A 144,179-nucleotide genomic window follows, 5' to 3' on the forward strand; every position below is an offset into this window, starting at 1 on the left:
ATAACACATTTTAGAGATTTTTTTTTAAGGGCGCTAAAAGGTATAAAAACAAAACAAAGAGTTTCAATGAGCAAAAATGCACCCCTTTACACTTTCTTTTACGTATACTTCATTTGAAAAAAAAATTATGTGCCCCTTTAATCACTCACAACCCCCTACAATACCAAAAAATGCTCCTATTTTAAACGATCATAAGTTAGGAATCCTAAACAAACACATCCTCAATAGATAATGTTGATCCAATGGTGAAAGAACCTTGGAGTTGGTTTCAATGACGATCCAGATATTGTTGTTTGGTGGATTGGTAGTAGCATTTTCATTGCTCTCTTTATATAATAGGAGTATTTTATTTATTTATTTATTTATTACGATTTAATTTGTGGTGAGAGGAGAATCAAATTCCGATTATACTGTATCCCAAATAACGGTTAATCTTTGTGGCTAAACAAATAAATCTATGTGGCTAAATTTAGACGCATAGATTTATTCGTTTAGCCGCAAAGATTAACCCTCATTTGGAATACTCTATATTTGGAATTGGATTCTTCTTTTACTACAAATCGTAAAAAAATAAAATAAATAAATAAATAAATATAATTCTCCAATTATCTAAAGGGAGCAACGAAAACCTACCACCAATACACCCGCACAACAATGGATCGTCACTGAAACCAGCTCCAAGGTCTTTTCTCCATTTAATTTTGTTTCGCTTATTTTCTTTTGGCAACATTTTTCTTAAATTTTTTTCTTCATTTCAAGTCGTCCAAAGCTTTTGAGCAAACAGTGACGAAGGCATTTATATCAACTTATGGATCCGGAGAGACATATATGATATAACACATTTCATATATATATTTCCAATGGTTATTCTTGCCGAAGATCTCTGAACTCGGTTTTGTTCAGTTTCATTTCCTTTGGATAACTTGGATGGCTTATCCAACCAAGACTCGAGAGACTTCGTTGACATCAACTCACTAAAACTAGAAGAGTCTAAGTGATCCCCACCATTCTGATTTTCATTAACATAGCTAGTGTCTGAAATTTGAATAAATGGATCATCATTGTTGTCACCTTCATATCCAGTTCATTTACATTTCCTTAATGCACAGTAAGAGCTACGGACAAAAACCATTCAAATTGTAAATTCATTTCTTTCAATGCAAAGTTTGTAAAACCTGCATATATAAATATCAAGAGCCAAGAATTAAGGTTCCAAGTTCTAAGTTCTGACAAGGGTCATTAACTCATTATATGGTCCTACATCCTTTGTTTCTTTACTTTCTTAACAAACAAACAAAATTCAAAAGAAAAATACTAGAATATGTTTAAGCATTTCTCTAAACAACCAAAGTATTTGATTAGGGACCCTGACAACAACTCTAAAACAGGATTTGGCTATATTGTTACAAGTCGTGAAAAAGTTCCACAAAAGAACAAGAAAAGGAAAAGACTAGTTGAATACATTTTGTCCGGTTACTATATTAATCAATCAATAAGCAGTTACGTACTCCTATATATGAACCAATTTTTTTGGATAAAAAAAAAAGTAACTTGATTCTTCAAAAAATGTTTCTAATCTTCTGCAGTTAAACAAGAAACATGAAATATTTCTTCAAAAGATAGAATTAATAATCAGACCCCACACCTTGCCTAATCAGAGTCAACGGTCAATATCCATACATGTAGTTGCCATTTTTGGAAGTCTATGGGCCTTCTTCTCTTTGAATAAAATGTGTCATTGTGTCCAACTCAATTTTGTTGAATCACAAATTCCCTAGAGACATTCCTTAAAAAAATCAGTCTAAAATCATGTATCCTTTTATGTATAACTAATGTTCAGATGGACACGTTTGTATGTTATTTTACAATGCTAATACTTATTAGTTACGAACAATAATTGTTATAAAAAATTTATTTTGATTAAAGCTATATGTATAGATATTTTGCATTTTCATATTGTAATATTTATCGTTTTCAATGACACAAAAAATATAACAAAAATAATATAAATTCTTATATTTTAAATGACATCAACAATATAACATTCTTATAGACAAATTTGTTTAAGAGTATAATTAAAAGTGAAAAAGTAATCCAAAAACCTTGTCAAAAAAAAAAGTCATCCTAAAAGCCATATTTTCCCTTTATATATAACTAGCGGAAAGACCAACATGACACTCTCTGAATGTCTTTTTGCTTTTTTTATTACGCTAACACTTATAGATAAAGAACGAATTTTTTATGAAATTTTGATTTTCATTAAAAGTATATATAGAGATTAGATGTTTGTCAATTTTAAACTATTACAAATCCTACGATCCATGTTTATCTGTTTCAATAACACCAACAATGTAGCAAATATAATATAAATTATTGTCTTTCTTAAGAACACAAACAAGGCCTAGGCTGCCTTTCAAAACTCATGGGCAATTTACCCAAACCAATAGGAAATAGCCATGTGTCCTCCACTATAACAATCATATTTATTATTTTATTTTATTTTGCAAAAATTTAAGATGTATTTTATTATTTGCATATTCACCCATTTTTAAATTAATGACATTTTACAAATTAAACCATCAAATTAATTAAACTTCCCCTCCAATCCAATCATCACTCTCCAATTTTATTTTATTTTTAAACTGATTTCATCTCATTCATTCATCCTCAACAATTTCCCCTCCAATCCAAAGTTAAGAATGGCTTTGCAAAAATCATTAAAAATTAAAATTATAACCCCTAGGATTCCCCTATTAATGGATGCTCACACTAACCAGAATCTTTTTTTTTTAAGGACACTGACCAGAATCTTAAATCCAAACCACTTGAGCATTACATCTTTTATTAAATTATTTGGATTGCAAATATATGTTATTAATGAGCAATTATATATATATATATATATATTATTTGCCGTGTCTTATAAACCCAGCTTTAGTAAAAAATAAACATTTTATGTGTATGTATATATGAAATAGTAAATCTTTCCATCCTTAAAAAAAAATTAAATTAAATTTTTCTTAATAAAAAAGTATGAATTCATTCATTTGATTTTTTATATTTTAAATATTTTTTTAATATAAATTCATACTTTTATTTAGATTCGATAAGCTACAACAATGTTTCATTTGTGATCAATCGAATTGTGATTTATTTTAGATCCGACATTTCGTTTGGATTAGATAAACTATTTAAAGGTATTCAATGAAAATTGTGAGAATAAATGTAATGTTTTGATTATTATTTTTTTTGCATTTTATATGTAAAAAAATATGTTAAATATTTGTTTTGTGCTCCTTGAGGATTTTATTTCCTTATATCTATGTTGGTAAAGGTTTTTATGTATCAAGACGAGAAAGTTAATATGACAATTTTGAAAACTAATAACTATTTTTAAAATATTAACATTAATGTAGTGTTTCAATTAAATATATGTATATTTTATTTTATTTTCAAAACATCGTTAAATAATTGCACCACACTCATCGCAAAATTTAAATGTTTATATTTGCGGAAGCAAATTTTTATGTACCGAAATAAGAAAGTCAATATGATAAAATTTGTAAAACTCGTGATTATTTTCTCGTTGAGTTACGAGCGTATTTGAAAACAAATAAACTTGAATTCAACGAAATCATATCTTCTACCAAGACATTCACTGCGGAAGCGAAAGCCCTTTTAAAGGAAGTTATTCAGGAACAAATGGAACTTTTTTTAATTCCGGAACAAGTGCAAAAAAATTATTTTTATACCAAAAATGTAACATTAATGACATCAATAAAATAACAAAAAGAAATGGGGCTCTGAATGTCGACTTTACGTCAACCCTTAAAAAGAGCTCTTAACGTCGCCATTCCGTCAAACCTGCAAGGGGGCTCTGAACGTCAACATTACGTCAACCCTTAAAAAGGGCTTTTAAGTCGCCATTCTGTCAACCCTGTTAGGGGGCTCTGAACATCGACATTACGTCAAACCTTAAAAAGAGCTCTGAACGCCATTCTGCCAACTCTATATGGGGGCTCTGAACGTCGACATTACACCAACCCCAAGAAAGAAAAGCTATAATTAAAAACAGCTAAAGCAAAACATACTATTGTCGTCTTCTCCAGCTAACTTAGTTTAAATTAAACATTAACCCTTGAGGGGCTCTGAATAAAGGCATGACCTAAACATTATAAACCCTAGTTTATAGAATCGTATTCACTGCAAGTACAAATATATTTTCGCAGATATAAGCACATAAATTCCGCAACGAGTGTACTGCAATTATTTAACGATGTTTTGCAAATAAATTTTTTTTTTTTGCTAAGCAAGGAGAGAGACAGACATCAGGAGGCAACACCGACATCCCAACTAAATGGCACCCCGGGAAGCCTCCGTCCTATGCCTGTCAAACTCTAAGATTCAATAAAAAAGGGGGAAAAAGTCTATACAAAAGAGAGGGGGGACTAGACCAAAACCCTCAAAAATAAGAAAAGCAAACAAAGCCAAAAAAGAGAAGAAAAAAAAAACAGAAAAAGACAAAGGAGATCTATAAAAGGTATAGAAATCCATATAAGTGTTTTTAACCAAATAGAACTTTGAATCCCATAACTCATATTCGCCAATTTGTCCGCACAGCTGATACCATCACGAAAATCTACGGACAATCCAATAGAACAGAATCATTTGGAAGATGGAGGACCACCCTTTGCACGGGTTTGATAGGGCGTGCCAATGACTTGCTTTTTACGATTTTGCTTCTGCGCCTTTGTAAGAACTTGAGTGAAGCCTTCCTCAGCCATTCGTTGATCATATTCACATATTCTGGCCCATAAATCAAGGCCATCCTGTATGTTTCTGCTGATATGAACTTGTTGTAGTACAGGTGGGCTTACCTCTGCTTCATTTGTGATATTGTTTGCTGCATGTTGGAGTTGTAAGGCATCATGGTCTACATCTGCAGCAGTGGAGTCTTTGTCATTTCCTCGATCAACTATGTTTTCCTCAGCATCTATCTCCTCTAACACATGTATAGAAGTACTAGGTAGCCGGCCGGCGCGAGATGTAGTAACTTCTGTCTGATCCTCAAATGCAAAAGTAACTTCAAGCTCTTTATTGACAATATTCAAATTTTCCGGAGGAGAAAATGTATCCCCTTGTTGCACTAAATTTTCATCTGCAATGATATGTTCTGTGACATCATCCGCTTGTAAAGATGCTTCCAAAGCTATAAAAGTCGCGGTTGATGTGTTGTTTTGCACGGGCACTTCCTTCTCGAGGGATCCTAGATCCGGTGAAGCAACCGGTTCTGGATGTGTTTCCAATTGTTGCAAAGGAACTGTCTCTGAAGGAGCTACATCCTATGTGGCTATCTGAATAGAAGGGACAACCATAGCTGAATTGTGAGGTGCTGGAGGTGGAAGTAATGCTGCTGTCGGTTCTGGAGGTGGAGGCACCTCTGTAGTCATCGCTGGAGTCACATCTTGTTGAGGGCTAGCGAATGCAAGAGATGACCCTATGCCGGAAGGGTTTTCAGTAGTAGGAATCCATGTCTGTTTCTTCATTGGTACTGGTTTTTTCCCTTGTGCAACTAATTGTTTGTGAGCCATATTGTCTTGGCGGGGGAAAAGCCATCTACAAACTGTGACGTCATGGCCAATGTTTTGACAGTGTGAACAAAAATCAGGGAGCCACTCATAAGCCACCTCGACATTAAAGGAGTATCCTTCCCTTACAACCGTAATTTCATGAAACATCTTGCCAGAAAAATCTATGTCGACTAGGATGCGAGCATAGTGTCCAAAAAGTCTCTTGATCGTTGCATTATCAATAATGAGCGGTGTGCCCACGGCACTAGCAATTTCACGTAACGTCCTATCCATCCAGTACTCTTGTGGCAATTCCAACAAACGAATCCACACTTGAGCATGAGTATTCTTATGCTTATTCATGTTAAAATCTTTGGTCCATTCGAATAATCGTAGAACCCCAGGCTTGAGATGTAAGGTTCCTGAGGCCCAAACCATGCGCAAATCAGCGTCATTAGCAAATGTGAATTCAAAAAATCCCCTCCCTAGGGGCCTCATGCTCCATTCACCAGACGTCTTCCACTGCTTTTGTAACTTTAGTTGAATATCCTTGGTTGTGTAGGGTTTGTCTCCCTTGCTTAGTACCAATCGACCCCGTAGGTTATGCTTGCAAATCTCCAGGCCTTTTTCATAAATTTGCTGCGAAATTGTGATGCTCACCGACTCCCCTCGAATCAAAGGTTTAGGCAAGTTATCATTAGAGGATGTCGTTGGTGCGGCTGTCAGTGCTTGCGCGAATGAGATACGTTGCACAGGTTTGGAAGGTGGAGGAGCCGCCATTGCTGATTCGTTGCACAGGTTTGGAAGGTGGAGGAGCCGCCATTGCTGAAGAGATTGGTGGAGCTAAAGGGGCGGACAGCTCAGCCTGCCAGTCAAATGGCATGGCTGCAGCCGTGAAAAGGTTATTGAAACTAGGGTTCAAATTTATGGAATCTAGGAATCTTAGGATTTAGGAATGGTGATGAACAGTGTAAAGATTGCTTTAGTACCAATTGAAAGTAAGTAACAATGGAAAAGTTGAAAGCTTACAAACAAAAGAATTCCACCGATTGAATCATCAATTGGACGGTGGCGCTCTCATGTTGTATTTTCTCCAGATCGCCGCAATTGAAAGTTTGTTATGTGGATATCAAAAATAAAATAAAATTTATTTGAAAGTTTTGCAAATAAAATAAAAAAAAGATATTTAGAAGAAATATTACGTTAATGTAGATATTTTAAAATTAGTTATTAGTTTTCAAAATTGTCATATTAACTTTCTCATCTTGATACATAAAATTTGTATCAACATATATAAGCAAATAAAATCCTCAAAGAGCGCAATGCAAATATTTAACATATTTCTTACATAAGGCAAAAATTTTTAATAGAAACATTTCATTTATCCTGATAATTTTCGTTTAATACCTTTAAACAGTTTATCTGATCCAAACGAAAGGTCAGACCTAAAATAAATCACAATTTGGTTGATCACGAATGAAACATTGCTGAAGTTCATCGAATCTAGATAAAAGTATGAATTTATATAAAATAATAATATTTAAAATATAAAAAATCAAATGAATGAATTCATATTTTTTTAAAGAAAGATTTACTATTTCATATATATACACATATGTTTTTTTTTGCCTAAAGCTGGGTTATAAGTTAATGCAAAAAAAAAAAAAATTGCTCATTAATATCATATATCTTGCATTCCAAATAATTTCATAAAAGATGTATTGATCAAGTGGTTTGGGAGTAAGAATCTTGTTAGTGTGTGCACCTTGGTTCGATTTCGAGGAATATGATATTTTAAATTTTTAATGATTTTCAAAGCCATTCTTAAATTCTGATGAACCCAGTTTTAAAGAAAAACAGTTTGAACAGTGATTGGGAGTAAGAATCTTGTTAGTGTGTGCACCTTGGTTCGATTCCGAGGAATATGATATTTTAAATTTTTAATGATTTTCAAAAAGAGTTTGGACAGTGATTGGGAGTAAGAATCTTGTTAGTGTGTGCACCTTGGTTCGATTCCGAGGAATATGATATTTTAAATTTTTAATGATTTTCAAAGCCATTCTTAAATTCTGATGAACCCAGTTTTAAAGAAAAAGAGTTTGGACAGTGATTGGATTGGATTGGTGGGGAAATTGTTGAAGAAGATGAATGAAACCGATTCCGAGGAATATGATATTTTAAATTTTTAATGATTTTCAAAGCCATTCTTAAATTCTGATGAACCCAGTTTTAAAGAAAAAGAGTTTGGACAGTGATTGGATTGGATTGGTGGGAAAATTGTTGAAGAAGATGAATGAAACCAGTTTTTTTTTAAAAAAAAAGTTTGGAGAGTGACGATTGGATTGGAAGGGAAGTTTAATTAATTTGATGGTTTAACTCGTAAAATGTCATTAATTTAAAATGGGGTGAATATGCAAATAATAAAATACATGCTAAATTTTTGCAAAATAAAATAATAAATATGATTGTTATAGTGGAGGACACATGGCTATTTTTGATTGGTTTGGGTAAATTACCCATGAGTTTTCAAAGGCAATTTAGAAAAAACCATATAACAATATTATAAAACAATTTGTTTAAAAGTATAATTTGAATAATAAAAAAAGCTGCTCAAAATCTCTTTTTTTTTCTTTTGTGGTAAATAGACGAGATGGCAAAACCGTCATAAACTCACACACACAAAGTGGAGGTACCGGGGTTCGAACCCCGGTCATGACGTTCGGCCTAACAATTTCGGCGTTTTTGCCAGTTGAGCTAGGACTTATGGGACTCATTTTTTTTTTTTAAATATATACAGTATAGAAATAGAATAGTAAAGATATAGATAAAAATGTTATACCCCTAAAAAAGATATAAAAATTATAATACTATTAAAATTAATCTTTTCATAAGATATATAATATAGATATAAATATTTTTATACTATCATAATGAATCTTTTCGGAAGATATTTACCAAATCTTGTTTACAGTCAAAACCAAAACCAAAACCAAATATTTTTTTATTTTTGGATTGACAAACCAAATCTTTTCATATATTAATGTCTTTTTATTGGACAACAGTGTTAAAAATACATCTCTTTAGTTCCATTCAATCAAATAAAACATAATACTGATGACTTGGCCCACAAGGAATTAAGAAGCAAAAGCCTACATATAGTTATTATAAATACAACTCCTTAGTTCCATCATATCTCATAATTAAATCCTAGTTTTGGCGTCTTAGCCAACGAAGAATCAAGAAGTGCAAATGATTTGTGTTGAAAAAAAGTGAATTCATCGATATGGTTGTGATTAGTGAGTTCCCTAATCCCTATTGTTGATGCAAGACTCACATCCTTTCTTGAGAAGGACAATTCTTTTCTTACTCCATGGAGTTGGGATCATAACACTTCCATGAATGAGACAGGTTTCACTCAAGAAAAGCAACATATTTTTTTTCATCCTGAATCATATTTTTCTCATGAGGTAATTTTTCTTTGTTCGTATTTCTTGAATGACCATTATGTATCTTTTCAAATTTTTGTACACCAATGCCCAGCCTTCTTGATTGAAATTCACACCCTCACATCATGTATTGATTTGATCCCGAAACATGTTTAAAATAGGGTTTCAATAACATCTTAAACTTAGGACAAGAATGTTTACATTTTACTTAGGTCATATTGAGCCTTCTGTTTTGTCCAAGTACTTTTTACATGAATAATTTTTAAATCTTAAAAAAAAAAAGCGGTTTGATTAATACGATGCCTATTATCAAGTTAATGAAAACAAGACTCAAGTTCTTTAATTGTTCCTTTCAGATGATTGATGGGAAGAATAAGTGCAATGATCATGTAAACTTTAATCGGTGCATGTCGGCTGCAAGGTAACGTGAAAAAGTTTAAATTTTTCTTGATACCATTCTTTCCTAATTTTCATCATTATCTGAATTTTAGTTTTTTATCATTAGTTTATTTATTTATTTTTTTTTTTTTTTGCATTTTTGGTATGTTATTTCATACATAGACCTCTATCAATATGAGCATTAATTGTAGCACTAATTCCTTTTTATTTCAGATCATGCTCACAAGCTTGGTATCCAGTTCCAGTCCTATTCTTCAATCAAGTTCCCACTTATTTCATGTTTCCTATTATCATAGCAAGAATAAGCACAAGAGGCGGTCAGATATGCAGAGTGATGATGCCATTGCCACAAATACAGTATCCAGTTGTATGGGTGTAATCAAGAAAGAAGATTAACAGTAGTGTGTTTGAATTTAATTTTTGGAGAGGGAGAGACAAAAGCGAGTCTAGAATCATATAATTTCTTTTAAATATTTGTGTATTACGTAGTAGAATTATTTTTTGCTTTAGAATTGATTCTAACTGTCTTTTAAACATCTTGATTTCCTTTGCTTAAAAAAACTTTAAAATTGTAATTTAAAGCTTTTGCCTCAAAAATTTATTTTTAGTCTCAAATATATTATTCGATTTATTTACAACAACACTATCACTTCATAAAGTCAAAACCAAAATTTTTAGTCTTCAATTATTTGCGCGTTCTTTTCGGATTCTAAACAAAACAAGAATAAAATTTGAAATTTCTATATGGTGGGAAGACGTGCAAGGGGTGCAATAAGAAATTCCTTCATTAGAGATGCCCCAATGATCCATATTATTGTTTTAATTATACTTCATTTAGAAATTACTATATGTGCCCCTTTAATTACTCACATGTCCCCCAAAATACCAAAAATGCTCATTTTTTAAACGACAAGTTAGGAATCCAAAACAAATGCATCCTTAATCATGAAACATGAGTTAGATGCATTGTGATGATCTAAGAGATCAGAGCTTAAAGGAGGACTAGAGGGAGGAGGACCAATGGTTCAACCATGAGTTAGATGGTACAAATGTCATAGTTTAAATACCTTCTGGTTGCAATTGTTTCGTGAATGTATTATCGCAGAATAATATCTATTCACACCTGCACAATCGTGTAATTGGTTATTTCAGAATATCTGCATAAATAATGTAGTAGAATGTAATAAGTAGACTTTCCCTTATCAACATATACATATCTTGATTAACTGTGTGCTATATTGTGATTCCCTCCACTGCATGTTTTTAATTTACCGGATCTAGGTAAGAATAAATACTCTTCCTTTCAAGAATTTTGTGGGCAATGTTAGAGGCTGCATATTAAAGGGTAAAAATGCTAAATGTTAAGACAGGAACACCCTGAAGAATGAAGATGACACATTCAATTATAGTTTCATGTATAGACTGTATTGTAGCCACCTTTATTCGTGCGTTAGAATGTTTATACCTAAACTTTTGGCCTCACTGCTACTTCATGTGTAGTGTAGCCACCTTTTGTTCTATTTAATTATGTAGGATCTGGGGGTTTGGCTAAGAAGCATAACAAATTGCTGATGTGATCATAGTTGCACTCGTAATCATTGTTTTAAATTGCGATTGCAGTGGCCTTTTTGGTCACGATGTGAACCTTTATATTGTGGGAAAATGTGGCTGATGTGACTAAAATTGTTTTGTGACGCCCATGTAGAGACCTCAAAATCCTCTAAAATGCGGCTGCAAACTGTAGTTTGAAGCCATGTTTGTGATGATTATTGATATTTTGTGGAAAATTACAATGAAATGTGATTAATGCAACTACAATTGCTTATACATAACTTTCAGATTAATTGTTTTTTCATGCTGGATGAATTCATTTTTGTTTTTTGTAGGATAATTGGGAAATGATTATAAAGAAGCTGTTAGTGTAGAGTTGGTTGATAAGTGTTTCAGCCTTACTTTCAAGTGTCCATGTGGCAAGGGATATGAGGTTCTAATATGTGAAAACAACTGTTACTACAAGTTGGTGTAGAAGAACCACTATGTTTATTGATTCCTTGGAGATGGACCACTTTTGTTTTTATATTCTGTTTTAGTTTGGAAAAGTCATCACTGTTTTTATTTGTAGTAGCATTTGGTTGTCACTAGAACCAGTTTATATTTGTACATCCCTTCCATTTGTTTTGTAAATAAGTTGTTATGTACTATGTCAACATTCTTTGAACAAAATGAATTATGAAAGTAGTTTTACACCATCTATCAGTTTAATAATCTGTTTAAAATAGTGTCACTGATGAATGAAATATGTATTACTGGTGGCTGTAGACAGTTGACACATTTTTTCTGAAGTCTTCTACAATGAACCATGCACAGTTGGAATAATTTAACAACTATATATAGGTGGTGGCTATGGTTTTCAGGTGTTTTTGTGTCAGAGCGTTGTGTGTCATGTGCAAGTGCAGCCTAAGGTATTGATGAACTGGTCAATTCCTAGTTCTATGTGGTTTCTTTCTGATGTCCTATATAGTTGGCTAGAAGGATGGCGGATGGTTGGTTGATAATATTGGTCGTGTGGTGGGTGATGGGTCTTCCACTCTGCTTTTTAAGGATTCATGGTTCAATGGGGTATCATTTTTCGATAGGATTAATAGATTATATGAGCTAAAATTAGTTACCGTAGTTGATATGAATATTATGAGTTGCAGTGCGAGGTATGTGATATGAGTCTTTTTAATTAAGTTTTTAATTAATTTTTATTAGTTTAGTATCTAATTTAGAGTTATTTTAAATAAAGTGTTACTTTTGATTTATTAAGTCAAGTAGAGAAGGCATTGAAAACAGCGGTTTATAATTACATTAGTACCACATGACCAAACAAAAGTCAACTATTGTGGTTAAAAACAGTACCTTTAAAGATAACTCTTTGTTTAATTGACGTTTGCTTCTTAACCGATTTTCTACTAGGGATAATTTGGTGTGGCGGCGTGTATTACCTCCCCATTCTGAAAACTGTACAAGAGGATGTGGTACGAATGAGGACAATGACCCTTTGTTTATTACCCGCCACTTTTATGGTAGGATTAATTGCTTGGTGGTTTCTAACTACTTAGGATTCCCAACGGTGATTCAGGGGACTTTAGTGAATCATCTTTCACAGTTTGATGGTTTAGGCAGTTTTTCAAAACATGCTCGTTTGACTACAATTTTTGGAGGTTTAGGTGGGTGTAGCTTGCTAACTTGCACCTTAATGTTTTTAGGTGAGTGTAAGTAATTAGCAGCCCCTATATAAACCATAAGAATAATTCAATCGGTTATATTATGGCTTTAAAAGAAATATAATAGTACTTGATTGTCATTATATGTCTACAAAATGTATCCTACATTAAAGTTGCTCTAAAGTCTCTTTTTCCCTCTAATCTATTAAGGGTGGAGATGTAGTAGAATGAAGAAATGAAGATGAGTGAATGAAGTGCTTACAGGCGTGGAAGAAAATGAGAAAAAAAAAGTTTTAAAAAATTGAAGTTTATTTTAAAGTGAATGACTTATCAAATATCTAGTACATGTCTATAAGCTATTTTCAACTTTCTCCAAAATAGCATGTGAAAAGAGCTTATAATTTATATGAAAACCATTTAACTTTATTTTATCTTTTGTTATCGAAATTGTTTATACATAGGCAATTAATTTAGTTGTTTATCCAAAAAGAACCTAGAAATTGAGTCTTGTAACAAGTGAAAAACTATAACACAGAAACCACCTAGTACGACCTGATCTCACAGTAGCCTTAACAAAAGTGAAATTATATAAGTGCTTGAACCAGACGTTTCATCTTGCTCGGAATGTTCTCTTATAAATATTTTTTTTGTGTGTTTGCTCCTCTATGAATCTCTTATTTTTCCTTTGCCTCCAATACGTCTTTATTATTGAGTTGTACATACTAACATAATAAAGACAATTAAGTTGGGAATGAGATAGACCATGCATATAATAGTAATGCCTATAAATTATAATAAGGGTCATTAGATTCTTGATCTTTCAAAATATGACGTCGAACATTATTTCTGGGACGAATCTCAGCAATGAAAAACAATTCATTGTGTCTGGTTGTTGTGATTATATAGTTCTTCCAGCCAAAAGATAGATGTGACTCATCTCATTCAAAAAATGAACTATTAATTCTTCATCTATGATAAATTTAAGAAGTCATTAGATTTTAATCAATACAGAAATGACATCTTGTAGATTTATTTATTTTAAGCTTTCATAGCTTAGAAGAATATCTAGTTTTTTCATCCATATTTTCTCTCTCAAAAAAGTACTAGTTAGAAGAAAATTAAATATTTTACAGAGTTCAAATCACTTTGTAGACAAAAACAAATAAAAAACCTACTATTTTCCTTATAAGCATTTACATTCTAAATCTAAAGAAATTGGAGAGACGTGAAGGTCCAAAAAATGAATAATTTTAAATGTACTCCATCATAATACATACTTAACACTTTACACTTTAGCTTACCTCTAAATGAATAACCGAAGCATCACACTTCCCTTGGGACTGCAAAAAATGGGTTTATATCTTAAAAAGTTTACGTAAATTTAATTTTTCAATTAGAAAAGTGATGACAATCAAAAAGGTAGATTAGTTAAACATAAAATTATATCACAAGAAGGAAACTTTCAACTCTCAAAATTAACTATTAGTTATTTGTTTAAAGTGTTAGTTACTCTAATCCAGTATTAGATCTAGCCATACATATCCTCGTGAGCTTAACTCAGTTGGCAGGGATATTGTATATTATATGCAGGAGCCACTAGGCCACTCCACTTCTCCACAATTAAATTGTGTGAGCTCTGGCCACTAGGCTACTTGACCAAAAAAAAAAAGATCTAGCCATACATAACAAAACGAGTAAATAGACAATTTCCCCCCCGAAATTGCAAGGTTTGTCAAATACCCCCTGTAGTTAACGAAACATCAATTACCCCCCTGAAATTGCATAACGTTAATCAATTTACCCCCTCCGTCAATTTTTCTGTTAACTGTTTACGGTTATGATCAATTACCCCCCTGAAATTTTACACTTATGTGCAAAATGCCCCCTGAACTTGAAAAATTAAAAAAAATTGAAAAAATTCTGGAAAAAAATTAAAAAAAAAATTAAAAAATTCTAGAAAAATGAAAAATCAATAAAAAAATTGAAAAAAAAGATTAAAAAATTCTGGAAAATTGAAAAATTAATAAAAATGAAAAAAACGGAAAAAACTAAAAAAAATCTGGAAAAATTAAAAAAAAAATCTGAAAAAATTAATAAAAATAAAAAATGATTAAAAAAATAAAATAATCTAATAAAATGAAAAATAATGAAAAATTTCTGGAAAATAAAAAATATTCTGATTAGTATATATGTCGAAATTTCAAAATTTTGGAAAAAATATATTTTTCGAAATTCCGAAATTTTGATTAGTATATATGTCGAGCTTAGGTTTTTTCAGTATATTTTTTCCCTTATTCTCGGTTTATAAATACACAAAAAGTTCCCGGTTTATAAATACACAAAAATTTCCGGAAAAAATACTAATAAAAATTTCGAAATTTCGAAAAATACATAAAAAACCTAAGCTCGGTTTATAAATACACATATTTTTTCCCTTATTCTCGGTTTATAAATACACAAAAATTCCCGAAATTTTTTTGAGAAATACTAATGAAAATTTCAAAAATTTGGAAAATTTTTCATTAAAATTTCTTTTTTCCAGAATTTCATTTTTATTTTCAAAAATTTAAAATTTCATTAAAATTTATTTTCCAGAATTTCATTAAAATTTAAAATTTCGAAAATTTCATTTTTCCAGAATTTTAATTTTTTTAGAAATTTTGAAATTTTATTTTTTTCCAGAATTTTTTAATCTTTTTTATTTTTTTCAGAATTTTTTCATTATTTTTCATTTTATTAGATTATTTTATTTTTATTAATTTTTCCAGATTTTTTAAATTTTTTCAGATTTTTTTTATTTTTATTAATTTTTCCAGATTTTTTTCATTTTTATTAATTTTTCAATTTTCCAGATTTTTTTAATATTTTTTTTCAATTTTTTTTATTGATTTTTCATTTTTCCAGATTTTTTTAATTTTTTTTTAATATTTTTCCAGAATTTTTTTAATTTTTCAAGTTCAGGGGGCATTTTGCACATAAGTGTAAAATTTCAGGGGGGTAATTGATCATAACCGTAAACAGTTAACAGAAAAATTGATGGAGGGGGTAAATTGATTAACGTTATGCAATTTCAGGGGGGTAATTGATGTTTCGTTAACTACAGGGGGGTATTTGACAAACCTTGCAATTTCGGGGGGGAAATTGCCTATTTACTCATAACAAAACAAACAAATCTACACTTGTATTCAAACATAATGTTTGATACCAATTATAGTTTTAAAATAGTCTTAAGTTTCTTCATTATTATCAATCATCAGTTCATTTAGTTTAAAATAGTCACAAGTGTTGTGAAAGACATACCATGCTGCCCCTCCGGCAATAGTTTAGGTTATATGCCATCATTAGGATTTAATTGGACAAAACCAGTTATGTCATAATTTTTTCTATGAAATTTAAGTCAGTAATGCTCCCTCCCGAATAGAGATAAAGTTATTAGGACATTATACCACACTTCCACCATTGTTGTCAAAATCCCGACTTAAATCCTAAAATCTAGAATTTTACGACTTTCTTCACTTTCAATGACTCAAATCCCAAAATAGGCAAAATCCATCGATTTTGATTGCAATTTTAAGATTTCTTATAAACTAAGTCATTTATGACTATATGCCATTTATAATAACCCAAAAAACTTCATCCTATTTGGGAAGGCATATGAGCGACAGCAAAACTCGTAACTGGTTTAGACAAATAAATTCTTATTATGACAAATGCATTGTATAATGCAAATGGTTGGGCATATTTTGTAGGCAATTTCTATGGTGCTCCAAACAAAATTGAGTGTTTCGGTACTCCCAAATGTTTGACCAATAAAAGAGTGACATTTCAATTAAATGATTCATGTCAGCATTATTAGAGATTGACTTAAGGGAAAGTGTATTGGTATGTTTGTCTATTCCAGAGCTGTCAAGACGGGCGGCCCGGCCCGTTTAAGCCCGGCCCGGTCGGGCAACGGGCTTTTTAGGGCCAGGCTAAAAAGCCCGGTTCGAATATGGTTGAATTGCATGTTTCCCAAATCAATTTAATAAACAACTTCAATTATTCAAACTTATACTGAAATGAAGTTGATAAATGACCATGAGAAACAGAATTTAAAACGCAGCAGTAGAAGAAAACAAAAAGTTCAATGTAAGAGTTCATGGGTGTGTCTAAAAGCTAAGGAGTTAATGGAGATATATTTTTTGAAGGAAGGAGTTAACGGAGATATTAAAAGGTGTTAAAGTTCAAGGGTGGTATTTGTCAATTTAATAACAAAATAAGGGAGGTTTGTGTTGAGTTTAAAACTAGAGGGGATGTTTGTGTTATTTAACAAAACCTTAGGGAGGTTAATGTAATTTGCTCTAAAAATAAAGGTGATACACTTTAATGTCTAACCGGTAATCACTATTTCCCGGTAACATCTATGGTTGTACAAGAGATTATTTAGGCAAACGGTTTCATTCATTTATTTTTGGCATGTCTGTATTGTTTCGCAAGATATTTTGTGTTTTCTGCTTTTGAATTTATCACTTTTTTTGTTTATTACAAGTTGTGATTTTATATATTTCTATTATAGGTTAGAAAACAGAAGTGAAGGTCTATGTACGGAAAACATAATAAGATTAGACATATTAAACCTTAACTTAATAAACTAGTGCTTGTTAAATTCATTTAGATGAAGGTGTGGTTTAAATTCCTAAAATCTGAATAGTTGAAATAAAAATCCACATCTTAGAACAAATGATTGAAAATTGCGGCCAAAGTTAAACTACTTTATTAACACAAGGTCATTTTATAAGCCTAACACTTTTTTTTGGGTACTCTTTTTTCTTTCATTTTGATTATGTACTAGTAATAGTACACTCTCACATGCTCTATCATAAGTTGTATTCAAGGAAAAGACAAACAAATGCAATAAATTGATGAAGGAGATCAACAAAGGATGTCACCAAAAATAGTGAAGAGAATGGAAAGTTGACGAAGACATCTCAATTCTCCTTTACTGGCCCATGACTTGAAAGATCTCACCAAAAAGTTAGTTATTCAAGTCAAAATAATGCTTACCATGTAAATTAATGCAACTTTACTGCTGCTCTATCTGTGTCTGTGATGTTTGTCTCTTAGTTATGTATGGGTGTTCACAAGTTGGTCTTTGTGGATTGAGCTTGTAAACTATTTTATGCTAAACTTTGTTATAGGTATTTTCCTTTCAAAAAAATTAATTTAGGTAATTAAGACCCGGGAAGTTCAATTATCGGAATGTTTGTAGTAAAGAATACTATCAAGAGTTTTGCAATTGGCTGATCGAAGGTCAATTTTGTCCTTGACTCGAGAAAAAAGAAAAGTTGATTTTGTCCTTGATTCAAAAATAAGTTGTTGACTCTTTCAATAAGGGAATGAATGACATTACGGGGTTTGGTTATGTGGTTCTTTATTTTGAAGTCTCGTATATTGAGCTTAATCGGAAACAAGCATCACTCATGTTTTTTGATAGAGGTAGTCACATCTTAGTTGGCTCTAAACTTTATATTGATATATCTCTGATGGTGTTGAACGACCCTTCCTAAACAATACCAAGTAGATTAGTTTTGCTGATATTGATTGGAGAAGAAAGAGTTTTATTTCTAAATTTTGGTTAGATATGGAGTATATATTGCACGACATTAATGTGACACATTGACAAAAAACCAAGGACAAAGCTATGAAAACTCAAAATCATAAATGGGTAAATGTGAGTGGTTGGGTTAGAAATGAGTCGACTCGACTCGGTAAGATCTGGTTCAACTCAAAGCTCGACTCAAGTTTGACATGAACTTTTTTTAGTTCAAGTTCGACCCGTTTAAAGTTCTTGAGTGACTTGATTATGCGCGTTAGGTTCATCTCTTTAAACATAGCTCAACTGAACTCAACTCATTAAAATTTTGTTGAGCTCGAACTCGAGTCAAGCTCAGGAACTCACTAGCTCAAATCAAATGAGCTAAGAGAGAGAAAAAAAACAACTATGGTTTAAATGAACAACGAAACAGCTCATGAACCTCTCAATTGGTCTAATAAACCACTTGAAAAAGTAACAACACTATGAATCAAATAATTATGGCTTAAATGCACTTTTCACCCCCTATGTTTTAAAATGTTGCGATTTTGACCCCCTATAAAAAAATGGATATTTTGACCCCCTAACTTTTGACCATCTTTTGATTAGCTGATTTTGATGGAGATTATGACAATTTCTCAGTCTCTAATAGTATAAACTGACATGGGGATAGAAAGGATGTTGATAAGTGGAGTCCAAACTGGCATGGTGTAACTTTTGGACCCCCTAAAGAAGGATCCACTTATCAGTTTGGACTCCACTTATCATGTCAGTTTGGACACCATGCAAGTTTGGACTTCACTTATCAGCATCCTTTTATCCCGATGTCAGTTTACACCATCAGAGACTGAGAAATTAGCATAAAATCAGTTAATCCAAAGAGAGCCAAAAGTTAGGGGATCAAAATATCCATTTTTTCTTATAGGGGGCCAAAATCGCAACTTTTTGAAACATAGGGGGTGAAAAGTGCATTTAAGCCAATAATTATTTACTGTAAAATTAAGGTCAAATGCATCCAAAGGTCCTTTAAGTTTTTCGTTTTTCCCAAGTTGGTCCTTTAAGTTTCAAAAGTCCCAAATAAGTCATTTTAGTTTCTGAAACGTTTCAAAGTCATAATGTCTTTCAGCCTCCGTTTAAAACAAGATAACGTCGTCGTTAATTTGACATTTTTATGGCACAGTTTTACTTTCATCTTTATATTAATCTGCAGCAAAAGGGACTTGTACACGGTTTGAGTCATTATTATGTGATGAAAGTTTCATTATGTGATGAAACACAACAAATTTCATAAGGGAAAACCTTAAAAGCACTGTTATAGTTATTGTGTGTTCTACTCTCTGTACCTAATATTATACTTGCTTGCAACTAATGTTTAATTTGACATCTTTATAGCAATTCAAACGCTGATTATATGATTTTGAAACGTTTCAGAAACTAAAAGGAACAACTTGAGAAAAATGAAAAACTTAAAGGACCTTTGGATGCATTTGACCTAAAATTAATTAATAACCCTGCTGATTCCCTCAGTACATGAATGAATGAGTTAAGCTGCTCTTTTTATAAGATAATTTGCTCAGCGTTCTTTAGTAAACTTTCGACGTGGGACCTTGAATTGCAAGCTTAGAACTTGCTAGTTCCTGAATACCTTACTCACTTCCAACGTTTTAAAGGGCATTGTCATTTTATTTTTCTTTACTCAAGTGGGCATTACATTGCCTATCAGTTTTAATTCTTTTTTAATTTATAATTGGTAATAAAGTAGTAACAAAAAACACTAGAAAATCCTTCAATAAAAACACTAGGAAAAAAAAAGTAGAAATAATATCTCAGTGAAATTAGTTTAGCAATGTGTAATAAACTAATAATATCTCGAGCTGGTTCACAAACCAAACGAGTCGAACTATACACAGTTCAAGTTCAACTCATTTATTTGACGAGCTTAATTTTAAATTCAAGTTCAACTCATTTGTTTCATGAACCAAGTTTAATGAGTTAATTAGCGAATCGAATCTCAAACTATTTTCGAGTTGGTTCGGTTCATTGTCAGCCCTAGTGAGCGGTCATAATAGCTCAAAAAAATTAGGCGCCAAAATTGCCAAATCGAAAAACTTGAACGGTCAAAAGTGTAATTAAGCGATATTATTTTTTATTTTTTAAAAAAGGTTAAATAAATTTTATTGAAAAACAGGAAGCAGGAGGATTACAGTAATATGTACCGCAACAAGCTTACAAGAGTATATTATTAAGAAGTTTCAGGACAACTTTAAGAAGTTTCATTTAGTGATTTAAAGATAAAGTTCTAGTTTCATGTGAGCACAAGCTACTGCTTAATGGGATTGAATACAAACTTTACTTATGTGTCATAAAGCAGAATAGCAGATACTACTCTTCAATCAATGTTCTTTCCCCTTTAAATTATATATCATTGTTGATTCAGTAGCAAGAAACAATATCAAAGCAATTCAATAGCTTTGCCATCATCAAATTGTACACAAAAATAGTCACAACATATTCGACAAGTTAACAAAGCAAAAAATATAGAAAACCAAGTCTAATTATAGATTAAGCACATACTAACAATGAAACATGACCAAATTAAATAGATTTCACTATCTTTCAACCATTACTAAAATAAAATAAACATACAAATGGATGGAGTAAAGGTAAACTCCTTGAAGATATGGTAAATAACACGAACAACACATATACCACTCTTCAATCAAGCGCTACTGGTGCTAGCGGCAGCAGTGCGATTGCTATATTGTCTCCGGAAAAAGAAGAGCAATACTAGTACAATGACTACAAAGACAACAGCCAATGCAGTCGGAAGCACCCACCCGGGAGATTCTCAAATATAATTCCGGGAAACTCAACTGAAGGTGGATGTGCCGCCATTGTTGTGTTGGTGAAAGAGAAGAAGAGAAAAATAGCTTAAGTCGTTGGTTGCTTTGGTAGTGATGGTGAGTGGAATGTTGTTTTCTTTCTTCCACTATATATAATATAGTTCTAGTCATGAACACTGAACATGATCATTTAAAAATGTTTAGGTAGCTAGCTAGTGAGACTATGAAGGAAATTAGCTCACATGACATTTTAGTTGTGGTTATATTTAGAAATGTTAATAATGAAGGGCATGTAATTTCTTGGGATCAACTGAGTTTGGCCACTGGGATTTACGGTTACCCTATGTTCCACAACAAGCACATCACTTGTTGACTTATTGCATTGCTTTAACCGGCCCGCTTAACATTATCCACGTTGTTTGAGTTAAGAATTATGAATAATCAATTTTGATATTTATTCAATCAATCGATAAATAAATATCTTGGTTGATTTATTCCTCATTTGGAAGAAAATTACCATAAACAATGTTATAAATTAGATGAGGTGGTAGAATGTTGAGGTTACAATTGTTTGATTGTGGTTGATATTCTTGTTTGTGACACTTGGATGATTTTTCGGTGAAAGTCCTAGTATACACTTTTATCTAATGCTTCTCTCATATGCAAGGGGTTGATGGTGCCCCATGTTCGACTATCATCTTCCCACTTCACGGTATGATAATAAGGTCCATAGTGTGCAGCCTTCCCATGAACATGTTTTCTTACTCACAGCTCTTTGCAGTAAGTGACGCTATAAACTTGGAGCATGTGTTTTATGTCTCATTTTGCAATTCTACTGAGGTTTGACTCATTCTAAGATCTCCATGCCCTGGTGTTAGTCGGTAGATCCTAGAGAAAGAAAAAAAAAAAAAGATATCATCTAACTCAACTATTATAGCCTTCACCCATCCTTCCATCGAATGCGAGAAAACTCGCCTAACATTTAATTCTCTATCTACCAATTTCATCTAACATGGTGATTATTTTTAGGTGTAAACACATACTAACACTAAACCTACTATCAATTACTCATGTAGGATTATTGTAAAAAAAATTATGCATGTAGAATAAAATTATGTCACATCTAGTAATATCATAAAATAATTGTCTCATGATTAATTTACGTATAAATATGTGTGTTAGAACTATCAAACTATCACAATTTATTTCTCAAGAACTCAAATATTATGAAAATTTCCCTAAAAAAAAGATTATGAAAATTATCACGTCCTATTAATTCTTTAAAATATATTTATTTAAACAACTTGTCCACATTGTGAACTCATGGTTTATAACGAGGTTCAACAAAGCAAGAAGTTGGAGAACAAACGATCCAAGTCTAATGACAATCCTATCACTTATATATCTCACACGGAGTTCAAAGGAATGACATATGTTGTTAATCAAAGGGAAAATTACAATCACCTCCCCTAAATTTTAGTATAATGTCACACACCTCTCCCTCTAGTTTCAAATAATCAACAACATCCCCTTAAATGGAGCAGATCTGGACTCTTCAAGTTTAATGTGCTTTCAATGAATAAAACAACTACTAAACATTAATATATCAATGTTGCCGGCTCTTTGCGTTTCATACTATCATATTAAGCAAGAAAACTCAATTGTTATTATGTTAGAATGCCATTATAACTTTGTCCCTAACTGTTGGTTTAGAATTGATGATTAAATTATATCTATTCAATTGCTTGTCAAAAAATATCTATTAAATTAGTTGTATAACTGATTTAAAACTCATCGGAAGAGGCTCTTTCCAACCAAAAAAAAAAAACAAAAACGGACCATGCATTGTTCTTTATCATGTGTAAATGAATTAGATTGAATGTCACTAGAGCATCTGTATATAAATAGGCAATATTATTATATACCACGATCGATCACCAAGTCATTTTGTTTACTAAGATTGTAAAAATGATTCATACATTGTTCTTTATCATGTGTTTGGTGACTAGCAGTATTGGTCATAGAGATGATGGTATGCGTAGTACATTAAACGAAGATTTGGAGTTTGAGAGGCATCTCAAGCTCATTAACAAGTCTCCTATCAAGAGTATTCATGTATTTAATACATAAATACATATATAGTATTTGTTGGTATAGTTTAAGTTGATATTGGTATATGATGTGATTATTTTGTTTGTTTCCATGTATTTGATTTGGTGGTTTTGTAGACAAAGTTTGGATACATAGTTGATTGCATTGATGTTTACAAGCAACCGGCTTTTGACCATCCATCGTTGAGGAATCATAAATTACAGGTGAAATAACTTTCAATGTAGTTTTTTTTAGAGCATTTCAATGTAGTTGATATTTAACCTTTTTTTTTTATATATTTATGGATGGGTATTGTCTTTCATTTGTTGTAGATGAAACCAAGCTTTCAAAGAACAATTGAAAACTCAAGCATGGAGAATTCCTCAAACAAACTCATACTTGGAATTGAGAAATACAACTGTCCAAAAGAAACTGTTCCTATTCGGAGGATAACAAAAGAGGACCTCATTCGATACAAATCTTTTCCCAGTAATCATACCATAGCTCGAGATGGTCCTGGCCATCACGTAAGCTTTTTATTATATACATAACAAAACCAAATTTTAGATGTTCTTAGTAATTTATTTATATAAATCACAATTGTTTTATTTCAAAATTTAAGCTAGTTTTTTTGAACCCGTTGAATTTGTAGGTTGCTTCTGCATATACCATAAAAGAGGCTAGTCCTTACTTTGGAGTTAGTGGAACTACTAGCATTTTTAATCCAAAAGTTTCTAAAGATCAAACAAGCTCGTCTCATTTATGGGTTCAAAATGGAAAGGGATTTGGTACTAATAAAATTATGGTTGGATGGCGTGTAAGTTTTGATTTATATTGTACTCACTCCGTTCATATATCTATGCATCATTTTAACTAAAAAGTTGTCTATAAACATAATATAAACCCATTTTTAAATTAGTAGATGCATTTATTATTTTTATCTTAAAAATTTGAATACGCATGAATTATTAAATGTCATCAATTTTATGGTATAGAAAATACTACTAAATATCTTTTTAAAAAAATACTACTGAATAATCATATACATCGGTTCCAGGTATCTCCTCATTTATATGGCGATTATGCAACTCATTTGTTCTCGTATTGGACGGTAAGAAGTTGTTTGTATTAATTTTTTTTATTTTGTAAGACACTATTGGTTTATAGAAACTAGTACCCATTATATTAATATAATGTTTTTTTTACAAATATTAATATAATGATCATTTTGTTGTCATTTTTAACTTGAATAAAGTTAACAACATACTTTCTTTTATCGAATAAAATGCATATGAATTCCACCAATTTTAAACGAGATACACATATTTTGGAGGGAGCCAAATGAACTTTAATCAATAAAATAATATGTTGATAAATTTGTGTGAGAGATGAGTTTGACTAGAAAAACAAACAATTTTATTTCTTTCTGACATGAGCTACTCTTACATATACACATAAATGTTAAAATTTAAAAGTGAAATGATATTAAGTGGCATGACTTAAATTTTTATCTTTTAAATTTTATTATTTATTTGTCTGCGTCCAAATATATATATGATTTAGGGTTGTGTCTTTTGAAAGATTTAAGGTTGCGTCTAACAAAGTATTTCTCTTTCACACTTGAGTCTTATTTTATAGCTTTTGAGTTTGACTAGAAAAACAAACAATTTTATTTCTTTCAAAAAAATAATGTCATATTGAAACATATTAGAGAGATAATTCCAAGAGCACTGGATGCTTCGATACCGTCTGTCCGGGTTTTGTTCGGATCCCTAGTGCACATTATCAAATTGGATCCCGTGTGTGGCCCACATCAATCTATAATGGAAAGGTGTATGAGATGAAGATTTCCATTTCCAAGGTAATTCCCTAACTATAAAATTTTCAAAATCTATGCTTATGACAATTTTTTTTACAAATTTAAGTGATTATTTTATCAAAATCGTTGTTAGTAGAACAGAACAAGAAAATAGTTGCATGAAATGAACGAGGAGAAATAACTACTTTAATTCATGAAAATGGCCTGCTACAAAAACTGAACTTACATAACCTGTTTTTTATGAAGTATTCCAAAATTATATTCACAATGTTTATGGATGTGTGTCCAGGACCCATTAACCAAAAATTGGTTAGTGACAATAGAAGACGAATTTGTTGGATACTTTCCTGCAAAATTATTCTCTAACTTGAATAATGCTGATCAAGTGGGATGGGGTGGGAGTACAACAACCCCTGCGAATACTCGTAGTCCTCCAATGGGATCTGGAAGCTTTCCTGATGGCAACTTCATTCATGCATGTTATTTTAGGAAAGTTTCATATCGTAATGATGTTAGAAAAGAAATTGAACCAGAAGAGTTACTTGTAGAAAAGTTCACTGATGCCCCTAAATGCTTTGGAATTGATTACTTTAAAAGTACGAGAAAATCATTAGGATCTTCTGTTCACTTTGGAGGGCCTGGTGGTGCTTGTGGTTGATCAAGTTGGAATCAAGTTTCATAAGGTTTTAGTTGTTACAATAATGTTTTTTTTAACCTGTTGTTAGAATAATGTTTTAGTCGTAACTACATTGTAATTTTTTTTTTCCTAGTGATCAATAGAATAATTTATGATTTTGATAATTTTCAATTTTTATTTAAGCACGAAGTAAAAATGATTTAATATAGGAAAAATGTTTTTACGTTTTTTTAGGGATTTAGGGTTTTATTTATTTGTGGTCATCCGATCAAAATCAAACGGATAAGAAGTCAGTGTTAATTTTTTTACTTTATAATTTAAATTACTGAACTTCAATTTAGACTGTCAATCTTGATTGGATAGTCATTGATATCCCAAATGCAAACAATTTTGATTGTAGGGGATTTGAATCCATCATGTATATCATGATTCAAGTGATCATTAAATACAAACAAAAAAACACTTGCAATTTTAATACACTGAGAATATAATTACAATGCTTCTCATCTTAAAAAAAAAAAAAAAAAAGACTTTAGTTGTAAATGAATATGACACTTGAATTTTAACGAAAAATTTACTATAATTTTAACCAAATATTTACCATCTAAATAGCTGGGCCTTACTAAGCTAGGGAATCATAAGAAAATGTTGGCCATATTTGGATTTTGGAGTAATGAAATAGGGGTAAATCAAGTGCAAGAGAGCCCTGAAAATAAATGATGTCTAATCCTTAAAAAAAAAATAGAATCATAGAATTTTTGGAAAGGAATTAACCAAAATAAGAAAGAATAAATTATTTCTAAAAATAAAAGGTGGGTCACTTGATCAAGCATGTGAGCATTTAATGAGTTGATGGAAGCCGTTAGATTAAAACCGTATTAATGGCTAGGATTTGGTGTCATTTGATTATATCCAATATATATATATATATATATATATATATATATATGGGATATGATCAAATGACACCAAGGTGTCAAATAAAATTTGACACCAAATCTTAACCATTAATCCAACTTTAATCTAACGTCTCTCATCAATTCATTAAATTCTCACATGCTTGATCAAATGAGAAGAGTAAAAAGGGAAGATATGATTTTGAAGAAACTCTTGGTATGTGTCGATTCCCTCAGAGTACAGTCTCTCTCATCATGCATGGTATGACATCTTAATCTATTTCTTTGCTTCGCAATGGCAGCAAGTTGGATAGATTTTACACGTAATTACATAGATTTGGCATGAAATGTGCAACTCTTTTCATGCTGCTAGTATTGTAGTATATAGAAGGGCGTGTTTGTTCTTTTGTTTTATGAGTCTAAGATGACAATACTCATAAATTACAAAATTTAAATATCACGTGATTAATTAAAAGAAAATATTTAATTTATTTTTTGAAAAGTAGTTTAGAAACGGTATCGTTGTGTGGCCCCACCTGCTTTAAGATTCCGGCGACGAACGGTGGCGTACTCCGCCCCGACACTTCACTGACCACCAGAAGAGGGTGCTTGTCAGTTTCCGGCAGCACCTCCTTCTTCCACACATCTCCCTCATCAAAGCGCTCTTTGACATTCACATGCTTGAGCATTTCTTCTGATTCCCGTAAGTACCCACCATTTCCTCTTCAACTCATTTTCCACCAAAATCAATAAAGTTACATTTTTTAAATAAATAATTTGTTTTTTACAATAGTGATAGTTGTTATTAATTTATTTTTCTAATGACAAAGTTAATTTTGACCATGGATTGAGGAATGTGTAAATCTATGATTTAGTGTTTGTTGTGTTTGATTGATTTTAGGAATAGGAATAGGAATAGGAATAAATGGCTGGGAAGGATACTCACCAGTGTAGACGTCATCTCAACCACACACAGATGAAGGAGGTTATTAAAAATAAAATTAGAAGAAGAAAGATTGATTGATTAGTAAAAGAAAAATGAGAAGGTTTTCTTATAGGAAAATTTATAACTTGTCTGTTGAATAGTAAAGCGTTGTGATTAGTTGTAGCAAAGAAATATACTTTGTTGGTTTTCTTATATGTTAGTGCGTAGTGTACTTTCTTCACCATTAATTAATGAATCCTCGAAATTTAACCCTATTAAACAGTTGCACGATAAGATTATTGTAGAGGATTGATCATGTTCAACCTCTTTCAACAAGATACGCAAAAACCCATAAATTGAAGATGAAAAAAATGAAGAAGTAAAAACTCGTTAGCATTGATCTTATTATTGTTTTTGGCCATCTACTATGAAAAATTGATATTATAATTAATAAGCAATTTTCTTTTGGGCTTATAAATGTCTCAATTTTTTATTATTTTGAATGTATATTTTCCCATCTCCATTTTCTAAAAAAATGTCTTTCAGGCGTCTTGCTCCTTTCTTCCCTCCCGATATTGGGATGAACTAGACAGGAAATCAAAACCGAGTTTGAATTTGTAGCAAAAATAGAAGAAAAAAATCTCATTGAAAACCACAACAGAACATCGACATGGGAAAACGGCATAGACGACTGCAACAAGAACAAAATAAAACAAATTTTCCGTTAACTCCCAGAAACAGTTCCAAACAATGACCACCCACCTTCATGGCTCAGCTGCCACCTGTTCCTGCTGCAAATTCTAGTTCTGCATCTCAATCACATGCATGGCAGCCACCTGTGGTTGATCGTTTCACCAAGCAAAAGCTAGCTGTAATCAACAAAAGAATGCAAATTAAGGTGATAAAAAAGACCCACTTTGAAAATGGCGAAGAGCGTGGTCCGGTTGACCCCATAAGAAGCTTGGAAGGACACTTAATGTATGTAACTTTAAGTACAATGGAATTTTCTGAATATATATGTGTGAGTGTGTGAGCGCGCGCACGTGCCCGCGTGCACGCAGATTTGTCGGTTTGAAACCCCTTATCATCCTATTAGTGTAATTTTTCATACCAAATCCAAACTCTTAAGATATTATCAATAAACTTTACTACTCAAAATAGGTTTTACTACAAAATATTTGAAAGTTACAGCCTGCTCACTATGTTTTAAATTTTTATTTATTCAAAGTTTTTTTGATGGGATTTTATTTATTCAAAGTTGTTGTTTTTCATACCAACGCCATCTTTGTGGGAAGCTCCTGGCAAATACATGATTAATTTGTAGGGAAGGAAGGAGATAAGGTAATCGTTACTAACAAGTTAATAAATTAATTTGTAGGAAGCTCCTGAGTTGGTGTGGCTATTGCCACACCCTGCCCTGCTCAGGTTCGCCCCTAGTTAAGTAGGTTTATATTACGTACTTTGATATTCTTATATGCGTATGTATTATGATCATATTACATATATGCCTGAGATGCCAAGACCATATCCAAAAATTACACCTCCAGAAGTTGTGGTAAGACATGTGATGAAGACTCTAAAAGTAAACTTTCCGAGATAGTTTTTGGCAGAGCTGCTTCTGAGGATACCACCTGCCATTGTGCTGGCAAAAACTTGGCAGTGTTAAGTAGGTTTATATTACGTTCTTGGGTAATCTTAACCACAGGCATAGGAGCCACCTGTGGTTGACCCTCCCTCTTGCACAGCTTCACAATGCAGAAGATAAGTGAGATTAAGAGAAGAATGACAAGTATGATTAGAAAAAACACCCACGTTGGAAATGGGAGAGGGGCAAGGTTTGGTTCGCCCCACGTATGGGTGGGAAGGACACTGACTGGTGGTGGTGTAGATGTCATCTCTCAACTAGTGGGTAGGAAATTGAAATTCAAAGACAGTTTCAGTGAAAGAGAAAGAGATGGAGAGTGATGAGGAAATTGGTGGTGAAAGCTAGTGATGGAGATATGGAGTGTATTGTTGATTTACACTTAGATAATATAGGAATGTGTGGGCCTAGCTGTTACAATTCCTTGCTAGAAAAGAGAAACTTGCTATTAAGGCCTAATTTATTTTTCTAGTTATCTTTTGGTGGTAAGTACCTTCCTAGTATATTTTCTAGATCCGTGTGTTTTGGTTGTCATTTTTCTTGTGACTGCTGGTGCCTGCCTTCGTTCTTAGCTTGCCAATGTAACCATGAACTGGTACGTAGATGTAAAATCCAGAAGAAAATATATAGTTCTTAAAGTTTGTATCTTTTTATTATGTATTAATTTTGTACTTTACGTGATAGTGGGCAGTGTTTTTCACATGTTGTATTATGTGGTTGTTGTTTAGCTACCTGAAGGAATGAAATATCTTTTACAAAAAAAGTCTTGGCTTTATTTGCCTTATCCCCTACTCTTATTATTATTATTATTATTGTTGTTGTTGTTGTCGTCGTCGTCGTCGTCGTCATCATGTGTGAGCGTACGCGCATGTTTGCACGCACGTGTGTAAGTTTGAATCCTCTTATCCAGGATCCTAGCAACACCAGTGGCAGGAGTTACATCTATGGATCCATTTCTATGAAAATTCTTTCTAAATGTTTATGAGAAGGAGGCCACTATAAACCCATCTGACAACCGATATTGCAGTGGCGGAGCCAGGAATTTTGTCGAGTCTGGGCTAAAGATTGACCGTAAATTCACATGTGGCATAATATATAAATAGTCATAGATCAAAATAAAAGGGACTCGTCATTTTGTCAATAAAAGTACAATTTAAAATAAGAGAGATGAAAAAGAAGAATTTATAAATATATAATCTAGGGTACATTTAGTTTGCACCACCAATTGCATGGGTCCAAGTTGGACCATTTTTTCTACCATATAGATTATATCATCCACAAAACCTTATCATAGTCTATACCCACCAAATCCAACCATCAATTATATCCCTCTCGTCCCACTCCTCTCTGCATTCTCTTTTTTAACTTTTTTGTAAGCTTTAATTGTGCTTATTTTAATTTTTTATTGTATAAACTACCAAATCCAACCTTGAGCTTGACTGAGACATTCTCTCTTATTGTGTTTATTTTAATTATAGTAATCATTATTATTATTTTAACTTGTCATTTTCTTACTTTAATATTAAAAATTCATCTTCTTTTTCTTCAACTTTCCACCATCGTCTCTTCAAGCTAAAGGTTTCAACAAGCCAACTGGGAAAAAAATTGTCATTGGAAACAAACATTTTTTGGTAATTGGATACAAAGTTATATTGAACATAAAATTGAAATCAAAACATGATGGAAATGGATTAAATAACACAAGTATGCAACAATGGAAGCCATTGTCGATATGCTGCTAATATCCGACATACCCGAATCTAAAGCTTGGTTTGAAAATTAGAACCCAATTCAAAATTGATCGATTTAAAATATAATCTGGACAAAATTGTTCAATCTCGTGGCAGAAAAAAAAAAGGTTGTATAACCCTCCTTTTGTTTAAGAACTAACACCGTTTCTAGAGGAAAAAGCCAGAGACTATGGGATGAAATCAAAGATCTACTTGGTGATGGTCAAATTCACAAAACTTAACAAATAACTCCATCGATAATTTTTCTGAAAATGTTGTCCCAAATAAAGGAACGTGATTAAGGTAAAACAAAAGGTTGCCAAAAAAGAAAAACATAAAAGAATGAAGGAAAGGAGGAGATTGGGTTTGAGACTGAGTTGGTGAAAGAGATAGAAATGAAGAAAGAGTGGAAAGGAACCGAGGGAGAGGGAGAGAGAGAGAGAGAGAGAGAGAGAGAGAGAGAGAGAGAGAGAGAGAGAGAGAGAGAGAGAGAGAGAAGCACGTGCATAAGAGGATGGAAGAGTGAGAGAATAATTCCGTGCAGTTGGACTACTATAAAATCTGTGTGTCTTATTTAATCAATGCTTGTAAAAATTGGTCCAAGTTGGACCCAAACATTCACCGGTCCAAATTAAAATTACCCTATAATCTAATATGTTAAGGAGAATTTGGTTGTATTGGAGAGAGGACTAGGGATATATGAGTCTCAATTCCATAATAAACTATGTCCAAATAATCCAAAACGTGAGAAGATTAGGGGAAAAAATTAGGGATATAGTTCTGAGTGAGTTATGAAAGAATTAAAAAGAAAATTTGGATCAAATCCACAAAAAGTTATGGACATAGATTATTAAGTTAGGGATATTTGATCCATATATCCCTAAAATTATGGACATAGTTTAGTATGTTGTTATGAAAGAATTAAAAAGGAAAAGAAAATCTATTAAAGAAAAAAACGTGAGTTCTGGGTTAAAAAAAGAATTAAACAGGAAAAAAAAAAGCAATTGTCTAAAAAAATTAGATTAGTTCTGGGTATTGGGTATCGAACCCGCAACCTAATTAGTTCTGGGTATCGAACCCGCAACCTAAACAATGCAAAGCACGCGCACCTACCACTAGGATGTATCAGCTTGTGTTATTTCTTTGTCACACCATTTATATTTATTAACTATTTCATGTAAATTTATTGTGGCAACACTAAGAAAGTATGGGTCGAGCCCAGGCGCGTGCCCAGGCTAGCTGGGTGGTAAATCCGCCCCTGTGATATTGTAAAGTTGGCAGCCAAACGTTAACATTGTCTACATCCTCTTTGTATCTAGCCGCTCTTGTAGTGTCTCTTGGCACATCCACGATGACTCGATTGTTTGAACGGAGTTTGACTATGATTACAGGAGGTGCACTTTTTATTGTTGGCAGCCAAATATTAATTTCGAAAAAATCTGATTTTTTTTTTCTTTTGATTTTTTTACAATTTTTTTCAATTTTCCATGCCAAGTGAATTCCACGTCAGTATTAGTTTGAAAATATTTTATGGTCTTCATAGCAGAGGAGATAGACTATTGAGGTTGTTTGTAAACAAAGAATCATCCTGGATATAGCTAATCATAAAAATATGAAAATATAATGGGAAAGATAGTATGTATAATAAGCGATAAATAATCTAGGAACATGCACAAATTTATCTTGACAATTTTCTTTATTTAAAAATGTTATTTGTGTGCTTACTATAGAGACTGAAATTGAAAAAACAAAATAAAAAAATTATCATTAAAATGATAATAGATAATTGTCAAGATAAATTATTTATTTAGATATCTCTCATTAATAGATAATTTATTTATTTTGTTTTGCCAATTTCAGTCTCTAGCACACAAATAACATTTTTAAATAAAGAAAGCACACAAATAATTTATCTGATATTGACTAAAATGTTATTTGTCTTTTATATTTCTACAAATAATTTTCATAAATAATTTATTTAGATAATTTATTTAGATAGCTAAATCTATATTATAAAAATAACTAAACACAAAAATACATTAACTTATAATTTTTTTTTAAAAAAAGTTAAAAATATGGGGTAGCAAAGGCCACGCCACGTTAATACTACCCTCCGCCCGTGTAGGCCATTTACTTGTATTTAAATTATCACATGATAGGCTTAAATAAATAGTGTATTTTGTGAAAGTTGTGTCCTCTGAGATTTAAACCTAGGTTTACGTGGCCTATCCATATTGTATGTTGGGTACTTGGATGTCTTTTAGTTTTAGTAATAATTACATTTCTTTGAAGTAATTTTAGAAAAAGAAATGTATATAAAAGTTGTATATCCACCTTACTAAAGGATTGCAACATGCCATTAATGGCACTTTGGTGCCATTAATGGCACCGTGCCATTAAATCTGGACCATTAATGACACCAAGATAGATGTGTTGTGTAGCCCAGATACAATGACAATGTGTTTGTGTGACCCAGATTAAATGGCACGGTGCCATTAATGGCACCAAAGTGTTACCAGGATTGCAACATCAACAAAAATTGAGGCCAAATTCAATGGTGGACTAAATGTCTAAGACTAGTGTGTATAGTTGTCAGTATGTTTATAGTTTATTTATTTATTTGCATGGTGAATTTTATTGTAAATTATATAATAAAAGTTAAAATATTTTTGGATATGTTTATAATTCATATCATTTTTTTATATTTAATATAATATTATTAACTTAAATTATCTTGTAGTAGAGAAATTTTGAATGAGTGATCTCTCAAAACAAAAATAAAAATTTGAATGAATGACCTTATAGGATTACGAAGACACGCAATGAGAGAGCAGTATAAAAATTTGAATGAATGACCTTATAGGATTACGAAGACACGCAATGAGAGAGCAGTATGAGAGACGAACTATCCTTATTTGATTCTCAACGTATGCTTAACAAAAGAGAAATGATATTTTGACAACCACTTTTTGAGATTTTTTGGACAATTTTCTCTCTCATATTCGCATGATGTTGTTATCCTCTCTCCTCCTTTTTCTCTCTCCATTGTTTTTGATCAATAAGAAGTGAGAAAAACAAGGTTGCCAACAAAGTTGTCATCAGATGGATGTCAAAATATCATTACTCTAACAAAATTATCTAAAACAAAAATATTAATTATGGTCAAAGCACTTAGTAACTAAGGTTTGTTTTTCGACACCCATAGAAATATTACTCCCTTCGTCCCGTTTTATCTGAGCTAGTTTGGTTTTTCACACAGATTAAGAAAAATGTATAAATAAAAGGGAAAGTGGAATATATTGTATTGGGAATGATGAAAGTAGTATTAATTAGATTTATATTGTATTGGGAATGATGAAAGTTGTATTGAAAATTAAAATAACTCAGTTATTTTGGGACACTTTTTTTTAGAAAATGGGTCAGATATTCCGAAACGGAGGGAGTAGTAGATTGACCTTACGCATTATAAAATTTATTTTGTACTAAAAATGGTAAAAAAAAACCACCTTTGGACATTTTTTAGAGGTCCATTCTTGATCGACCCCTTAAGTAATGGGTGAGGTTTAGTATGGGAAAGGGAAGTTCTTTCCCATCATGGGAAAGTTGAAGGACAGCCATAGATTTAATACTTATTTATTTGGATGGCCCAGATTTATGACTTGGTAAGGGAAGTAACTTTTTGATGGGTATTGTGAACCAATAATTTCGACCCCACCAAAATCATTAAATAACAATTCATTAAATAACTACAGTTTCTCTCTCTCAGCCATTGTTTTTTGTCATTGCTTAGCACCGCCACCACTAACGGTGGGTCTTTTCTTCAATTGCTCTTGCTCAAGCATCTCTTGAATAACAATGTTTCTCAGCTAGTGTGCCAATATCCAATTTTATGCAGCATTTCTGATTTCAATTGCAATTTGCATACTCATCCTCTTCTAGGCAAACACTCATGGGTTTCTCCTAGATCCAATTCTTCAACAATTGTTTATTACCCAACACAATTTCCTGTTTTCCAGTTTTAGTTGTAACAGCTTGAATGAGTCTTCTAAGATTTTTTTTCTTTATCATGATATAGGCTAAGAAAGAAATTCCTATTGACTCACTTGCAAATATTATCAAAGTGAAATTCATCAAGACAATACTTGATTGGTGCTTTAATCTTTTTATTAAGCATGTAAATTGTTCAATTTACAAATAAAATTTCATTCTTTAAATTTTGTGAAGAAAATATGACATGGATAGATACAAAAGAAGCTGAAGGAACGAACGAAGCACACCACCCATCACCAATGACTTGGAATCAAAAGGAAAATATTGCATCAATTTAGCGTAACCTTTTAAAAAATAAAATAAAAATCTCCAAGATTTTTTTTTAGCAAGAGCAAGTGAAAGAAAGTTAGACTATGAGTAGCGGTGGTGATGGAAGGAAGATCACTGGAAGTATTGGCTGATACTAGTTAAGAGAGAGAAATAGTACTCCATTGGTTTTTTAATTGTTTTTAGATTACTTTAAAATAAACACTGTTGTATTCACAACCTGCAGCAACTGCCACCTGCCTGGAAAAAGGGGACTTTCCCATGGTGGGAAAGAACTCCCCATTCCCAGGCTAAATGCCACCTAAGTAATGTCTTAAACCACTTTAAATCTTGTTTACTTTATTGAGGTGACCCCTACTTTTTATCATGAGGTATTGAGGTGAGGAAGAAGTAAAAAGCTTGATTTGAGTGATTAACATATGCACGTAGGCTTCTTGCAGAACTTTATTATATATTACTCCCTCCGTCCCGTTTTATCTGAGTCAGTTTGGTTTTTCACACAGATTAAGAAAAATATATAAATAAAGGGGAAAGTGGAATATATTGTATTGGAAATGATGAAAGTTGTATTGAAAATTGAAATGACTCAATTATTTTGGGACACTTTTTTTAGATTAGTTAGGAGTAAATAGCCAAACCCCCCCCCCCCCCCCCCCCCTCGAAATTGCAAGGTTCATCAAATACCCCCCCTGTAGTTAACGAAACATCAATTACCCTCCTGAAATTGTCTGGTGTCTGTCAATTACCCCCCTCCGTTAATTTCCTCCATCCAACATGTTGATGTGGCCGTTAACTGCCACGTGGCACTGCCACATGGTCAGAAAAGTCATGCCACGTCATAGGGGGGTAATTGACTATATTTTTTTTTTTTTTTTGAAAAAAATCTGATTTTTTTTTTGTTTTCAAAATTAACATTTGTGTCATCCACTGACCTTGCAAATAGCCCCCTGAAATTTAACATTTATGTGCAAATACCCCCTTGAAATTTAACATTTATGTGCAAATATCCCCCTGAAATTTAACATTTATGTGCAAATACCCCCCTCAAATTTAAAATCCAAGATTCTCAACAACAACCCCATTTCTTCGCTTTACCCTTTTATGGGAATCGATGATTCCAACAATGCTTCTGCTGTTTCAATGGAGAATTTGGTTAATGGTTGTAACCCTGACCTAAATCTCAACCCTCCTAATTTGGGGGTGGATTCTATTGATTCTGAGCCGTGTGAGGGAAATGATTGAGCAATTGTTGTTGTTCCGGAGAAACAAGAGACGGCGGTTGCGGTGGTTAGGAAGAAAGCAATTTGCTACATAAATTTTAAAGAAAGCAATTTTCTTTCATTTTCTCACTTCCCTTCATTTCTCCTCATTTCCTTTCTCTAGCTGAAGCCAGAACCTTCCCTCTCTTCTTTCTATGTCTCACGCTCATCTCCCTCCTTCCCTCAATCATCAATTTCTAAACCAAAAACTAACACCAATTATATATGCAAATCCATAATGATAAACTATGATTCAAGATGAGCCTAGAACTAGCTTGATCTTTTCCCCTTCTCCAATTTCGGTCAACTTTCATCCACAATAACCAAAGCTTCAAGTTTCAATTCTTCTACAAATCAACCTTATTTGTGAGTACCCTTGCCAATTCATTTCAATCGAAGGAAGGTAAGCTCAATTTTTCCTTCTTTATTTCCTTTTTCAGCTGAACTAAAACTATTCTTCTTTCCCAAATTCCATTTCTATATTTTTGGTTAGGTTGTGTTTTTGTATGTGGTGTTCGGTGCTTAAGTGGATGACTTGGGTTAATAGGAACCAATATTTAAGGATTAGTGAATGGCAAGCAGCTTTAAAAGAGACAGAGTTTTTAACTTTGGCATGAGATGGAAGCTAAGCTACTCTTGAGGTGAGTTTTCCATTAAGCTTGAATTTGACAATATGGAGTTGAATTTAATGTTGGTAATAATTGGAAGAAATAGTGATCTAAACACCTTAAACTAGAATGTTGTTATGGTATTTTCAACTGGTGCTGTTGTTGAATTGATTGCTATTGTTAGTTTGGTTACAGTTAAGCTTTATGAGTAATTGGCTAAAATTCGTATGGACATGTCGCTGGAAAAACTGTCATAACTTCTGTTACATGATTCGTTTTGGAGTGGGACTTGAACCATTACAAAGAAGACAAAATTCCCTACAGTTTAGACACAAGAATTGTTAAATTCTATTAAGTATAGTAGGAGAAAAGCTACCTACAAGTTTGAGGAAAGTTTCAGTCTTGTTTCTTTACCAATACCTACTCTTTTGTTAAACTGGACCAATTGGATGATTTAATCTCAAAACAAAAATTATATCTGTATTGTTGACACCCTAAGCTTTCCAACGAGTGTTTGTTTGCTCAAAATGAATATTGTTTGATATTTTAATTAAATTGTGAAAGTTAAGGTACCGTTGCTATGTTGTGCAGAAAATCTGGTTTTGCAATTTGCTACATAAATTTTAAATTTGAGGGGGGTAATTGCACATAAATGTTAAATTTCAGGGGGGGTATTTGCAAGGTCAGTGGATGACACAAATGTTAATTTTGAAAACAAAAAAAAATCAGATTTTTTTCAAAAAAAAAAATATATAGTCAATTACCCCCCCCCCCCCCCCCCCCCCCATGACATAGCATGACTTTTCTGACCATGTGGCAGTTAACGGCCACATCAACATGTTGGATGGACGAAATTAACGGAGGGGGGTAATTGACAGACACCAGACAATTTCAGGAGGGTAATTGATGTTTCGTTAACTACAGGGGGGGTATTTGATGAACCTTGCAATTTCGAGAGGGGGTGGGGGGGGGGGGGGGGGGGGGGGGGTTTGGCTATTTACTCCTAACTAATCTAACAATTATATAGCTAGCTAACTATAACTAACTGATCAACGGCGAAGCTCGCAGAAAATTTACGCAGGGACCAACTATAAAGGAGAAATTTTTTTAAAACAAACATATTAAATTTAAGGATAAAATATATTTTTAGTCCTATAAATTATAATTTTTTATGGTTAGTCCTTAAAAAAATTATTCAATTTTTGTCTCAGTTTTTTAAAATCTTACAAAAACAAAAGTGTTTTTTAGTCTTGAATATAATCTCTAACAAAAAATTAAGGACTAAAATTAACGTTGGGCAAAATGTGTTTCAAGAACCCATAATCATCCATAATTATCAGTTTAATAATGTCTTTTCAAATGTAAATAAATAAGTAATTTGCAATAAACTCATTCTTCATTTAATTTGTCTATGACTATTGTCTAATAATTTTTATTGTTGAAAAAGGTTTCTCTATTGTTGTTATTGAGACCAGAAGTATCAAACTAATACAAATAAATCTATCAATCATGCATGTAGTAATTTTTTACTTTATTATTTATGCTAATTTTTGCAACTGAACTTGTTTGAGGTAGCTCAATATTTATTATTTGAGGTGGCCGGATATAAATACATACCGACCAATTCAATAATAATAAATTTTTTGGGTAGCCTTGGCTACCCCTCCCATATGAAGCGCTACGCCCCTGTAACTGATATAACTACCTCTATGTCTAATATTACCTGGACAGTGATGACTGATGACTAGTTCGAGATTGGAATCCTTGATTTGTTTGGAGAGTTCCGCAATGGAGGTGGCAGCTAGGAAACGAGGATGAGCACCACGTTGTTTATGCCGATTGGCGCGGGAGGGGAGGCTGTATGTAGGTTTTGCATCTTGTATTTTGAGTTGAGAGCGAGAAAGAGAGGGTTTGGGAAGAGTCGGTGTCGATGAGGGCGGTTTTAATTTGTTTGGGGGAAGAGGAGACACATGTGAAGAGGAATGAGACTAAGGGCGCGTTTATTACGGATTAAAATAAAAGTGATTTTCTTATAAAATAATTTAGAGATTATTTTTTAGAGATTTTATGAAAAATCAAAATCTATTTTGCGTTTGTTTACCGTAATAAAAATCACTTTTTTTAAAACAAATAATTTAGTTTGTTTGGATGCAACTATACAAAAGAGATTTTTTGATACAAATTTAGTTCAATCTTTTAACACTAATTTTCTCTCTCCTCTAAAAAAAATCTATTTTTTGAGAAGCTGCTCTTAACAGCTTCTCATTTGAAGCTATTTTTAGATTTTATTTTAGATTCTGATTTTTTTAAAAAGCTATAACAAACGGATACAATATTCTTAAAAGTGATTATTTTATTAAAATAAGTGATTTTTTTCTTAAAAAAGCTATAACAAACGGGCTCTAAGGAGAGGTTTGGGTTCTGAGGGAGGATGAGTGAAGGTGTTAGGGACCTGTATATTCGATCAGGGCAATAACCAGCTGATCTCTGCTTTGAAAGGGATGATAAATAGTATATGGATATGATTTTTGAATATGAGGACTATTTAAAACTAGAGTACAATGAAATGAAGTAATGGATATGGTGATGGAATTTATAATATATTGGGTTTGATTATGGATTAGTGATGTGTGATGTGTTTTGATTTTGTTGTTATAATATCTTGCTTTCTCATTTTGATAAAATAAAATCAAAACTGTGACGTGTTTTGACACCAAGGTTTTGGATGGAGACATTAGGGGTGGAGGATGAGTTTATTTATTTTTTAGTAGAGTTAAATTGACTTGAGAATGAAAGGTCAATGAGTACAAGAATTATTGCATTGATTGGAAATGCATGCAGGTGTGGGTGTTAATTGGTATGTACGTGAAATTAGAAATAGGTTGATTGTAATATTCTGATGGGACGACAATGTAACTAACTCTACTCAAATATCACAACTCACGTCTACAGGTCACTTTTAGTTTTAATGTCTATTTGAAAAATCGCTTAGAAGCTTTTGTGAGATATATTGTTTCAATTTGTTGTGCATAAAGCAATGATATTTGTTTCCACATTTGTCTTTATCCTCCACCCATTCAAATTCTCATGTACATACTTTTGGGAAATATTAAGATGAAAATAGAATTCAGATAGTAGCAAAAGTCACCGCCTTCTTAAAAGAAATTTTGGTGGACCTCTGATATAACCAAATAACAGGTTTGTTTCCCAAAGTTAATTTACAAAAGACTCTATCAGAACTATAAAGAATTACTCCCTCCGGTCCTATTTACAATAAACAATTTACTTTTTAGATACATTATATAATTTATGTATTTGGTTTAGGTTCATCACTAGATACATGCATTATTCAATGTATCTAAAAAGTCAACTTTCTCTTATAAATAGGACCGGAGGGAGTATAAAGAAAGATCAAAAGTGGAACAGTGACAACAGGTATGACAAAGACGGATTTTCTGTCTCTAAGCTTGATTTGGAGAACACAACCTGACACAAACCCAATGCAGCAAACGACGATCTAGAAGCGGATATATGTTGGTGTCGTTTACGCAGATGTTTCATTTGTGTGCATGCAACGAAGTAGACCTCCTTATTTTGGATGAACGCAAATATTTTGTATAATAGGACCTCATATATCTCTTTTAACTATTGCCACAAGTAGATTTCAACAAAAAAGTATACTAGTATATGTCTGAATTTATCAAAATTACAAACTCGTTCATATATCTCTTATCTTAGTACTTTTATTATCGATGAAATTGACTAACAAATTTTTTCTTTGATGCCAACAAAAAGAAATGAATTAACTAAAGACATATTTAAAGACAAAAATGACTAATAAATTTTTTTTTTTTTTGAAAAATCTAATACATTTAAAGATTATTATAACAACCACTACCAAAAAAGGATTATTATAACAACTCATTTGGGGTAGCTAATTACACATATACTAAATTATTCAAATAGAAAAATAATTTTTGGGATAGCCAAAGGTACCCTATACGACAACCATAGCTTCGCCCCAACTCCCACCCATGTTCAATTTTTTCCCAACCCCATTGTCGTCGCTCCAACCTCCATAATCCCCATTGTTGCCGCCATCGCCGTTGGTTTGCTCTACTCTGAAATGTTTTTCGTTGCCGTCGTTGTGACGTTTTCACTATTACCTCTCAATCAAATTTTCTCTGACCATCTTAACTATTTCATTAACCACAAAAATACAAATATTAACTACTAATTTTGCATAAATATATACATTCTTCATTCAAAAAATAAACAGATATATACATTCTATTTTGTAACTGAGTAAAATGATATATAGGGAAGACTATCACACATGTGTATATCTTTTTCTGTGTTTTACCTTTCAAATTTCATGTCAAATCCTTGATGATTGTGTAGAACTCAATAAAGTCAACCTATTGAAAACAATCAAACTGATTCAAATGGTACGTTTTATGTCATAATTTATGTCTTGCAATTGGGTGTGATATGTCTAAATATTTGCTTAATCCTAGAGACCTTGGTTGTAATATTCTATGTAGAGGCATTCTTAAAAGGAGCAATTTATAATGTGTGTCCTCTCCAACCTTCATAAAAGGAGGGTTCGTCGTTGTTATAAAAACAAACATTCAATACTCACTGGACCCCAATATTCAATATTCAAGGAGACAAATATGACATATCAACGAATAAGTAAGAACAATGATTGTCCCCGTGAGCTTAACTCAGTTGGTAGGGACATTGCATAATTTATGCAGGGGCAGGGTTCGAACCGATGACACTCCACTTCTCCACATTTAAAATGTGTGAGCTTTAGTCACTAGACTACTTGACAAAAAAAAGTAAGAACAATGATTTCAGTTAAATGAAAATCTAGGTTTAAGTAAGAACAATGATTTGATGATGATTAAATCAATATTTTTTGGTAGATACGATAAGGAAAGAGAATGATGTAAGGGGTTTAAGTGAGGTTCTATGAATTTATAGAAATGCTTAAGTGCAAGATTCAGTCTCCATACTGTAGAAAAGTTTCAGAGAATAATTTCATATATGTCATCATAGAATAATGCAACATTACATATATACACAAGACTCCCTATAATTCCTCCTCTATTAAGGGAATATGTCGCTACACATATATACAAAAGACTCCCTATATTCCTCCTCTATTCAGGGAATGTGTCTGCCAATTAACTACACACAGTACAATTGACTATCATAATATATTTACTGCCTAATTTAGTTAACAGGATATTTGACTTATCTTAACACCCCCACTCAAGTTGGTGCATGGATATCACACATTCCCAACTTGAATAATGACTCATTAAACACTCTGCTTGTCACTCCTTTGGTGAGAACATCAGCTAACTGCAGTTCTGATCTTACAAAGGGAAAGGAAATTACTCCAGCTTCAAGCTTTTCTTTGATGAAATGTCTATCAATCTCTACATGTTTTGTTCTATCATGTTGGACAGGGTTGTGAGCAATTGCTATTGCTGATGTATTATCACAGTACAACCTCATAGCTTCCTTTGGTTTAAACCCCATATCTGACAAAACATTCCGTACCCACAAAAGTTCACATACCCCAAGTGCCATGCCTCTAAACTCTGCTTCAGCACTAGATCTTGCTACTACTGGTTGTTTTTTACTCCTCCAGGTTACAAGATTTCCTCCTACAAACGTAAAGTAACCAGAGGTAGACCTTCTGTCATTTTTTGACCCTGCCCAATCAGCATCGGTGTACCCTTCAACCTCTAAGTTTCCATGATTTGAGAATAAAATTCCTTTTCCGGGAGTAGACTTCAAATATCTCAAAATCCTCTCAACAACATCCATATGAGGCTTGCGTGGATCATGCATAAATTGACTAACAACATTTACTGCATAGGTAATATCAGGACGTGTATGAGACAAATAAATTAATTTTCCCACTAGCCTCTGGTACCTCCCTCTATCTATGCTAGCTGAATTTGAACATTGAAAAAGCATATGATTTTGTTCAATTGGGTTATCAACTGGTTTACACCCAAGCAACCCAGTTTCAGATAATAAATCAATAGTATATTTTCTTTGACATAGAAAAATACCATGGTTTGATCTAGCTACTTCAATACCCAAAAAATATTTGAGGTTTCCAAGTTGTTTCATCTCAAATTCAGATGCAAGATATTTTTGCAAACTAGAAATCTCATCTTGGTCATTTCCTGTAACTATCATATCATCTACATAGATAATTAAGGCTGTAATTTTACCTTCTCCTTTCTTCAAAAATAAGGTATGATCATAGTTACTTGCTCTATAGCCAAAAGCCTTCATAGACTTGGTGAACCTTCCAAACCATGCTCTTGGGGATTGTTTTAATCCATACAAAGCCTTTTTTAATTTACAAACCTTCATTCCATTTGAATTTATCATGGAATCTGCCATACTTGGTGGAAAATCCATATAAATTTCTTCTAAAATTTCTCCATGTAAGAAAGCGTTTTTCACATCAAATTGTAAAAGAGGCCAATCTTGGTTTGCTGCTAGTGACAAAAGTATTCTCACAGTGTTGAGCTTGGCTACCGGTGCAAACGTCTCTTGATAATCTACACCATAAGACTGAGTGTAACCTTTAGCAACTAGGCGAGCTTTATACCTCTCAATACTTCCATCAGCTTTGTGTTTTATTGAAAAAACCCATTTGCACCCCACTGGTTTCTTCCCACTTGGTAAAGTCACAATATCCCAAGTGTTGTTCTTTTCTAAAGCTGTCATCTCCTCAGCCATTGCTTCCGTCCATCTAGGATCTGCCAAAGCTTCCTGTACATTACTAGGAATAGAAATTGAGGATAATTGAGATACAAATGATGCATATGACCGAGATAACTTGTGAGTTGACACATAATTACTAATGGGATATTTAGCTTTGGATTGAGGGTCTGGTTCATATCTGACAGGAGGTTGACCACGATTAGACCGGGGTGGAAGAATATATTGGACGGTAGTCGACTCAGTGTTAGGTGTGATGGTGGTCTCATGTAAACCAGGATCAATTTCATGATCAGTTTCATAATTAAAAACATGATCAACTTCATCTGTATATGTATTATCAAGGATAGGATAAAGAGATACCTCTGAAGAGTCATGTTGAACCTGTGGAGAAGATTGAGCTAGTTGGATGACATTGTATTATCTAAAAGTGGAATGTCCATATTTAGGACTGGTTCACTTCCTGCAGAGTGATCCTCACAAGATAATTTTACATTTGAAAAGTCAAATAGACTAATATCATGATGTTGCACTTCATTTTCATTCCCCCCTTGAAGTGTAGAATCGACATAAAAAAAATTATCTTCATGAAATGTCACATCCATAGAAATATAAAATTTCTTTGATGTGGGATGGTAAGCAAGATAACCTTTTTGAGTTGATCCATACCCAACAAAGACACATTTAACAGCTCGTTTTTCAAACTTTGTACGTTGATGTGGGTGTAAGTGCACATATATAACACATCCAAAAACACGAGGAAGTAAATGAACAATGGAAGGAAGAACACAATGATCAGACAACACATCTAGAGGTCTTCTAAAGTTAAGCACACTAGAAGGGGTTCGATTAATCAAGTAAACGGCAGAGTTCACAGCCTCGCCCCACAAATGGGATGGAACATTACCATCTATTAAGAGTGATCGTGTCACTTCTAATATATGTCTATTTTTCCTTTCAGCCACTCCGTTTTGTTGGGGTGAGTAAGGACATGTAGTTTGATGCAAAATGCCTTTAGAGTTCATGAACTCCATTAATTCCTTTTTAAAATATTCCCCTCCATTATCAGATCTAATCACTTTTATACATGTGTTAAATTGTGTAACTATCATTTGATGAAAGGAACGAAACACATCATACACATCACTTTTATGTTTTAACAAATATACCCAAGTTACCCGAGTACAATCATCAACAAAACTGATAAACCATTTTTTCCCATTATGCGTAGATCGTGGGGCAGGGCCCCAAACATCAGTATGTACTAACGAAAAAGGAAAATCAGTTTTTTTATTGCTTAAAGGATAAACAACACGATGGCTTTTTGCCATTACACAAGTTTCACAAAGAAAATCTGAAATATGGCATTTATGAAATAACGATGGAAATAATTTCTTTAGATAACTAAAAGAAGGATGTCCTAATCGTTTATGCCATAGCCAAATTTCATTTTTATTTTTATCTTGTATTTGATCACTTGCAATATGAACCAATGCTCCATTATGGATTTGTTGTGATACATTTTCAAGATAATACAATCCTTCACTTTGTCTACCACTGCCAATCTTCTCCTTGGTGTGAATATTCTGTAAAAGACAATGAGTTGGGTAAAACATAGCAACACAAGAATGTGATTTGATTAATTTGCTGACAGAGAGAAGGTTACAATTCAAAGTAGGAACAAATAAGACATCAGATATTGATAAGGAGGGTGAGAGGGATACAGTACCAACACCTTCAATAGGAGAAGGGACTCCATTGGCATTAATAATGATAGTTTTAGAATGAGAACTACCAGGAAAAAAATTAGTAAATACATGACGTTCACAAGTCATATAGTCAGTAGCCCCTGTATCGATTATCCAATCTCTACCCCTAGTAACAACAGAAAGATTAAGAGCAGAGTTAGATATACCTGATTTGGTTACGAATCCTGCAGCTGTAGAATTATGACTTTTCATATTTTCTGCCTTATTGCTGGAATTATTTTTTCCTTTTGGATGCCAATCTGGATATCCATGGAGTTTAAAACATGCTTCCACTACATGATTATCACCATTACAGTGGGTACACTTACGAACTCCTTTCTTGGGATATTTCTTCACAGAGAAAACAGACCCCTCAGTAGGCTCACTACCAAGCATAGCTTCTTGGCGATTTGCTTCAGCACAAACAGTTGCATACACTGATTGAACATTTGGGAGCGGAGTGGTAGCAAGGATACGACCACGAACTCCATCCAAATGTGAATCCAGTCCAGCCAGAAAAACATAAACTCGTTGGGAGTTAATCATCTTGTTATACTTCTCAACATCTTTAGGGCATTCCATGGTACAATCATTTATAGCATCATACTCTTGCCATAACCTCTGCAATTTACTAAAGTATGTAATAACAGATCCACCATTTTGTTGAGTAGAGATTACCTCACGATACAATTGATATGCTCTTGATGCATCTTGGTTTACTGAATACGTCTCCTTCACGGTTTCCCAAATTTCCTTTGCCGTAGCCAAGCGAATGAAGAGGGATCTGGTTTCTTTGGTCATAGAATCCAGAAGCCAAGACTTGACCAAGCAGTTTTCATCTTCCCATGTTTCATATTCCTCAGATTTCTGGTCTTTTGGTGCAGCCTTTGTTCCGGTGACGTAACCCCAACGTTTTCTGCCTCTGATCTTGTTTTGTGCATTCAACGACCACTCGACATAGTTGCTGCCGTCAAGTCGTTCCGGAGTTAGTGCATCATGATAGTGGATAGCAGCAGAAGAATTGTGTAACGGTTTCTCCGGTTTATCATTCTCGGAAGAAGCCATAAGAAATTATTCAAAGAAACCTACAAGCACTGATTCCTATATTGTAGAGAGGAAGTCAGTGTTGGCTCTGATACCATGTAGAAAAGTTTCAGAGAATAATTTCATATATGTCATCATAGAATAATGCAACATTACATATATACACAAGACTCCCTATAATTCCTCCTCTATTAAGGGAATATGTCGCTACACATATATACAAAAGACTCCCTATATTCCTCCTCTATTCAGGGAATGTGTCTGCCAATTAACTACACACAGTACAATTGACTATCATAATATATTTACTGCCTAATTTAGTTAACAGGATATTTGACTTATCTTAACACATACTAACTGAACAAATAATTATTTCATTTTATATCCTTTGTAACTCCAATTTGCTTAACCATGAGTCATGACATGACATTAAGCAGCACGACATTATTATTATTTTTTATTTTAGTTTTTTTTTATATATTTTAATTGACTTTAATGTTATTAAAAATTATACAAGCTAGAGTTTCTACAATAGACTAACTAAGTGATCCATGGTCCCCCACTAGAATTTTAGTTGGACATTTTAATTAATAATAAATATGCAGGTTATATCTGAGGGAAGTGAGAAAGCAAAATATAAAAAGCAACGTTGTAAGTTGATTGTAATTACCAACTTGCGAAAAAGGAAGCTACAATGGAACTATGCAAAAAGGCGAGTGACAGAAATGAGGGTGACGTAGTTGTGGGAAGAAGTCGATGATTCGGAGTCGGAGACAGGGAGGGTTTATTGGTTTCTCCATTGATCCACAACCTCCCAAACCCTCCACTGGTCGTTTTATTGCATATTAAATAAGTTATTATGCTAAACAATTAATAGTGAAGTATGATGATTTGAAAGTGATACACACTAATGATTTTCTGCTAAAACTAATATGAACTAATTAATGTTATATCGGTAAAATAAAACGAGGCTTAATTGAAGATATCTTTTTCTTTGATAAAAAGAACTTATTTGTGCTGGAGGGGCAATCATAAAAAACCCTACATGAGTACATGTAACAAATTACCAGAGAATAAACAAGATGTATCAAGAATTGATAATAGCCTATATTTTTGTTCGGTATGCATCGTGGAATCAACGCAACGATTATAACAACATAAGATTTTAAAAAAAAAATAAAAAAAAAATCATTCATAAACAGAAAGAAACCTGAACATAGCTCCTATTGTAACAAAAGAAAAACAAAATTGTCCTTAATCTAATGTCGATTTCCAGCCACCACTGCGAAAGTAGGAGATGATTCAACTTCAGTTTCATGTTTATCCAATAGCATTTGATTCTACAAGCTCTTGTTTTTTGGCTGCCAAACAGTTATGATCCAACGTCATTTGATTCCACAGTCTCTTGGTTTTGGCTGCCAAAGATCTTTGCGGCTTTCCCATCATTGATGAATAAGGTAATGGAAGCAATGTTCTGTTACATACAAATGAATAGAGATCAATAATGAACATCAAATTTATCATCTCATCAAACACAAAAATTAGCATATCAAGCCTGGAAAATTGTAACGCTTCTATTTCTTCAAGCTTGGATTTTGTTTCAGCTTCACTATCCTTTCAACCATATATATTTTTGCACATTTGGCATCTATAAGTTAGGGAGAAACCAACACCATCCTCATCAGATTTTGTTGTACATGAACTAAGTGCAACCAATTTGGGGAAGCAATGGTTTTTCATGACTAGCATTCCTCTCGTCAGATTTTGTTGTGCCGAAAGTAACATGTTAAATAGTATGTCCAGCTCAACCTGTTTTGCTACCCCCAGTTTCTATTCTATTCAAAGTAACGATTGTCTATAAACCGCATGATACAATATTTTGACCAAACAATTACCGACTACAATATTGAATTGCAATTCTATCACATGTGGTCATAAAAATATGCAGAAGTATCATATATAACCTCATCATCTCCTCTCTCAATTGGATTGCTATCCATTAAAGCAACATTGGCAAGATTGTTTCGTATTTGATTTTTGTTTGTGGCAGCTATAACCAGTCACAAACTAGAGAAGATGAAGATAACAACAAACAAGAAAAGATGAAGAAAAATGAAGTTTTTGTTTCTCTTGATTATTCTGTACGCCAATTAGTAATTACATACAGAGCTATACAAATCAGTGACAAACTCTAATTAATTACAATATATGAAAAGACTAAACGAACCCTCACATGTGGAAAAGGTGAAGCTAAGGATTATATCTGTCTAGCAATCCGAGCTTGGAAATCAGCTTTTGAAACTGAGAAGGATGCAAACCTTTTGTAGACACATGAGCTGTTTCATCTTGTACGTGAAGAGATGGGAAGCAACCTCATCATATCATCCATACTCTTCTCCCACACAATGTGCAATACGCTTTGTTTATCACAATATATCAATATCACTGATTGTCTTTCGCATGTAATGCTCAAGTCTTGCAACAAATAGTGGAGCCACTGTAACTCACAAGTGGCAGAACCTAATGCTTTGTATTAAATACAGCCTCACTATATGATTTAGCAACTGTGAGTTGCTTCTTTGATTTCCAGCAAAACAAAGACTCTCCAAGAAAAAAGCAATAACCGCTAACTGATCTTCGTGTGTCAGGACATCCACCCCAAGAAACTGTATTGAAGAAGACCGAGAGAAGAACAAATCTTTTCCAGGGGCACCTTTCACAAGTATTTCAACACTCGTTGAGCAGCTTGGTAATGTGCCACTGTAGGATGAGCAAGAAATTGACCAAGTTGTTGGACGGTATAGAAAATATTCGGCTTGTGGTTGTAAGATAAAAGTAATCTTCCAAATAATCTTTTATATCATTCAACATCATGATATGGTGGTCCAGAATCCTTTTTAAGTCGTGAATGAGGCTCAATTGGGGTTGAAACAGGCTTTGCTGCTAGAAATCCCTGCATCCTGTAGAAGATCAAGACAATATTGCCTTTGACATAGATAAATGCCATCGGTAGAATGTGCGGCTTCTAATCCCATGAAAAATTTTAACACCCCCAAATCTTTGATCCCAAAATGTTGATCCAAAACAAATTTGATGTCAGTAATTTCATCAAGAGAGTTTCCAAGTAACACAATATCATCAACAATATATCAATAAGGCAGTAAAATAATCAACTGACTTAGTGGATAAAGAATAATCAGATGTGGCTTGTTTTTAACCAAGTTGAATGAGAAAACTAGACAACTTTTCATTTCGCTCCCTACTTGCTTGCTTGAGGCCGTATAGTGACTTTGAAAGTTTACAAACCTTATTCTGTTCTGCACATTGAACGCCTTGTGGTATTTCCATATAAACATCTTCTTGCAATTTGCCATGAAGAAAAGCATTGTTCACATCAAGTTGGTGAACATGCCAATGTTTTGTAGAAGCCAAAGCCAATAAAAGTCTCACTGTGATCATTTTTGCGACAGGAGAAAAAGTATCAAAGAAATCCACTCCTTCGGTTTGGGTATAAATTTTGGCAACAAGTCTTGCCTTATATCGTTCTATTGACCCATCTGATTTACTCTTGATTTTATATGCCCATTTACTTCCTATAGGCTCCACTTTGGGAGGTTTGTCAATAATCTTCTATGTATTATTAGTTTCCAAGGCTTTTAATTCTGCAGTCATCACATCCACCCAACAAGGATCCTTGACAGTGTCACTATATTTGGACGGTTCAGTAATTGTGGATAAAGACAAGGCATAACTTGTTTGTTTTGAAGGAAAAAACTTATATGAAATATATGAGGAAAGAGGATATAGACAATTAGATGTTGGTTGACTGGTTTTTGTGACTGTATTGTAGCAATGGTAATTTTGGAAGTAGGCTGGAGCTTTTGTTGGTCTATTGAAAATTTTCTAGTTATAGGTGGCTGAGTGTTTTGTGGTGCTGTATGTACAGGTTCAAGTTGCGTAGGCTAAGGTTGTGTAACGTCAAGTGTAAGTGTATGTTTAGACCTGGCAACATTTGGTGTATTTGCAGCGGTTTGTTGGTGTCGAGCGGACATTGAAAAATGAATTTCTAGCGTGTGTGGGTCTTGTATAGGTGATGGATTATTATGTATGGATTGTGTTAGTGTTTGTGAGTTGGAATCAATATATTTCCAAGGAACTGTTGCTGCCTTTTGTGGAGTGCAAAGGGATATATGTTCATAAAACACTGCATTCCTGGAGACAATAATTTCCTTTGTTCTCAAATCATATGCCACAAAACCTTTCATTCGTGATTTATACCCAAGAAGAGCACACTTGTTTGCTCTACTGTCTAGCTTTCCTCTATGATTTTCCAATGTAGAAATATAACATAGTGAACCGAAGACCCTTAACATGTCAAAATCTGGTAATGCTCCATGTAAGATTTGATAGGGTATTTTTTTCCTCCTAAGGCATTAGAAGGTACTCTGTTCATCAAATATACATCATGTTGAATTGCATAATTCCATAAGAATTTTGGCATGATGATTGACACATGAGAGCACACGCTATGCTAAGGATAAATTGATCCTTTCTTTCTACTCTTGCATTCTGTTCAGGGGTTTCCACACAACTAATTTGATGTATTATCCCTTTCTCAGCGAAAAATGCTCTAGGTGCAAATTCTGGTCCATTGTCTGTCCTTACTATTTTGATTACGACATTATGTTGTCTCTCAACATATGGGATAAAATTCTGCACTAAAGACTGCACCTGAAACTTGCCTTTAAATAGACTAAGTATATCGGCTGTAATCATCTGCAATGGTCAAAAAATATGTATGCATATGAATTAAAGGAGTAGAATATGGCCCCCAAATGTCCATGTGAAACATGTCAAAAGGCATAGATGCTCTATTAAGACTTATATTATACGACAATTTCCTTTGTCTTGCTAGATGACATACATCACGCACCTCATCTTTATTCACATGAATCAAAGGGAAATCTTTACAAAGTTTGAGCCTTTTTCAGAAGACACATGATCCAGTCTAAAATGCCATATAGCATTTTTAGGAATGCAAAAACTAAGATTTACATCAAAATCTAAATCAAAATTTAAATTCCTACTGCAACTGTTTGAAACAACATTGCTTATTTGTACTCTATTCTTACAAAGATCATTCATGTAGTAAAGTCCATTGTGGAGTTCAGCTGAACTAATCCTCCTCAACGCTTGATCATGAATGTAACAAGTATCATCAACGAATGTAACATCATAGCTTGCTGATTTTGTAAGTTCAGAAATATATTTAAGGTTGATACTAAAAGCAGGTAAGAAAGGACATCCTTAAGGTGTAGAGCATCTGAAATAGTGATATTTCCAGCTAGTTCTGCCATCACTGTATTAACATTAGGTAAACTAACAGGAATAGGTAGTATCTTATTTTGTCAAAAAAAAAAAAGGTAGTATCTTATGATAAGAATTAAACCAATTCAACGAGGTGCAAATATGATCGGTTGCACCGGAATCTACTATCCATAATTGACTACCTTTATTTGTTCTATAAGAAATTATATGACTTATACCTTCAAGGTGCTTCACAAAACCAATTTTTCCAATGCTAGCTTGATTGATGCGATGTGTACCCATCAAATCAGCATCTAACTTCTGCAAATTTTGATGTCAAAAAAAACTTCTGCAAATTTGTTTTGTGCAACAGGTTGATTAAGACTAAACAAACCCTCACATGTGGAAAACACTAAACAAACCCTCATATTAATACGTGTAACAGCAGCTATAGGTTCAAATGAATTATCTTCAATTTCATGTTTTGACTGATAGTCAAAATTTTGGTTTACTCAATGTAAACTTTTGAATTCCTTAACATATGCTCTAAAAGTATATGCTAGGAAGATCCTTCCTAATTTGATCTTTGAGTTGGTTGAGTGTGAATATTGATGACAGCTTGTCATTACGTAATTTTAGATGTATTTTAGCACAAAAATGGAGTTCACAATGAGACTTATGCAGCAAAAAGAGCAGAAAAACTGAAGGATTGCAAAAGAAGAAAACGTGTCACGATTTCATAGAAACGTGCCACGATTTGGGAAGCATCAGAACTCTTGGTTCGACATTGAAGAAACGTGTCACGATTGGTAAAACGTGACACGATTTGATGAAACCCTAATTCAGTTTCTTGCTCCAGAAGGTAAAAACGTGTCACGATTCACTTAAAACGTGACACGATTTGGGCGATATTCTGTGCCTATTTAAGCTGAAGTCTATTCCAAAAACAAGGGTTACGAATTCTAGAGAGCCAAGTGCGATTTTGCAACTGCAAGGAAGACCAGGAGGACGATTTCTTCACCTTCCAACCACTTTGTGTATGTTTTATTACCTCTAATGATTATGTTATTTGTAAACACTATTATGAGTAGCTAAATCCATTAGAGGTTAGGTCTGAGATGATTCGTTGTAACCCTAATTGAGATATTATGTTGTGAAACTCTATTTATTGTGAATGATATTCTAGTCTTTATTCAATTCAATTGTTCTTAATGCTTTTTATATCCTGATCAAATATAAATATGATTTTGTGAGAATGAATGACTACTGACCATAGCTTTCTACTTAGACCTATTGAATTGTTCTAATAAACATGGTTAGTCTAGGAATGGATAATCGTTTATTAGTGATATTAGGTTAACGTGCTTTAAACCTTCAAAGATTATTAGACCACCTAAGGGATTAGGGGCTGTAGTTTGAGAGGAGGGTCCTAACTCAAGGGATTGATTAGGACTATTTTGTTAACTATCGTGGGATTAGAAGATCATTCATACAAATAGGTGCAACATAACAATTAGGAGAACATAGATGATTCGAAAGACCTAAACTCATCTCTCTCTTATTCTTGAAAACCAATTTATTTTTAGCAGTTACTTTTATGCAATCAAACCAATCTACTGCCTAGTGGCAAATCAAAATAACCTTTATACATCCTAAAATACAACGTAGTTGAATTATTGAGATTAAAAACAGTCCTCGTGGGATCGATATTTTTACTACTTCGATAGTATTTGGTGCACTTGCCAGAGATCTATCAAATATTTAAAGTAGAAAATACATACTGAAATCCAATAGAAATATAAGCAGCATATGACTTAGCAAGTATTCCAAACACTTAGAATATGAGATGTTTGAACCTCATAAACTCAAAGGAGTCTGAAGTTCTGATAATAACCCTCTTAGATTGTTACGACAAAAAGGGAACCAGAAACGTTATAAATATATAGACTTTGAGATCATTCCTAGATCATGATTTTCACATACTACTAAAAAACTAGTGCTCCGCTTAGCATGATTACTGCCGGGGTATCGTCTATTGTCCTCTTTGCAAGTACATTCCTAAACAAGCAAGTTAGAGGAAGAAGAGTAATATGAATCAACAAACTATCCCATTTGAGACTAATATGCAAACAAAGAGGGCGAGGGAGAACAATAGTAAATAGGTAAGGATCTATGAACAACCAATTGAACAAAAAGGGAAGAAGAGAAATTCATCTCCTTTAATAGTAAATGTTGAATTGACGGAGGAGTTAACAATGATTTTTATTGGGATGGTAATATTTCTCCAAATTGGCCTAACAATACTCCAGGCCTTCTCCTAAAGAAACTTTTTTCCCTCAATTTTTAAATGAAAAGAATTTCTTCAGGAGAAGGCGGAGATATTGCTAGACAAATTTGCAAAAATGTAAATGCCCCTGTAAAAATATTGGTTAACTCCTCCATCATTTCAAAATCAACTACATATTGATGTATTGCTTAATCAGAATCATAAAACTTGATCATTAGTAAATCTTAATTCAATAAGTTTGTCAATATCAAAGAGAGATTGTTGAGGAAAATCATAAAATCCTTCTTAAATTGATGTTTTAATGATAACAAACTTCAATGAACATAATGATCAACAACAACAACAACAACAACAACGCCTTATCCCACTAAGTGGGGTCGGCTACATGTATCAAATGCCGCCATAATGTTCTATCAAAGACCATATTTGGATCCAACTCATTGACCTCTAAATCTTTTCTAATGGTTTCTCTAATAGTTTTCTTAGGTCTTCCTCTACCTCTTTTAACCTGACTCTCCTCCATTTGATCTACTCTTCTTACCACGGCGTCTACGGGTCTTCTCTCTACATGTCCAAACCATCTAAGCCTATTTTCTACCAACTTTTCTACTATAGGTGCTACCCCCACTCTCTCTCTCTAATGATGTCATTCCTAATCCTATCATGTCTAGTCTTACCACTCATCCAACGCAACATCCTCATCTCCGCTACGCTTACTTTACTCTCGTGTTGGCTCTTAACCGCCCAACACTCCGTACCATACAACATTGCCGGTCTGACTGCTGTCCGATAGAACTTTCCTTTCAGCTTAAGTGGTACTTTCTTATCGCACAAAACACCTGAGGCTCTTCTCCATTTCAACCACCCAGCTTGAATACGATGATGTACATCAGCTTCTATTTCTCCGTCATTTTGTACTATGGACCCAAGATATCTAAACCGTGTAACTTGGGGTATGATATGATCTCCAACTTTCACCTCTAAGGTAGACCCACTTCTCCTTTTACTGAAGTTACATTCCATATATTCCGTCTTGTTTCTACTCAGGCGGAAACTGTACGCTTCTAAGGCTTGCCTCCAAGTCTCTAGCCTCCCGTTTAACTCCTCCCTCGACTCACCAAGCAAGACTACATCATCTGCAAAAAGCATACATCTCGGTGCTAACTCTTGGATGTGTTCCGTCAGTACATCCAAAACTAAAGTAAAAAGATAAGGACTTAGGGTTGACCCTTGGTGCAGTCCTATTGTTATGGGAAAATCTCCGGTATCCCCATTCTGCGTCCTCACACTAGTCGAAGCCCCCTCATACATATCCTGGATAGCTCTAATATAGGCAATCCTCACCCCTTTCTTCTCCAGGGCTTTCCACAAAATCTCTCTAGGTACTCTATCATACGCCTTCTCCAAATCAATGAAAACTAAGTGCAAGTCTTTTTTATCCGTCCGATATCGCTCCATCACGCGTCGAAGTAAGTAGATCGCTTCCATAGTCGACCTCCCAGGCATAAAACCAAATTGGTTATCCGTAACGTGAGTCTCTTTTCTTAGTCTTCGCTCAATTACCCTTTCCCATAATGATCAGATTGATTATAATGTGTGTGTTTTTCTAACAAGTTTCTTTACGTTTTGTTTAGAACATGATATAACAAATGGACAAATATCCAAATAAACATGAATTACAACAAAGAGTGCTGAGAAGGACTTTAGAATGATCATAAGGACTTCAAAATGAGATAGAATAATACCATGGGTACTACAATACTGAAGAACAAATTTGGCTAAGAAAATATGAGATCAGAAGCTGATCCATGTCAATATCAAGAACAAAATTCCTCAATAAAAAGGAACTTCATAAAAGACTTCAAAAGCACTTTAGATTGTAGATCAAAATATCATAATTGCATATTAGAAGCACTTTAGAATGACTAAACCAAGAAGTTTAGAATTGGTGTCTCAACATTGAATATCATCTAAACATGAAGATAAATTATTTTGATAAAAGGAATGGAAATCAATTGCACTTGATGTTGTATATCTAATAGATCAGAATTGCAAGTCAAGAGATACAAAGGATTGAAATTCTCAAGATCTAAAGCAAGTTCAAAATGACATTAGATGCTAGAATGAAGAAACATGCAAAGCACTTTAGATGAAATTAATGAAGAAACATGCCTAAAGGTAGATTCTAAAGAGGCGTGGACTGAATTGCATTTGAGTATTCCTAGATCCTCTACTAGCATCCTTGTTAATTCTAACCGTAGATGGATCCCTCCTGCTCATGGAAAGTTTAAAATCAATTGTGATGGGGCTGTGAAGGACCACGGAACTCGAGCTGCTTGTGGTGGCCTAGCTCGAGATTCAACCGGTATTTTCCTTTGGGGCATTTCCTCAACTTTGGGCCATTGTACTGTAACTCAAGCTGAGCTTTGGGCTATTTTAAAAAGTCTGGAAATGGCAAAGGATAGAAAAATGACAGATTTCTTCCTTGAATCTGATTCCCTCATGACTGTTAATTTGATACAAAGGGGCTGTTTCGAACTCTCACACTTGTTTTGGCCTTGTGAGTAGAATAGCAAAGCTGATGAAAGAAACTAGGGTGCCAAATATTTAACATATTTGCAGGGAAGCAAACACAGCAGCTGACATCCTAGCAAAAGAGGGCTTCAAAACCCAAGATATTTATATTTTTATTTCTGCTCCTGACATTTTAATTGCCAACTCTCATGGTAGAGCTGTTTGTAATGATTCTACCCCTTTGAGGGTCTTAATCTAGTTTTTCGGTGGGGGCTTTGCCCCCTCTCATAAAAAAAAAAAAAAAAATGCCTAAAGGTGCATAACAAGATCATAATCAAAGACCAGAAGCTAGAATGCAAAGCACAAGAAATAGCAGCTAATTTCAAGAGTTACTTGCTCACCAAAACAAATCTCTATAAAGGGTATCATTATTCAAATGAAAAATAAATACTCGTATACCTAACATGTCTCATTTTGCATCAAAATCAGATCCTAAAAAGATCATAAGCATAAAATTAATATTTCTTAGAAAAGGATCTGAATCGACTTCATAATTGAGATTCATTCTCAAATTACAGGATAACATTCACAAATACACTCAAGCCTCCACTATATCTTTAACACATATTTTATAGTTTATTTGAAAATTTCAAATTCCCCTTAGCGTTATCAGATTGAACTTAGATACACCACCAAAAAACAAAAATTGAACTTAGATATAAAGAGAGAAAGGTCATTGTGAGATCAAATTGATCATTTTAAGATCAAGATTATAAAACAATTGTGTAGTCAGTTGTAAAGCTTCACTAATCCTCTTTTGGGTATAAAGGTGGATTATCTAGTAGATACAGTCTTATAAGGTCGGTTAGATCAGAAAAGAAGAAAAAGTGTACAGAATCTAGGATGGTATCTTAGGCACCATATTGGAAAATCTCATAGTTTGTGGGGAGTGGACTAGCCTTGTTAGGGTGAATTGATATAACTACTTTGTGTCATCTCCCTTGTCTCTTTTACTTGACTGTTTAGAAGCAAGCACAACCATTCAATCTCTTCTTGTGTCAAATTCATTTTGATACATACTTCAGCTCATCGGATCTGAATATCTCTCTTGTAACTATTATTTATACTTCAATTTGATTATATTTATAGCAATTTTACATGTATATATACATTGTCATACGTTGGGCTTTACACACTATTTCTAGACACAAGTTGATATTATGGAGAATTCTCCAAAACTCTCTTCCTGTCAGAAGTGAACTCCCTTGTTCTATCCTTTGTCCTAGGTGTAACTCTAAAACTGAAACAATCACTCATACTTTCATTCATGACGTGGCCAAAAGTTTCCAGAATTTGGTTTGGCTCTAGCCTTACAATTAAATTTCCAGATATATCAAATCCTAACTTTATTGATTGGCTCTTTGATTTCATACTTGATAATGAAGAAACAGTTTTGATAAACATAAACATAGCAGCAATCCTCTATAACATATGGTTTGCTCGAAATTTACACATTTTTGAAGAAAAAGATGTACCTGAGGAAGAGACGATATCCATAGAGCAGAACGTAGCATTATGGAATTCTGGAAAGCAAATCTTCCAGCTGAAATTTTTTCTGGAACTGATTCCTTTAAAGCTCCGCCGCGGCATCACAGCCATTATTATTCTGGATGAAGTTTTCTAAAGAGTGTGGCAGCGAACACATAGTCACATAATTCACGGTTCGTTCCGGTACGCGGTACGGGTACGGGTTCGCGGTACGCGACAGGAGAAGATTTCGGTACGTATAGGGGTATACAGCTTCGGTACGCTCCGGTTCGTAATAGTAATAATACCTAAATAAATATAGTGAGCTATAAAAAAAAAGTATTTTTTTTACCTAATTTCTTCTACCAAGTTTCTCACTCTCCACTCTTTGTTCATGTTCTTCTCACTCAATCCTCAACTCATGGTGATTCATTTTATATTTACTTTGTAGTCTAAACCTTTTTTTCAACCAATCAGCGGTAACCATGCTTTGGTACGCTTGGTTCGCTGGTTTGTGCGTACCAATACGCCGAAGTACCCGAATTCGGTACTCACGTACCAATTCGCAATTCTCCCTTGATTACACGAATTATGTGACTATGAGCGAACATCTGATTCGCATGGTGAAAAATGACACTTTGAGGAGGTGCCCTTAGAAACTTACCCTTCAAAAAAATGGACTTTAGTAAAAAAATAAAAAAATAAGACTAAAATTGATAACAGAAAGTTTTGATTACCAAATTTTGAAAGAGAGTTTTAAAGGGACCAAAACTAATAGGAACGGCGTGACAAGATCTCTCTATAACAAAGGAACCTATTTTATGGTGGGTCGTGTGTGGAATTGGTCGTGTGTGGTAATTAATAAAGAGCAATGTGTAATCATCTTAAGTAACACATGCGAGAATACTGTATACATATAGGTCCCAATAACAAAAATTCAGGAAGTGAAGAGACAGATGGCTTGTGATCCATAAATGGAGGATTTTTTGTTGTTGAAGGAAATGCATTAAAATAAACCTTTTGATAAATGCTAACAGAAAATATTCTCTTCATCATGCTATAACAGGGCAAATGATGGTTGTAAAGTGTGGGGAAAATTGATGAATTCTCTCATTTCATTCCTTTTTAATACTCACAGAATAATGACTTAAGTCTTCATTTAATGTTTTAGTTCACGTACTAAGAAACACCAACTTTAGTTGGGTCTTTATCTATTTTATCTTTGATTCGATAATTAACTTGTAATTATCCATCTATTTCATTTTCACCCTCTCAATTGAGGAACTGATGCACAATGTTATATCAACATTTAAAAATCAATTATTTGTAATTCTTGATGTGATTGTGATAAAGATAAACAACTAGTTAAAAAATGTTATATCATACACGCGCACACACGGATTGTTGGACACCTAAAAAAATTGTCAACATAACATTTCTCTTAATTAGGGTGTTTAAGTATCTCAGTAAAATGTAAAGTGAGTAAACTCTTGATTTGTTATGGTCTACTTGCAAAACTTAACTTCTATAGATTAATTAATGGTTTATGAGGCTCAATTTACACTTCCAAGTGAATTATGATCACCTTAGAGGAGCTAGTTCCTTATTAGGGATTTGTTTGACAATGTCATATTATGACCTTATAGCATATTAGACAAAAAAACGACTCTTTTTATATTCTTCTCATGGACGTATAGCTTATTTTTACAAGTGCATAGTTCATTTTGATGAGTTAATTGAATTAGTTTACCACTCTTTTTTTTTTCAATTAATTTTACTTGTCAACATGAAAATAATTAAATATTTACTAAGCATACCGCTAATTTTTGCATTTCGTACTTAAAAGCTAGTTTAGCTATTAATTTTAACAAACAATAAATTCAATAAACAATTTTATCTGCAATAAGGTTACGAGTTATTCCATTATAAACTAAATTATTAGTAATCCGTCTATATTTTTCCGCATTTATATTATAGTTTAATTTAATGATAAAAGTTTATTCTTGTAGAGGCCATATCAAGTGAGAGGACTTTTTAAATGAGAGGGTGAGAGGAGCAATTAACAACCATTCGATTAACTCCAACGGCTAAGATGCTTTCATCTTAAAATATACTAAAAGCATGTGATTAATTTCTTTATTCTTCTTCTTCGTACTGTTTGGGTTTCTTTTGCTGGTTCCTATGAATTTCCTCAAACCCATTACTTGGATGTCCACAAATTTCCTCTTCTTCTTTTTCTTCGGATTTCCAGATTTGAAAACTTTTTGATTCTACCTTTGGATTCTAATTTTTCAACCTACTTTTTTAAGGAATTAAATTAATTTATGAAATTACAAAGAAAAAAAAAATTATGAAAGAAGAGTATTAAAATACAAAGAGAACAGTTCGATTGAAAAGCATGAATAGCAAGCCTCCATTGTTGAATATCTAAGCTTTGCAGTTGATTTTTTAAAAAAAAGTTTATGTCTTTAATTTGATTTTTGTTTGGGAAAGATTGACAACAACAACGATTCTTATTCCTCTAAAAAAAACGATTCTTATAGCTGCATAAATGGTACAACTAGGTACAAGGGATTGACCACCCCTAGATATAAGCCTCCATTGTTGAATATCTAAGCTTTCCTTGTACCGTACAAGGAAAGCCATGCTTGAGAAAAAGGGAAAAGGAAAGATGCAGTTTTTGGGTTGCAGGAGAAAGAGAAGGCACGCTTGAGAAGAATAAAGAAATTAATCACATGCTTTTAGTATATTTTAAGATGAAAGCATCTTAGCCGTTGGATTTAATCGAATGGTTGTTAATTGTTCCTCTCACCCCCTCATTTAAAAAGCCCTCTCACTTGATATGCCCTCTATTCTTGTAACCTTAAATAATAACAAAGAAAAAAAAGTATTCCCTTCCACGGTTTTTTTAATATTTTTTCTTACTTATTTTCATCCTGATTATAAGATCATTTTTTAAATGCCACACGTATTAACAATTTATTTTTTAAAAAATGTGACAGTATGAAACTGAAACGAATAAAATATCTCCCTCCCTTCAATCCAAACTCAATACTTATTACTAAAGTGAATTAGGTACAGTCATAAAATCCGGTGCTCTTAAGTTTCATTTAACATTTATATTGTAGGACCTAACAAGCATCTTTCATGTTATTTAGGTTCCATTTTATGGCGCCGTTTCCAGTGCGCAACATCAATGGGTCTCCTACGGTGCCTGATGTATTATAACCCCCTTTTTTTTTTTGACATTCCTGTTTTTAAATTGAAACTGTAGGTGATGAGTATTATAACAATTATACTCACATGTTGAAGCAAAGGTCAATTTAGGTAGTTCATATTTTGCAACTATCCTCTTTTCTTTGGCTTGTTGAAGATGTTAATTATTTCCAACTATTTATATTAATATATCAACTATATTCAGATAAAAATAAATTAATTTTTAGTTTAATATATATATTACTCTCTCCGTTCCTTTTTAAGTGTCGTTTTGGAATATTCTCTCCGTTCCTTTCTATTTTTTTGCACACATTTTCTCTGTCCAATAAATATAACGTGTAATCTTTCTCTTGTAACAAACAATTGTTAGTCACTCTCTTTTCCGTCAACAAATTCTTATATTTTTAGCACACTTTATCTCTCTCCCATGACAAACAATTATCAATAATCTAAATATTGTACACGTATTTTTTAATAATTGTAAAGCAAAATAAAAATTATCTCAACTTCACATTAATCAAAATCATTAGACGTCAACTGAAACTTACCCAAACGAAAAACGATATCAAACAAAATCATTACGACCGCTGGATATGACCTAACTGAACTTAGAATAAACCAGGAACTCAAACTTCACCGATCAGAATCTTAGAGATAAGTCCATTCGATAAACTATCCCTTCAGAAACATAGTCAACATCGAAGTATGTTTGTTCGTCGACTGAAACTCATTTAAACGACAAACGATATCAAACAAAATCATTCTCACAGCTGGATATGACCTAATTGAACTTAGAATCAGTCTTGGGAAGATTCTCAAAGAACGAAAGCTAATCTTATGAAAATTATCATAGAACGATAGTTTGTATTTGGAAGATTGTTGTATAACAGGATGTTAATTCTTAGGAAGACTCTCATAGAACGTAAGTTAGTCTTTATAGGATTATCATAGAACACAAGTTAGTCTTTGGAAGATTCTCATAGAATGAATGTAAGTCTTTGGATGATTCTCGAAGAACGAAAGTTAGTATTTCAAATATTCTCATATAAAGAAGGTAAGTCTTTGGAAGACTCTCGGATAACGAAAGTTAATCTTTGGAAGATTCTCATAGAATGAAAGCCAGTATTTGGAATATTCTCATAAAATGAGTGTAAGTCTCTGGAATACTCTCGGAGAATGGAAGTTAGTCTTTGAAAGATTCTCATAGAATGAAAGTAGTCTTTTAAAAATAGACGGAGGGAAGAATCATAGATAAGAATCGTAGTCTTGGTTCTTAGGAAGATTATAATAGAACGAAAGTTAATCTTAGTAAGATTATCATAAAACGAAAGTCTGTCTTAGTAAGATTATCATATATAAAAATCTTAGTAAGTTTCTCACAGATAAGAATCTTAGTTCTTAGGAAGATTTTCATAGAGCATAAGTTTGTCTTAGTAAGATTATCATAGATAAAAATCTTAGTCAGTTTCTCGTAGATAAGAATATTAGTTGTTAGGAAGATTCTCATAGACATGTTTTTTTTTGTTTGTTACAATTTGAAAATAAAAAATATTTGTACTTGCAATTTTAAACAAAATCAAAATTTTATATAAAATACCGTTCATAATTTACATATGTTAGCGCAATAAAAAGAGCGGAGAGGCGGACACGTGAGGGCCCGTCTTTTCGCTAGTTTTGATAATGCAGATTACGACATAAGGACAATTTTTTAATCTATACTATATATAAAGAAAATAAGTTTGAAATACATGAGTTTGAACTGGCTTTTTCATGACCTATTTTACCCTTAATTTAAACTATTTTATTTATTATTTTTCTTTAATAATACTCCCTCCGTTCCGTTTTAAGTGTTTTTTTAGGGTGAATTTTTCGTTCCTATTTAACTGTCGTTTTGGTATTTTGACGGTATGATTTGTCAATTATACCATTTGTCAATTATTCTTATATTTTTCAATAAAACTAATTAATGCTATATATTTAAAAAACTTCAGTTTGTTTTTTTTAAAACAAAATTTGTTTCTTGTTATCTTCAAACTAATTTTTTTTTTGTTACATATGATAATAGTTCTATGAAGAGTTAAAATTATATAAATAACATGAGTAGTACTTGCAAAAAATTTCAAGAAATATGCACAAGATTTGGAAAATTGAAAATTGTTTGTTACGAGAGAAAGATAAAACGCGCAAAAAAATAGGAATTTGTTGGAGAAAGAGAGTAGTAACTAACAATTGTTTGTAAGATATTAAATTTATTGGAAAGATAAAGTGTGTGTGCAAGAAAATAGGAAATCGTTAGTGGATTAAAATGAGGGTATAATAGGAAAAAAAGTGTGCAAAAATACACTTCGCTATTTTTATGTTAAAATTCTAAAACGACACTTAAAAAGGAACGGATGGAGTATTATTTTAAATTTTAAGATTTTAATTAAAAATTAAATGCTGTTGAAATAGGAAAAATCTCATTACAATAGGAACAATATTATCAATATTATATATGACGGGATATAGATTTTGGGCTGATTTTTTTTATAATTTTAATTATGTCATTAAACAAATTTTCGTATATTAATGTTATATTGTTGGTGGTAATAAAAAAGATAAGGATTTATATTATATTTATTATATTATTGTTGTTATTGAAAAAGATAAACATGGTTTTTTAAGTTTGTTACAATTTAAAAATCGCAAATATTTATACTTCTAATTTTAATCAAAATCAAAATTTAATATAAAATACCGTTCATAATTACATTCATTAGCGCAACAAAAACAGCGAAAAGACTGGACACTCACCTGCTCGCCTCTTCACTAGTAAATATAAGGACAATTATTAATAACGTTTTAAAATCCGGTCGGGTACATATGGTGTAAATCAGTCCGTTTCAATGGTTTTCCACAATATCCAAATGCCATAATTCAATTATATTTGTCAACAGTATTTTTGGTTCATTGACTAAATCACCCTTTTTAAAATGAAACTACAAATTCCACAATGTTCATCAACAATACAAATTTTAACAGTCAACTTTTGAGAACTTTTAAATTAATCCCTACCGTTCACTTAAAATAAGTAAATCCAATGGCTCCTAAACAATTTGAAACAAACAAAAATAAAAATTAAGAGGTCTTGCACGGTGAGAGACCCATAATGGTCTCGTACCGTAGCCACAGCCCCATTTTATTGTCAAGTAATGAATCATGGTGTTTCCTGTTTTATATAAATTCTTCAATGCACACTAACAGTAAGGAGATGAAATTTGTCCGCCCAAGGTTTATGATCTTTATGTGTACGGCTACATTGTAAATCTGGTGTCGATCGGGTTTTAGCTTGGCATGGCGTCTGCGCTTTTCTCCTGCACGATTGCAGAAGTTTTGGTCTTTTCGATTGTTTTAACGGTGGAACATGGTTGTGGTGTTATTTGGTTAAGTGAGAAGAAATAAATATAGCATATGTATGGGATGGATTACTTAATTCGTTGTGATGCACGCGCTGCCATTGTGTGTGCCGAGTCCAGCAGTAAGCCGTGCAGACGCAATTGCGAACCACACACTTAGTTAAATCCTGAAAAACATGGTAACTAAAAATGACCAAGTTAACATGGTAACTTGTTATTTTTCATCCTGAAAAACAGCAGTAAGCCCTCTCACACTTAGTTAAAATCCTGTTGTATTTCATAAAATCTTAGTAGTGCAAAGTATATAGTTTTTATTTTTCAAATACTCTGTATAGGTTTGTTTCAGAATAAGCAGCTTCTTAAACATTTGCAAATGGAAGGAGATTTGTATGCACGTCTAATTCATCTAAAGAAAGGGATTGGAAAAATACCAAGTAAATTAATTTCAACTGACTTTAGGGTCTTTCATTTGCAAGTTCAGGTCTCCAAGAAGTAGTGGTCTCACAATTTATAAATTTAATTATGTTCTTCCAATTTAAAATTTCATAAAAAGTAATGAGTCCTACAAATCGAAACACTAAACCAGCACATGGAAAAGACAAAACATACATAGTTAAGGAAAATATGGTATATTATCTAAGGATAAGAGTAGTAGAGAATTTTGTTAACTACACATAAAGCAAAACTCCAACATCGAATGATATCATATAAATGTCAATGCGGTTTAGTTATGTTCAATTGTCTACAATTTAAATCAAATTTTAAACTTCTCTTTTGTAAAATTTATTTGTTTACTTAAATGATATGCTATATGGGGCGACATATTTGACACATGAATACGCACGAACGCTTGAACAAAATACAATTTTCCCGTAAAAAGAAAATCAAAGACTTTGAGGTCAAAACCCAAAATTGTTTAACCCATAAAGTATTGGATTGTTGGTATTTATCATAGAACCATGTGCTAAAGCAAAACAAGTAAGTATTGGAGGAGTAGTTAATAATACAAATATGAAACAAGACAAAACACCGGAGTTGTGGCAAGAAATATGATGTACTAGTAATTTATAACTTGTGATTTCTTGTAACAGAATGCATCACTGAGTCATATAAAAATGAGAAATTCTTGTGTAGAAACGCACTTAACACTTGTCATTTACAAACAACGAATAAGAGTGTGACACATAATTAACTTTAAAAAAAAGTAAATAAATTTACTAAAAATCAGAATCCTCTTTTCTCTTTCTTCCACCGTTGTTTCTCTCTCTTCAACCATTGTTTTCGGCTCAAGATCATTGCTGCTATCAATGAACAGACTACTACTTAGAAGAAGAAAAAATCTTCATCTTTTTTCTATTAAAGCTATCCTTAAATCCAACCCAAAAGTTCATCTCTTTCACCATTGTTCACTTCATAGTTTATAACGACAAGTGACTACCGCTATGGCTACACATGCAAAGGGTATCCAAAACCTTACCCATCGATGGATCAAATCAAACTTTAGGCCACATAAGCATTATTCTGTATTGTTGCTATAACATAAGCATTATTCTGTATTGTTGCTATAATTTACTTTAGCCATTACTTACTTACAAGTATTTGTTCTAAATTTCAGTTTTTTGTTTTATTTCTTTAACCCCGTTTTGCTAAAAAAACATCCGTATTTTTATTTTCTTTTTTGAATGGCAAGATAACATAATAGTATTTTCAAATTAAAAAACAAGATGGGTTATCGATCAGGCTGCATTAACAAGATGAATTTGTCTTAGAAGCATGGTAGATCCAAAGGAAAAATAGCAGTATTGTTGGGGAACCATATATGCCAGAAAAAATGGATGATGGGAGAGAGAAGGAACGGTTTTTCATTTTTGTACTAAACAATTATTTTTCAATTTTTAATGATGTGTCTATTTTAATTATGTGTCACACTCTTATTTGTTGTTTGTAAATGACAAGTGTTAAGTGCGTTTCTACACAAGAATATCTCTATAAAAATTAAAAGAGAAGCAATTTAGAAGCGTCATGCAATTATAGTGAAAAAATTGTCGTGCTGTTAATTATTTTCCTAAAAGATATATATATATATATATATATATATATATATATATATATATATATATATATATATAGAGAGAGAGAGAGAGAGAGAGAACATATACTATGAGAATGCCATTTCTATATGAGAATGATGAGAATGAATACAAGCCATCAGATCTAAATAGATGGTTCAGATTAAAAGTTCTATTTTAATTAACACATGTGTTTTTCCACACTCAATCAATATGTGAATCTTTCATCTTCTCTATTCCATCATCATCAACGCCGTTCTCTCTCTCTCTCTCTGACCAGGAGGTTCACCTAATTAACCTACCATAACATAGAGATTAATAAGCATTCATTCCATAATCTTCCCAGAATGGGATTCAAGCATTCTGTCACTATGTAACTCTCGTGATTTTCAATTAAATTTGTCATCAAGTAAAATTAATTATATTATATCATTTCCTTTGTCCATCTATATTTTAATTTCACAGCAACGTTGCAGGAAAAGAATTTCCTCCCACAATCCTCAAATGAAACTCTTTCAAGTAAAAATTCACTTCAAGAATTAATTAGATTGAAATTGAAATTGAAAAAAAAATTCAACACAATCTTTAAATCCCAAATAGAAGTAAGGGTGAAAAAATGCAGACAGGAAACAAAGAAGATGAGAGGAAGAAAGAAGAAGTCAAGGGCGAGAGACTTGCTGTGGGAAAAAGAAGAAATGGAGAACGCAGATCTGGAAAGAAGAAGGTCACGTAGGTTTGGGGTGTTTTGGCACATGATGAGTTACTTTTAATCTCAGCCTTTCCTTTTTAATCTTATGGCTCATATTCATTCTCATCATTCTCATATAAAAACATCATTCTCATATGATATGTTCTCTATATATCTCAGGGTTTAAGACTTTAAGTAGTAAATATACGGCTATAGTATTCTTCTTCTTTTCAAGTCACACTCACCTTAAGAAACCCTATAGCAAAAATATCAACCACAAGAAGTCTTCTTTTTTCTCAGGTTTACCCAAAAGGTGCTACCTTCTTGTTAATTTCAACATTTATTTCTTAGCTTATTTCTTCGTTTTACATTTTTGAATCAGTTTTTACCATCTTTTTTTTTTTTAAAGAGGTTTTTACCTTGTTTCATTATAGGTTCTTTTCAACAATGGTTCTCAACTATCCACCAGACGTCTACGTTGATACTTTAGAGGATGCAGAAGATAAGCACATTTATGGCTATGTTTCCAACGACTTTCCTATTCACCTTTCTTGCAAACACACATGCTTTCTCTCCCATTGTCATCTTCTCAATGTTATCCTCCATTTGTTTGGTTTTTGCCGCCATCTTTTCCTTTACCCTCAAAAGAATGTACTACTTTTCCAAAACCAGGTCGACCCCACCATCCGCTTCCGCATGCTTATTTGTGCTCTTGGGTATGTCTATGGCATCTTCTTCTTTGTGTATTATCATTTCATTCCCTTCTTCTTTCACCATCTCAAAACGTATCAGCTCATTCTCATTGATATTTTCTGTTTCTGTCTCATATGGTTGCCATCGTTCTCCATTCGTACCTTTTGGATTGTGTATGGCAGCGCCCAGATAGCTAGTTAATTTGTTTCATAATAGGTTCTTTAAATTCATTAACCTAGTTGGATTTCAATATGTACTCAAATTTATTTCTATTTTAGAGTTCTGTGTCTGATATTATTTTAATTTCTTGTTTCTTTTCCTTAGCGTATATTTTTATTTTTTATAAGTGCTTTTACTTTTCGACCTTAAATCAACAATGATTCTCCTTTTTATTATGAGAACCGTCTCCCTAACATGGGGTATATATACTTGAAGCATATAATCTAGGTTAGAGAAACAAGTTGATGCTTTGGAGCTTAGGCTCCAAAAATTTACGTATGCGTATTGCATCCACACCACTTATTAGGGGTGTAAGCGGTTCGGACTAAACCAACGAAACCGATAGTCCAAACCAAACCAAACCGAAAAAATATCCGACCTTGTTTGGTTCGGTTTGAAACCGATCCGAACCAATTGAAACCGATCTAGTTTGGTTTGGTTCATGGTTTTTCATTTTGAGATCCGTGAAACCGATGAACCAATCCGATGATAACCACACTCCTTATTTTACTAATATTATCCTACCTCACACAAACTTATGGTTAGGTCCAAAATTAAAAGTCCAAAACCAATTCACTTTCTCTCATCTTTATCTGACATCTCATTTCATCAATCATACTCTTTCATTTTTACTAAAAAAGAAACCCTAGTCGTCAACCACACCAAACTTATTGTTCATCGCCACCGCCGATCACCACTGAGATTGTTCATCTCTATGTTAGTTTTATCATGTTTATGCCGTTGATTTATACTCATTATATTTCATTGTTTTCCATGTTCAATTTCTTATACACGTTGTAACTTATATGTCATTGTTTAGTGAAGATTAGAAAAAACCATTAAAAAAAGAATTGCGATTTGCGTACTGTAAAATTAGAACACTGTAAAAGCCATTCAAAAAGATTAAAACACCGTAAAGGCTAGAAAATTTCGTCAGCAGTAGCAGAAATTGAATGTGTATCCCTATAGTAACAAAAATTTTGATCACGATAAATAAAACTATAAAATATATATACTAAATAAAAAGTGCATGAGTGCATCCCTAGAAAATATATATACTAAGAATGATGGATGAATGAATCTTGGATCAAATATTGAGTAAGGTTATTTATAAAAAGTTGTTTGAAAAATAGAGAACATGAAAAAACAAAATATGAAATACAATTATAGAAAGTTTTATGAAATATTTTATGAGAATATGATTTTTTTTTAATTGTATTTTTTAACAAACCGATCAACCGAACCAATCCAAACCGAAGCAAACCGGTTAGTTTGGTTCGGTTTCTTTTTTGAAAAACAGTGAAAACCGAACCAAACCGAACCGATGAAGGTTTCATTGGTTCGGACATTTTTTTACCTAAAAACCAATCCAAACCGAACCGTTACACCCCTACCACTTATATATACAGTATAAGTGGCGTGGATGCAATATGCATACGTAAGTTCAGTTGAAGAAGGAGTTGTCTAACATTCTTCATATTGTTATCATTTGTGAAGATATTCTCAATCTTTACAATCACGACATTCTTCATTGTGTTTGCAAGCTCAGTGATGTGTAACATTACTTTCTTATTATCATCATCAGATATTAAAAAATACACAAACGTTGTGACAATTTGGTATGGCCTAATGGGAGCTTATGGCCTTATTTCAACCACGATTTGAATGATAGATCAAATGATTTTATTTTTTGTGTGCAAAAGATCAAATGGTTATTATCGTATTGAAAAGTATATTCCAAGATTGGAAAGATAAATTTGATATTGTCCTATACTTCACATGCATTAGCTAATTGATCAAGACATAATTTGTTGTTTTATTGTAGATTATTAGGTAGGGCTGCTTTTATCTACTCATAATTAAGATCGGACAAATTACTTAAAATAAGTATATATCCTAAGTTAGCAAAAAAAAAAAGTTAATATTCGAGATTACTTGGTTCATCAAAAAGTATTTTGATATTTTGATATATATTAAAATGAGTAGAGTATGATGAAACAAAGTGACGTTAATATTTCCAAAGGGTGTTTTATAATTTGGAGGGGCTACAGAGTGAGAGGACAAGGACTAAAAATAAATTTGAAGATATTTATAGGAATTAATTAAAAACATACTTAACCCTAAATTATATATGATAATATTTCATGCTTTTTAATATCATGTTATAAATACAAGATTTTAACGATCATTAATATATGTCGGAGCCTTTGGAGTATACAACTCCTCCTTCAATTAAATATTCTCCATATACTTTTTTTTTTTAAGGAAAATATTCTCCATATACAAAATCCCGCGATTAAACCGCAAACAATTTGCTTAAGGAGCGTAACTCAATTACCACTTGGACCAATATGATTATAGTTATCATTTGAAAATTAAACATTCAATATTGAGTTGAGAGGAAATTTGTTGTCCTATATCCGATCAAGAAAATGAATGTTATAACCACGCATAACGGAAAATTAGTGTATACAACCGAATAGTCAAACTAGTAATATAATGGTGGTCCCGGCAATAAGGTCTGATTTGAGGGGCCCACTCCAAAATGAGCAAAAACTACCGAAGAATAGTCACCATTACCCATCTCTTTCTACAATATTGGCCTAAGAACCTTAAAATAAAAGTTTCATTTTTGTGACCTGATAACAGATTCAAAAGTAAGCCACCTAACATAATTTTTAAATAGCTGAACTTTAATCTTAATCTAAGCATATGATTGGTTTAGTTTTTAAATAGTTGAACTTGCATTGCCATAGGTCAAACCTGGTGTGACCATGTTGTAAAGTCATTTTGATGTTTACTTAATAAGTCTACAACATTTAATCTGATTCTTAACTCAAATCCTTGTGCTCAGCTGCTATGTATAACAAACAACTATACGCAATAGCCAATAGCTTAAGATAGCAACTCAAATTGAACTTATCACCACTACATACATTTTATAACAGAGGAACTGTTGGTGGTGGTGTTACTATGGTGCAAGAAAAAAATACACAACAAAACTTCTTGTACAAGTAAGTATGATAAAAAATGCATTATGGTTACAATATTATTTGAAAGCATAAAAAGGAACTTAAGAAAGTGCAAGTTTCTAATTAATTGGTCAAGCGAAATTTCATTGGTAGAGAAGTTACAAATATACTAAGAACTTGAATTTTGCAATAGAAAGAATATTGTAGTGGTATATCATAAAGCAGCATTCAACAATGCTAGTCATTTTCTTATTAAATTCCTTGAAGGATAACAAGAACATTACTTTTACAATATAATGGTATTATGTTGGAAAATGACTTAGAATTTATGCACAACTATAAATGTTGAATGGAATGACAATTTACCGTCATCATGTTGGGATCTCGTATGCATATTTCTCTCAATTGTTTAGGAGGGAATGGCCTCTGTGAAGTGCCGGCCCAGGCATAGGTGGGGGAGTTGCGGCCTAGTGCCCATGCTCATAGGGGCAAAAAAAATGTAGTGGAGTGTATATAGAAATAATTGGTTACAAGGGAGTATGTATAGTAAAAAGCTCAATGAGGGCCCGGTCCATTACCAGACTTCAGCCCATTAGCTGTTTCATCTTTTTTTTTACAAACCCAATAGTCTTTCCTTTTCACACCCCAACCCAGCGGTTTCATTTTCACCCCAACATTTCATTAGGCAAAACGCAAAACTGACAAGTAAAACGTAAATCTTTGAAGCAACGTGTAAAACAAAAAATATCTACGCATTTCCATATATAAAATTTGTTTTTATTTTGAGGATGCTTTTTGGTATTTCAGATTGAAGCTAATTTTAATTTGTATTTAGATTTCATAATATAATATGACTTTCATCATGAGTGAAAGTTTTATGTTTGGGCATGAGGGGAGTGTATTTTGTGCTATTATGAATTTATGATAAAGAATAATGATGAAATTTTTTGAGAAATTTTGGAGTTAGTAAATCAATTGAATTATCTAATGAGAAAAGGAATTTTATATAAAGTTTGGTATGTCTACTATCATTTAACTTAACTTTGTTGAGTTTGGTTCGGCCCGCCTAATTATTATTTTTTGTTTTGTTATTTTTTTTTATCTATAATATATAGGACGAGATGCATTTGACGTGCAGATTTCAAAACATCATATTATAGTGACCGTCATAATTAATGCATATTACCTTTAAAAAAAATGGTTAAGGCATATTTCATTCACCTATAAAAATAAAAATAAAACAAAAAAAAAACTGAACTATCGTGTAAATGAGTCATTTCCTCAAATTTGACATAAGGCCCCTAAAATGTTAGGAACTGGCCTACCTTTGTGTGTCCAGTGTCCACACTCATTATTTGAGGAAATTTGTTGTTTACCCAACAGAAATTGCTCGCTCCCAATTGAAAAGATAATTTTACTCTTGCATGAGTTAACTCACGCAGCTTAGAGTTCTTGCGTGACTTAAGTCACGCTACGTGAGTTAACTCACGTTGATAACAAACCATACATTTTTTTCTCACTTTTTTGCACATATACATGATTCTCTCCCACTGTCACATGATTCAATTTGATGACTATTTTAAATTGTCTTATCTTACCTGCTATCCTGACAACAAACCAAGTCAATCACTTTTTTTTTATTAAAATCAAGTCAACCATGGTAGTAAATGAGGTATCAAAAAGTGAATGGTACTCACATGCATCATACTATTTTATTAATATGAGTTAACCCCACACACACATATGCACATAGTGCAGAAAAGTGAAAAATGAATGGTTTGATACCAACGTAAATCATTCCACATTCAACTCATTTTTAACTAAAATCAATTTTTATCTTTGCAGAATATATGTATACATTAAAAACAAACATATGATTTTCCATTCCTTTCACAAGACTAAGACCAGTTTGTAATTCACTCTCAACTTTACTATTCTCGTTTTATGTTTAACGAGTTATTATATCAATATCTTTATTGTTTTCATCAACATTAACAGATTCCGCATTTATTATTATGATTACATGCTCTTGCAATTTCTTCTTGAATGTTGCACAATGATGAATATCTCCCTTGTAGTTCATCCTGCAACACTGCATTGTGTTCCAGCCAAAGTGATAATTCAGTTCTAATCTCCCTTAAATGTCAAAAAATTAGCTGAGTTGTGATTGCATAGGTCGATGATGATGGTGATGTCTAGAATGTGAATGTCCTTAGTTCTAAATTTAATTCCTGAATTGAGTTTTGAAACTTTTGAATCTGATTAACGAGGTACTAAATCTTTTGATTGTAGTGCATAATTTTCATTCACTTAGTTCACTCTTATTGCATTTTTTAATGCAGTCATCAATACTAACACATATACTTCATTATTTCGTGAACACTCAGTCCACTCCTATTCTATTTTTCATGCATAAGTCATGAAAACATTTTTAATAATTTTTAACCAAGGATAAAAAAAATGCTTATAATGACTACAACATCCAAACCTATAAGATGTACATAAATCTTGCAAAACTATCAATTCTTAATTTTTTTTGTCATGGAAATAAGGTAATCCAATAAAAAATTTATAACAGATTAGGATAGGCGCAAGCTTTACGTGCTTCTGGAAAGGAATTCCCAAATATTTGTTTTTGTTTGAGAAAGTTTCCTTTAAAACTTTTCAAAGAATATGGTAACAATATTTATATACCTATATATCTTTCACTCTCCATAAGAGAGTTAAAATAGATGTGGAACAGCCCAACATGAATGAAATAGCTGAAGGATAAATAAGAGCATAAATCCCTCATAGCTCGAATTTTGCACTATAACTCCCAACAATCATTTGCACACCACTTATCTTTGATTGCTCAACCTCTTTTTGATGGAGGATGTATCTTTACTCTGTGGATAATAATGATAAATTGTAAATATACAACTTAATTGAGATGTTTAAATTTTAGCATCCACATGTCCAAAGTACATAAAAAGGCAGCATTTTATCAGTGTAGATATCACTTTTTGTTTTGTGGGAGTATATTTTAGCTTTTACCCCTTATAAAGTAACAATAGAAAAGAATATAAATATTTATATAACAATTTGTAACATCTATTCTCTTATATCTTATCAAATACAAATCAATAGAATACCTTATCTGACTTCAGTTTAGGCAACATTTTCTCTAACAGTTTAAATTTCATGTTATCATCAGTTGTTGGATACAATTTGTAGAAAACAGTACTTTCAACATTTATCGAAGGAAGTCCCACTGTATTCTCGTTCCTCAGATCTAAAATTATCCCTTGATAAAGAATGGTATATATAGTACCAACAGATGACATCCTATATATCTCTTCTTATCTTGCAATGGGAAAATTCTCCCAAGGAAGATTCATTAACTAAAGGAGTTTGTTATTGTTATTATCAAAACAAAGATATAAATATACAATTTCACACATCATGATAAACAAGTAATAAAAAATAAAAAATTACCTACAATATCATATTATAACATGAGAACAATGAACTTTCTTTTGAGAGAGTCATTTACTTTAGGTGAATTCAAAGTTTGTTCAAACTCATGAATTGCATTTGGCAATAAATCTACTATGTCACTCCAATCACTTTTGCGAAAAACACTCAAACACTTTCCTTCTACCACATTAATGCTTGTATGTGTTATTGAATAACCACATAATTATCATGAAGCAAATTCATAAAAACAATATCATAGGATAAAGACCATTGACCAAAATTGTATGTATTTCACAATTGATCAAGTTCAGTTACAACTACTTGCATTAACCGAAGCTCATTTTGTAACGCCCGTCTTAATTATTCGATTATTTAAAAATATATTTATATATATGATTTACGTGATTTTCATGACTGATATGTGTGAATTTTATGATTTATGAAGTTGAATGGGTTATATGATTTATAACTGAATTATGAGGGATATTTTGTTGTGGTGAAGTTGTTATGTTGTTATGACTTATTTTATTATTAAATAAGATAAGATTTGATAAATAAAATAAAAATATTAAAAATTGGGCTGTGTTGTGAGATGAGCAATTAGTAGTGATAAGAGTAATTAGGAGAGATAAATAGACAACAAAAGTTAGAAAACATAATACGTACGTTTTTGGAGAAAAAGGGAGAAAAGTCAGAAAAGAGGAGAACCAGAGGGAGAGCTGCGATTTCATCATAACCAGGTAAGGGTGAGACTAATTTTCAATATTATTAAGGGTATAATTCTATAGGATGAATTTAGCATGATTAGGTTAAGTTTTGGTGAGAATTGAGAATTAGGTTTATGATCAATTTTGATGAATAAATCAAGAACAGATGTTAGATTGATGCAAAATTAGTATACAGACCTTAGATATGACTTAAGATGATAATTAGATGCTATTTGGATGAAGGAATCATGAATATAGGTGAAAAGTTGTGATTTTTAGGTTTCTGGCCGTACTGACATTCATCGCTCGCACCTGCGAGCAAGAACACTCGCATCTGTGAGCTAGAACCCAGAACTCGCAACTGCGAGCAATGCAACTCGCAACTGCGAGTGACCTGTGAGCTCGCAACTGCGAGCAGAATAACTCGCCACTGCGAGTAAATACGTAGGAACCCAGAATGCACACTTTGCTCGCCAGTGCGAGTGAAGTTACTCGCCACTGCGAGTTAAGCTGTTAGTTGCCCAAAATTGTCCCGATGCGATCCTTTCGCACGTGTAGTCTTGAGATGACCTTAGAAGTAAGTTAGAGAGCTGTTTAGGATGCTTTCATAAGCTCCAGAAGTCTGTTATGGTGACTGAAAATTAGAAGTGTTGCTGCATGAATGCTATAATGATGTTTTATGATATTTATATTGATGTAATTAATTCCTTATGTGAATGTTAACACATTCAAGCGTTGTTAATTGTTGTATGTTGCTGCTGTTTTCTGTTGTCGACTGTTAGTGTCTTGAGGTTGCATGAGTCGGTCTATGTTGTTGGAATTTAAGAAGTTGTCCATGATTATGAGTCGTATGAGTTGTACACGTCGTTGTCTAAGTTGTTGGAAGTTGAGTCCATTGCATACTCATATAATTTGGTTGAGGGCTTGATGCCCTGGAATGCTTAGTCATTCACATGATTGGTGAGGGCTTGATGCCCTGGAGCTTTTGCTCACTATGTTGGGGGCTTGATGCCCTGAAGAGCCTAATTACGCTCATATAAGTTGGTTGGGAGCTTGATGCTCTGTATTGGTACCAAATGCATTTGCATATCAAGAGGTTCATGATGTTTAAGTTGTCAAGATGTTGTCGAGTTGATAGAGTTGCATGGTCAAGGATGAGTTGTGTCGTCAAGTTGAGTGTTAAGTTGATTATGATTTGTGATGAGAATTAGTAATGGTATTGATGATTGTATTTGTTATGTAATGAAAAATTATGCTAATTGTTAATTGTTGATATGTTATTAATGTTTAAGTTGTTAAATGCATTTTATTGGATTATATGCTTAATGTATTGATTATGAAATCTCACCCCTTCTGCGTATATGTTGCCTCGACCGTGGGTAATGTGCAGGTAATAAAGATTAGAGGCGTTCATGAGTGGACTCTCAGTTGGTGTCTAGGTGCTCTGATACGTAACGGGATGGGGGCTTGCTTTTACTTCTATTCCTTACGTGTCTCTTTTATGAACTAATTTATGAGATTTTTCAATAAGGCCTGCGTGCCAAGACTTTTAAATGATGAACTATTTTCCGCTGCAATAATTTAAGATTTTTCATGATGTTGAATTTGAAGGATAATTATTATTATCCATTTTATGATTTAATTGAAGTATGTGACATTCCGTTGTGATCAAAATACTCTGATTTTAAATGAAATTTTCATGTTGGGAAAACGGGGTGTTACACATTTGACTATATATGTTCCAATAGATGGTTCAACTTTTTGTAGTGCAAGTTCACAACCTTTTAATATGATAGAAGAAACACATGTTGTTTTTCCAGTTATTGTTGAGAGAAAAACAAGGCCAAATAATATTAATAATGTTTCTTCAACAACAAATGTCATACAAAACAACACATCAAATATTGAAAGGAAAAGAAAATTAGGATTTTAGTCAAAGAAAAAAGACATGTAGAAGCTGCTGTTGAGAAATTGGATGAATGAAATTGGACAAACATTGAAAGCACTTTAATAAAATAGTAAGTATTTAAATATATAGTTCTAAATCAATGCTGAAATAGGGCTATAATACAATATATACTACACTTTTCTACATACTTCTGTCGGTATTCCATAGCATATAAATGTTGTCAACTACATACTTCTGTCGGTATTCCATAGCATATAAATGTTGTCAAATTAGGATAGGCGCAAACCTTACATGCTTCTAGAATGGTATTCCCAAATTTTTGTTTTGTTTGTTGAAGTTTATTTTAAAACTTTTCAAATAATATGATAACAATATCAAGATATCTCTATATCTTCCACTCTCCATAACAGAGTTAAAATAGATGTGAAACCGCACAACATGAATGAAATAGCTGAAGGATAAACAGGAGCATAAATCCCTCGTAGCTTGAATTTTCCACTATAACACCGAACAATCATTTGAGCATCACTTATCTTTGATTGCTCAACCTCTTTTTGACCGAGGATTTATTTTTTTATCCGTGGATAATAATGATAAATTGTGAAAATACAACTTAAATGAATAAAAGTAAATCATATATCTTAATTAAGATGTTTAAATTGTACCATCCACATGTCCAAAGTACATAAAATGCAACATTTTATCATTGCGATTCTCAATTTTTGTTTTATGGGAGCATATTTTAGCTTTGCCTCCTGTAAAGTAACAATAAAAAAGAATATAAATATTTATTGAACAGTTTGTAACATCTATTCTATTATATATTATCAGATACAAATCGATAAAATATCTTCTCTACTTCAGGTTTAGCCAACATTTTCTCTAAGTGTTTAAATTTCATGTTATCGTCGGTTGTTGGGTTTAATATGTAGAAAACAGTACTTTCAACATCATAATAGGCAAGTAATAAAAAAATCATTTACCTGTAAATCATAATCTAACAGGAGAACAATGAACTTTCTTTTATGAGAGTCATTTACTTTAGATGAATTTAAAGTTTGTCCAAATTCATGAATTGACATTTGGCAATAACTCTAGTATGTCACTCCAATCACTATTGTCAGCTATGTAATAGCTTTCATTTGAAGATGGCTACCCACCTTCTTTCGTTTCTTCAAGAAAACTCTTAAGAAGATCCTTTGTTAAATTTAACAATGGCCTTTTATGATCCTTTTTATGACCCATAACATTTTCAATTATTTTGTCAAGATTTTTTTCATTCCAATTTTCTCTTATAAGTAGGCAATTCGACTTCTCCAACCAAGAATCTTCCATAATTCTGATAAAATTGTACACAGAGAAACGACAATTAGCTTCATGAAATTCAAAACTATTCATTCTACCATGTTAATGATGTTATTATACTAATGGTGTTATTATACATAATATTGTTTTAATTTTGCGAAAAACACCGAAGTATTTTCCTTCTACTACATTAATGTTTGTATGTGTTATTGAATAACCACGTAATTATCGTTATTGGTACAAGATCATAAAAGTATACAATCATATATTTGGTAATTCATTTAACTATGATTAAGGTTCACCTGCCCTCACATTTCCCATTTTAGTTTATAACTGACAAATGTAACAATATTATTTAATTGGAGTCAAATTCGTGAGAGATGAACAGAGAAAGAAGTAAAGGGTTAAATGATGTATGACATGTTTGTTTTATCTAGAAAATTATGTTGATTACCTTAGTTAAATATAGTGGATGAGTTGATGGCTTGAAATGCAAACATAATAGCAGTATATTCTATTTGGTCATTAAAATTTTATCTTATAAAAAAAATTATCTATTAAATTCCCAATAGCAATATACACATGAAAAGTTGTATGCCATGAGCAGTATACAACTACTTTACGCAACTAAACCATATCATCTTTCCAATGCTCAAGTAAACATAACAATGCGAAGGATTTGGCTAAGATTTCATATAAATGAAAATGTTACTTTAGTTAATATAGTTGATATAATTCATAACATTTATATTTGATAAATTCCTTGATATGATCAACAACATAAAGTTGTCCAATCTCATCAAAATATTCACCCCTCATTATCTAAAGTTTGTTTTATGTGGTCACTAAATTGTTATAATAACCTGAAATATTGTATTGAAGAATTTACATAATACATATAAATCACTACAAGAAAAACGTTGATTTGGGACGGAATTTTTCGTCGCACAATAGTGTAAATATCCGTCCCAATTGAAATCTGGGACGGAAATTGCGGAAATTTTCTTTCGTCGCAAATAGTGCTGTCGCAATCATTTGGGGACGGAATTATTTCGTCCGTCACATATTTGGGACGGAATGTGGGACGGAATGTAATTAATTGTTTTATCCCATTATTTAATTCCGTCCTAACATTGCGACAGAAATCTTTGATTCCGTCCCAATGTTTGTGACAAAATACTTATAATCCGTCCCAGATTGGGTTAATTTTTTTTTAATTATTTGTTGGGATAAATTTATATAAAATTTAATCACAAATAAATAATGCGCGGCAAATTTTATTTACAATATTCTTCTATTTTAATATACTTATATTATGCACATTTAATTGAGTCATAACAATTTCAAAAATTCATTTCAAGAGTACAATTCAATTTGTAAACATCAATAGTTCCATTAGAAACATATAACTATCTAATGAAATATCAAAGTATTATCAATCATCCAATAGGTTAACCTTATAATAACTTGAAGGTATACAAAATATCAAACTCAATTCATTCTTAAGTTCTAATAACTTCCTCGAGTCTTGGCGGTGCTGAAACACAAAAACCACGTACACCAACAATTGTTGATTTGTCTAAGAAATATCCAAGGTTTGATTCTGTACAAAAATACAAGGAAAGAAATAGTCATAAACGTGTACCCCAAAAGAGATGATAAAGAGCTTTTCCCTCATTATACATCAGAAAATTCAATCATAGATTTCTAAAGAATGTAAAGGAGGGCATTCAAGCATATAGACAAACCATTCTTTTAAACCATCATTCAATGCAGATGCTTTCACGATTAATGGCATAAAAATTGTTTAGTTAATGGCATAAAATTAATTTCAGCAAACTAAAGTTGTTACCCTTAATTTGGTCATTAACTTCTTTCTCTCAATGCAAATGAGTTATTTCCTTTCTCTACTTCAGCTCCTGTCACCAAAAGGACAACTAGATATGATGCTAACATATACAAAAAGGAAAAGAATAATACATCAAACACAACAACCATGTTACTGTGATGACCTATAATCCAAGCAGTGCATATCCATGCCTCACACCAGCCCCATAACGCATGCCCACTACCAATAAATTCCATGCCCAAAAAGTAGCTACCAGTAGAGAAACAAGCTCGCTAGAAAAAATAGCAACCAAGAATAACAATAGGCACTCACACACTAGTTGGTTTCAATGTAACAAAGGATATTTCAAAATACTCATCCAGCCCATCAAACTTTCATCTAAACTATGAAGCAGGGTATTTTCAATCACCCACACTAATAACAATCTTCAATCTTCCCAAAAAACAATTAAGTCTACAATTATGATATTTTAAAACTAAAAAGAAGAACAAACTAACACATGAGCAATTACCAGCGGAGCATGAGGATAGTTCTTCCTTAAAGCATGACAGGCAGTTACGACATATTTGTTATGGTGTCTGTTCAATTAGCAAATGGGACAGAAGATATAATATTAACAAGGTACTTATAGCCATAATTTCAAACAAAATTGATAACAGAAACTAGATTTACCCCGGAATTTTTTAGGTTAGTTCCTATGTGGAAAATCCTCGTCTTCTCCGTCTTGAAGAGCGATAAAACCCATCAAAATCGTTAACAAAGAATCACAAACTTCAGTTCTCTCTAAATCCTTCAACATTTTCATAACTGTCAAAGACGCATTAAACGTTAACTCCTGCAAATTCACAAACTCAGTAAGCAAATGCATTCAAAAGGTAGCTTCTATCTTTACGATAATGCTTGCTTACTAAAATACCCAAGACACTAAATGCAGACTCAAATTTCATAATTTCAACAAAGAAAAGAAACCTGAACATAGAAAACAAACCTGAACATAATTTCAACAAAAAAATTCATTAAAGAGACAGTTATGCACTGATGCAAAACTACATGTACTAAAAAAAACGAATTGCTGTAAACACCCGGCAGGATATCTCAACCAATGCGGTGCAACACATTTCTTTGACGGGACATCAAAATTCTTACTCCCCTGCCACATGCCAGTTCCAGAAACACAAAAATATTCTCCTAATTGATATGATAACATAATTCAAATAATGTATTGTCCCCCCAACTCAAGGACTGTTTTACACTTCAATTTTGTTTAAAAAATACTAAAGGCAAACAAAATAAACAATTCCCTTTAAGGAGAATCAAGTTCAAGTTCATATAATTAAATTAAGGCCAGTAAGTTGTTAAAAAAAAAAATTAAGGCCAGTAAGAGGCAGGCTGTTTGTCGATGTCAGAAAATCGCCAAACCTAGTATTGGTTATAAATTATAATAATAATAATAATAATAATAATAATAATAATAATAATAATATAAAAACAAAAACAAATTCATTAAATCCATGAGAATTGTCGAATCATTAATGATAGCCAATAGTTAGTCATTTAAAAACACAATCAACCAAAAAAGCAGTCATAGGAACGATACTTACACAATCTATTGATGTGAAAACAACATATATGAATTTACATAAATTCAAACAAGTAAATCAAGGAAGACGAACTTCCATTCAAGTTTCAACAAATCGAAATTAAGCTTTCAACAAAACCCTTGGCAAAGCTCCAACATAAATAACCTGCATTTCCATCATCAATACTAGTTTTATGCACGCTAACTCCTGTTCGCTCAACTCTATGATCCCTCCAATTATAGATAATTGCTTCCTCTTCTTGACTACAATCCAATAGCAGTGTATCACCATCATTTGAAATAAACAATGGCAAGAATTGAAGATCATACTTCAGCGTATTATCACTAAAGTCACGGTTCATAGAAAACAAACCTGAACATAATTTCAACAAAAAATTTCATTAAAGAGATACCCATTTCATAATTTCAACAAACCCATTTCATTAAAAAAAACATACCAGACTCAAATTTTCATTAAAGAGGAAGCAACATAGAAAAATCAAAATAAAGAAAACATTTCATAATTTCAACAAACCATACACAAATTTTCATTAAAGAGAAACCTAATTTCAGCAGAAGTCAAAACTAACCAGACTCAAATTTTCAACAAACTCTTTTACCAAATATCAAAATTTCAACAAACCCATTTCATCAAAATCAAAAAATTCATTAAAGAGAAACAAGTCAACAAAAATATAAAAGAATATCACCTATATTGAGGAACGAAACTGAGAAAGAAAGGAAATTACAAACCTGAAATTGCACAGAACAGTGAAGGAGAGAGTGATTTAGATCGATTGAACTGAGAAGGAGAAAGCAACTGGACTGAGAAGGAGAGAGCGATTGAACGAGAGAGAGAGAGTGAGGGATGGAGTTTAGGGTTATCTATCGTCTTCAGATTGAAGAAAGAGCTTTTACTGTGAGAGAGAGCGCTTTGAGAGAGATCGCGATTTAGGGATTGTGTTTTTGTTTTTTTTGTTACAGATGGATTGTGTTTTTGTGCGTATATGGAGGATTGGGTTTCTGACCCTATATTTTTATTTAACTTTATCTTGTTTTTTTTAGGGAAAATAATAAATAATATTAAAATTGATAAAAAAAATAATGCGCCAATTTTCCCGCCCACATTATTCACCAAAAAAATATTCCCTCCAACAATTTCCACTAAATTTTTGCATTAAAGTAGATCAAGTTGTGACGGAAATAAAAATTCCGTCCCAAATTTGCGACAAAAATATTAATTCCGTCCCAAATTTGCGACATAAAAATTAATCCGTCCCAAAATTATATATAAATTAAAACAAAATATTTTTAACACAAAAGCGTCGCAAATTCCGTCCCGGTTTAATTAATTTGGGACGGAAATAAAATTCCGTCACGACGTTCCGTCTTAATTTGACTGTTTTCTTGTAGTGAATGTCAACTTTTACATGAAGTATAACATGTTCACTCTTTGCATTGCACTGGAAAACATAAAGTAAACCAAAAGAAATCTAACTTTAATATTCCAATCATAAAGTTGGAGATATAAAATTTGCAAGACTTGGACAACCAATAGTGGCCATTGTACTATACACTGACTTCTTGTACAAGTAAGTATTATCATAAAATGCATTATGGTTACAATGTTATTTGAAAGCATAAAAAGGAACTTAATAAAGTGCAAGTTTCTAATTAATAGCTCAAGAGAAGTTTCATCGGTAGGGAAGTTACAAATATACTAAGAAGTTGAATTTTGCAATAGAAAGAATGCAGTGGTATATCATAAAGTTGCATTCAACAATGCTAGTCAATTTCTTATTTAATACCTTGAAGGATAACAAGAACATTACTTTTACAATACTATAATAATGGTGTTATGTTGTAGTATAGTCTATCAAATAATTATAAAACATAAACTTTAATATATAAGATCAGGTTGAAGTAAGATAAGAATATACACTCCTATTGATTGATACCTATGTTCCATAAAGTATATGCAAATTAATGCAACATTTTGTGGGGGTTATATTCGATTTGAGTTAATGTTTGTAATGAGCCCAACCAGGTCCAACTAACTTATAAGAGGAAGACATATCAGCAAAAGCACATGTAATGTAATTGATTCTCTCCCTCTTAGCAAATTTTCCTTTGTCCTTTTCACTTTTGATTCTTTCCTCATTTGGCCTCAGAAATTGTTTAGAAATGTGTATTATTTCTTCCAAAATTGAACTCACGAAAATGACAATTATATTGTTAGTTCAATAAAACAAAAACATTTCATTAATTTAGTGCTCCTTTGTTCTGAAGGAGTTGCACAACCTCATTCATGACCCTTCATTCTCCTCTGCTACTGGTACGAGTAATCACACAGAGAGAAAAGTTAGTTGATAATTCAAAGTAATTAGATTGCTCTTAGCACTTATTGCATCTTAAGTCTACAACTATAAGCAATAGAATGAGATTGTAACTCAAATTGAACTTATGACTATATTTTATAAGAGAGGAATTGTTGGCGGTGTTCGTGTTTCAATGGTTCACCAAATTGCAGGACAACGTCTTTTGTTGATCGATAGTGCATGAAAATAATACGCTACAAAGACTTGAAAGACAAAGTTCAAACAATAGTGAATTAAAATTTCATTATCCCAAGACATCATCAAATATATTTTCCTAAAGGTTTAATCACTCATCACGCATAGGGTGGAAAAAGTAATAGTCTTATCATATTAACAAATGATACATATCATAGACCCATTTGTTCTCCTAGTCCATATTAGAATTTAGGTTTATTGGATTGGATGGAAAACAAAACATGCAGAGTTTTACATCCACCCCCCTCACATATATGAACCTCCCAAACACTCCATTAATCTAACAAATTTATAAAATAAAAAAAAAATCAAAATTGATAAACCTACAAAATAAAAATGAAATAAAACCCAACGTGAGATATTCATTGAGTCTATAAAACCTACAAAACAATAAATATGAAGAGAAATGATATTTGTACAATCATTTTTTGACGACTATTGTGACAATTTTATCTCTCATACTCACATTATGTTTTTACCTTTCTACCAAAAGTTGTCATGAAAATGATTGTTCAAATAACACAACTCAAATATGAATTATGTGCAAGATTGTACAATCCTCCCAAAATAGAACAAGTTCTTCTCAACGATAAATATATACCGAGTCTATCAAGACATGAGAAATAATCATATGATAACCCAAGCATCATAGAGAGTTCACTTGGTCGCCAATATAGTAGCTTTTGGAAGAGCTCCAAACTCCCTTATTATTAGGATAGATAGAATAAGTGATAGATGTTTGTACCAACAAAAAAAAGTGATAGATGATGTTTATTTGTAGGAGATTTGTTAAATGTATTTTTGGAATTAATATTATAAACACTTGCAGGCTCTTTACCCTAAAACTGAAAATATTTGGTTGAATATATATCCAAATTAAAATTTTGAATGAATTTTGTCTTGATACCCAGCCAAACTATAAGATATTTAAAAAATTATTTTCTTTTATCTACTCAATCCACTCCTTTTGTTTTTCAATATCTATTAAGAGAAATATTATTTTTGGCGACAACTCAATCACGTTCTTTTTCAACGTCGTCACCATTTTCTTTATCACTATGTTTGACGATGCATTCTACAGGGCCGTTCTTGAGCATGTGCATCAAGCTCTATGGAGCTAAACCTCGAATTTATGGGGTCCTCAAATATTTGTAGAGGGTAAGAGTATAATTGTTTGGATGTAGGATATAATTTTCTTTTGTTATATATGATAGTTAAATTCAAATCAAACACTTAAGGAAGCCCTGGATAACATTTTCCATAAACAAAATAGGTTTAACTCAATTCACTAACATTCACAAACAAAAAAAAATTGAAATCAAGATAATGTTTTTTAGGGAGAATTAACACTTATTGTTCAAATTACCTCTATTTTTTATTTATTAAGAATCTATTTTTAATATTAGAGTTAGGCCTCCAATTTGATTGAAACGACCGTGATTCTTGGTCGTCGCACCGTACCTACCACAATTGAGTATTAGAAAATTATTGCTGCCACAACTACCTCTGTACCAACCGTAACCTCTGCAACTCATCTCTCAAACCGGACGACATGTTAATATGTTATGTTATACATATAAAAAACATCTGATGCAATTTCATCAACAAAATAAGGAGAAAGAGTCCAAGATTGAATGACAGCAGATAAAAGAAAAACACATGCAAAACTTTCTTTGCATTTACAAGTCGAACTTTGATTCATTCACCGTTGTCGCTCCGCTGTAGGTTAGAAAGAATCAAATCCTCTGCAGCTGGAGTGATTGAGGGAAATGGTTATGCTCGGTGCATCCCTTCCCCAATTGCTTCTTATTTCGAATTATTTTTAAAGAAATATAAAAAATAGGAGTAAAATAAAACAGTAAAGGAGAGTAAGATCGTTTTGTACAAAAAAAAATAATAGGGATTATGATGCTATGAATGCATCTTGTTTTCCTGTTTCTCAATTCTTCCATTAGTTTCGGCAAAAGACACATAGGACTTCCTAAATTGGGGATTAATATGTAACACGTGATCCATCCATGCATTCATGCATTTCTTCTTGTTTCATTAGTAAATTTCAGCAATTCCCTATAGATAATGTCTTAATTCGCGTTACCTTAAATTGGTAGGGAAGACAAGCAAACTAACAAATATTCAATATTCAACGCTCCTCATATATGTGGTTTGAGTTTAATGAAAATCTAGGTTTAAGTAAGAACAATGATTTGATGATGATAAAATGATTTTTTTTTTTGGTAGATAGACAAAATGACAATATCTATTAGAAACAAGAAAAACATTATTTAGATCACAAGCTATTGAAAACAAACTGATTCGAAGGAGATGTTTTGAAATGGTAGATCTACACAAAGAAAAAAAAAATGCAAAACAAAAGAAGAGAAATGAAGTCAAAGGAGAATGAGAAAATAGAGGATCTTAAGGGAAATGATATCAACACATAGGGAGAGGAGACCAATATGAGAGTGACTAGCTACATTGTTTTGTTAGCAACAAAAGTTGAGGCGTGAGAGAGAAGAGAAGGATGTAAGGGGTTTGAGTGAGGTTCTCTGAGTTATGAAAGGAGGTCATATTTAAAGAAATGCTTAAGTGCAAGATTCAATCTCCATACTAATTGAACAAATTAATAATTATTTCATTTTATATCCTTTTTTACGCCAATTTGCTTAACCATGTGAGTTGTGACACATTAAGCAGCACCACATTATCATTTTTTTTTTATATATGTTAATTGACTTAATGTTGTTCCAAAATTACAAGCTAGAATTTCTACATTAAATTAAGTCAGCCATGGTCCCCCACTACTAGAATTTCCAGATAACTTGTCGTAAAGCTAAATATGGAAAGTAAAAAGTCAAATGCAAAAGAAAGTTTTACTTCGATAGATTTTGGAGGAGTAATAGGAACCGGAAGGATATAAATGAGGGGCTAATTTTTTTGAGAAAATAAATAAAAGGCTTATATTTGTGGTTAATATAATCCACAAATTATTTAGCTTGCATGTCACTAAAATTAATTCATAAATTTTGTAGAACAATAACAACAGAAACGTGTAACAAAGTGAGTTTCATTTTATCTTTTTTTTTGGACATCTTTTTTCATACAAGATATTGTTTAAATTACATAAGTTTTCTTAGTCAATTTTAGTGAGTGTTGTATTTCATATCATTATTAGAAGTCAAAATTTTGCTGCAACCTCAACAATGGTATGAAATTTTTAATTTCTTGTTCGATTTTGGCTTCTAATAATGATCATATGGAATACAACCCTCATTAAAATTGAACAATAAAACTTATATGTAACCTGAACAATAACTTGTATGAAGATGTCTAAAGAAAAAAGATAAAATGAAACTCATTTTGTTACACTTTATGTATTTATGTTGTTATTGCTCTACAAAATATATGAAGAATTTATAGTGACATGCAAGCTAAATAATTTGTGGATTTAATTAACCACAAATATAAGCCTCTCATTTATTTTCTTTAAAAAAAAAAATGAATTTGTCGTTGCAACTTGCACGTACACTTTTACTCTTTTATAGTCTTGTTGGTTGCTTTATTCCTCATCTAGAAACCACCATTTGTATTTTGTAGTATACTATATGCCAATGTCATTGATATGATATACATGATGAAAATTTTAGTGTTTCGCCATAGATCACTAGATACAAATTATAGCATATCATCAATAACAAAAAAGAACAAGAAATTGTGTACCTTTGAATTAGGGTTGATGAAGGATAACCGTAGACAACACCAACAACTATGAGAGGGGTAACTACCCTCATTCCGTCTAGCTCTAGGTTTTCACACTGTTCAGAATAATTAACCGTCTAATGGGATGACGTTTAAATAGCTAAACGGCTGAGGGCAGGGACCTCTCATTGGGCTTATCTAAATGGTCCAACTCATCACGGTCCATTTAGTAACAAAAGCCCAATCACTCAAATTCATCATATAATTAGTGCTTAACACAATAGACCATAATTTATATTATGACATCAACTTATAATAATTGATTATTGTCAATCCATAATTGATTAATTAAATAATTAATCCAACAATCTCCCACTTGGATGACAATACTCAATTACTGAAAAAATAAAAAAATTCACTTGTCATAAAAAATTTAAAAATTTAAAATTACATGTATGGTCAAAGCACTAATCATTCAAAAGAGAAGTAAGCTTTAATGCTGCAGAAATTGAATCCGATAGGGAAAACAAATCATACAGATCAAAGACTCACTTTTCTAACAAATGACGAATCTATAGTGACACGTTTGAATTAAAAAAGAATATGTCACTAAAGAATAGCCCAAGCATTTTAAAAATGCTATAACAAACTCCCACTAACCCAAAATAACATTGACTTAATCAAATCATTATGAGTTACAATACTCATATATAAGTATGTGGTTAGTGGTTCTGCCAATGAGTTTTCAATTCCATAAAAGTCATATATCCACATAGGTATAAGAGTAGTAATTACTTATAGGGATAGCCTATAAAGAGATAGTAATTACATTTAGTCAAAGTCGATAAATGTTCTATGACATTCAATTAATCCAAGTTTTATAAAAAAAAATGTGACTATGAAAATCCATAAAAGCAAAATAGGAAATTCAATAATCCCCAAATTGGATTAACATAGACACGTAGTTTAAAGAAAAATATGTGGATTAATGTGGCCACTAGAATGTCAATAACAAAAGAACATTTATGATTATCTCAAATTATAAGTACCACAAGAACAAAATATCATACTCGATAGGAGTATTGATATTATACATTGTACTTACTATTTATGACCGCAAAAATGTGGAATGTTGGTAAAACAGAAACACAATGTATATTTGCATGCCAAGAAGTTATTGTGCATATTCCAACAAAATTGACTTAAGCATCCAATTATGATGCTCATTGAGATCGATAGAATTTTAACATATATCTTAATATAATAGAATGAGACTAAAGTTTAAAGTCTCTTAAGCTATGCCATATTTTATAATATGCACAAGAGTATATGGCAATGACGAGAATAATATTGTGTACACATTTATCTTGATCTCACATATATATAAACAAGAGTGAGATTTCTCATTTGAGCTCATAATATATAGTGTTGTGTACACACTCCTACTGATCCCACATATATATAAACAAGAGTAAGTGAGATTCTCAATAGTGATCACTGATATAAAAATATTATAATAATGTAATATTCAACAGTGGGATACTTAATTACTAGTGCAAAATTATTAACATAATTGGTTATATAATTTTAACTAACAGAGTTTCATGAACTCAACCACATATTTTGCACATAAGCAAAGCAGAATTATTAACACAAGTGGTAACTCAAGGATAATATAAAACCCCATGAATATATAATTTATCAATGGCAGATATTATCAAGAATTGGGTTTCGTAGTTAACCACATATTCTGCATTTAGAACTAAGGAGAATGTAAATCTTCATTTAAGAATTTTATAACACAAGATTTCCTTTTCACAATTAAAATTCCAAAGAATTTTATAAATATAGTAACCTTTATATGACATAGTATGATGATTATATAAAAGGTTTATTATCATATGAGTGAGATAAGTCTCTATTATTATAAAACAGGATATGAGACTCTATTCACAATTTTAATAACTCACTCAAAACTTAAATGCTACAATTATACTTCAACACATTTGAAAAAATATCAGGTTACACGCAGCGGAAATACACAAGACTTATATTTTATTATTACTGAGGATATAGGAGAAAATAGTCATAAGCTTCCATAAGTATTAAAGAATAGCAATAACATAATTAATATCCTCAATATAAGTCTCCAATAATTTTATATCTAGAGTTATAAAACAAATAAATATATTTGTTTATAAGATATAGTTAATTGACATGTAGAATTTTCCTCGCTTGTAAAACTAATAAGGTATTTTTCTTACCCACAAAAAAAATGATTATGTTAAGTAATGTCATACCGATAGGGTATGTCCATCACGTTACACAATGCATAGCAAGGATTCTCCCACTTGATAGAGAATAGACAATGATAGTTGAATTAAAAAGTTTGAAACATATTATAAATAAAATATTCAACTATTTCTCTATCACAAAATGATATGTCAAGTAACGTCACACCGATAGGGTATGTCCGTCACTCACATAACAAAGGGATAGTAGCAATCCAAAATATTTATATATATAAAATCACATATAGTTAGAAATTTAATTCAAAATATAATAATTTTGGATTGCAAAATTAATACAATTTTCTACATGTCTTTTAAGAAAGTAACTTACTTATATTAATCCCATTCAAGGATCTTAAGGATAATAAGTAAGAACTATATCATCACAATGTACAATTCTTATGTCTTACAAAATTTAATCCTTGATAGAGTATTCTAATGATAATTGACATAAGTATAAACATTATAGGTACATTGAATAATAACAATTATATTAATAACAACACACCGATAGGGTATGACTGTTACCAGTATAATGCTAATCTATTTAACAAAATTCGCATAATTGTACCCACGATAGGTGAGATTACAATTATACAAATCAATAATGTTTATGCTTAAGAGAATATGATACAATAATATCATGCATAAACAATTGTACTTAATTTACTCAACTTCGGTCATATTCAAATGATAGAAAAATGTGCTTAACAATATTATAAATTAGCACATCATAAATATGACTTTAGAATTTCTTCTATATGAAGTAGTATAATAACAAAAGTTGTTATTTAGAATACAAGTGTGTCAAATAGTTTTCTATTTTATCCAGAATAGAACTCTTAGAATAATTTTTTTTTCAATACTCCCACTATAAATTAGAAAGAACATAAATACAAAATGGAGTATTATAGTAAGAAAATAGTATATAACAACAGAGTTTTGTTTAGAATATTCTGGAAAAAGGATTTCACTTCTATATAGGATATCATAATTGCACAACAAAAGAGAAGAATAACTAAATTTCTTCATATGTGCAATAATAAGCAATAAGTCACAAGAGGATAAAATAATTAAATAACAACTTACCTCGCAAAGTGTGACATTCATCCTTATACTTAGAGCCAATGACCTTTGATGACTTAAAGAGAACATCTTATAATATAGTCATCTCAAAATATTCATCAATAGAGAATAAACAATTGTAAATAAACATATGTGAGACTCTAATTATAAATCAATATGATTTATATAAGAATTCAGATGCAAGGATGATACATATTTTAAAAATTGTCTCAATTCTTAATAAGTTGTTTTGATAATAGTTAACGGATAAACAACAAAGAGGCGTACAAATTTTAATCCATAATTAGAATTTTAGCATAAAAAATGCAACAATGCATTATTTACTATATACAAAATACATAGTTTATCATAATTGTGATCCAAATATTTAATTGCGACAAGACACATTATTAGATAGTTAATGGTGTTTGCACAAAATTTAGAGTAACAAATTACGGGTCTAGATTAGAGAGTATAGCAGAAAGCATAATGTATATTAAAGAGAAATATGTCAATTTTAGATTCAATTAATATAAATGACATATATATACAACTCACTATACTCATTTTGAAAATAAAATATTAGGAGGACCCTTCAAAACAAATTTTTTTTTTTGACAAGAATCAAAGACAAGTGTCTTAGTTTAAATATGTCACCAAAAGAATGATCAAATAGTAAACTTTGGATCTTTATGCTTAGACAATATGAATTCAAGAATATATATGCTATAATAGTCAAATTACTCTTGACTTAATAAATAATTGAGGGTATCGACAAATCCCAAAATATTTGATGCAAGAATATACAAAATTGAGTCTAAGAATTTTCACAATCATAACACTTTAAAAGAATAATTTTTCATAAGTGTTATTTCTATAAAAATATTTTCACATAACATATTTTAGACTCAAATGTGGAGAATATATGATATTTTAGAAATACAATTTATCCACCAAATAATAATGTATAAAATATCAACATGTATCAAACTATTCCAAAATTTATGCCAAAAGGATCAAAATAATAATTGATAATTAGTTGGCATATAAATACAAGAAATATTGGAATTTTAAAGTGTCACACGGTCCCATTTACGAGTTACATGCCAATTTATTTTTGGTTCACGCGTGTTACCACACGCCGGATCTTCTTCTGCACCCATTAAACTGAATTCGGGTCGAAACGACCCGCGGTGCGGTAGGATTCAATTTCACAGTATGAGCAGCGTTTCAAAAAGATTTTAATGGCGTTTTGATTGGGATTCAAAAACAACAGGGATGCCCAAATTAATTTCAAGAGTAGTCAAGCAAATCTCTGAAACTTATAATTTCAGAATCGTTGATCCTTCCAAACGAATTTACTTATCGAATAAAAACAAGGGTTTATGTGAATTTCTATTCTATATCACACATGTTGTTTTGTAAATACGTTTCTGGAAAAAAAAAATTCATACGCATTCTTTATGAGATTCACTTTAAATATAAGATTGATGAAGATTCATATAATAATTAATTGCTGAATCCTACAAATCAAATCAAAGGATGTTGCTTATGAAAATTAGAAAACCCTCGATGGAAAAAGGCAAAAAATTCCAACATGTTCATAAAATCTCATCGTGTGTTAGACTTAGGTACAATACATCATACATCAATTTTGGCATATGAAGAATAAAACAAATGATCATATAATATAATTCACGTAGATCACGATAGCCAAAACTGATTCCGATTCAATAAATAGCCATAACATGTATCTATTTAGGCTTTGATACCAATTGATGAAAATTTTAGTGTTTCGCCATAGATCACTAGATACAAATTATAGCATATCATCAATAACAAAAAAGAACAAGAAATTGTGTACCTTTGAATTAGGGTTGATGAAGGATAACCGTAGACAACACCAACAACTATGAGAGGGGTAACTACCCTCATTCCGTCTAGCTCTAGGTTTTCACACTGTTCAGAATAATTAACCGTCTAATGGGATGACGTTTAAATAGCTAAACGGCTGAGGGCAGGGACCTCTCATTGGGCTTATCTAAATGGTCCAACCCATCACGGTCCATTTAGTAACAAAAGCCCAATCACTCAAATTCATCATATAATTAGTGCTTAACACAATAGACCATAATTTATATTATGACATCAACTTATAATAATTGATTATAGTCAATCCATAATTGATTAATTAAATAATTAATCCAACAATACAATGCACCGCAACCTCTCTTATTCTCTCACCCATGATCTTCCTTTTATTATTAATGACTAAGATTCTAGCACAATGCATGCAAACTGTATAGATGTGCTCTTAATATATGCATTTTATTATTTTTGTTTTTCTTGAAAATTCAAACAAATTAAGTTGGAGGCACTCAAGCTAGGGACGAAAACAGATTTTTGTATTAGGAAATATCATATCAATGGCTAGATTGTAGTTGTATTAAAATAGACATTATTACTACTAGCTATACCAATATATCATGGAGTATCCAATTGAAAGCTTACATTTTCATGTCACTGATCAATTCATTATGGGCTAAATGTGAAAATTTGCATTAACTATCATGCAGGAGATGGTAACTTCATTAAATGATTAATGACCTATAGTATGGAGTAAGTAACGTTCTCAGCTCAAACATCAAGTTAATTTTTCATTGTTGAATGTCAACCGGTAGAAATTCTGCTATAAATTTGAAGGAAAATATCGATCATAAGTATTTAGATACTCTATTTGTACATAAGTGCATAAATTGTATATTTGTGAGACTGAGCAAGATTTCCTCAAATTTAAATAATTTTATTCTCCGTACTATTTTTTTATCAAGCACTCATACTCAACGAGGAGAAAATCTTGTGTGGACCAAGATCAAGAATTTTGGTTTGGTCACACACAAAGAGAGAAGAGAGAAGAGAGAGAAGAGAAGAGAGAGCACATGTAGAAGAGAGAAGAGAAGAGAGAGAAGGAGAAAAACATGTGTGTGTGACCAAACCAAAATTCTTGGTCATGGTCCACACAAGTGTTTCTCCTCAACGAGTGCAAATTAAACTGAGGCAAATACTTTCTTTTATAGTTTTTTTTTTCAAGTACCATTGTGTATCATTAAATTAAAACACTTGTATGTCATCGTAAGCTTAGCTCAGTGGCAGGGACAATGCATAATATATGCAATACCTGGCCACCAAAAAAAAAAAAAAACACTTATATAACTCACAACCATGAAAAATTTGGAAAATTAATTTGCAATTTTTTCTTCTATCAACTAAGCTTCACTGTTGACTATTTGATAATTAATCTGAAACCCTTTTTTATCACATTCTTTAGCTTTCTACTTTTGTTTTTTATAATTATATTTTGTATTCGACAGTTTTAAAACTCTTATATATTTCCTCTTACATATTGGCATATATGTTGCCCTATTCCAAATCACAATACTTTATCAGTAATTCAACACAAGTTGTGTCTCAATACTAGTCATTTTTGGAAAATTCAGCCATAGTAGATCTCAAACTTGACATAAACTATTAGTAGTATGAAAAACTAAAAAAGTGGCGCGTGTCACTGTACTATATTTGTTCCTATGGTGACACATACCATGCATTTTGTAACACTACAAATTTCTATTGATTCTAGGGGGACCATGGCCTCCAAATTGGCCACACTGATGAGAGGAAGAATCTCCATAGCTGAAAATATGAGTAGCTATCATTGCCATTGTCATTTGTCTTAAATCTCATAAAGTCTATCTCACGAGAAACACTACCAATTCTCCATACCCATATTATGTCTTTTTATCGAAGCAACTTTTAATGTCTGTTTGAAAAACGCCAAATTCATTGTCAAAAATCACTTAGAAGCTTTTGTGGGATATGGTTTCAATTTGTTGTATATTAAGCAAGGATATTTGTTTCTTCATTTGTCTTTATCCTCCACACATTCAAATTCTCACATGTAATTAAGGTCAGTTCTCGAAGCAAGGTGCATGGCTTTGTTTCTCTTTGTTTCATGTATGCAAAAATTATTCCTTGGAATAACTTTCCCAAGAATAGAACAATAAGAATTATATTCCTAGGAATTTCTCTAAAAAGGGTTTGGTTACCAATTTAAACTCCTGGGATTTTTTTTCAATAGTATTTGTTTGTTTAATTAAAAGAAATTATTAAAAGAACGAAACATAATAAAACGTGAGGTGTATGGCAGATAAATATGTGTATAAGTGGAATTTCAAGCAAAACGTGGGTACTGTTCATGAGAATAGAATTTTCCCAACCTTCTTTCATGAGAATAAAAATGATTAGAATATGGGTGAAAAATATTCCTCGGTATATTTATTCTTAGGCATATTTTTTTTTCCCTTCTTACCAAACATAGGAATATTTTTTTTCCCATCCTCTATTCCCATGAATGTATCTCTTAGCTCCAAAACAAACGCCTTAATAAAAAGGAATAGGCAAAGTGTTTTAGTGATATAATTCTGGAAATCGTGGAAAACATGCGGTAGTGATGCATATTAGCCAATCAAGTTTATTCGTGGAATGATCGGGACGATTTCTTTCACTGCATACAGCATTTCCCTAAAGAAACTACACTCTATATTTTACAAAATCAATAACATAACTCACGCTGAGTTTTGCAAACTCACTATAACTCACCACTAAAATAACAAAAACCGTATAAATTAGGTCAGTTCAAGATTCAACTAGTTGAATTGTCTAATTTGACTGTTAAAATATTATTGACCATAGTTGCTTAATCTAAAGAACCAAGTTAAAGAGTGGAAAAACCTTATGCTTTTTACGAAGAGGCACGTTCATCAGATGACTTGGGCACAATTCTAAGATCATGGTCTGCAACAAACAAAAGCCTCTTCGTAAATATATATCAATTTTCATTATTAGTTCCTCTAAAAAATTATTAGATTAAATGATGAAATAATTAAGTTACTAAGTTAATGGTATTTTAAACTTCTCAAAGAAAAAAACATTAACGATATTTTCAAATCGTAACAATGATATGTCTTAAACAACTTCATAAGGAGCATGTGACGTGAACTTTTTTATGTAAAACAATAAAAAAAAAGGACTATAATTGATAACATAAAGTTTTAGGACTAAATTTTGATGGAAATATCAAATTAAACTGAGGTAAATTCAGACGGCAAGTATTTGTTACAAAACTATAAAAAAAAAAAAAAGAGATATGAGTGAAGTCCGAAGACAGTCAAGTCGTACGATGCAACCAAACAAAAAATATGGATCGCAAATCAAAAGAATAAGTTGATTTACCTTGTCATAACAGTGCCAACAATGCAACATAGACGTCACAAACACCATCCTTGTTTTAGACTCATACGAAAGTACCACACATCTTTCGAAAGCTCATTCCGTGGTTCAACTCAATGTTGTTCTTTTTTCGGTGGCGGTTCTTTGCCACAGATGACTGCGGTGTTTGTTGTGAACTGGAGGAGGAAACAAGGGATTTTTTTTTTGAGTGAACATTTCTAAGAAAAACATATTTAAAAAATAGAAATAATTTAAAAAAAAAAGAGAGAGAAAAAGATTTCATTTCCTTTCTTTCTAGTAGGAAAAAAAAGAGAGACTATATATTTAGAAGTCTAAAAGGCTTGGGACCCAGACTCCCACTTCTTGTAAATTAGAAACCAACGTATTTTGTTTTGTGTGAGGGGATTGGTGTTAGGTCTATGCGCTGATATCTCTCTATAACTTATTTGAGATATTCTTGCATGAACTCTTATCTAAGAGATTATTCTTACATTCAACCAATAAAAATATGACACATGTTATTAACTTTAAAAAAAATGTGATTTTAATTAAGGAAATGGAAACAATAAATGGTGGTGGGTCGTTTTTGTTGGTTAAAGAAAGTGGAAAAAAGAGAGAGAAATATTAAAAATAATGAGAAAAAATTATGATATTAATTATTTTTATTATTTTAATGAGATGTTTGATTTTAATTGGTTGAGTGTAAGAATGATCTCTTAGGTAAGAGTTCATGTAAGAATTTCTCAACTTATTTTGCGTGACACACATGCATGTGCCAATAACTAAAATTGAAGAATTTAAGGGACACATGACATGTAATCTATAAGAGTAATGATATTTTGACATCCATTTGATGACAACTTTGTTGACAACCTTGTTTTTCTCACTTCTTATTAGTCAAAAATAATGGAGAGAGAAAAAGGAAGAGAGAGGATAACAACATTATGTGAGTATGAGAGAGAAAGTTGTCCAAACTTTGTCAAAAAATGGTTGTCAAAGTTGTCCGAATTTAAATTCTTCTCTTCTCTCTCCCAAAATCTGCATCATTAATATACCATGGTAGGCATACCATCCTCAACCACCTCCACGTTTTTACTATAAAGCTACTTACATTTTATCTTTTAATAACTCTTAACAATACTTCTCCCATTTGTATTTGCTTGTAAGATTTTTTGTTTGTTTATGAGAGAACAATGGCGAGACATAAGAACATAGAAAATGAAAATATATATGAATATATATGATTAGTGACTTGACCGATGATGTTCTCATTTTTCATCAAGAAACTATAACTATTGCAGATGAGGTTTCTCATTTTTTTTTTATCACTTTGAATATGTTATCACAAACTCATACTTCTACTGCTGAATTTGGCTTATCCGATATTTTTTGCGGTTGTCGTTGATACACATTCAAAATGTTCCTCCACCATTTTGTTTTATACTAACAACTAATGGACATCTCTTTTGAGAGTCGTAACTATTTGATGAGATGTTTTTAAATAGAGAAATGATATTTTGACAACCATTTTTGACAACTTTTGGACAACTTTCTCTCTCATACTCACATGATGTTGTTATCCTCTCTCTTCTTTTTTCTCTCTCCATTGTTTTTGACCAATAAGAAGTGAGAAAAACAAGGTTGTCAACAAAGTTGTCATCAAATGGATGTCAAAATATCATTACTCATCTAGAATTTAAGACATGAATGTTAGTATATGTCATAAACATATAGAGCCAGATAATATTCTCTTACTCATATGCATCTCTGGTCATACGCGCACACGCACACGCGTGCATGCATGACATGTAAGCTCAACAATTTTAACCCTTCAAACACATATATTTATATTTCACATAACAATTTAAATTTTAGGAGATCTAATTTTTTATTTATTTATTGAAAATTTTGAGAATCAACTTTAATTTTCTTCTCAAAAACTTACGCATATTAGATTCAAATGAAATTACTAAGAAGTCACAAACGAGCTCTCCATATGAATGAAAGCCACATTTTTTAGCATTCTATGCTGATTTTAATAAATGGCGTTCTCATCAACTATGAATTAAGATTTGGCCCCAAACCCCATGTCAACTTCCATATGCTATACTTAGAAGTTCTCAATTAATAGTTCAAGCTTTTCACTTCCAACTATGAATTATAATTTTGATTCATTCACTAAACAACTATTTTGAGAAGTCTAGCACAACGAATGATTTTCTGAAGCTCTTCCTCTCATCTCTTCCCCTCTTCTTCTCTCATCTTTTTTCTACAAGCAAGGCAACAATGCCTGTAAGCATACTTCCCACGCACAAGTGGAAGAATGCCGACCACAACCACCACAAATTCCCATGGTGGGCAATCTTAATTTTAGTCTGCTTTGCAATTTTCTCAGTGTTTTTGTTCTGCTTAATGAAGCACTGTGCTACTATTGATCAACCACAGGTGGCTCCCTTGCATGTGGTTGAGATGCAGAATGTACATCAGGGGGAGCAACAACAAGAGCATGTCTGAGTTATGAGTTTTACATTGTTGAAGTAAATGAAGTGAAGTGGTTCACTTTGTTACGCTTCAAAATTTGTTCGTGCATTTTGAGTGTTGGTTTGGAACGGCTACAACTACAAGTAAGAAGCTCCGAAAGGGGTATTGGATTGGAGAATGTGCATAGGACGGAGCAAGAACAGGAGCATGTTTGAGTTACTATTTTTTATGGTTTCTCTTTCTGTCAAAATATATATTATACTTTAAATTGATTTTAATATTGTTGCATGGAGTCGAGATTATGAATGAAAAACACATTTTAGCATTCTAAGCTGATTCTAATGAATGACGTTCTCATCAAAAGATGTACCTTATTAAGATGCAATGAACCCATTCACGCTTCCCACCCCCCATTCACTCTTTACGAACCTTGTTCATTGTTCTTCCCTTTTTACCCCATCTCCTTTCTCGTCTTCTCCTGATATTCGGTTACGTCATTGAAATTCCATGTAAAAAGAATCATATTGACTTACAAATGTTTCCACAACACAAGATTGTCTCAAATATTGAGAGTTTAGAAGGGAAATACGAATTTAGTGGAAGGAATAAATAAAGAATTTAGAAAGTAGAATTCAGAAAAGAAAAACAGTTACAGGATAGGAAAGTTGTGTTCTAAACTTCATAGAGAGAATGAGAAATTATATATGTGTGTGTGCGTGCGCGCTCGCATATATAAACTAGAAGTATCCTTTGGATTATTATTATTATTATTATTCAAAAAAGATAAAAAAAAAAAAAAAGTATATAGTTTTTTCTATTGTATGTATGGTGTGATCTATTTCAGTGTATAACGTTTATTTAATGATGAGTTTTGGCAAGGGGGTTTCTCACTCATGGATCCGTTTCTGAAGACATTTTTTTTGAGGTGTACAAAATGAAAAACAGGGCTAAAACCACAAATCAATACTGTCAATACAACAATCAAGCACTAACGATTTTCACTTCATCGTTGTACCTGGATGCACTTTTGTCATCGTTGCCAGCTTCCACCGTTAGTCATAAGTTTGGTCTGAAACTATCCATGTTTTTCGGAGGTTTGCTCTTCCTTTTCGTAAGTTAGGATTATGGTTCCCATCACAAGATAGAAATTCTAAGCCTTTCACAAATTCCACCTGAAATTGGTTACATTTTGGTTGCTCTTGTTTTACTCGTTCTTTTTATTTTGATATGGAAGAAGTTCATTTCACACAAAAAACAGACAACTACTCCTGCTTCAACTGATATGGCAATGAACTTGGAGGTAATCTCTATTCCGGAGGTGGTTACTGGTAATTGAACACAAGGAGAGGAAAACAGAGTATAATATAGGCTTAATTACGGTTTTTGCCCCCTAAGTATCAGAAAGTTGCAATTTTGGCCCCCTAACAAAAACAATAACAACCGAGCCCCCTATGTCACACCCCTTTTGCAGTTTTGGCCCCCAGACCAATTTTGACCCATTCAACGCACACGTGGGTGCTACGTGTGTAATTTTTAATTTAAAAATAAATAAAAATGTCATGTGTAATGCGTTGTGTGTAATGTTATGTGTGCGCGCGCGCTCGCTCGCTCATATATAAACTAGAAGTATCTTTTGGAAGGTAGGGGATGGTAGGGTATTAGTGACAAATAAAAGTAATTAGATTAGATTAGAAGGTGCCACCGGAGCAAGAGGCTGAACAACTCCCGTGAAGCCAAAGATGATACATTATGGTTTTTCTTTGTTTTGAGGCATATTTATTTCTAAATAAAAACTATAACTAGTTGAATTTCTAAGTTAAAAGTATATTACAAGCAAGTAAGAGAGGGAGTGATAAAATATTTGTTGAAAAGAAAGTTTTCTTAACACTATATTCTGCTTTCAATTCTTTCTATATGAGCCATATTTTGGAAATATAATAAAAAAATCAGATTAGATTAGATAGATAGATGTGGTTGTGTGGGTCTTTTGACATTTTAAATTTTTATTAGAAGGATCATTTGTAGTAACATCTTCTTCTTTCTTTCATTTATTCAAAAAAAATCTTCTTCTTTCTTCTCTCCTGTTGAAATGATGAATGCACCTCCTGTTCCACCAACCAAATTACCCACCCACTTATGGGACAACCCAGACAAAAGCGATAGGTCATTGTTGTATTGGTTTTTGCCTGCCTCATAGTGTTGGTGGTGTTCTGCTGTATTCGACGTGTTCGTGGTCGCCAGGCACCAGTCACTCAAGAGCAGCCAATGGTACAAAACAAAATCTCCCTTTTAACAAAATTTACATTAAGAAAAAAGCGAATAAACCATCAATTCATTTTCTAAAGTATCATTTTCCTAAAAATACACAATTTCATAATTATGGGATTGAAGAAGATCAGAGGGTTAATCGAGAAAGATTGTTATTATTCTGTAAAAGTAAGGCTAAGCGAATAGTACAAATTAAAGATTGTTATTTAATGAGCATCCTACTTGGATACATTATCAAAACTGGAGGAGATTAAAAGGTTGTGAGGAGAACGCATAGCAAGATTGTCAATATCCATAAGTTTCAAACTTAGGGTTCATAGTAGATTTCCAAAAACAATACAGTAGAAACTCTTTAAATTAATACTCGGTAAATTGATAAACTCTCTAAAATAATAAATTTGTCCGGTCCCGACTTGGGCAATGTAAAAAATTGAAAAACTCGATAAAATAATAAGATAATAATTTTTCGCGAGATCCCTTTATAATTTTCGGTCCCAAGAAAATCATAAATTAATAATTCATAGAAACTGAAAAAAAATATATTAAGAACACATTTGTTCCTCTTGTTTACATTTACTGTACTTCAAAAGTCATTATTGATTTCCAATGCATATGAACACAGTAGTTATTAATTTACGTTGAGTCCTAAGGTTCGCTGTAACGTAATTCTAAGAGGCATAGACTAATTTGCCTTTTTGTTTGGTATGTACAGTATAATTACTTAAAAACTCTTTAAATTAATAATTATTAATTTATCGATAAATTAATAACACTCTGAATTAATAAATTTCTCTGGTCCTGACATTATTAATTTATAGAGTTTTACCTGTTAAGATGAATTTCAACGTGTTTTTACTTCTTTTCGTTATTTTTTCAATTTCTGGGTATTTCGTATTGGATTGAAAGAGGTTGAAGATGATCAATCATCTACAACCTTCGTAACATGCGACCAATATTTCGTATTGGTTTTTGCCTGTATTCGACGTGTTCGTGGAAGCCAGGCACCGGTGATCACTCAAGAGCAGCAAATGGTTGAGTATCTCCCTTGAAGCGCATTATGGCAATATATGTATTATAGTATTATTATATATGATATGATCTCAAAATATTAGGTGGTGTTGATGAAAAATAAATTGTACGATCATAGTATTATTATATATCAATAGATGAATATGGCAACTGTCATTTTGCTATCTGTTGGAACTTTGACATTATTTCTTACTTGTATGGGTCTTTTGACATTTTGATTTTTTTTTTTTGAAGAAAAAATAAAATAAATTTTGATAGGCAATATATAGTATTATAGTATTATATATATATATGTGCGCGCGCGCGTGCTCTCATTATTATTATTCAAAAAAGGAAAAAAGTATAAAGCTTGCTATTTTAGTTTTTTCTATTGTATGCATGGTGTGATCTATTTCAGTGTATAACGTTTATTTAATGATGAGTTTTGACAAGGGGGTTTCACATTCATGGATCTGTTTCTGAAGACATTTTTCTTCGAGGTATGCAAAATGAAAAACAGGGCTAAAACCACAAATCAATACTATCATTACAACAATCAAGCACCATGTTCACTTTGTCGGTTTACCTTGATGCACTTTTTTCATCGTTGGCGGCTTCCTCCGTTAGTTGTAAGTTTGGTCTGAAACTATCCATGTTTTTCGGAGGTTTGCTTTTCCTTCTCGGTGCTCTCATGGTGGCTTTGCTCAATACTTTTGGATGTTGATTGTGGGTCGGATCTTGCTCAGGTTTGGTATCGGATTTGCGAGTCACCTCTTTATTTCTTTTTCTGATTTTGTATAAAAAATTCTCGTGAATTAAATGAATAATATTTTCCTTTTCTCATAAATGAATAGTAATTCTGTAACGTCCAATTTTAAATACTTTGCGCATTTTCATTGGTATAAAGGGGACATGTTATGTACGCACATTCCGATTATCCACGGTTACGATGTGTGCGTTCAAAAATAGTTTCTCCAAGTCCAATATATATGTGTGCGTCCAATATATATGTACGCGCGCGCTCATATATAAACTAGAAGTATCTTTTGCATTATTATTATTCAAAAAATAGTTTCTCTAAGTTTTCCCATCAAGTCTTCCTCCAGTCAGGTCTTTTGTAAAAATAGTTTATCAAATTTTCTTTTAATTAGTTGTCAGGTTGGTAATGTTTTTTTCCCGTTTTCAATGGTTTGAATTTGCATCTTTCAACTCCTATAACTTAATTAGTTGAGTTACCTAACTCCCTACTTTACCAAAAATTCTTTGAAATTTTTTTAGTTTTCAATTATAAAAAAATTTAAAACTGTTTTCATTAAGTCTAACTCTAAGTCAAGTCTTCCCACTAAGTCTTACTCATTTTGTTGGTGGATGCTTTTATTCTAGAGCGGTGCTATATTTCCCGACAAATGGAATCACGAAATCTTCAAGAATTAGGAGAAGCAGCCAATCACAATACACTGCTTTCCACAATTCAAGGAGATGTGGCGGAAAACAAGGGAGGTGAACATAAATCAACCAATAAGAGATTGTCAGCTGTTTATGAAAAAATTCGCTTGTTAGTTCCATCGCTAGAAACATTTTCCTTTATTCTATCTTCCTCTAGTTAGTGTTTTGTGAGAAGTAAAGTAATAAGTTGAGTTTTATTACTTAAGCAGAGCAAAAGGAAAATCATAAATAAAATAATTATATTTTTTCTTATACGATTGGGAGCGAAAATATACAAATGTTTCGTCAAAATAATAATATATATACAAAACACATCACAAAAATTTAGGCTATATCTAATCTAATGAAGTTTATCACAATATAAAACAGAGAAATGATGTTATGATAAGGCAAAAGAAAATTAAGAAAAAAAATCTACTCCTCACATCATATTTTTCCTAATACAAAAGTATATCCCAGTAGAGTTTTTCCTAATACAAAAGTATATCCCAGGAGAGTTTTTCCTAATACAAAAGTATATCCCAGTAGAGTTTATGTGCTTTTCTTTAATCTCTTTATTTTCCTCATTTATTCCTTCAGCCGTACATGTCTTGTAGCATCTTTATTTTCCTCATTTATTCCTTCAGTCGTACATGTCTTGTAGCATCTTGTATCATTTTATGACGACCCAAAAACAAATATGAGTGATGTTTCTAAAGTTTGTATCATTTGGCTAGTTGTTTTGTATAATTTCTCTTTTGGCTGAACTATTTTGCTATAAAACTTTAAAAAATTGTTAACACAAAAAAAAAATTAGTTGCGGGCTGAACTGAAGTAATGATAATCAAATTATGTGAAAATTTAAGCTAAACATATTTATTTGTGGGTTTGCTAAGAAATAATGGAGTTGGTGACGTTCAAATAAGAGAGGAATGTTTTACTTTTTTCTGCATGACCATAATTACTCCCTCTTTAATTAGTTTTATTCCAACTCTATAATATTTTAGTCAACAAATTATGCAACTAATCCTTTTTAATTTAATTGTCTTAAATATTTTGATGGGGAAAAAATAAAGAGCTTCTTTTTCTACTATATGATTTTTAAAAACCTCTTCGTTTAAGTTTACTCATCCGAATGGAAAAAAAAATAAAAAATAAAAACATATTCACACAATCAAGCACGAGGAAAACAATGGTGTTTTCCCCTCCGTATTAGCAAATATGATGTGCTTTTTAAGAAAACAATAGGAGTTCTGTCAAAAAAAAATAGTAGGAGTGATATTAGCTAAAAATATTTAAGGTGATGATGTCAATCAAGACACATTCCTGGCTTTTGGGAAAACTAAATTAGTTGGACAGTTAACTTGTTAGATGACCAATTTCTAGGGGGAAAAGATCATATCTAGGACGGGAGCAACAACGGCTCCAATGTTCTAGAATAATAAGAGGGAGATGCCACATCTCCATCCAAAAACCTTAAGACCTTAAGACGTTAGGTTATTAGATTACATCTCCTATAAATCTAACATTTTACTCATTCATAGACAATGTGATATTTAACCACTTATATTTAAAACTCAACAACAATTGGCAATATGATTCTCCCTTTGAAAAAGAACTCAAGTTTGATTCCTAAAATCAATATGTTTCTCTATCGATTCAATGATTAATATCGTCACAAATCCAAAAAGTTTGGGGCTGCTGGAGATACTTTAGGGCGCTTAATCAAAAAATGTAATCATATTAATGTGGATTGAAGAAAAAAAAAATTGTATCATGTATTGTGCTAAAAACATGAAATGGTATAGTTTATTCTGATTTATGTCATGTGATCATTTCTATATTTTTAACTTAAAAATTTTCTATCATATATCTTAAGGGCATATAATAAGAAATCCACAAATAAAATTTTGTATTAAAAAAATAATTTTTATTTTTAAGGGATTCAAGGCACATATTTAAAAATACTTTTACCATTACTTTATCAACATGTGCTCTAAGGACAAGATTTTTTAACTTATTTGAAGTAATTAAGAAACAAATAGTTATGAATACATAAATTTCTTAATGTAATTGACTAATTTTTAAGAAATGTAAATTACATATGTGGTGGAGTTATAAGGTGTTTTTGAAGGTTTGAAATTGACTCGTTCTCCTAATATTCAAAAATTGGAGCTACATATAGATTATGTGGTGGTGGATACATCTATATCCTATAGTGAATCAACAATCTCGTACAAAATATTAGAAGGTTGCTTAGTTTCGATTGGAAGGTTTAAGTCTGTCACTTTTGCAGAGAAGTTAATGTGTGTGCGGATGCGTTGGTGAATGTGGCATGCAAAGGTTTTCTATCATTGATTATGTATGAACATTGGCATGTGAAGTGGTATTTAATTTTATTTTGATCAAGTAGGTAGTGGGTTAAGGTGAATAAAGTGGGAAATCTAGAGTTCGAACTCCGGCCCCTAAATATATAATAAGATATTCATATAAATTGAGATATGCTTTCGGCGATAATATTTGATTTTCTTTGAGCTTGAACCTCTCGTAATCCAAAAAGATATTTTTTTTTATTATTTACATTTAAATATATCAATTTGACTACATTTAATTGGATGAGTGTTAGTGGGTTCCCACTTCCCACATATGAACAAAACGCCATAAGTTTTCATATTTGATAGTGTTACTCGATATTGTAGAACATTAAAAACACTATCCATCTTGTTTGAAGAGAAGTGTGTGAGGGAGGAAACCAAATTTGGAAATGGAAAAGTGTGTGAGGGAAGAAAAGTGTGTGACAGACAAATGACAATATTGTGATGATTTTAAATGATCGCTTTATTTTTATTTATTCTTAAACAAAATTTAGGTTTGATTATTTGCTTTAAAGATATTTTTTCTCTTGTTTGATTTTGTTCATTTAAGCAGCATGCAATGCAAACAATAAAGATATTTCGATATAGATATAGCCAACATAGAATTGTTGTCATCTACCAAGCAACAAGGAGATATTTATCAATGTGTTAAAAGTACATCTTATACTCACAACAATAATACATTTTGCCTCTCAATTATCCATCCCTTTCATCGTCTTGATCAGTTTTTGAGACAAGTTGCCCGTTTCTAATTTTGGCAAAAGTTGTCGATTTAATTAATGTCTTTAGTAGTTTATACTATCATCATACAAATTTGATTTCATCTATGTGTACTATAATTTGAATATAATCTAGTAGAATCATACTCGTACAAAAAATGGGGTACAACTATGTGTGTAAATAATGCTTCATATCAAGTGAGGAGCCTCTAAAGAAAATTTGGGGTGTCACGCAGAGTTTAAAGATTTTAGAGTAACATATTTATCAAAAACATCATGCATAGTGGAAAAGAAACAAAAACAAGGAAACAAGAAAGAAACTAAGCTTGAGTAACATCTACAATATCAATGACAATCATCAACACAAGACTGAGTTTCGAAGGACAATTATTCCAAATTTTTTAAGGACAATTTTTATTCTATCAGTGGAAGCTTTGGTCTTTGCAAGTCAAGTTCATACTTAAATACGAAGTTGTAATTGTCATCATTGTTACTGCGTAAAAGTTTTAGGTCTGACTTTTTTTTTTAGGTCTCTGACTTATGATAATGTTTGAAGAAGTTCGTACTTGAGTCACCATATTTTTTCCTCACAACATTTGCACTTAATATTTGTCTACATGTCATCACAAGAGTTTTCGTGGGTTGATTAGTGTTCTTGAACTTCATAGAAAGAATTAAAGAATTAAGCTCATATGGACTTCAATATAGGTCTTTTCCTCTCCGGCATCAATAATGACAATTACGACTTCAAATTTATTTATGAGAGTAACATTTACTATCATTTTTCATTATCATATCCTTATTTATCAATCATGTAAGAGTGAACCATCAATTTAGTCCCTAAATTTTCATGGGTCGGCCAATTTAGTCCCTCAATTATGCGAAATATCAATTTAATCCCTGAATTTGTCAGACGTCCATCAAAAAGGTCCCTCCGTCAAAGTGCTCCGTTAGCCATGCTGACATGTCGCCCTGCATGCTGTGTTGTCTTGTACACGTGGCAAGAAAGAAGCCACGTGTTCAAGGACTAATTTGATTGAATTGGAAAAAGTTCACTTTTCACTTTTCAGTTTATTTTTTTCTGCTTTTTCCATTTTGCCCCTGCAATACCCATAACTCCTTCTTCACATTTCAGAACATCAAAAACGTCCTTGTCCCTTCTTCTTCCCGTTAATGAAGTGCCATAAAATGTTGTGCCAGAAAATGTTCCAAATGAAGTGCCTGCAAATGTTGTGCCAGAAAATGCTCCTAACTTTGTACCACAAAATGTTGTGCCTGGAAATGCTCCAGACTTTGTGCCACATAATGTTGTGCCTGGAAATGCAGAAACTGCAAGAAATGTTGTTGCAAATGCTGGACAAGTATGACTCTTAATTTTGAAGGATCGTTTTGGCAATTAGTATATTAATTGAAAGACTGATATGATTGATTATGTTATGATTTTAGGGACTAATTTGATTCAATTTGTAATTTCAGAGTGTTGCACCAAGGAGGTATGGCCTTAGAGGACCGGTTCCTTCAGCTGATAGGCCTAAGCAAACACCAATGAGGGGTCCTGCACCAGCTCATCCAACTCCTGCTTGCATGATTAGGGTTCCATATCCAACCTATGGTCCACCCGGTTCGACTCAACCTACTAAATTCATGGAGTTTATACCAACTCCCGGATTTCCAAAGAAGTGATGCTTCCTGGAGTTTAATAGATGTTTTGGATTTGTAATATTTAGGCTTATTTGAATCATGCCCCATAGTTGGGTTTCTTTTTGCTTAACTTGCCGTTTAAGACTTATGACTTGTTAATGCCCCAAAATTGGGTTTCTTTTGTCTATGTAATTTCTCAGACTTATGACTTATGACCTATGACTTTTGCCTATGTAATATTTCAGTTTCAATTTCTGTGTTCTGTAATTTCAAGGATCAATTTGATATATGATTAAAAAATTCAGGGACTTATTTGATGGTTTTTAATATGACATAGGGATCTATTTGAAGGTTACATTTCTGAATCATCTTCAACCTTTTTTCATCACCATTATTAAACTTGGAGCTTGAAGATGAAGCTCGACTTTCATGACAGTTTTTTCCCATATTCCCACCCCCCATCATTTCAGATTCAATTTCAATAGTTTTGCTTCAAGAAATTTTGTGGATTTTGGCTTTCAGATTCAATATGAAAAAATTAGGGTTTTAAGTTTTTTGAATTGGGGAAGAACTGGAACTGAACCACTTATTATTGGAGGAAATTTAGGTGATTTTAGAATGTAGATTGTAGATTGTGTAATTAGGGTTCCAATTTTATACAATTGGGGAAGAAAGAGCCGCTGGGGAAGAAAAGAGCCATTGGGGAAGAAAGCCAAAACATTTTCTGCAAATCAATCAATTTAGTCCTTCGAAATGTTTGTTATTATCGGCCAAATTAGTCCCTGCCTACGTGGCGTCTGACATGTGAGAGGTTAACGGCCACGTCAGCCCCGTTAACGCTCCGTTTGAACAGAAGGACTGAATTGATTGACATTTAACAAATTCAGGGATTAAATTGATATTTCGCATAATTGAGGGACGGGCCGACCCCTAAAAATTCAGGGACGAAGTTGATGATTCACTCATCATGTAATTACTTTATTTGTTATAATTAATAAATTTATTTTAGTAAATGAAAACATCTTACTTTCAAAATGAACATTACTAATTATTTTCTTAATAATCATTAAACTCAAAAGACAGACACACCGAGGATGCCGTCATAACTATAACAATATAATTGCGGGTGTGCCTAGCGATTTACACCTAATTGACTCACTAAATCTTAGACCGTATTATACCTAATTCTTTTAGAACAAAAGAATTGTGAGAGAATATATCAAACTATGCATATGCATTGTTCAAAGAATGTGGTAATTCAATCTAAGGAATCAAATCAATAATATTTACGTGATTTATATAATTCAAGAAAACCCGAATTTCATGTGTCTAATAAAAATTAAATTAAAAAAGATAACGATGAAAAATGAAAATAGAATCGAAACGAGTTATCATTTTATTTTTAGAGGGAGTAAGTTATCTCATGCAAATTTATTCTCTACCTAGATACTTTAAAATTGATTATCATTTTGGTACAAGTAGAATCATCATCAATAGCCTAACTCGTATTATTATCCCATAATGACATTGCCTTGTTTTGGCCATATTAACCAATATTTGCTCAAGAAGCCAGCCATACTTGTTTCCATTATCTTTTATTTACACATACATATTGTAATTTCTTTTCAAATGATAAGTACTTTCCTTATTTAGAATACATTAACTCTTGGTTAAAACTTAGAACGACACCAAACAACAATTCCTTTCACGAGATGTGCTAAGCCATGAATAATGCATACTACAGATAACAAATATAAGTGCCTTGGCGGTGGTAACACTTAGTGAAGCCTAATAAGGTGCATTAGTAAACCATTCTCAACCTCCTCATTATTTCTTTGTTGAGATGAGTTCAAAAACTCAACCTCCTCTTCCATCAAGTATACTGCCCACCCACTTATGGGACCACCCGAACCAAGGACCTATCCGAATTCCAACATGGCTTATTGTTTTGGTGGCGGTTTTCTTACTCTTCATTTTCGCGGTGAAGCGTTGGGTTCAATGTGGCCAAACACAGGTCGCTCCATCTTCCGTGGAGGACGTGCTGATGGAGCAAAGAAGACATAGAGTTTAGACTTTAGAGGGTTGTGCACGATGTATTTGGTTTTTACAATCTTGTTGTATTTCTTAAACAAATGAATCAATGAATTGAAATTCTCAATTTGCTATTTCCTCTTTTCACTTTTCAAGTCTTATGTTATGCAAGCAAGGTGTATCACTATCAACAAACTTTACGTTTTTTGATTGGTGCAATGTGTTAAAAGTACATTTTGCTTCTCAATTATTCATCAATTATCCATCCCTATTTCATCTTATTCTCTTCTAATTCTTCATATTTATCATATTTTTTGTAATTGTTAACAAACGAATTCAATTCTTCTAGATTTTGACAAAGCACCTCATCATAGTTTGATCCGTGGAGTAGAAACCTCCTTATACTGTCAAAATTGTTTTTTTCTTGTGTCAACTTTGATAAAACTATAAAACTATTGTGTTGGATCAAATATCATAAGGGTTCATTGGTTTCATATGTCTGAGTAGTAAATCATTATAATTGCAATGCAATTTCGTTGTCATAAACAACCTCACTATTTCTATTCCAGGCTTTTAGGTGAAAAAATAAATCCTGTTTTTTTCAAATAAAAATCCTTTATTTTTTCATTGTAATATCATACCTTGTATTTTTTTAAAAAATAAAATAAAACTAAATACAAAGAATTAAAAGAGAGAGAAGATAAAACAGTGATGAAAAAAAAAAGATACTTTATTTCTCAATTAATCTTCGTGAATTAATTTCAGTCACCAATGTGTTGTTCTAATTAGAGCCTGCATCCACACGTAAAAGAAATTCCAGGTCAACTTAGTCAAAGTATGAGTGAGGGGTGGTAAATAAAAAAGGGGGAAAACTTTTCTTTGTTTTACTACGGAAAAAATGGCAAACTTGAGGAGTTAAAATTATACTATGTTTTTGACTTGAAGGGCCAAAATCGTATAGATTGAAACTTTCTACTATTTGATAATAAATTTTATCATCGGATCAAAAGTTCAAAGACAAGTAATAGAATGTTGTATTGTAGTACAAAATTAGAAAGATACAAAAACTTGAACTAGTAATAGAATGTTGTAGGACAAAATTGGCATATGGAATCTTTCACACAAGCAATAGTGGGACATACATTTTGATAGTCATATTTCAAAGTTTTCATGGACCACATGGAAAATGCATGTTAAAGAATAACTTTGGATGAGTAGGGCAAAAGTTCAAGCCTTACATTGAGACTATAGCTGCCACGTAGGATACTAGTTAGTTATGACATTTGTTAATTTGTTATAGTATTACCAAATTATATAAGCTCTTGCGTACACATTTTGTTATGTGGCTCTAAGAGGTTCACCACTTTTAGTTTAACCAATTAGAACTTTTTTGGATCAATAGTTGGCGTAGATAAGCTCCTTTAATTTGAGGTCTGTGGGGATTTGGGAATACACTATACCATTAGATAGGGCTTACCCATTTTAGTGACTTAAAAGAAGTTGCCAATTAGAATATGTATATCATTGCTTGAATGAACAATGTTGGTCTACCCTCAATTTAATGAGTATTTAGGGCCGTATATTTCAATACTAGGGTCAGAGTATTGTGCAAAATTTCATTTGATCTCATTGTCCGTTAAATCTTTCAAAATACAAGTGTCCTTAACATTTCTATCACCTCATGAAATGAATCTCATAAGCAGAAATATGTGAACTCTTTTGAGTTAGATATTTTACTTGATATCCAATTATGACAAAATTATTTGATCAAACATAATGTTGTTCGACCATTTACGATAGTTATTTTCTCTCTCTCCAACTATCACCCTTTCATCAAACAATAATGCTATGTGTAACAAAGGAATGGATAGCGAAGGAGTTCACGAGACAGTTGGCATATTTTAGTGGCTTTGGCTTCCGTGTTTTCCGCCATCCCGCCGTGTTTTCCGTTAGGCACTACATTTTCATTGGCTGAGCTTGTTTTCGTGATGCAATCGGGAGGATTCCTCTCCTGAAATATAGCACTGCTCTTTTGTAAATAATCGATTAGCATGAAGTCTTTTACAATGAAACAACAAAATTTTATAAGCTGTCTAACCTATATGGATGGAGTATTTGAGTATTTTTTTCTGAAAAATAAATAAATTAAAAGACCTAAATTCATAATTTTATTTTATTTATTTTTTTTTTTTTGGGTACAAGAAAGTTTAGGTGGGTTCGGCTCCGGTCACCACCAGGGTCAGGGCACGCCTATGGGCCCAAAGGGCACTTATAGAGGTACTTACAGATCACCCACCAACACTGCCCTCACATCGGCAGAGGGAATCGAACACACAACCTTCTGCAAGGAAGTGGCCCGTTCCTTACCAATTGAGCCAACGTGTGTTGGTTCATAATTTTATTAAATGCAAAGTACTTTTTTTATTATAAATATAAAAGATAAATTTTGATACACTATAATTGTAAAATTTTGGAATCAGATTCGTGTGCAGTCGGGATGACGTGACTGCACTGCAATCAAATCAAATCGTACGTTCAAATTTAAGCTTGAACTTTTATTTTAAAATATATTAAAATCTCAGTTTAAAATTTGAATCGTCTGATCTTAAGCGGACACACTGGATGTGTTGATTGCAGTGTCGTCAGTTGCACTAAATCTAAATCCAAATTTTTTGACGTTATTAACAAATCATGTGTCACGGGTAAAAAAACAAATCAAAAGTCATAGACTCATAGTTCGTATGACTTTGAATGTAAATATGATTATATAAAATAAAATATCTTTACGGTGTCACAACTTTTCCACTATCACCCTCTCAACAACTTTTATTTTTTTTACATTATCATTGCATATTAAATTCTTAGTGTATATATGTTTGGTATTGTCGTGAGTTTGTCAGAATCACGGTAATCCACACTGATCTTAGCATACCACCGTTATACCAAACATATATAGGTTTAATGTGTATATGGTATTTAAATTGGAAGGCAGTTTTCAGTAACCTTCTTCAAACCCACATGACTTAGCAATATCACTGATTTAATGGTACTTTCCTACAAGTCCTCATCAACTTCTCTTAAGATGCTTTCAAACCCACAACATCATCTCTTGCAACGTCTTATAATTATCAAACATGCCGACTTCACTTTCATTGAATAATTTCAACACTCTTAATCAACATAAACTTCATCCTCAAAGTCCCAAAACTGATGGGACTGGAATTAGAAAAAAATTTAATTCTCCACACAATTATGAAACTTGAATTAATGGTATAATAAAAGAGATGTACAAGGTAATGGAAAAGAAGGGTGAGTCGTTCCAAAAAAAGCAGAGAGAGAGTAACTCCACTCAAAGAATTGATCGTGGGTGGCAATATTTTTTTTCTTTCAATTTTGATATTAAACTAATTAATTGAAATTATTTGATTGGATGGGCTCAAGGAAGACGTGTTAAGGACAAGACCATGCAAGTATTTCTCATTAAATTTGTATAGGGATGGCTCCTGCAATTTCCACAAGGTATTGGTGAGTCACCATAGTAAATAAATTTGAATTCAAAATTTAGCTTGGTTGGCAAACATTCCATCTCTATGTAATGGAATGACATTCTCCCTAATCTTCAACTAATCTAGTATTATATTTTTATATTGAGACTAATTCATCTTTACAAATTTAATTTTCTCTATAAAATTATTTTAGACTTCTTTATTTTCTAGTCATTAATATTCTCATTTGCACTTGTTCAAAAAAATCTTCAATTAACTAATCTAGTATTATATTTTTATATTGAGACTAATTCATCTTTACAAATTTAATTTTAAGGTAAGATATATCATTCTCTATAAAATTATTTTAGACTTCTTTATTTTCTAGTCATTAATATTCTCATTTGCACTTGTTCAAAAAATATTCTCATTTGTATGTGGCTCGGGTATAGATGTGTAATCCTTTTCATAGTTAAAAATACAACTTCAAGTTCCTTCTTCTCCCTAATTCTATATTCTAATTCATATAAATTTTTTATGAAACTAGTTCATATCTTTCGATACTGAATGTTACATTTTTATGAATGATGATAACCATATGCATATGGATTATGTCTCACAATTTATGAATGATTTATAATGAAATAAATGGAGAAAGTCTTACTTAACATCATTTCTGAGTAAGTCTTACTTAACACAAACACAAATAAAAAAGTTTGGGCACAATCAAATAAATGGAGAAAAATAAATGAGAAAGAATATAATCACATCATGCAATTATTTTCTCTTTTAATTTTTTCAATTTATAAATGTGTGTCTAAACCTTTTTTATTTGTGTTTATCATCAAGTAAACATTTCTCTTCATTTCCTTTGAATAAGTGGTTGAATTGTGAATTTTAATTAAATAGGAATTTTTTTTTTTTGAGGGAAATTAAATAGGAATTTTGTTTGTCACATTACTCTCTCTTTGGCCGTGACGATTGACTTGCGCAGACTTGTCACTCATTTAACTTTTTACAAGAAAATCACTCATTTAACTTGGCAAAACAAACCACAATAATTGTTATAAATTCTCAAAAAGATAACATCTATACAAAAATAAACAAGTAGAGATTGTGACATATGCAAAACCAAAAAAAAAGATCATTATCCCCATATATAGCTGCATTGTAATATAGTGAATTAAACTAGCCATCACATGCAATGTCGAGACTTACCAGGAAAGGTCAAAATAGAAATTAACGAGCAAGCTATCAAACCCCAAAATGACCCCATCAACCCAAAGGAAATATAATCTTTCATATATAATACTTAGATAATACAATATTTTCATTAAGTTTGTTTTCTTCAAAGATTTCCTTCACTTAATCTAATCATATTCAAGACTGTCAAACACAATATTTTTAGTAAGTTATATAGTCTTGCACCATATTCAAGATTTCTTTCAGCTTTGTTTAGCATGCACAAGCAAAATGACCTTACACCATTTGAGTATCTCAAATGATTTTAGCTAAACGATAAGGGCCCGTTTGGTGCACATGATATGATAAAGACAGGATATGATTAGAAAATGGATAAAGATGGGATAGGATAGTGACATGATAGACAAATATCCTATCATGTGTTTGGTACATATATGATAAAAAAGATGATAGCAATATTTTATCATATCATATGTGTTGGTGCACACCTTGTCTGATATGATAAAAAATTAACAACTCTACATCATATTCATATCCGCTGTCCATCTCCTTCGTTGTTCCATACGAGATTTGTTGTCTTTGAGCACCGTCGTCGAGCCTCCATCTCCGGCTAATTGGAATTTGAATTGGAATATAGCTAACTCACCAAGAACACATCCCATGCCTCATATTGATTGGAATGGCTATCGATTGAAGAAACAAGAAGCTGAATATAATTGATTGCCTTTAATGATAATTGATTGGGAAGAAAACATTGAATTGGGAGAATAATTGATAAAAAAATCGAAAAAAAAAAGAATCAGGTTGAAAACTAGAATTAGGTTGGAAAGTGCTAACGATTCGAATTGGAACAGGAGTATAATTGATATCGATTGGAATTGGAACAGGAGTATAATTGATAGAATAATGTTGTGTATCCCGAAGATTGTTATCGACAATTTCATGAAGCTTAATTTTAGTGAAAATCTGCCCTAAATTACAATCATGCCCCCCCTTTTTTTCCGGCCAGCCCACAATTGTATTGGCTGAATGGTTTTCGGGATACGCTCTGGACAAAATTCTTCTTGACAAATAGCATTGCTGTAATTGATATCTATTGGGAATGTAATCGGAAAAAAAAAAAAATTGAAAAAAGAATGAAAACTGGTAGCAGTGGGAGTCGAAGGAGGTTGTGCAGAAACAAAGGTGTGCACGTTTGATAGCTATGATATATAGCTATGATATCAGGTTGCTAACCCACCAAAAAGTAAGAATAACAAAAAGTGAGTAGGATAGGATTAGAAATAGGTTTAAATTATCCCTTTCTGTTGGTGCACCAAACAGCAGATTAAACCAGGATATGATAGTTTTATCATATCCTGTCTTCCTGTCATGTGCACCAAACGAGCTCTAAGGACTTGGAGTTCTGATGTAGGAGGGAAGTTGCGCGTAAGAAAAGTTCGACGGGAATAGTGAAAGTTTGACATTTGATGTCAGAATGACTATTAATATACCATTTGATGTCCTCCATCCGAGTTCATCTGAATGCCAAAAATTAGATTTTATTATTTCAGCCGAATTTTAATAATTTTGTTTTATTTTTTGTTTTGGATTTTCGATCCATTAGGGTTTCTTTAGTATTTAAACACTTCAGTTGCAGTCAAAGATACAATTTGTTCATTCAATAAAATTTCAGAGAATTTTCTCAAATTTTGGTGGACTCCGGAACCCTATTTCCACAGGTTTGTCGTTTGCAGACTTTTTAATCTAGGTTTAACACTTTCTATAATTCGCTTCAGAGTGCGTCAAGTTCTGTGTTTAAATTCAAAGGAGAAAAAAACTATCTAACAACTAATTGCTAACATTTATTATTTTTTTAAAAAAATATAATGAGATCAATGAAGATTTAAATAGGAAAGAAATACATGAGAACTCAGATGAATTTATATCTCTCTCATGGTTGAGTTTTAATAATTCTTTTACAAAGACAAAGGAACGAAAGAAATTAGTCTTTTATGACAAGTAAATCACATATTTTAAAGTAAATTCCCTACTTGAAAACTTGTTCTCACACTTTTAAGTTTTGACCAAAACTAGATAGTATTCATCACACACGTCTTTCTTCAATCCTTTGTTACTTAACTCACAATTAACATATTTTTCCTTCACAAAATTGAAAAATATTTAGTTTTCATTAACAAAAAGGAAAAGAAAACTCAATTTCATAAGAAAAAATTGTTGTTTAAAGGAAGCCAAATGAACCTTGATAGGACGGGCCTTTTTGTTATCCAAGATGCACAACCCTTAACAACTTGATATTAGCTAATTAACCTTTGTCACGTTAGATTGTTAACACAACATTGGAAATCTAAGAGTAGTTTTTTTCAATCTTTGATCTTTCACCGATAGTCATACGGTTCCTATGAAGGTGACATTTAGCATACACAAATGGTAGAATTTGTGAATGAGGTATTTTTCCATGGTCACAAGACCAAATCAATAATGTTTGGACACACACACATAAAAAGATTCTCCTCAAAAAATTCAATCATCTTTTTTTATCAATTTTCTCTTTATTATTAAAAAAATATTTCTTTATGTGTGTGTGACCAAACACTATTTCTTTGGTCCTATGACCATATTAGAATTTCTCTTTGTGAATCAAACCTAAATGCAACATCAACCATTCATTTATAGTCTAAAATTTCAATGGTAATGATTTAAGAAGGCTAAAGTACTGTAAGTAGTATGAGATTATTATTTTTATGAAAAAAAGTATGGACAATAGCCCCCGAGCCCCTTCTAGTCTGTGTTACGTGGGTTCCATCTCCTCTTTACATAGTTTCAGTTTTTTTTTTTTTTTTTTGTGTTCTTTGGTTTTCCATTTTTATTAATATTGATATTTGTATAATTATTTTGTGATAACTTTTTTTTTCTCTTTTTTTTTTTATGATCATTTGACATTCAAATATTTTGAATTTTTCCAATTAATTATGGCCAAATATATAAATGTATACTGATTAGTGGATTAATAGGTCCTGGTCTAAATTAAATGCACATTTCTATGTTTTCTTTTCTCCTTTACTTAAGTCCATTTTTCTTTACATATGAGGCACTATGATTTTGTTCGAACAGTTCTGTTTGGTTGTCAGTCTCTCGTGGGGCTATTAATCTTACTTCATTACACTTATCCCTAATGCGGCAACCCATCTCAGTATTAGGGAATTTTGACCCATATCTCTCTCTTAGGGTCTTTATATAAGATGGCAGCCGTTGTTTATGCCTTCCAAATTGAGTTTGTGAAAAAACATAATCGTGACAAGATTTGGCAAGCGTGTCACGATTTTGGGAGTGTCGTGAGCATGTTTTGCAGGGTGTCCAATCGTGACACGATTTTGGGAAAACGTGGCACGATTTTTCGGCTTGCTGGGCAAGTTTTCAGGATAAGGTTGGTCGTACCTTGGGTCGTACGCACCAAACGTGTCACGATTTGGGAAAACGTGACACGATTTTGACGGTTGCAGAGTACTATTTAAGTGTTCTTTGCAGATTTTGAAGGAGAGCCAGAAGAGAGAGAAACTTGGGAAATCAAAGGAGGTAACTTTAGGGTTGAGGGTCTTTGATTAGAGTTCTCTTGGGTTTGGAAACATTGTAAACACCTTGGGTGAGTGAAAATCATTGAGTGTCTTGTTCATTGGTGAGATTGGGAAAATGGGTAGAAATTAGGGTTGTTCTTTGTGAGCTTGTTGAAGCTAATTTCTTGTAACCCATTTGTATCTCTTTGTAAGAGCTCATTGATAGTGGATTGGAGAGATCAATCTCTCCCCCAGAGTAGGTCAAGTTGGACCGAACTGGGTGAACATTTCTTGGTGTGTTTTGTTTCTCTTCTCCCTTTATCTTTTGCTTGTGGTTTTGTGCTTTTCACTTTGATTCCTAGATTAGATCTAGGTGCTGTTATTGTTGTTATTGCTTGTGTTTACTTTGATATTGGTTACTACTTTCCTTTGCTCCACACATCATAGTTTGTATTGGTGTGATTTTGAGTCCAAATTCACAACAATTGGAGCCCACCGTGGGGCATAAGAGTGAATTGGTTTAGTGAGTACCATGGGTTCAAAGTGGGATATTGAGAAGTTCACCGGAAGTAACGATTTTGGGTTATGGAAGGTGAAGATGCAAGCGGTGTTGATACAACAAAAGTGTGAGAAAGCTTTGAAGGGTGAAGGTGCGTTACCGGTCACCATGACACAAGCGGAGAAGACCGAGATGGTGGACAAGGCTAGGAGTTCCATTGTCTTGTGCCTCGGTGACAAAGTTTTGAGGGATGTCGCGAAGGAACCTACTGCGGCGTCGATGTGGTCAAAGTTGGAGTCATTGTATATGACCAAATCTTTGGCTCATAGGCAATTCCTTAAGCAACAACTCTACTCATTCAAGATGGTGGAGTCAAAGACCGTGATGGAGCAATTGACGGAGTTCAACAAAATCCTTGATGATTTGGAGAACATTGAGGTGCAACTTGAAGACGAAGACAAAGCTATACTCTTGTTGTGTGCTCTACCGAGATCATTTGAATCCTTCAAGGATACCATGCTCTATGGCAAAGAAGGCACTGTCACCTTGGAAGAAGTTCAAGCGGCTTTGAGAACCAAGGAGTTGACCAAGTCCAAGGACTTGAGAGCGGATGAAAACAGTGAAGGCCTTAGTGTTTCAAGAGGAAATGGTGGAGGTAGAGGTAACCGAGGAAGCTCAAAGAGCGGTAACAAGGATAAGTATAAGTGCTTTAAGTGTCACAAGTTTGGTCACTTCAAGAGGGATTGTCCGGAGGACAATGAGAACTCCGCGCAAGTTGTGTCCGAGGAGTATGAGGATGCGGGTGCTTTGGTGGTGAGTTGTTGGGAGGATGAAGGTGAGGTTTCTCACCTTGGTATTGATGCTTTGTAGAGCGATGGTCGTCTGGAGAGACGTTAAACACTCAACATTAGCCTGGAGAGGCGGTGTGAAGAATACTCGTGATCAACCTTTGAGGTGGAGCTGCAAGGTGGAAGCATAGTATGTGTACGCATTTGGAAGTTGAGGAAGAGAAAGCTCAACTTAAGGTGGAGTTGGTGACACCGGGAATGGTACAACTATGGAGGCCTTGGGTGCTATGCTCTAGTTGTGAGCATGTGAATTCTTCATGAAGACGGAAGGCATTCCGGGGTTTGAAGAATGTATGGTGTGGCTTGTGTGATTGCCTAAAAGACCAAGGGTGATTGGATGCAAGGTGATCTTCAAGGAAGCGGGAGACGTTCCGTGGTTGAAGAGGGTTTGGTGTAGACTTGTGGAGCTACTTGGTGTAGTTGGATATAAGGAAAAGAAAAGGAGATTGGTGGTTGATGGTTAAAGTGGCATCATCATCAATTTGAAGGCAAGGTGGAGAATGTTGTTTATGCCTTCCAAATTGAGTTTGTGAAAAAACATAATCGTGACACGATTTGGCAAGCGTGTCACGATTTTGGGAGTGTCGTGAGCATGTTTTGCAGGGTGTCCAATCGTGACACGATTTTGGGAAAACGTGGCACGATTTTTCGGCTTGCTGGGCAAGTTTTCAGGATAAGGTTGGTCGTACCTTGGGTCGTACGCACCAAACGTGTCACGATTTGGGAAAACGTGACACGATTTTGACGGTTGCAGAGTACTATTTAAGTGTTCTTTGCAGATTTTGAAGGAGAGCCAGAAGAGAGAGAAACTTGGGAAATCAAAAGAGGTAACTTTAGGGTTGAGGGTCTTTGATTAGAGTTCTCTTGGGTTTGGAAACATTGTTATCACCTTGGGTGAGTGAAAATCATTGAGTGTCTTGTTCATTGGTGAGATTGGGAAAATGGGTAGAAATTAGGGTTGTTCTTTGTGAGCTTGTTGAAGCTAATTTCTTGTAACCCATTTGTATCTCTTTGTAAGAGCTCATTGATAGTGGATTGGAGAGATCAATCTCTCCCCCAGAGAAGGTCAAGTTGGACCGAACTGGGTGAACATTTCTTGGTGTGTTTTGTTTCTCTTCTCCCTTTATCTTTTGCTTGTGGTTTTGTGCTTTTCACTTTGATTCCTAGATTAGATCTAGGTGCTGTTATTGTTGTTATTGCTTGTGTTTACTTTGATATTGGTTACTACTTTCCTTTGCTCCACACATCATAGTTTGTATTGGTGTGATTTTGAGTCCAAATTCACAACAGCAGCAAAGGTCCAACCTGGTAGAATATTAGCGCAAGTCATGGATAAATTTATTGTGCAAAACCTGTGGACTTTTATCAAAGGCAGACAAATAGTCGATGGGGTAGTGGTTGTCAACAAGATTATTGACTTGCTCCTACGTAAGAGGGAGTGTCTCTTCTTTAAAGTTAATTTTGAAAAGGCTTACGACCCCTATTAGGAGGGATTCTTCCTAGACCTAGTGGAAGGTGGTGTCTCTTTTGGGTGTCTCGGGAGAGGCAGTGTCTGATTGGGTTCTCAAAGTGGGTTAAGATGAGTGTTGTGAATGGCCTCTCTACCTCCTTTTGGCATAATCCTTGGGTTGGAGGTACTCCCTCCGTCCCATATTACTTGACTTAGTTGACTCTGTCACGTATGCCAATGCACAATTTTAAACTTAAATTTATTTAAAAATCTAGTAGAAAAAATTACGAAAATTTGATATTTTGAAAATATTAATCGAGACGAATCTAACATCTTATATGCTATATTTTGTTTTTATATATTAGTAGAAAAATAGAGTCAAAGCATGGTACATGAATAGTGCAAATATTCTAAATAGATCAAGTAATATGGGACGGAGGGAGTATTGTATATTTTGAATATTTCAAAAGTAATTATTTATTATTTAAATCAATACAAGATCCCCTGAATATTTGTTTATGCAATTTATTTTACTTTGGAATTATTTCTAGGGCTTTAAACAAATATACATTATTCAAGTTCAAGCTAATTTCATTTTAATATGGTGTACACGTTTATAATTTATTATTACTATTTCATCTCAAACTATCCTTTGATTTTAGCAAGTTAGCAACCACTTGCACCATATTTCCACTCAATAGATTGTTAGTCAATATCCCTACATTCATGTTAGGAGTGACTTATAAAAGAATTGTAGTTACGGTTCTTTCATATATACATTCAATTATAATCTCAGTAGCTGGCCGGTAGATTAAAGGACAATTCTTCATAATATTGGTTTTACTTTTTTTTTGACAAAAATATTGGTTTTTACTTCTTCTTTCAGTTTTATATTCACAACAGTATAACATAAATATGGAATGCAATTAACTAGTAATCAAATCTCGAGTCTTGACGCAAGGAAGGGGAGGGGGGTTGCTGAACCAAATTCAGCAGGAAAATAGTAGGGATTCACTAACAACAAAAACCAGCAGGCCCCATAGAAAGCGCTGGTACAAATGGAAAGTGGCAGCCACTTGTACACTAGAATAATGCCACGTGGAAAGGATCCTATAAATTGACACACGGTCAACACTTTAATAAGTCAAATGCAGAAATGGGACATGCAATGATGAGGTTGTCTGCCGTTTTCAAAGGTCAGCAAGTACTACTCAATCATTGCCTCATCTGCCAAACTAAGCTCGTCAAAAAAGACAAAAATGTTTTGTCCATTAGTGAATAATCTGAAACATTCTCCTTTATGGCTTCTGCAGGTGTCACGTGGGGCCACCAATTTGGACGAATTCAAGATGGACCGACCGACAAATAGCGCTGGACAACAAGATGAATGATATTTTGACATCCAATTTTAAACAACTTTTTAGAGACAACCTTTTTCCTCTATTCTTATTGGACAATAACAATAGAGAGAAAAAGGAAGAAAGAGAATAAAGGTATAATGAGAGTATGAAAGAGAGTTGTCACAAAAGTTGTTGAAAATTGGTTGTCAAAATATCATTCCTCGGACAACAAAACGCCTAAATTAATCTATGTTGAATTCTTTGACTTCCTGTTGTTTTAATCATTCATTCACAAAATGAATCTTAAAAGTGAATTGGGCAAAAAAAAATTGAACGAGGAGTATTGTTTAACCTGTAAAACCGAACTGACGAACCCGGTAACCCTAAAAACCTGAATTTTATAATGGTTTTAGGGTTTAAGGGTTTGACCCGAACTGAATTGACCTTATGCCCACCCGTTTTATCTATGCTTGATCTTTTGCTGCATAAACATGATTCTCTATTTTGATATTTTCCATAACAAATACAATAGTTATTTTATTATAGACATCAACTAATATGCTCAAGAACATTAGGATGAGATGACTCGAGTCTATTCTAACTTAATCAAAGTTTTGGATTCGGACTCAAATTTGGACATGTAAAAATATTAAAACTTTTAGAGAAAGTTTGCCGTTATTTAGATCTCATAAAACCACAAGAAAGATCCCTAGTTTACTAAAAAAACAACAAAGAAAATGTGGACCAGAATTTCCTATTTCGCGCCTTACGATGTCCATGCATCAATAAAATCTCTTATCTTAGGTGTCTTATCTTAATTGGTGACTTGTATTTCGACTCTACATGATAAGGTGTAAAACACAAATTAAAATGCTAATAAGTTATTAAGATCATACGGTTTAAATCTACAATAGTGTAATTGCGTGACAATATTTTCTTATGATACAATTATGTTTCAACAACATGTGTTTGATTTAAGTTTAGTTCTAACTTCACACTATCTTAATCATCAATAGAAGGTAAGATGGTTTATATTCTATATGAAACAAATATATTTGTCAAAAATTGCATTTGAGGGTTCGAACGTGATTATTAATTACCATCATAATATAAAGCTAGCCACCTAAAATCTCAGCTCCAAGAAGTGCGAAAAAATTAACCAAACTTTGAATTTACTATTGCTAGCTACAGTTAGGCATAGTTCATTTTCTGTTTATTGAAGTCCATACTCAAATCAAATCATGCCTCATGTGAATGTTTCTAGCATTTGAATTTTGTAAATACTCTTGAACTAATCATATAAGTCTTGTCTTGAGTTTCTTGCAAGCTCATTTTGAGTATGAGACAGCAAAAAGGCATTATGCTCATGTTGAGACATGTACACCATTTTAAGGTATAACCTTGATGAACAATCATTGATTAGTTTGTGCGTGATTAACGATCCTGAGTCTTGTTTTTATTTTTATTTTATTTTTTTTGTCGAAGTTTTGTCTTTATTTTTAACTAGACTAAGACCAACGTGTTGCACAGTTGGAATTTTTATTTTCATTTTTTTGAATAAATAGTTTGTACGTGTTGTGCACTTTATTAATGGTGCGTTTGTTTTAGCTTTTAAAAAAAAAATAGATTTTGTGTTAGAAAAATCTAGAGACTTTTTTTTTATGGATTTTGAAAAATATCTGAAGCTATTTGTATTTGTTTACTATCCAAAAAAAATCACTTTAAAAAAAAAAATGATTTTTAACTAGTTCATGTCTTACCTCCTTATGTTTGAAAAAAAAATTGAGAATAGCTTTTCATTTTAGAGTTAAAATAGATTTTTTTGATAAAATGATTTTTTCTAAAAATCCTAAACAAACACTTAAAAATGATAAAATAGATTATTTTTTTTACTAAAAAAATAGATTTTTTTTCATAAAAAAATCCAAAACAAACACATCCTAAGTTAAACGACACCAAAAAACAGTGAACATCTCTTATTTTTATTTTGTTGCAGGCCTTTATCTTTATGTGCTAATACTTTTTTCACTTGGGGTTTGTTATGCAATATGTTGAAATCTGCTAAATAATATTCAATTTTTCTTGGACTTATTATATCCTGTGTTTCAACGGCATATATATATATATATATATATATATATATATATATATATATATATATATATATATATATATATATATCAAACATAATCATAATATTTTTATACTTGAAAATTAATCAAAAATATATGTAAAAATTGGTTATGTTGTTTTATTGTTTAATGAAAATAAACCCACTTAGATTGGTTTAGGACTTTGGAGTATGCTCTTTCTCAATATCTCAAGGTCAATTCTCCCCGTTGAAATTTAGAACTCCTATGCATACAATTTGTTCCAATACTTTTACGATTAATTAAAGGAAAAAAAAGGAAGTATATAAAATTAGAATAGCAAAAACTTTAATGTAAATTATCTTAGCAATTGAATGGGGACATACATGTCATCATTCTCTACCACCGTGAGTGTCTTTCGCATCAGTATTGGTCTACCATTATGCACCACTGCCTCGCTTTATTGTGTTTAGTGTCGCACGAAGAAATTAACAAATTTTGGTATGAGAAAGGGGAAGAGTCACAAGGATCGAGAATGATCTAAACCCAAAATGAAACAATGTAAAAAAAACAAACAAAAATCTTTGCCCATTGATGTTGTGAGTTCAAGGTAAGTGATTTGTTTAGTAATGCTAGCTCGAGATGTGGCTACTCCTGCTAATACATGAAGGACCTCATTTATTTGTCTCTAAATAAACTCGACACATGAGTCTATTAAAAAAGAATGACACAAATGGATACAAACATCCATGATAACACCAAATTCTGTAATGTCTCCATGCACGCCTTGCAAAGTTATTAACGACTTTCTTCAAATCCACTTCGAAATCAACATTCGCCAATTGTAAGTCCTTTACTTCAAAATCAACATTCGCCAATTGTAAGTCCTTTATCCATGTAATGGTGTGGTAAAGTCCTAGAGCTTTGCCTATTTCCACACACTTTCATTAATTATTTGAAGGTTGGATTTATCGTTGTGAAATTTTAACGCTGTTCATTAATTATTTGCACTTCGAGTAAAATAAAATTCATATTTGTACAACGCAGCCATATGTCGTGCCATATTTCTTCGCTGGAGAGCAATGGGTCATCATATGTTGATTCATACGAGGCTAATGAACCACCCATATGCAATTTTAAATTTTTGTTTTTATTCCAAAAATGCTAAAGTTAAAAATTTACTTTCCTTCATTTTTTTTTTTTTAAGGAACTTTCCTTCTTATTGCGGAAGCTAGTTTCCTGGTTGGACTGACCTCGTCATTCAATTTTTCATTTCTCTTATAGTTTATGTTGATGAAACTAACATTTTTCTCTTGCTACCCTGAACTTTTTTTAAGAGTTTTGCTGAGTATTAGTACCATATCGGTAAAACTATTTCAATTTTTTTCTTAAATTAATTCAAAATTTAAATACAATTCAAAATAATTTAATATAGAAAATGACATAACAAAGTGTTCATTTATTTTGTTTTAGTTTATGCAAAATTTGTTTAAATTGGAATTCGTCCATGTAATATCCATTTTAGACATATCTAGTTTATATTAGAGGATCTATAATTGAATATTATTACATATGATACAACAACAAAAAAATCCCGCAATATTGAATTGAGGATTAATTTCATTAATAATAATAACAACACTCTCTTTTGAATATTCTCTCTAATACTCATTTTCTTATTGGTTTAAATCATCGTGGATCTACACTTTAAGAATTGAACTCACACAAAGTGATGGGACATACATTAATTTTATTCAATAAAAGTGTGAGTGTTAGAGAGAATGTTGAAAAGTGAGTGTTAATATCATTCCTCTTAATTTCATTGTCGACCTCAAACCACCTAAGTCGCAGAAATATCTTGAGACGCTTATTAGCAGTCAAATATTCTATTAGGGAAAAAAAAAACTCTTAAAGTAAAAGATAAACTAAAATGAATGAATTAAAAGGTTAAAAAAAAAATGATTATACATGTGAGCTGATTAACGTCCCTTTGTTTTTGCCCTTATATACCTATATATCCTCCTCTTTTTTTAAGGACTTTGATGGATAAGCTATGTTATGTTGATTTAAGTTTCTTGAGCTACAAGCAAAAGTTGGCATTCTGGATCAACATATACAAAGCCTGCATGATGAATGTACTGTAAGGGATTTCACGTCTTCATTAACAAGAAATTACATAGCATCTCATATCTAAGTCATGACGCATGATCAGTCTTACAACATTTCTATATTTTTATTTTTTTATGTAATTACAGTATAGGTAGCTATGAATAAGGTATATGTGAGCTTCCTACTACCTAGCATATCTATTATACTTAGTTGGGGAATAATTTGTCCACAATATAAAAATGTCAAACATTACTTTGAGTTTTATCAAACATTATAAAAATGTCAGACATTAGAAGCTGGATTATCAATGTATTTGTATATACACATATGAGTTAACAGTGAAATCACCCCATGATCAGAAGAAATATACATACCATGCATATGCTACTCTAATTGATGGGAAAGAAATCTAGATCTAGGTTTTCAAAAACCAGACAGACATCGCTTTACCTAATCAAAACCAAAGACTGAACAAGTGTGTCGTAACATCAGACACACGGTAATCTGAAATGAAGCTCTGGATGAATCGCATTCAGTTTCATCAAAAGTTCATTACATTTAATACTTTCTCCTACCTACCGATGTATGTTGTAAAATTTTTGGAAATATGTTCTCTCTATATCAACATTTTTTTTGACTTGTTACATATGCAAGCTAAGATGGTCGAAGTTAATTCCGAGTCCAGAACAACATCCTTATCGGCCTATTTGTTGAAGCATGGAAACAACTTTTTCTGTCTTTCCCTTTAAACTATACCCCTTTAGCAAAGAATCAAATAGCACAGCATCTGGTACATGACTATAAGAGACCATTCTCTCATAAAGCGAAGCGGCCTCATCCAACTGCCCGAGTTTTAAGAACCTGTATATGAATATTGTAAATGTCATATTGCCAGGGACTAAATTCATGTTCAGCATTTCCAATAGAAATTCTTTGGCTGATTTAACATCTCCTGCTTTGAGCATTCCATCTAATTGAGACAACACACCAGGATCATGATTCGCATTTCTCATTTCTTGAAATAAGTTCCTAGCTTGCTACAAACTACTTTCTTTGTATAGGGATACCATTAATGTATTATATTCACTTACTGTCGGTCAAGTTCCAGAAGCTCTTTTTTTATTGAAAAATCCTTTTGCGATACTTAGCATTTGCATTTTGCAAAGACCATTAATCAAGACACAGTAGGTCATTGCATTGGGGGAAATTCCCGAGTCAACTGCATCCTTCCATAATTCCAATGACTTGGTAAGCTTTCCAGCACTTAGATAACCGTCGGTCAAAATATTGTAAATTACTATGTTGCTTGGGAACCCCCTTTCAACCATTGTATAGTAGCCCTTTTGGCATGACGAAGACGCCATTGTTTGCAAAGTTCTTGAATTACCAAATTAAACGCGAAGACATCAGGCTTTATATGGAACTCCTTGCTCATTAACAGGTTCAAAAGGTCCACAGCCTCGTCAATTTTTCCATCTCCACATAGTCCTTTCACTAATGTGCTGAAGGGAACCACGTCAGGTTTCTTCCTTTTCTTTGCCATAATTTCCAGAATCCCGAGTGCATCATCTACCCGACCTTCCTTACAAAGTCCATTTATGTTGGTGTTATACGTTACATTATTCAGCTCTTCCCCCCCATTTCACCTTCAAATCCAACACTTTAATTGCATCAGACACCCTTCCGTTTTTGCAAACCCGTCAGCTAAAACCGTATATGCTACAACATCAGGACAAACCTTACTAGCCATCATATAATCCAACATTTGCGGCGCTTCTTCCCACTTCTGATTCTTGCAAAGAGCATTAGGAGTAATATTATTTCTCAACATCTCATTAAAAAGTTCCTTCCCCCTCTCAATATCACCTTTGTTACAAAATCTACTAATCAAAGAGCTATACAGAAACACATCACCCTCCAAACCCATCTTCTACATCTCCTCCAACAGTACAAAACCCTCTTCAACATCCCCATTCTTACAAAACCCATCAATCAAAACACTAAACGTAACTGAATTCGGCTTACATTCTCCACCCTTCATCTCCTCAAACAATTCATTAGCTTCAACCAATCTCTTACCTTTACAAAGTCCATTCATAACTCTATTATAACTAACACAATCAGGAACCAAACAATTCCTCTTCATCATACAAAACAAATCCATAGGCTTTATCACTATCACCTCTTTGACAAAAACCCTTTAATAAAAGGTTAAAATTATACACATTTAAATGAAAACCACGTTTCATAATGAAGCCCAAGACCCCAAAAGCTTGATGTCCGAATGGAGCTGATGGAAAAACCCTCAATTCTTGCAAATCGCTACATGTCCTAGCCACAACACATAATCCTTTGTCTCCAATGCAATCCCTTATCAATAAGCACTGTAGCTTACCGCGTTCTTAAATAATTTGCATCAGCTCTCTACCCTGAATGTCGACTTCATAGCTCAAGTTCAAGGATGTTAAGTTCCAGCACATTCTATACATAAGCACAAGGCTAAAAGGAGGCACAACCCTAGCAAACTAATTATTGACTTGCACTTAAGAATGGCAGTCTTAAGCATTTGATGCGTATCATCTGAAGTGAGAAAGTGGGAAAATGACCTAGTACCGAAATCCACTAGTTGAGGCGCTCACATTAGTATACTTGGAAGTGTGTCAACAGGCATAGAACAACGGTTTAACTCAAAGTACAGAGAGAGAAATGATTCATACCAAGAAGAAATTTAGATGAATTGAATGAATGAATGGAGAAGAGGTAACAAGGAGGTTTATATTGCTCCCTCTGTGTTACAGTTACAGCTAATATGAGTAGTTCTTGCTAATTTGGATCCACTAACAAGTGCTATGTAAACTCAGCTGGTGTTGGTAAGTACTGTGCTGACTCAGCTGGTGTGACTATTACCCCCCTCCAGCTGGAGGTTGAAAAATATTGATCAAGCCCAGTTTGGAAATATGATCGTGGAATAAAGCAGGAAGCGAACTTTTAGTAAAAATATCGGCTAGTTGACTATGAGAAGGAACTGGAAGGAGGCGCATCAGACCCTCTTGGACCTTCTCTCGAACGATATGACAATCAATATCAAGATGTTTCGTTCGTTCATGGAACACGGGGTTTGCAGCTATATGTTTCGTTCGTTCATGGAACACGGGGTTTGCAGCGATATGTAACGTGCTGTTGTTGTCACAATATAGAATGGACAAACGCGTGGGGGATTGATGAAGGTCACAAAGAACATATGTGAGCCATTGGAGTTCGCGAGTGGCTGATGCTAAAGCACGATACTCTGCTTCAGAGGAAGAACAAGAAACGGTGGATTGCTTCTTGGAACGCCAACTAATAAGAGAACCACCAAGAAAAAAACAAAAACCAGTAACAGAACGTCTAGAATCAACACATCCACCCCAATCGGCATCACTAAACCCCAATAACTGCATCTCAGATGTTCGAGGAAAGAACAAACCACGACCAGGACATACCTTGAGATAACGAAGCACAGGAAGAGCAGCACGATGATGGTTTATGGATGGCTTGGCCATGAATTGACTCAGTTGCTGTGTGGCAAAACTGATGTCAGGGAGAGTCGTAGTCAAGTATAACAAGCGACCAATGAGACGACGATAAGCCAAAACATCATCAAAGGGAGGTCCATCATCCATGTGGAGACGACAGGCATAATCAAGAGGAGTACTAACCGGTTTACAAGTGGTTAGGCCTGCATATGAAAGTAAGTAGAGGCAATATTTGCGCTGACAGAGGGATATACCTTTTGAGGAATGAGCAAGCAATTGCTTAGCTCTAGGTCTTTGATACGAAAACGATGAGCAAGCAATTGCTTAATCTCAACAAAAGCAGCAAGGCAGTCACCAGCCAATATAATGTCATCCACGCATATTAATAAAGCTGTGAAAGAAGTTGGAGAAGCAAGAATTAAAAAGGAGTGATCAGCTGAAGCTTGCACAAAACCAATGATCAGGAGGAGTGAAATAAGCTTTTCAAATCAATGCCGGCTGGCTTGTTTGAGGCCGTATAAGGACTTGAGCAGCTTACAAACCTGCCCAGGCCTAGGAGGAGAAACACCTTGAGGAGGGTGCATGTAGACATGCTCTTGAAGATCACCGTGCAAGAAGGCGTTGTTAACGTCTAATTGGTGGAGATGCCTTCGTTTAATAGAAGCAACAATCGAACAGTTGACAATTTCGCCACCGGAGAGAAAGTGTATGAGTACAAGTGGAATGGGGAGTCTAAGTAGGGGCAGAAACAAGAGGAGCATGTGGTTGAGATGTTGATATGGAAGGATCTGGTGTGGCAGGTTCAGTGGTAAATATGGGAGTATTATCGAAATAAATTTGTGGAGTATTATGAGGTGTGTTGTGTCGAGTTGTGTGTTGACGATGAAAGGGGAAATCTAAATCATAGAAATATGCATTCCTTGATAAAAAAAATGTCTCTAGTTACAAGGTCTAGAAGAGTGAAACCTTTAACACCTCTGCGAAATCCAAGAAAAATGCATTTGCGTGCTCTAGGGTTTAACTTGGTGATGTAACATAATTAGATAGTTGACCTACACTTGTATATATACATTCTATTCAGTAATGAGAAAGGCAAGCATTCCATTATCTTACATGGTATCAGATGATACAGACCATGTAAAAGACTAGCCGAACCAATCATCCTCTGCTGGTTCCCCTGAATAGTGCATGAATCAGAACTGAAAGTCAATGTGCAGTTCAGGCTAGTAGTGCCGGGAGACAGATATCAAATTAATTGCAAACTGTGGAATAAACAACACTCTGTCAAGCGTGAGTAGGTGTGTAAGTCGTACTGTGCCAGCAAAGTGTGCTACAACCGTGTGTCCATTAGGTAAATTAATGTTCATAGATGTGATCCGTGCATGAGAAGTGTACAAATCCAAATTACAACATATGTGGTGAGTAGCTCCCGTGTCAAAAAGCCAAGGAACTGAAATATGAGAGGTTGCAGTAGCATGAAGAGAGAAACAACGGCTACCTGAAATAACATGATGACTGGAAGCATGTATCATGTTGATGCCATTTGAAGGAGTAGACGATTCACCTATACCAACAGAACGTTGCTGCAACATAGCCAACAAACCATTATATTGATCCTTAATAAACAACATAGCCAGCAATATTATCAACACTTTGTGAATCATGTTCAACATAAGCAGAATTATAAGCAGTTGGAATTCCTTTTTCAGTATTACTAAAAGATGGAGGATAACCATGCTTCTTATAGCATGTATCCACTGTGTGTCCAGATCTGCCACAGAATGTACATGTCCTGCTATATCCATGGCCTCTGCAGCCGCCACCTCGGCCAGAATAACCTCTCCCTCTACTAGCAACCGAATTAATCATCACACTCTTATCCTATGCATTTTCATGTGTGATTTGACGTTCTTGTTGCAAAACCATAGAGAGAGTGCGATTCAAATAAGGTAATGGTTCCATAATAAGGATTTGAGATCTAACATTACTAAATTGATCATTCAATCCAGTTAGAAATCGGATGACGTAATCCTCTAATCGAAACTCTTTAGCTTTGCAATCGCGACATTCACAGTAACACAAAGGTCGATAATGTTCCAATTCCTCCCAAAACTCTTCAACGCAGTATAATATTCAATAACAGAAGAAGTACCTTGACGCAAAGTAGAGATGTTGTTCTGCAGATCAGCGATGCGAATACGATCAGCCTTCGAGAAACGTTCACGAAGTTCATTCCACACATCAACAGCACGATCAAGAAACACAACAGTTTGTGCGATTGGCGGAGAAATTGAAGAAACAAGCAACGATCGAATGAGATTGTTACACCACTCCCAAGCATCGTAATTTAGATCATCAGGAGATAAGATACCAATCGTTCCATCAACGAAACGGAATTTGTTCTTGAGAATCAACGCACTGTGTCATTACAGTTACAGCTAATATGAATAGTTCTTACTAATTTGGATCCACCAACAAGTGCTATGTAAACTCAGCTGGTGTTGGTAAGTACGTGCTGTTAGTCTCTCATTGACTTCATTCTCTTGTGGGGTCTAGCTCTTTAAGAGACCTGCAATTTGCAGCTGCAACAGCAAGACCATTGGTGGTGAACCCTTCACAGCTAACAAGAACTGAGACTTAAAATTCACGAAAGAACAGGAAAGTAGCTCAAGGCTCATATCCGAGACTAGTATTTTAAGTTTTAACCATCGGAGTAATAGATTGTTTCTAGCTAGTTTGAATTTGAGTAAATGTTTTGTACAAGTGCCTATTTACACTGCAACATTTTGAGTCTACGAAAACAGTACCCCACGATATGAATTTTGGATATTTTGATCTTGTTGGAAAATTAGTAGCAAGATGACAATTGAATATATTGTGCAGTCAAACATCTCTAGTCCTATCAGATTAATTCCAGCTCAGAAGTAATTCAGCCACAATGAGTCTAATAAAACATTGATCACGATCAAAATGTAACAATTTTTCAAAATCAATTCGTAAACAATGTACATGGATTGTGCAATGAGTTTTAGTCAAATTGGTCAATGTAATTAATTGTCATAAATATAAAATGAACATAAATGCGAATTATCATCCTCATATACTCATAAAATAATATGACTAACACATTGTAAAATACATGTCTAAAATAATAAATGACTCTAAAAACAAAAACAATTTTTTTTTTTAAGATGTACCTTAGAAATCAAGAGAAGTTGCAACCATGTTGGAATAATGTTTTATCCATCTTTCTTTAATTCGTAAAAAAAAAATCCATCTTTCTTTAATTTTGGAATCGATCTTACTAGCCTTTTGATTTTGAGGTGCCAACATAATTTTACTAACATAATTTTTCAAATGTGATTGATCTGAGTCTTCTAACACAAATAATAGCCCCAAAGAAAGTCATTTCACATATTTTAGCTTTGAAAATTTAAAGGTGCTTGAAACACCTAAAGGAAAAGTTCCATGGTAACCGTCTCCTAATCCTCTCTTATTAACAAAACCTGGATAATCACATTTACTAAAAGGATTGTTATTTTTGTGTTTAATGTGAACTTCACCATCCTTAGTTAGAATCTTTTTTGCACTCTACAGAAACCCCCACACACTAATTCTTGATGAAGCCTGAAAATAACAACATAGACACCTAGTAGTATTGATGGTACTTGGAATTGGAACCTTGAAACATCCGGTTTTTTTTTCTTTGTCAAGTCTCTTTATGTGGCGTTAAGATCCTCTCCATTTATTATTCTCCATGTATGTGACCCTTTGGGCTAAGTTTTTACCAACATGTAGCTTGAATGCGGCCGAACGAAGGGGGTTAAAAGCAAATTGGAAAAGTTTGGTTCCTTCAAAAGTTCAAACTTTTGGTTGGCAACTTATTATAAGATGACTTCCATATAACCGGTTATTTGGCATAAATCAAGGGAGGTAATGTTGTGTAATTAAGGAAAGCTGTTAGCAAATACACTGTCTTCCCTCAAAAAAGAAAACAAATACACTGTCTTGAAATCTACTAACAATATATAAAAATCGAAGTACAGCAAAATTTCACAACCGTCCTTATTAAAACTCATGATCTCCTTAATTTTATGTGCATAATGGTCATTTTGCAAAATTTAATTTATTTGTTTTTAAAAAAATTGATTACGGATAATGTTGATCACAAGTATAACCAATTTCCATGGTTAATTATGAAACTAATTTATTTTATTTTTAAAAAATTAATTACGGATAATAGTCACATCTACTAACAATGTATAAAAATCAAAGTATAGAGAAATTTCATAGTTGTCCTTATTAAAACTCATGATCTCCTTAATTTTATAATCGTCCAGCAAACATTGAATGATGTTTTGCATACAAAATACAAATTTATTTAATAGGAACACTACATTGATATTTATGTATTGAAAATAATCCACAAGTTTCCAATATTTTACCTTATCAAATTTCTCATATATGTATTAATCTATCTACTAACAATTTATAAAAATCGAAGTACAACAAAATTTCACAACCGTCCTTATTAAAACTCATGATCTCCTTAATTTTATGTGCATAATGGTCATTTCACAAAATTTAATTTATTTGTTTTTAAAAAAATTGATTACGGATAATGTTGATCACAATTATAACCAATTTCCATGGTTAATTATGAAACTAATTTATTTTATTTTTAAAAAATTAATTACGGATAATAGTCACATCTACTAACAATGTATAAAAATCAAAGTATAGAGAAATTTCATAGTTGTCCTTATTATGTATAAAAATCAAAGTATAGAGAAATTTCATAGTTGTCCTTATTAAAACTCATGATCTCCTTAAATTTATAATCGTCCAACAAACATTGAATGATGTTTTGCATACAAAATACAAATTTATATAATAGAAACACTACATTGATATTTATGTATTGAAAATAATCCACGAGTTTCCAATATTTTACCTTATCAAATTTCTCATATATGTATATAAAATTTATTTTTATAGATATAAACATTTAAAATTTGTCACGGGAACAGTGCAAACATTGAACGATGTTTTGCATAAAAAATAAAATTTTAATTAAGAGAAACACTGCATTAATGTTGATATTTTGAAAATAGCACGAGTTTTCAAAGTTTTATCATATCAACTATCACATATCGATACATAATAAATTTCTTCTGCATATATAAGCATATAAAATTCGCAACGAGTGCGGTTTAAATATTTAACGGTGTTTTAAATATAAAATAAAAATTTATTTATTAAACACACTACATTAATGTCGATATTTTGAAAATAGTCAGGAGTTTTCAAAATTTTATCATATTGATTTTCTCATATATGTATATAAAAATTTGTTTATGCAGATATAAGTACATAAAATCTGCAACGGGTGCGGTGCAAACAATGAACAATGTTTTGCATATAAAATAAAAAGTTAATTATTAGAAACACTACATTAATTTTGATTTTGAAAACAGTCTTGAGTTTTAAAATTTTATCATATCGACTTTGTCATATATGTATATAAAATTTGTTTTTTTTTTGGATAAGTCATGAGAAAGGATAGGCATCAAGAGGAAGCATCGACATCCCAACTAGATTGGCACCCCGAAGAACCTTCATCATATGCTGCCAATCTCAAAATTTATTAAAAAAATGGGGAAAATTATGTCCAAGAGGGGGGACTAGGCAAAAACCCTCGAAACTAAAAAGAAAGAAAAAAAAAACAACAGAGTAGGTGAATCTCTAATTAGGCTGACCACAATTGTCCCGAAAGAAATCAAATCTCAATTCTGGTGCGGTGCAGATATAAGTACATCAAATGTGCAACGGGTGCGATGCAAACATTGAATCGTCTTTTGCATGTAAAATAAAAATTTATTTAATAGAAACACTACATTAATTTTGATTTTGAAAATAGTCATGAGTTTTTAAAATTTTAAAATATGAATTTTCTCGCATATCTACATAGATTTTTGTTTTCTCGCATATACATGCTAATAAAATCCATAACTGGTGTGACTCAACTATTTAACAAATTTTTGTATATATAAGTGAAAAAATATTTAATTGAAACCTTACATTAATACTCATAATTTCATTGAATATCTATAAACATTCTACAATATTAACAATCTAATAATTTTTTATATAATTATTGCAATGTTACGTGACCCGTGAGAAAGCACGAGTGTTTTACTAATTTTCTTGATAAATTTTGTCACTTTTTTTTGACAAAATAATATATATAGCAAATTTTGTCACTGTATCTATCATTTCCCATAATTTTATCATGAACATTTTTATTTATAGAAATCTTTGAAGATTTTGATTTACTCAAATAATATATATAGAAAATTACATAGAATTGAAGAATAAACCGACAACAAGTTGCATTGTTAATCCAATTTAGATGGTAACATTATAATTATAATTAATGAGTTAAAAAATTTTGCACCCCCTGACTCAGGTTCTGGATACTCCATTGTATGCCTCTAGAAATAGCAGAAAGCAAAGGCAACCCATATCATTGTCCGGGTGGAGCAGAGAGATAGGATATGATTTTCACTCAAAGCAAAAGAAAAGCTACAAACATGGCCACATTTTTACACAAAACGCATACAGAAACCTTATGTTGTTCATTTTCAGCATCAGGACTAGGGTGGTCTGAGTCTAAATTACCAAGAGTAGGCAAAGGTTGCTCTAACACTTCAGATTCAGTCAAGTTGGGGGGTGGAGTCATAGTTGTAGGCATTGACTGATTGTCAATGAGTGCATAAAGATTACCTGCTTGAACAGGTTGCATGTAAGGAGGTATCTTGTAACGCCCTCCTTTTATTTAATTATTTTTATTAAGTTAGAATCTATTTATGTGATTTATTTATATATATGAGGTGTTAGTATTTTATTATGTGGCATTATTCTATTATTTATTAGAATATGAGAATTATTAGTGTAAGTAGAATTGGAGGTTAGAATAGAAAGAAGAATAAGTTATTGGGCCTAAATAGATTTAGGAAGAGTGATTAGTATTATAAATAGAGAAGCTTAGGTTAGAAAGAGTTTAGCTTAAACCGCTTTTTGGAAAAGAGGAGAATAAGAAAGAAGAGAAGAGAAGAGAAAAGTCAAGAGAAGAGGAGAACTCAGAGAGAGAGAACCCTGAGAATGAAGAACGCAGCCGTTGGAATTGAGAAAAATAATCTAAGGTAAGGGTGAGACTATCTTGCTTTAATATTAAGTTGTAAATCATTAGATTACATCTAACAAAGTTGGGGAGAGTTTGTGAGATTAAGAGGATTAGGGTTTGAGTGAAGAATTGAGGATTAATGGATGAAAATTGTTAGATTGATGTAGAAACTGTGAACAATCCTTAGATAATCCGTAGAATGATTATTGGAATAGTTTTGAGGTTTAAAACATATGATTAGATGAGAAGTCGGTGAGTTTAAGAATTAGGGTTTATGAGCGATTTGATGATTAGATGATGAAGAACCGTAGAATTGATGAGAGAATCATGAACAAACCTTAGATATCCTATAGGAATGTTATTAGAAGTAGTTTGATGGTTAGAAACATGAGAATGGATGAAAAGTTGAGATTCTGAGAAAAAGTGATTTTAAGTGTTTTTGAGAAATAAGTGATTCTAGGATAAGCTGTTTTGGAGATTTAAAAATGTGATTTTTCAGTAAAATATGATAGGATTTGTCGAATAGAACGCGTAGGCGAAAACAGAATCGGATTCGGAGTAACGGTTAGGTTTTTACGGATGAAATGGTGAAACCCAAAAAAATGGAGCTGCGTCGCAGGTGGGCTACTGCCTTCCCACGCCTGGGCGCAGTTTTCCACACCTGGGCGCAGCAAGGCAGCCCCCTCATGGGTGACTGCCTGTGTTTTCGTTGCGTGCTGTCAGAACTTCGATTGTTGCGTTCTTGTGTCTTTTTCACCCCTTTCCGTGTTGAATTAGCTTTCGGTGTAAACATAAAAGTTGTAGATATTTGAGTTAGCTTTCTAATGGTTTTGGTTTGACATGAAAATGATTCATAGTTTTTGAGTTATGATGAAAATAGTCCAAGTGGGTCTTCAGAAAACTTTAAGAAAACTTAGCATAACTAATCCCAATTTAGTCCAAAAACTTATGGTTGGTTTCCCAACTTCAACTTAAGTATTAGGGATTTAGTTGAGGCATTTTATGAGTATTTGGCTTATGTCTCATTGATCAAACTTGATTTGCTTTTGAAGAATGTTTTGGACTTTGATATGAATGTAATTGATTAATGTATATGTGGTTATTGTTGTTGATATGTTGGAATACATTATGTGAGTATTGTATGATACATAATATTATGATGTTCTATGATGTTAAGTTGATATGATTCGTTTCTTATTGATGATATGATATTCTAGCACTGTTATATGTTGCAATTGTTACTGTTTGTTGCTGCTGGATCTTAGTGAAGATGTATAAGTCGGTCTAAGTTGTCATGATTTAAGAAGTTGTCCATTTTAATGGAATTGTATAAGATGTTCACGTTGTTGTCCAAGTTGTAGGAAGATGGTGTCGTTGCATAGTCAGTGATGGGGGCTTAATGCCCGACAGGTTCTTTATGACCTTAGCGATGGGGGCTTAATGCCCGACAGGTCCAAATATGACCTTAGCGAAGGGGGCTTAATGCCCTGGTGGTACCACATGCATATTGAAGTTGTCTAAGTTGTTGTTGAAGATGTTGTTGCATTGTAGAGTCGTCATAACTTATATTTGATGATGATTTAATGATGATGTTTGTTTAAGAAGTTGATTACGAACTTAATTATGAAGTTGTTTTCAATAAATGATATGCTTTGATAATGATACTTATGTGAAATACATGATGATGCTTATGATTATATTTGGTGTTAGATGTTAATGCTTATGATCATTATATGTGTTGATGTTTGTGATTAATATATGTGTTGATGTTTGTAATTAATATTTGATGATATATGTTGATGTTTATGAATTAGTAATTGATGTTATATGATGATGTTTACGTCTATAATTAAGATGATATAAGATGAAGTGTATAACTAATGTAGGAGATTAATGATGCTAGTTAATGGAGTATAAGATATGTTAATGATGTTTAAGTTGTTGAATGTACTTTATATGATTTATAGGTTTAATATTATTGTTTGAGAAATCTCACCCCTTCTGCTTGAAAATGTTGCCCTTCGTATGGGTAACTTGCAGGTAATAAAGACTAGAAGTGTTCGTGAGTGGACTCCTCACTTGTGTCTAGGTGCTCTGATACGTAACGGGATGGGACTTACTTTCATATCTATTCCTTACGTGTCTTCTATGAACTTTTTATGAATAAGTATTGAACCAAATTATGAGATTTTCTGATAAGGCCTGCGTGCCAAGACTTTATTCATGTCGAACTATTTTCGCTGCGTATTTCCAGACTTTTATGATGTTGAACCTGGAAGGATATTTATTAATATCTATTTTATGACTTTTAAGCAGTATGTGACATTCCATTTATGATTTAAATACTCTGATTTAATATGAAATTTTTAAGTTGGAAAAACGGGGTGTTACATATCTTGTTGCCCAAGTTTAAGCATTTGTTTCCTGGAGAAAAAAGCCTGGCCTGACCTGACATGTTCTCATCCCTACTCACAAGATACAACATCATAGAGTTGGGTTACAAATGAGAATTCAAATCAACAATAACAAATAAACTAAACCTTTACATGTGGTTTCCTTTTCATATTTAATTAAATTAATGTTGGTTTCTGGACTATATTTTAAAAGTAAATCATCATGAAAACAATGCATATAGTGGAAACTCAAATTTAATACAAGTTGAATAGGATCATAATAATAACAACTAACCATTCCACCCAAAAAAAAAAAATTAACCATAAATGTCAGTCAGAATTATATGTACTTACTTTTTTTTGTCGGACTGATCATCTTCGTCACCCTGACCATGATCTGGAGATGTAGGTGGAATGGGGGGTTCAAAAGGATTTTTCATCGGAAAAAACACTCCAACATAAAAATAACAAACTCACGCATGTGCGCACGCACGCTCACACCAATATATATAGGGGTGTGCATAAAAACTGGTTCAGCTGGCCCATAACTATAAATCTAGTGAACCAAACCAGAAAAGGCCAATCCATTTTCATTAGACCCAATCCAGTCCATTTTGAAACGGTTCGGTTATAACCGGTTATTATCAATGACCCGATAACAATAAACTCTCCCTTTTCCTTCACTATTTTTCACGCTTTTTCTCTCAGAGTAACAAACACAACCTCTTCAGAAATTGGAGAACAACACTACACCCACGTTTTCCCATGCTTCCATTTTAGTATTATTTCACTATTACCCTTACTGAAACCATCTTTCTTCCTTTGCTTCAATTTCTCAACAACAACACCAAAAACCAAGACCAAGTTGTAAATGGCGACGGCAACAACGGCGACATGAAAATAATGCATATAGTCAAAACTCAAATTTAATACAAGTTGAATAGGATCATAATAATAATAATTAACTATTCCACCAAAAAAAACATAAATGTCAGTCATAATCATATGCACTTACTTTTTTTTGTCGGACTGATCATCTTCGTCACCCTGACCATGACCTGAAGATGTAGGTGGAACGGGGGGTTCAAAAGGATTCTTCACCGGAAAAAATACTCCAACATAAAAATAACAAACTCACACATGTGCGCACGCACGCACGCTCACACCAATATATATAGGGGTGTGCATGAAAACTGGTTCAGCTGGCCCATAACTATAAATCTGGTGAACCAAACTAGAAAAACCCAATCCATTTTCATTAGACCCGATCCAGTCCATTTTGAAACGGTTCGGTTATAACTGGTTATTATCCATGACCCTATAACAATAAACTCTCCCTTTTCCTTCACTATTTTTCACGCGTTTTCTCTCTGAGTAACAAACACAACCTCTTTTGAAATTGGAGAACAACACACCCACGTTTTCCCATGCTTCCATTTTAGTATTATTCCACTATTACCCTCACTGAAACCATCTTTCTTCCTTTGCTTCAATTTCTCAACAACACCAAAAACCACGACAAAGTTGTAAATGGCGACGGCAACAGCGACGGCAATCGACGGTGACTATGACCACACCAACGGCGATGGCAATCGACGGTCACAAAATGTCTAGATTTGGCTTTGTTGTTGTTGTTTAGAATACTACAACTAATGTTGTATACAAAGAATTATTTGAAAACTTAATATAGCAAGAATACTACAATTAATGTTGTATACAAAGAAGTATTTGAAAACTTAATGTAACAAGATAAATAGTGTTTGTCCTTGATAAATTAGTTGAGATTTATTGTTTTATCGAAAAAATATTATATTGCACACAATTCTGGATACTCATGATTTTGAAAGAAAAAAAATTGGATACTCTTATTATAGCTATTTTGGTATTTTTTAACCTAGAGTTTAGAATTTATCTTTTCATATATAAGATGTTATTATTGTGTTTTATTTGTAACATCTCTAATAATTAACTTTGATTATATTATAATTATTATTTGTGTGACTAAATGGAAAATTATTCATATAAAATAAAATATGATTTATAACACTTGATGTATATATAAAATTTTATACATACAAAGTAATTAACATGTGTTTCTAAATTTAAAGTAGTAGACTTCTGGTTGAAGGTATTAATAATATTTTTCATATGATAGACAATTGATGTTAATTATGATGATTTATAATCATGTTCCATGGGATATTGTTGCATCATTAGGAATAGTCATATCAATTTACTCTCAGTTACAAGACACCAGTGAAAAAAATCTAATAAATTATAGATTCATGAGACCAATAGTTAAAATTCTACAAATAAGATGAGTAGCAATTGTTAAAACCCGTGACTATTTTCAAAATATCAACATCAGTGTAGCGTTTCTATTAAATAACTTTTTATTTTATATTTAAAGCACTGATAAATATTTGCACCGCACTCGTTGAGGATTTTATAAGCTTATATATGCAAAAGAATTTTTTTAATAATAAGAAATTACTGATTACATGTCCGGAAAACATCCAATTTCAAAATTACTGAATTGTCGTGCATTGTGGGTTTCCTCTAGTATGAGTATAATGAATGCATGAAGCGTTACTTTATTGACTTCTTTGAAACATTCTCGTAATGTGCTTTTATAAGAGAGTCTTTTTCTTTCCAAAATTTAATGGAGATGATCATCTTATTTGGAAGAATAAAATAAAATAATAGTAAAAATGAATAAAATACAATTTCATTGAGATGGTCATCATTGTTTGACACGACAACAACAAAATTTAAATCGATGGCAAATGCATAACTTTGAAATCAGCAATAAACATGCCTATTTCAATTGTTTCTCTCACTAGTAATATTATACATTCATATTCATACACATTCCGATCCCTTAATAAGCATATTCCGATCCCTTAATACTATCAGAGAGTTGTTCTCCTCGTCGCTATTCACACACATTCCGATCAAAAACAAAATGTCAACAAATGCTACCCCAGTCACCTTTCCATCCGTGAACTACGGTGACCCGATTGCTCACCACCACCACCACCACAAGGCTTTTCCTTGGAAGGTGGTGGCACCCTTTTTGGCGGCTCTACTCCTTCTGCTCATCATTGGAGCATATTTTCTGGTGAAGAAATGTCTTCACCAGCCTCCACCTGCACCTCCTGCTCCTCATGGTGAGGGCACCAGCACCAGCACCAGGACCCCACCCTCAGCTTAGGTGACTTTGGATCTGAATCTGCACCCAGGGCTAATTAATGATAGGAGTTAAGTTTTTTGTTTAGGGGCATGTATCTTTCAAACAATATTATATCTGTTATTTTCATTTCATTTCCCTTCTTTCTGTATTATGTTATTGCAAGACATTTTTATTGTTACATGATAATTTAAGTTGCATATTTCTGATTATTAGTTCCTTGTTTCCTTGGAGTATTTTTTTTGTTTT

The 144,179-nt window shown here is 32.6% G+C and overlaps 4 protein-coding genes and 2 long non-coding RNA genes across 6 annotated transcripts; 2 read left to right on the forward strand and 4 right to left on the reverse strand.

Annotated features, from left to right (window-relative positions):
* Positions 1–4,664: 4,664 nt before the first annotated feature.
* On the reverse strand, positions 4,665–6,350 carry LOC146925033 (uncharacterized). The gene is made up of 2 exons (XM_085711917.1): positions 5,439–6,350; positions 4,665–5,342 (listed from the first exon to the last, which is right to left on the reverse strand). Exons 1-2 carry the CDS (start codon positions 6,348–6,350, stop codon positions 4,665–4,667), a joined length of 1,590 nt encoding a protein of 529 aa, XP_085568043.1.
* A 16,654-nt stretch (positions 6,351–23,004) lies between these two features.
* LOC146925034 (protein neprosin-like) lies at positions 23,005–25,607 on the forward strand. The gene is made up of 7 exons (XM_085711918.1): positions 23,005–23,154; positions 23,268–23,354; positions 23,463–23,657; positions 23,783–23,947; positions 24,188–24,241; positions 24,842–24,991; positions 25,239–25,607. Exons 1-7 carry the CDS (start codon positions 23,008–23,010, stop codon positions 25,605–25,607), a joined length of 1,167 nt encoding a protein of 388 aa, XP_085568044.1. The 5' UTR covers positions 23,005–23,007.
* Positions 25,608–35,992: 10,385 nt separating this feature from the next.
* LOC146925035 (uncharacterized) lies at positions 35,993–37,491 on the forward strand. Its single transcript, XR_015011008.1, has 2 exons — positions 35,993–36,758; positions 36,903–37,491. It is a non-coding gene; the product is annotated as an uncharacterized LOC146925035 (long non-coding RNA).
* A 7,493-nt stretch (positions 37,492–44,984) lies between these two features.
* Positions 44,985–46,853, reverse strand: LOC146925036 (uncharacterized). Its single transcript, XM_085710011.1, has 2 exons — positions 45,638–46,853; positions 44,985–45,308 (listed from the first exon to the last, which is right to left on the reverse strand). Exons 1-2 carry the CDS (start codon positions 46,533–46,535, stop codon positions 45,274–45,276), a joined length of 933 nt encoding a protein of 310 aa, XP_085566137.1. The 5' UTR covers positions 46,536–46,853; the 3' UTR covers positions 44,985–45,273.
* An 824-nt stretch (positions 46,854–47,677) lies between these two features.
* LOC146925037 (uncharacterized) lies at positions 47,678–58,799 on the reverse strand. Its single transcript, XR_015010345.1, has 3 exons — positions 58,158–58,799; positions 52,061–52,142; positions 47,678–51,873 (listed from the first exon to the last, which is right to left on the reverse strand). It is a non-coding gene; the product is annotated as an uncharacterized LOC146925037 (long non-coding RNA).
* A 21,310-nt stretch (positions 58,800–80,109) lies between these two features.
* LOC146925038 (uncharacterized) lies at positions 80,110–100,635 on the reverse strand. The gene is made up of 6 exons (XM_085711919.1): positions 100,617–100,635; positions 82,963–83,238; positions 82,376–82,582; positions 81,303–81,465; positions 80,634–81,208; positions 80,110–80,384 (listed from the first exon to the last, which is right to left on the reverse strand). Exons 1-4 carry the CDS (start codon positions 100,633–100,635, stop codon positions 81,452–81,454), a joined length of 516 nt encoding a protein of 171 aa, XP_085568045.1. The 3' UTR covers positions 80,110–80,384; positions 80,634–81,208; positions 81,303–81,451.
* Between the last annotated feature and the right edge of the window lie 43,544 nt (positions 100,636–144,179).

The sequence above is a fragment of the Medicago sativa genome, chromosome 5 (assembly GCF_051527215.1).
Source record: "Medicago sativa cultivar Bolivia chromosome 5, Bolivia_mono, whole genome shotgun sequence".
NCBI classification, from domain to species: Eukaryota; Viridiplantae; Streptophyta; class Magnoliopsida; order Fabales; family Fabaceae; genus Medicago; species Medicago sativa.

What these genes read in the sequence shown, in the direction of transcription:
- LOC146925033 (XM_085711917.1), bottom strand. Translation starts at nt 6,350, where the DNA reads ATGGCGGCTCCTCCACCTTCCAAACCTGTGCAACGTATCTCATTCGCG. An exon ending in CTCCAGCGATGACTACAGAG is followed by an intron (nt 5,343 to 5,438) that starts GTGCCTCCACCT and finishes ATAGCCACATAG; the next exon opens with GATGTAGCTCCTTCAGAGAC.
- LOC146925034 (XM_085711918.1), top strand. Translation starts at nt 23,008, where the DNA reads ATGATTCATACATTGTTCTTTATCATGTGTTTGGTGACTAGCAGTATT. An exon ending in GAGATGGTCCTGGCCATCAC is followed by an intron (nt 23,658 to 23,782) that starts GTAAGCTTTTTA and finishes TTGAATTTGTAG; the next exon opens with GTTGCTTCTGCATATACCAT. An exon ending in TGAAGATTTCCATTTCCAAG is followed by an intron (nt 24,992 to 25,238) that starts GTAATTCCCTAA and finishes ATGTGTGTCCAG; the next exon opens with GACCCATTAACCAAAAATTG.
- LOC146925036 (XM_085710011.1), bottom strand. Translation starts at nt 46,535, where the DNA reads ATGGCTTCTTCCGAGAATGATAAACCGGAGAAACCGTTACACAATTCT. An exon ending in AGGATTCGTAACCAAATCAG is followed by an intron (nt 45,309 to 45,637) that starts GTATATCTAACT and finishes TGTCTTTTACAG; the next exon opens with AATATTCACACCAAGGAGAA.
- LOC146925038 (XM_085711919.1), bottom strand. An exon ending in ACTGTTCTGTGCAATTTCAG is followed by an intron (nt 82,583 to 82,962) that starts GTTTGTAATTTC and finishes AATTATGTTCAG; the next exon opens with GTTTGTTTTCTATGAACCGT.